At 43.8% G+C, this 129,196-nt stretch overlaps 2 protein-coding genes across 17 annotated transcripts in view; both read left to right on the top strand.

The window, feature by feature from the left end:
• LOC125426201 (cytochrome P450 20A1) overlaps nt 1-10,805 on the top strand; it is a 46,489-nt gene extending 35,684 nt beyond the window's left edge. Inside the window, exons 9-12 of the mRNA XM_048484456.1 lie at nt 1,351-1,462; nt 4,998-5,062; nt 9,618-9,707; nt 10,112-10,805. Coding sequence (XP_048340413.1) covers nt 1,351-1,462; nt 4,998-5,062; nt 9,618-9,707; nt 10,112-10,262 — 418 coding nt within the window. The 3' untranslated portion in view covers nt 10,263-10,805. The remainder of the gene's footprint in view (nt 1-1,350; nt 1,463-4,997; nt 5,063-9,617; nt 9,708-10,111) is intronic.
• Nucleotides 10,806-64,164: 53,359 nt separating this feature from the next.
• ABI2 (abl interactor 2) lies at nt 64,165-125,774 on the top strand. Of its 16 annotated transcripts, none has more exons than XM_048483669.1 (12): nt 64,165-64,342; nt 95,126-95,293; nt 97,498-97,674; nt 100,343-100,360; nt 109,168-109,265; nt 110,138-110,284; nt 111,308-111,429; nt 113,880-114,056; nt 118,480-118,638; nt 121,212-121,298; nt 123,019-123,192; nt 124,670-125,774. In XM_048483669.1, exons 1-12 carry the CDS (start codon nt 64,226-64,228, stop codon nt 124,843-124,845), a joined length of 1,620 nt encoding a protein of 539 aa, XP_048339626.1. In that variant the 5' UTR covers nt 64,165-64,225; the 3' UTR covers nt 124,846-125,774. The 16 variants fall into 16 exon arrangements, with proteins under 16 accessions (XP_048339626.1, XP_048339629.1, XP_048339631.1 ...); XM_048483672.1 differs by having other exon boundaries at nt 111,305-111,429; nt 123,052-123,192; XM_048483668.1 differs by having other exon boundaries at nt 64,166-64,342; nt 111,305-111,429.
• The last annotated feature ends 3,422 nt before the right edge of the window (nt 125,775-129,196 follow it).

The raw sequence follows: 129,196 nt of genomic DNA, 5'->3' as shown, positions 1-129,196 counted from the left end.
AACAGCGGCATTGTGCCGCTGGGGGGTTGCGAGGCCGTCGCTGCTGCGATGCAGTGGCGGCGGCTGTGCGAACCCCTCCCCAGGGACGCTGTTTTTAGCGTCACTGGGTCGCTGTATTCCGCCTGTGCGGAAACAGCCTTTGTTAAGAAATCCGGGTTGTTCCGCTGTTTGTATGTGCTCTCTGCCTACATCCTCCTTTCTCTTAAATTAGTTTCTTTCTCACTTTCATGGTTTAGAATTACGCCCACATCTGTGCCAGCAGTACTTTAAGCAAATCAGGAATGCCCTCATAATACAAGTTTGAAGTGGGTGGCAAATCTTGGTAATGAGGCAACCTGGGTAAAACGAGTGCCAATGTAACACTGCGTTATGGTTAACACAACAGTTTGGGGAAAGATGAAAGGAGAGAATTTGCACCAGGGAGAGAATGGGAGGGAAAACATTGCCTACCTTGTATCTTCACCAGGTGATTACAGCTGAATAACCAGCTGAGTTATGCCCTTCTAAGTCCATTTGAAGTCAGTGAACTTGGTGGTGGGGACGTACCATCTAGTTGCAGCTGGCTTATAGTGATTCCTGAGTCAGTGACTGATTTATGATGGGCACAGATACACGTGGTCCTTGCATGATTTACGGTGGACACTAATAATTATGGTCCTTGCATGATTTATGATCGATACCCATAATTATGGTCCTTGCATGATTTATGATCGATACCCATAATTATGGTCCTTGAATGATTTATGATGGTCACCCATAAACTTGGTCCTTGAATGATTTCAGCAAACAGTATGGACAAGGATCCAAAGTATAAGGGGTATTTTTCACACTTCCCCGAATCCTGTTAACATCCATCATGGTAGGTGGACCAAAATATTCTACAAATGGATGAGACATCGTGTGAGACATTTGTTTCAATTGTGTATCACAACTAGTTCTCTCTTCCTGAAACCATGTTGTGAAGCAACTCAGTAGGATTTTCAAGGCAAGAGATGAGCGGAGGTGGTTTTGCCATTGCCTGCCTCTGGTGACAACCCAACCTGGTGGTCTCCCATCCAAGTATTAACCAGGGCCAATCCTGCTTAGTTTCCAAGGTCAGACAAGGTCAAGCTAGCCTAGGCCATCCAGCTCAGTTGATGGACTTAAAAGGATATAATTTTGGTTAAAATTGCACAATAAAATGGCCCTTGCATTTGCAAGTTATGGTAGGAATGGATGGTTTAATGTTGGACACTTTGTCAGTTTTCTGGTATTTTGGAATACAAGAAAACAGACTTTGGAATCCAGAGACGTGTGTGGCAGTCCATTTTATTTGGTATGAAAAGGCTTTTAATAGATTCCTATTTGCAGATATTGCCGGCAGGTTCTGTGTGAGACAGTGAGGACGTCAAAACTGACGCCAATTGCTGCACAACTTCAGGAGCTGGAGGGCAAGGTTGACCAACACATTATTCCAAAGGAGGTAAGCGAGGAAGCTGGCGCTCATATTCTCTACTTCTGATTGGTAGATGCTTGCCTTTTATACACTACTACGAAATCTAGAGAGATAGTGGGGAGAATTTGGAGCTTTGAGAGCCAGCATGGTGTAGTGTAGTGGTGAAGAGCAGGTGCACTCTAATCTGGAGAACCGGGTTTGATTCCACTTGAGCTGTGTAAGCTTATCCGGTGAACTAGATTAGCTTGTGCCTTCCAACGCATGCCAGCTGGGTGACCTTGGGCTAGTCACAGTTCTTCAGAGCTCTGTCAGCCCCACGTACCGTATATACTCGTGTATAAGTCGACCCGCGTATAAGTCGAGGCACCTAATTTTACCACAAAAAACTGGGAAAACTTATTGACTCGCGTATAAGAGAATTCGAATTGGTGAAATGCGAAAAGCATCGAATTGAGGGCATCAATGTAGGTTAAAATGTTTTTTTGAATATTTATTTCAAAGAAAAAGTAAACTGGCTCTGTAAGTGGAAAAGAGGGTCAACAAGAACAATATGGTATCAACAATAACTTTAAAAGTACAAAAACCTTAGCTCAACTGGCAGCCAAGCTAAAACACAAGAGTTAAAATCCTCCAAAACTGGATTCATCTCATCATCATGCTGTATGTCCAAATGTAATCCAACTTAGATTTTTTTTTTTAAGGAGGGATATTATCAGAAATGAAAATCTACTAATAGCTTCCATTTATGTAAACAATGGGGGGATGGGGCATCCCCTTTGAGGGTCAATAACTTTGGATCCCCTGACCCAAACTTCACCAAACCTGGCTGGTATCATAAAAGAGACTCTCCTGATGAGACCAGCCAGGTTTAATGAAAATAGTTCAGAATCCCAAAGTTATGGACCCTCAAAAGGGTAGTCCCATCTACTAATATCTCCCATTGAAAACAATGGGGAACGGGGGCACCTCCTTTGGGGTCCATAACTTTGGACCCCCTGAACCAAACTTTACCAAACTTGGCTGGTATTATCAGGAGAGTCTTCTGAGGGTACCCTGAAATTATGGTGCATCTAGCATAAAAACTGCACCCCCTGCTGGCCGGCAAAGTAAAAACACACAAAAAAAATTTAATGACCCGCATATAAATCGAGGGGAGCTTTTTCAGCATTAAAAATGTGCTGAAAAATTCGACTTATACATGAGTATATACGGTACCTCACAGGGTGTTTGTTGTGAGGGAAGAAGGGAAAGGAATTTGTAAGCCCCTTTGAGTCTCCTTACAGGAGAGAAAGGGGGGATATAAATCCAACCCACCTCCGTCTTCTTTTAAACTCACACAGCAGAACATAAATAACTCTTTTTGGTATACAGTTATCCATTCCACATTCCTAAGGTCACCCCCCACTATCTGAAAATCCACATAAATCCACAAAGAAGAAGTCTGATTTTTATTTCATTTTAACTCTTAAAAAGAAACTGTATATATTTATGGTATTAAAAGATAGAATATGTTGAAATTATGCAATATTATGCATATATTCTGTGCATTTCCCCGTTTCTAAACTTGTTGGTGTTATCTGCTGGCCTCCGAGTGTTGTCTGTGGCTTTCGCAAAACTCCCTAAAACTTCCCATTTAATTTCTTATGTCGACTTGCAATATATCAAAACCATGATGGGGGAAAGGATAACTGTAAATGCTGTTGTAGCAAAAAAGGGAATATAGATCAGAGATTTATTTTTTTTAACTATTGTATCATTCTCAAGTCAGGAGTAGAGTTTTGATGAAAGGTGTCACACCCATTTTCCAAAATCCTTCTTTACACCATCTTTCGGTATTAACGATAAATAGAATAGTGTTTGGTGTGTTTCCAGCTCAGGCTGAAAACTGGTTGGTGATAGAGCATGGAAATATATTATGCACACCGACATGATGAATAACAAAGGATTCAGTTATTGGGGTGCTGTGTGGTTTCCGGGCTGTATGGCCGTGTTCTAGCAGCATACAGCCCGGAAACCACACAGCACCCCAGTGATTCCGGCCGTGAAAGCCTTCGACAATAGATTCAGTTATTCTGTACGCATATAGATTAAATTACATATCTGCTATGCACCGTTAGTGAGATTGCCTTTGTAAAGTGTGGCCCATCTATGGTGGCTTCTGATTTGTTTCCAGGCACCATTCAAGGTGCTGGGGCTCACCTTTATATAGTCCGAGACCAGCATAGCTGATGGACTACTTCGTCTCTATCTATCCCGGTGGTTCTCAACCTGTGGGTCGGGACCCCTTTGGGGGTCGAACGACCCTTTCACAGGGGTCGCCTAAGACTCTCTGCATCAATGTTCTCCATTTGTAAAATGGATAAATGTTAGGGTTGGGGGTCACCACAACATGAGGAACTGTATTACAGGGTCGCGGCATCAGGAAGGTTGAGAACCACTGATCTTTCCCCTTCTGCTTATGCAGAATGTTGCACTTTCAATCCACTTTCATAATTGTTTGCTAGTGAATTTTGCTATTCTGCACAGCTGCAAAGTGCATTGAAAGTGCATTATTCTACTTTGATTGTTGGTTGCTTGTTGCTGCAATTTAAATTGCAATAAGAACTTGCATGAATGTAACAAATTGTACATTATTGAGTTTTTGTGTGTGTATGTATATATATGTGTGTGTGTGTGTGTGTATGTGTATATATATGTATAGACTGTAAGATGGTAAAGATTAGAATGTTTCTTTTTTGAGTTTAGAGATATGTAAACCTAGCTGGAATTTCTTCCTTCCTTCCTTCCTTCCTTCCTTCCTTCCTTCCTTCCTTCCTTCCTTCCTTCCTTCCTTCCTTCCTTCCTTCCTTCCTTCCTTCCTTCCTTCCTTCCTTCCCTCCCTCCCTCCCTCCCTCCCTCCCTCCCTCCCTCCCTCCCTCTCTCTTTTCTCTTGCGATCTCTTGCTTAATTGCTTATAAATGATTGTATTATGAATTGTATGATAATGAACTACCAATAAACTTAAAAAAAGAAAAGAAAGTGCATTATTCTACATGTGCGGAAGGGGCCTCAAATCCAGCGACAAAGGGCATTGAAAGTGCATTATTCTGCATGTGCAGAAAGGGCTTCTGTCTACCATAGTTGTTGTCCAAGGCCCAGCTTTGGGGTCAGGCAGGTACCAACCAACGGGAGGGCCTTCTTAGCTGTGGCGTCAAAACCAGGGAACTCCCTCCCCAGGGATAGTCATCTTTCCCCTTTTGACACTGTCTTCTACCAGCAGATGAAGACTTTCTGTTTGGTCTGGTGTTTTCTCATGATCTCTCCTTCCTGTCCCATGTTTTAATTGCTGTTTATCTGCTTCTGATATGTATTTAGTTCTGGATTTAATTGTTTTTATTTTTTTATACTGTTTTGTTTTCAAGGTTAGCTGCCTTGGTGGCCTTGATTGGGCAGAAAGGCAGCATACAAATGGCTGTGAATATAATCTGAAGCCAAGAATGGACCTGTAGTGTCATGCAGGTTCCTGTGCCAATATTGTGTCATTTGGATGGGCTGAAATGACCTGTTTTTAATTTTGTTTCAGACTCTGGTGCTGTACGCTCTCGGAGTGGTGTTGCAAGACAGCTCAGCCTGGCCGCTGCCCTACAAGTATGAAACCGCAACAACTTTGTCATAGGTTTTCACGATATTTTTCCCCTTGCTGTTTTGGAATGGTAACGTTGGTCTATCTCATGATACGGACCTTGGTAGACTGCACCACTTTAGACCAGATTATGTGTCTGAATGTTCTTCTCTGTAAAGTCAAGAGCAAAAATGAAAAGTAACATGTCTGTCTGTCTGTCTGTCTGTCTGTCTGTCTGTCTGTCTGTCTGTCTGTCTGTCTGTCTGTCTGTCTGTCTGTCTGTCTGTCTATCATCTATCTATCTATCTATCTATCTATCTATCTATCTATCTATCTATCTATCTATCTATCTATCTATCTATCTATCTATCTATCTATCTATCTATCTATCTATCTATCTATCTATCTATCTATCTATCTATCTATCTATCTATCTATCTATCTATCTATCTATCTATCTATCTATCTATCTATCTATTATTAGTTTTATATACTGCCCTCCCCCTGAGGGCTCAGGGTGGTTCACAACAGGTTAAAACATACATTAAAACATAATTTAAATACCAATTACATAAAAACAGAACCCATTTAAAAATGTGGATGGCGTCTGGCTACCCCCCTCCCCCCCTTGTGCCCACGGGAGGCCAGATGACATGGTAGATTTTTAACCAGGCTGGCCAAATGCCTGGCGGAACAGGTCCGTCTTGCAGGCCCTGCGGAAACTCTGTAAGTCCCACAGGGCCCTGATCTCCCTAGGGAGCCTGTTCCACCAGGTAGGGGCCAGGGCTGAAAAGGCCCTGCCCCTCGTCGAGGCCAGCCTGATCATTTTTGGGCCAGGGATCACGAATAGGTCCTCCTCCGAGGAGTGGAGGGGCCTACTGGGACAATACTAAGGCCTTTTCCGCACATGCAGAATAATGCACTTTCAATCCACTTTCAATCCACTTTGCAGCTGTGCAGAATCGCAAAGTCCACTTGTAAACAGTTGTGAAAGTGGATTGAAAGTGCATTATTCTGCGTGTGCGGAAGGGGCCTAAGAGAAATCTTTTTTCACTAATCAGGAAATTTTCCACAGGCGGGAGGTTTTTGAAGTGGAGGATAGTTAAAGATGTGATGGCCACCATTTTGTGTTCTGAAATGGTACCGTCCAAGAACATAGCTCTGAAAATGCAGTTCAACTCCCAGTCAATACAATACAACTACCTTTATTAGGCATATTAAAATAGGCTCCAGAGCGTTGCAGACATTTCTGAAGTGCTCCCAGTGTTTACCTGATGAGAAAGGGTCATCAGACATGGGTGAAATGATTAAGATTGAGAATCTGTTAAGATTTAGAGGCACATTTGCTTTCAAAGCCAGGTGAGTGAAAATGACTGAAAATGTGATCTCCCAAAATGCTTTCTGATGTAGTGGCATAGGAGATTAGGAGTGGCATAGGAGGTTAAGAGCTCGTGTATCTAATCTGGAGGAACCGGGTTTGATTCCCAGCATTGCCGCCTGAGCTGTGGAGGCTTATCTGGGGAATTCAGATTAGCCTGTACACTCCCACACACGCCAGCTGGGTGACCTTGGGCTAGTCACGGCTTCTCGGAGCTCTTTCAGCCCCACCTACCTCACAGGGTGTTTGTAGTGAGGAGGGAAGGGCAAGGAGATTGTAAGCCCCTTTGAGTCTCCTGCAGGAGAGAAAGGGGGGATAGAAATCCAAACTCTTCTTCTTCTTCTTCTTCTTCTTCTTCTTCTTCTTCTTCTTCTTCTTCTTCTTCTTCTTCTTCTTCTTCTTCTTCTTCTTCTTCTTCTTCTTCTTCTTCTTCTTCTTCTTCTTCTTCTTCTTCTTCTTCTTCTTCTTCTTCTCAATACTTTCCTTTTCTAACGATTTGGGATCTTACACAGTAAATGCTGCAAATAGCTATTTATAAATGTTTTGAGGTCAGCTGGGAGAATGAAATATTGACATCTCGGTTCATATCACCGTAGTTTGGAGGAGGAAAAGGCAGTCAATGTGGATTGTTTTTGAAGGAAATGGAGGTGCCGGCTCATTATTTCCAGAAGTGAACTAGTTTTTAAAAGGGCTGATTTCAAAACGTGGAATTCCACAGCAAGACAGAAAATGCTGTAGCTTGCTTTAGCCTCCAGATGGCAACTCTTCACGTAGTTTAGGGTTGGGGGAGGATGGGACTGAACCGGGTCACTGATTTAATTCAGAGAGGAAAGACAGTAGGCGCAATTGAATAAAAAATTCTCTACAGCCCCTGCTCTGTCTCATGCAGCTGTAGCTGCAGTGTTGGAACGACGAATTAAAGAAGAAACTGAGAGGTCTGATTGTGTGGGGGAAGAAAGCATGTGTGGGGGAAGAATTTTGGTATCTCTGGCAACAGCGGAGGCAGAAGTAAAATGGCAGAGCCTGTGTCAGTTTTAAAAATGGCCCCCATGACCTCCTTTTTCAGTGAAGGCTCAGAACCAACACATTATTTGATAAGAAGAAGAAGAAGAGTTTGGATTTATATCCCCCCCTTTCTCTCCTGCAGGAGACTCAAAGGGGCTGACAATCTCCTTGCCCTCCCCCCTCACAACAAACACCCTGTGAGGTAGGTGGGGCTGAGAGAGCTCAGAAGAACTGTGACTAGCCCAAGGTCACCCAGCTGGCGTGTGTGGGAGTGCACAGGCTAATCTGAATTCCCCAGATAAGCCTCCACAGCTCAGGCGGCAGAGCTGGGAATCAAACCCGGTTCCTCCAGATTAGATACACGAGCTCTTAACCTCCTACGCCTCTGCTGCTCCTGAAGTACGTTTCCTTCACGGCTCTGTATCAGTTGGGTCTGGGGCCCCCACCATGTAACTCTCTAATGTATGATATGGACTTTTCTAAATTCCAGCCTGTGTGGAGTACCTGAATGGGAACAGAACTGAGTCCCCAGTGGAGAAGAGGTTTCTGCCTTTCCCCTGTGTTTTTCAGGGATTATAGGGGCTGCTAGGGGAAAGATCCAGTTCTGTGATCTTGTGTGATCCAACCTGATAAGTCTCGTAGGGAAAAACTAAGCCGGGCTGTGGTGCTGGCGTCTCATGTCTGTGAAATGAAAAGACATCTGTGTCGGGGGAAGAAGAGCTTGAGAATATGTGAACTTTAAAGGAAAGGCCTTAAATAGAGAAAAAACGTGGGCATTCTTGCTGTGAGAGTTTGTTCTGTAGAGCAGTGAACGCCAGAGAGAAGCTTGGAAATTTCTTACATAGATGGCAACTCTTAGTGTATAAGGATGTATACAGCCATACGATACCCAAGACTTTTGTTTGTTTTGTTCATTTATTTGGTTGGATTTGTTATGCTGCCCTCTCCCAGCTAGAGCCCAGCTTATTACTTAATTACTCATTACTTAATGATACTCCTTGGAAGACGAGGCAGCAATTTCCACCTATTCCCCCTTGAGATCCTGCCTTTACTCTAAATGGTGTCCCTGTGTCTGCTGATGTCTTCCCCCTTCCCCAGAAAAGAATTTGGCGGGGAGAGGCAGAGGTGGGATCCAGCAGGTTCTCACAGGTTCCCGAGAGTAGGTTACTAATTATTTGTGTGTGCCGAGAGGGGGTTACTAATTGGTGATTTTGCCACGTGATTTTTGCCTTAGTTACGCCCCTCCTCTCAGCAGTAGCGCGCAGAACTTGAAGCAGTCTAGCAGGAGGTGCACCGGCGTGCGTGGCAGCCTGCGCCTGCGTGCATTCGTTTCCCGCCCAAGGACTGGCGCAGCAGCTGTGTCCTTGCCACAGCCCCGCCCAGGAATGCCCCGCCCCCGGAATGCCCGGCCACGCCCCCGTTGTGCCCCGCCCAGCCCCATTGGCGCTACGCCAGTTTGAATCCCACCACCATGGGAACCTGTTACTAAAAATTTTGGATCCCGCCACTGGAGAGGAACTCAGCAGTAGAGAGAAATGGGACACGCTATCTCTGCAAAGTCTCAGAGTTTGATTACACCCCATTGTATGCATCGTGCCAGCTGAAATACGCGGGCTACCACCAGATCTGAACTGTCTTCAGAATCTGCCTCTTGACTTTGAGAGGAATGTGAGGAGGCATGGTAGTCAAAGGAGCTTTAGTAATAAAGGATCTAACGCCTTATGAAATAATGGCCTGTGCTGCAGCACAGCCTTTAATCAATGTTATTTGCTACAATTAATCTGTCTCTTCCCTTCCTCCCTCCCTGTGAAGTAAACAGCCTGGCATCGTGTCGATGCCTTGTCAATCCTTTGATGGTGGAAATCTCACATTAATTTAGGCTCGGCGGTGTAATTGCTTGTTCGAAACCCCCCACTGACCTGCTGGCGAAACAAGCTCTTCTTTCTAATGACTCATCAGCTTCTGCGCATCCGTTCATTCACAGACCAGCTGGGTGAAGGAAAAAAAATGGGAGGAATCATTTCTCAGGGAAGGAGGAAGGGGAGAGCAGAGAAATCAGATGGCTGCAGACTGACCAAATGGTACAAAATTGGGGGTTGAAAAACAGCACCAGTCTGATAGGGGCCCCGCACAGCGCAGTCTTTGGTATTATGGATTCCTAATCCCTCTTTTTTGGTCTCTCTGCTTCTCTTTTGTAGATTTGATCCCGATAGATTCAGTGATGAAACTGCCGTGAAAAACCTTTCTCTCCTAGGCTTTTCAGGGAGTCAGGAGTGCCCTGAGCTGAGGTGAGAAAACCAAAAATATCTCTTTGGTGTTACGGGCGGTGTGTGGGCGAAGTTCATTTCTGATGCTGTTAGAGCTTCTCCGGATTGTTAGAATTTCTCCAGAGAAAAATTCCCCTCAACAGAAAGGGAGATGGTTTCCACTTATTCCGGCCCCCCATCCCATTCTGGGGTCCCTGCCCTCCCAGCCCCTATTCTTGGGTCTCCTCCCCCCTCCCCGCCCAACATTTCCAGCATTTTAGGAGCCATTTTGGGTGGCAGTGGGAGGGGGAAGGCTCAAAACCCCACTTCGCTGACAGATACCTCTTTTTATCAGTGGAGATTTTTATCAGGCTCCAAGTCATTGAGTCATGTGATCTTCACAATGATACATTCCATATGTACCTTGTTGTTTTTTTGGTTCCTAGGTTTGCCTACATGGTAGCTACTGTGTTGCTGAGTGTGGTGGTCAGGAAACTGCACCTGCACCCTGTGGAAGGACAAGTTATAGACACCAAGTACGAGCTAGTCACCACACCGAAGGAGGAAGCGTGGATAACTGTGTCCAAGAGGAACTAAGGCAAAGTGGGGAACCCTTCCTCACACGAAGAGCCATTTGGCACCACTCCCTGCCTTCTAGCATCTTACTCATTCTGAATCCACCGATTCAGCCCTTTTCTCTCCTCCTTTAACAACAAGATCAGGTTATCTTGTACTATGAATGTACTCTGAGATGTAGAAGTAATGCAGGAGGAGAATAGTATAGGCTAACAAATATTATAGGCCGTCCATCTTCCTTCCACTCCCATGCCTTCTGATCTGGAAGTCCTTACCTCTCTTTACATGTGTGATTGGCCCATTTTGAGGACTCTGCACCTGCCCGTAAGAACTCTTTTTTTTCTATAGGACAGACCTTTTTACTTGCTTGAGGGAACTACTTGTTCAGCATAGAGCCCTTGGAGAGAGGCAAATGCGTTTGAGGGCTAAATCCCAACGAGGTTTGGCTCCAAATTAAAGCTTGGTTTTGCTTACCAGAAATAATAAAGGCTTCAAGAATGTCCTTTCGCCAAGCTAAGGCGGAGATCAGGAGCACATTTTTCATGAATAAAGGTGTGAAACTTGGCAGCTGTCTTCTGCCATCATTCTCACTCTGTCCCCTTCTTAACCGTGATGGAGAAAGTGCATTTCATTGGTTATTATTATTATCGGTATTAGATTTAACATCCTGCCCCTCCCCTTTCAGGGCAGCATTCAACAATGATAAAAGCAACAACATTAAAACTTATGCCTAATAAAGGATGTATGTATGTATGTATGTATGTATGTATGTATGTATGTATGTATGTATGTATGTATGTATGTATGTAACAACATTAAAACATTCAATATCCCATTAACAAATATAGGCTCATTCCGCACATGCAGAATAATGCACTTTCATACTGCTTTCAATGCTCTTTGAAGCTGTGCGGAATGGCAAAATCCACTTGCAAACAGTTGTGAAAGTGGTTTGAAAACGCATTATTTTGCCTGTGCGGAAGGGGCCATAAATTGTCTGATGACAATTGGACTCAGTCATCTTAATTATGGAATTTTCAGAATCAAGGGACTATAAGCTAGGCCAGGGGTGGGCAATTATTTTTTCCATGGGGCCGCATAAGAAACAGAAAATATTGTGGAGGGCCGGGCCCTCCTCCCGTCCAGAGGGGGCGTGCTCAGGTCAGCCCTTCCTGCTCCTTGCCCTTCGGCGGCAGTTCGCATAGCAACAGTCACTCGCTCTCCCCACCCTCCCCACCTTTTCCTCTCATGGTGCTTGCGCAATGTGGCGGAGCTCCGAGGGTGGGGAGAGAACTACAGCTTTTTTTTCAACTCTCTCGCGATCCTCCCCGTCTGTTCCTGACACTGCGCCTGCATAAAAAGGTGGGGCTCCCAAGAGGGGGAAGTGCGCATGCGCGCGTGAGAGACCGAGAGAGGCTTTTTTTAATAATCCCAGTCTCTCGCCGCTTCTCCCGGCCGCCATTTTGACGACAGGTTCTTCTAAAGCAGGGGCCAGTCAGGGTCATCCAGCGGGCCGGATGTGGCCCGCGGGCCGTATAATGCCCAGGTCTGAGCTAGGCACTGTTAATTGGGGAGGCCTCCTGATGTTAATTATAGCTGCCTCAACCATATGCCTCATGGAACTTACAGGGTTTTACAGGCCCTGTAGAACTGCATTCGCTCCTGCAGGACCCTGGCCTTCTCAGACACAGCATTCTACCAGGCGTATGGTTGAAAACCAAACTGGATAAATCTGTGTATGGACAATAGCTTTCTAAAGCACCTATTTAGATACCAATGGAGACGTTTTACCTACTCTGTGGTGATCATAAGCAGGCCTTTGATCCAACCAATATTAGATGAGTCTGACCGCTGTTGAAAACAATTGAACCAGTGTGGATTGGCTTTCTGCCAGATGTGGTCACAGCTAGCTTCAACTGCAGTACCACTGTGGTCATCCCAGAACAACTGTGGAGATGGATTTTGGGCCAGATGTTATGCTGGATGCAATCAATTTAGAATAATGTGCCCCTTAAAGAGAAAGATTCTTTTTTCCCCCTTAACCGGTAGTCTCCTTAAAGCCTGTTGGTTTTAACTTATAGTGGTTAGTTAGGGTCCTTTTGCTGTACAGCATAGAGAAGGATCGCACTGAGCACACAGCCGCTGTGCTGTTTAGTTTCTAAACCATTTCAGAAGAAAATGAATTCAAAGTAGTCTCGACCTTTTCGCATCAGGCATCAAATATATGCTTCCAATTATTTTCAGGTTAATTGATTTCTTTTTCCCCCAAGAGCAATTCTTTATCTCTTTTTTGCTTTTCATTGTGAATTTTCTACTGAGCATGTAATTAGCTACAATAGAAAGGGGGCGATTAAAACCACTTAGCAACATTAGTACGTAGCTTTTGAAAAGGTAGCTACTGTGGCTGGTTTTCACATACCCTCATTCCCTTTCTAGGCATGGGGCTTAAAGGAGACCTCTGGGTGGTTTGACAAAACCATTGGTTAAACTGCATAAGTGTCTGTGCGGGGGCCGGGGGGGGGGGGCTCTCTTCTTGGCCTGTGGCACTATCCAGTTTATGAGGCTTACTGATCTTTGGGGAATCTAGGCTGGTGTGTAGAGGAATCTGCTTTAGGGTAGGGAACTTGGACCCGCTGATCTTTCTAGCATTGTAATTCGATGAGTTTGGGAAGCTGGTGCATTTGATTTTGATCAGTATCGGGAATGATAACATTTGCAGAACATCAGCACCGCGCAGCTTGAGGTTGGTCTAGGAACGAAAGGAGAGCGAGAAGAAACTGCTGACCTGGGAGATCAATGCTGCTTTTTGCAGAGGCCGGCAGATGCGTTAACCATTTAATCACCACAGAATCAACTTAGTTTATCTCCAGCGTCAGGTAATTATTCTCAGAGAAAGACTGATGGAAATAACAGCAAAGGAAGAATGCCACCTTTTGATTGAACCAGGGGAAATTTTGATCAGCCTCTAGAAAAGCTGCCCTTGGACTCAGCAGCTAATAGGACTGATTGTCTCTTTTGTGATCCTTGCGTCTTCTTTTGGTCTGCTATTTGTCTTGCCTCTGTTACCTTATTTTCCGTTCTCAAATAAATGTTTGCTTTGAAGCAGTTTTGTTGCCTAAGGTAGCACGTCCTAAACTTGTTAGATCTTGGAAGCGAAGTAGATTGGCCCTGGTTAGTATTTGGAAGGGAGACCACCAAGGAAATTCAGAGGTAGGCAATGGGAAACCATCTCCAAATGTCTCTTGCCTTGAAAACTCTATGGGATTGCCATAAGTCAGTTGTGACTTGATGGCCAGGAAAAAAAAAAAAGGTTTACTATTTTTAAAGAGATCCTACACATTTAACCTGGCTCTGGTCTTGTTACATCTTCTGAAGACAATATCTGTGGGTTGATTGCCATATGATAAATTGCACATGATGATTATTCCATCCCTATAGTAACTTCAGCTTGCTTCTGATAAGCATTAGACAACAAGGCATGTCCCTTCTGCAAGACATGCTGATTCAGATCCCCCTAAAAAACAAAATTGTTTTCTAAACTAACGTTTTGTTTACATATTTGGTAATTCTGGAATAAGAATCAATGGAGTCTTCTTCTCCTGAAGTGATTTCAAACCCTCCATCAGGAGCTCTCCTCCAGGTCTCATGTAAACAAGCACCTTGGCTTGGTATCTAAGTAGGCTGAACTCACCAATGCTAAGAAAAATGGAATGATCTCTGCAGGGCCCACGGTAGTCATCAAGGGTTGACGTGGTTGAAATAGGCTCTAGTTGAGGATTGTTATCCTGAAGAACTATCCAGTCAAAGTGGATGTATTTATCATGGGCTCATTTTGGCAGGGGGTTGTTTTCTGGGAAGAGCGGTCCCCTTAAAACGTGAACACCTTTCAGTGCCTACCCAGCAGTTTTTACCATCCAGTTTTCAACAAGTTGATCATTTGTTGTTCACCAAATCAGTGTTTCTTGACTCTGCCCTAAGGCTAGAATTTACTAATCTACCACTGAGTATCTTAGCTAGAAAGGTTGCTGAAAACTAGATTTTCGTTCACTGCCCTGAGCCATCCCTACTCTTCTAGGGTCTTTTTACTTTCCCAGCTAAGCCATATTGTAGATGCAGTGCAGCTTTGGGGGTCGGTGGTCTAGACTCTAGACCAGTGGTTGTCAACCTTCCTAATGCCGCGACCCTTTAATACAGTTCCTCATGCTGTGGTGACCCCCAACCATAAAATTGGTATATATAAAATATAAAAAGACCGTTTTCCGATGGTCTTAGGTGAACCCCTGTGAAAGGGTCGTTCGACCCCCAAAGGGGTCACGACCCACAGGTTGAGAACCACTGCTCTAGACTGCACTCCCTGTCACGTTTCCATTTTTTTTGTGGAGACAGGATGGAGAAGGGACTAGCAGCACCAGTGAATACTGTGGGGATGGGGAAGCATGTTTACACACTCCCATGTAAATGCACCCCATCTCTTCTGTATTTTGGACACTACACGAAGCAGGCTTGAAAACACAAAGCTTAGTTTGTTCTTCTGTTCTTCCTACAGCCCCTGTTCCTTCCTTTCTCTTCTTCCCCTCTCTTGGCATAGAGGAAAGTTAGCAACAGGCTGACAGACGAATCTCTGTACACCAGATCTGGATTTAATGGCTATTAAAATACAGCTGTCCTCTTATGCCACAAATCAAATTTCTGTGAATTGACTTTTTGCTCTGATTTTTGGCATGGGAAAGAGCTCAGTCGCAGGTGGGATTTAATTTTAATTCTCTCTGTGCAATTGTCCTGTCATCTCCTTTCATTTTGACAAATCTGGTTTTAGTTGATTTATACATGATGTTACTTAAACTAGTTTTGTTTCATGGTTTTACATTTTACCTCAGCAGTTGGCAGAGTGGGTGAGTGGGTATGCACTATTGTTAATATGAGAATTATTGGATTTCTTAAGGTCTAACATGATCGATGCCAATCTCTCTTGATCCCTCTCATACATATTCGTGGCAGAGTATAAACCAAATTGACCTTCAGTTCTGTTTTAGTCCCGTATTTCTAAATTGCCGGGCCATGGACCAGAGTTGCCAATAGACAGTAGCAGCCTGGTCATCTGTGCCTCTTGGAGGCTGTCGGTTACTCCTGGGATGTGAGAAATCAAGAACAAAAACAGTTCATTACCTTAGAAAGTGAATAATGTCCTAGACCACAAACTCCTGTACTTTAGAATTTTGTCCTTAAAGGACGTGGCTATTCATTGGGGGGGCGTTGGGTTTTGTTCTTGATTTGTAATCCAGCAATACAGTAACAATAAAGCAATACAGTAACAAGATGCTTATCCACTGTCTTCCAAGACTGCATTCTTGGTATACTGAAAAAAAGAGGGGGCTCAGCCAGAGGTGGGATCCAGCAGGTTCTCACCAGTTCCCGAGAGTGGGTTCCTAATTATCTGTGTGTGCCGAGAGGAGGTTACTAACTGGGTCTGCTTTTCCGTTAGAAATTCCATTCGGTCCAAAAATCATAAAGTCCTGTTGTTTCCTATGTGGCTGGTTAGCGAAGGTAGAAAACGGGATAATTCTCCCTGTTGGGCTGTCTTAAAAACATGTTTTAGAAATATGGTCAAGTTCCTTGTTTAAGGAAAGTATCCTTCTTTTGATTTCTAGAAACAAAATTAAGTATTTGAAAGTATTAAGTATTTGACAGACAGTCAATTAGAGGAGAAGTAGTTGTTTCTGTTGGCAGTAGATGATAGGACTTGCTATAATGAGTTTAAATTATGGACAGAAAGATACCAGCTGGAAATTAGGAACTTTTTTTTTTACAGTAAGAGTTTTTTACAGAAACAGAGAAATTATTAATGCCCCGCCCCCAGAATGCCCGGCCATGCCCCCGTCGTGCCCCGCCCAGCCCCATTGGTGCTACGCCACTGTTTGAATCCCACCACCATGGGAACCAGTTACTAAAATTTTTGGATCCCACCCCTGGGCTCACCTGTATACTAATCTCTCTCCTGTGGCTTAGAAACAAAGGTGGCAGCAAGAAAAGAATATACGAGTATGGATTGGCTTAAACCACACACACAATCACCTTTATTGCCAAATACAGGTTGAAGGCAGTATTTCTGTAGCAGGGCCTCCAACATGACACACATTGGCCCCCTTTCAGTGCCTGTCAAGTGTTTTTAGAAAGGGGGTGGGGCAAGGTGGAGCTTTCACCAAGGAAAGCTTCTGACTGGCCACTGCAGCTTTGATTGTCTCTGCTTTACTATGTGACTGAAGGTAAACCCTGGCAGCCATTTTGTGGGTAGCTCTGCCTCTTGAAGCCGCCATTTTGCACCTGCCATCGTGTGTCTGAATTTCAAAGATGGTCACAGGCTCAAGAAAACCCGGGACCCCTATTGTACAGAATCTTCTTTCCCTTAATTTTTCCCTACTAATCTGTATTCTCCCCTTTTCTTCATATAAGGAATAATATAGGAGCTTCTCTGTGTGATGGAGAGGGACGGGGACTGCATCACGCAGTGCAGAGGTCAAGGTGGGGATGCCCTCCCAACTTGTTGTGCCACCCCATTCACTGCTACTTTAGCTGGGGAGTCATTTCACACACAGGAGTGTAAAAGTAGGCTCTATGGGTGGGAATGAAGAAGCAGGAATTGCATGCTTGGTAAGATTAATGAGAGATTCACATGACTAAATATAGCCGCATATTTTAAGCTTGGTGGTTGTGGATGCAGAAAGGAGCTAAGGACTTGCTTTCCATCCTGCTCTATTCTGGACACTTTGGGTTATTCTGTACAGGCCAAGTATAATGGGTTGAGGCCCTTTTTAAAAGCGTGGGGGGGGGGAGTTCCCACAGAACTTGCCCCCCAAATACCTCTAACCCATTTTATTGGTGAGAACCCGGGTTAAATGAAAATCACTAAATGTGCATCTTTTTCTCCTTAACCCAAGCTGCAAACGCTTCCTGCTTGCCTGTTCAAACTATGGCAAGCAGGAAGCGTTCAATCCCCACCCCCTTCTGCCCGCCATTATGGTGGATTCCCCAGGCAGTCGCCATTAGAGTGGAAGGTAGGTGGGTGGATTCTTGGAGGGTGGACACTCAGGTCGATTCCGCACTTGGGTTATCGACCTAAGTTTGAGCTGCGTTCGACCTAAGTGCTCCGCACAACCACTGGGATCGACGTGGTTTTGTACCAGCTTTGCCCCATGTAGCGGTCAAATTTCCGACTCCAGTTGGGAACTACTACTTTTTCAGGGAACCACGCTCGAACTCAGCTCGATTCCAGTAAAGTGCGGTATCTCTGGTGCCAGGAGTCCCCCATTCAGCCAATCACAGCTGAGTGTTTCGGGCATGCGTACAGCTGGCCAATCAAAAAACGCCACCTTCGTCCCTCCATTCCTGTGGCAGTTTTTTTTATAACGTGTGTGGGGATAGACGGAACATGGCCGTAGAACAGTAGCCAATCAGAACGGAGCGGCGAAGAGGCACAGGATGATTCTGCCCTCCGAGCTGGGATCAAGCTGGTTGCAGTGGGGAACAATAATTGCTTCGACCTAGGTTAGTACCCTTCTCAGGGAACTGGGTCGAACCTATTTTATTCGTGTGCAGAATCGCCCTCAGTCAGGATTCTTGGGGGGTGGATTCCTGAGGGGGGGATTCTCAGCTGCACAGTATTTCTGTGCGAACCATGCTGCCTCCAGGATCCCAGCAATCCCAGCTGGCCCCTGCAGCTGCCGTGCAAATGGTGGCACAGGCAATGGAAACGGGTTTCATGAGCCCATGTTGCTGGTGTGGAATCGGCTTTCATCAATACAAATATTACAGAATCCTAAATTTCAAGGTTTAGGCCCCTGCTTGATCTCACCTTTTTAACTGACCCCTTGGCTGCCCCACAAGGTATCTATTTTAGGTTCTGTCCAATCCAGTGTCTTGACCTACTGTGAGATTCAGTTGTCTTTAAAGGATTGTTATATCTCTGGATTCCCAGATATTTTCAGGCCAATGTGGTGTACTAGTAGTGTGTAGTGGTGAAGCTGAGAAACGCTGGCCCGACTAATCCATAAATAGAGCTACCAGTTCTGGGTTGGGAAATGCTTGGAAATTTTGGTGGTGGAGTCGGGGGGGGGGGGTGTTTGGGAGGAGAAGGGACCTTGGCAGGACATGATGCCCTAGACTCCACCCTCCAAAAACAGCCATTTTCTCTCAGGGAACAGATCTCTGTCACCTGGAGATCAATTGTAATAGTGGGAGACCTCAATGAGTCACCTGGAGGTTGGCAACACTGCAAAGCTAAACGGGGCACTGGGCAAGTTACTTCTGCTTCACTTGCAAAAAGCGGGAAAGATAAACTTATCTCTGTGTGGCTCACGAGAAAATGATGGAGAAATAAGGGCGAGCAATAACGACAGACCTGATAGTTCTGCTCTTTGTCAAGGTAATTTGGACTCTGCCTTGGTCTCAGGTAAATTAGGCAGGCAGAGTTGCCGGCTGACCATGCCAACTTAGTTTGCACCAGTGTTTTTAACAGTAAATAAGCCTTACACGGTCTGGGACCCTCGTACCTAAGGGACCGTCTGGCCCTATATGTCCCACGTCGGTCCCTGCGTTCTGCAGAGGCCAATCTGCTGGAGATCCCCGCCCCATCTATGATGCGGCTGGCCTCTACTAGGGCCAGGGCTTTTACGGCCCTGGCCCCCGCCTGGTAGAATACTCTCCCTCCAGCTGTCCAGGCCCTGCGGGACCTAAATGAGTTCCGCAGGGCCTGCAAGACTGAGCTATTCCGCCGGGCTTTTGGTGAGGCCAGCTGCTGATATATGTGCCCATTAACAGCTAAGACCCACTGTCCCCCTTTTAGAGGAGTTTTAATGGTCTTATGCCATCTGAACGCTGCATTTTAATTTAATAACTAATATTTAATATTGTATTTTATCTATCCACTTGTTTGTATAAATGTTGTAAACCGCCCTGAGCCCCTTGGGGGGAGGGCAGTATATAAGTGGAACAAATAAAAATAAATAAATAAATAAATCAGCAAGCTAAGCTTTCCATAGCATATGCATAAAAAATGTCACTTGTTAATGGCTGCAGAATAGACCCTAAATAATGACCTAACAGCCGAAGCCAGCAGAGAAAGTTGGGAAAGCTACAGATAAGCTTGGAAAGGTTACCCAGGTTAGTATTGCAAATTGAGAACTCCGTGGGACAGGCATACTTAGAATTTGTGCAGCTGTTTCGATTACCACTGCGCTGTCCCTAGAAGCCCACAGCAATATGCCAGGAGCTGATAGAAATGGGAAGGAGTAAATGCAAAGTCTCTCTCCAGTGCTGTGAGTCTAATTTATTACGGCAGGGCTTGGAGCGTTGGTAAAATTTATGACTAAAAGTTTGCTTAGCAATGTAAGCATCCATTTTTCACAGCCAAGGAGCAGTCACACTGCCAGTGTTCTTTATTATTTTTAAATGATGTGTCAAACCTAGACGTCAATAACATTCTCAAGAAGTTCCAAGCCGAAAAAGTGTACAATGTCATTGCTCTACTGCAATGTTTTTTTAAAAAAAATTGAACATTTTTTTTTAAAAATAGGAATTTATAAACAGCAGCACCGAAATGCAGTGTCAAACTCTCTAGATAAATCTTTGGACCTTTGAGTGGCAAGTAAATAAAGGCTCTGACGTTGCTTCGGGTCACAAGTAGAGAAAGAGGGAATCGAGAATTCTGCAAATAAACTTGGAAATCGATATTCTGCTAGGAACTCACTCGATTGTCTTGGTCAAGCCACTTTTCTTCGCTGTCAGCCCTGCTTCCCCTTTGTCTGAAACATAATGGGAAATAATACTGATTTTCTTTACAGGTTTAAAGGAGGGGCTGTGGTTGAGTGGGAGAACACCCATTTGGTGTGCAGAAAGTCCCAGGTTCTATGCCTGACATCTCTAGATAAAAGTATAAAGCAGCAGGTGATGGAAAAGATTTCTCCCTGACACTCTGGAGAGCTGCTACCGGTCAGACTAGCCAGTCGTGATTTTGATGTACCAGTTCAGTTTAAGGCAGTTTCATGTGTGAGTCACTGAGATAATGCACATGAGCCCTGTTGGGATAGGGCGGTATATTAAATCTAATAAACAATAATAAATAATAATAAATAATAATAAATAATAATAATATTAGGCACATGGAACATTCTTAAAATGCAGGTGAGATCAGGGCCCTGCGGGATTTACAAAGTTTCCGCAGGGCCTGTAAAACGGACCTGTTCCGCCAGGCATTTGGCCAGCCGGGATGATAACAACTGCAACAAAAAGCAAACATCTGGCCTCCCGTGGGTTCATAAAAGGGGGAATAGAATAGCTGAAGCCATCTTTAGTCTAATATTTTATGTATTTTAATTAATTTATATATATGATGTTTTAACTTTTTATTTTGTTGGAAACCGCCCTGAGCCTTCGGGGAGGGCGGTATACAACTACAATAAATAAATAAATAAATAAATAAATAAAATAGTTCATGGTGGTGGTAATAATAATATCAGGCTGGCATTATGCACATTGTTTTTTAAAGTTATATTGCAGTTAACAAGGCAATTGATGATACAAACACAACTGCAGTCGGGGGCCTATCTGTACCCACGTCAGAACTGGCTGTTGCTTCTGATGCACAGAAAGATCCACGGTCCCACTGGGGGCGGGGCGCATGTGCTTCCAAAATTGGCAAGTCTGTCATGCTCATGAACTTCTATATTCTTTACCTAATAAAATCTCGACTTGTGTCTTGTAAGAGAGGAGCACTTTGATCTGGTTTGTACAATCCGTGTGCAAAAACAGACTGCCGCGCATGGGATTTGCTATAGTTGGGGTATGAAACATTGCTGTGTATGTGATACCTAGTGGCATATATCGCTATGGAACTCTGTCTTACCCCAAAGACATCCCATATGACAAGTGGCTCACCTGCTTAATTACAGAGTGTGCTTTTGCCCCGGGGGGGGGGGCGGAACAGCAGTAAGTATGCTGCTCTTTCTACATCTTCCAGTGGTTTCTCAATTTGGAGCAAATTGGGAGGGGGGACCCTTGACCTCTGCCTATGAAGGTATCCGATAGACCAGTGATGGCGAACCTTTTCGAGACCGAGTGCCCAAATTGCAACCCAAAACCTACTTATTCATCACAAAGTGCCAACATGGCAATTTAACTTGAATATTGAGTTTTAGTTTAGAAAAAATGGTTGGCTCCGAGGCGTGCGTTACTCAAGAGTAAGCTTGGTGGTAGTCGGTGGCTTTACTTTGAAGCAACCATGCAACTCTTCCAATGGGTGAATCACGACCCTAGGAGGGTTTACTCAGAAGCAAGCCCCATTGCCAGCAACCGAGCTTATTCCAAGGTAAAGGATCATGCTTTAGTTCTTCGCATGAAAATCAGTGGGGTTTAACAGCGTTTAACAGGATTACCTACACTGCTTCCCCAAAACTTGGTCTAAGGCAGGGGTAGGGAACCTTTAACACTCAAAGAGCCATTTGGACCCGTTTTCCATGGGAAAAGAAAACACTTGGAGCCGCAAATAATTTTTGACATTTAAAATAAAGATAACACTGTATATATTGGGTTTTTTTACCTTTTACTCCACTCATTCTGAGAATCGCATGGATGCATCCACCCTGCTGCCTGCAGGGTGGGCAAGGATGGGGCCCGCGGCTCGACCTCGCCGGCCACCGGGAAAGCGCCCGCCCCGCTCCAACAGGGCAGGCGAGAGGGGAAGCCCGCGGCGCGGCCCAGCTGGCTGCGGGCAGTTGGTGCGTCCGCCCTGCTGCCTGCAGGGTGCGCAAGGATGGGTCCAGCGGCTCGGCTCGTGGAGCCGCAGTGCAAGGGCAGAAGAGCCACATGCGGTTCTTGAGCCGCAGGTTCCCTACCCCTGGTCTAAGGTTTAATGCTAATAATCGGGCCCAGCAGTTCCAGGCCAGCCTAGATGTGTGGGGGAGGGGGGACACTCTGTTTGTGCGTGCCCACAGAGAGAGCTCTGAGTGCCACCTCTGGCACCCGTGCCATAGGTTCGCCACCACTGCGATAGACCAACGGTTCTTAAACTTTTTTTGCTGTTACACCTCCCGTGGAAAAGATGCCCTGCGGCTCCCATGAATCTGCCCTAAGGCAGGGTGCGTTTGAATTTATAAGGACCTAAAAATGCAAACTTTTTTTACATTTTAGGGAAGAATAAAAATGCATGCTCACTGAAATGAACACAGAGACAAGCTATGAAGCAGTTTTGTGGAAAGAAATGTTGTGAATGTTGTGTGCGTAAAAAAAAACAATTTATAGCAGCAAGGCAACTTACCACTCCCCCAGAGGCTGTTTATACCTCCCCAGGGGAGGCGTGCCCCACAGATTAAGAGCCGCAGCAATAGAGATGTCTCTGACATAAGGACCATTGAAATGAAGGTAAAATGGAAGAGAGGAGAACGATATAAGCTGCTTTGGGTCCTTATTGGGGGAAAAGGCAAGAGGCAACTCCGAAACTCTTCTTCCTCCTAAGTCAAATTAGGCCCTGGCGGATTGGGAAACGTTTCCCTGCGAGTCAAGTTAGGGAACCCTGATCCAGATCATATATGGGGTTACATGTGTTCAGCTGCTGTTGGAAAAACCGAGCATCCCCCAAATTTGTTAAATCCCCTTTAATCTTAAATAAATGGCTTGGGTCCTGCCTAAAATTCCCATGAGATGAAAAACGTTGCTTTCATCAGTTTCCTCCTCCTTCAGCGAACTTTCGATGCCGCCCACAAACTAGTCCCCATCCTTCAGAAGCAGTATTTGCGGTCGTCGTGCTGTATGGCGGGACATCCCTTCTATCAGTGGAAATGTTAGGTGGGATCCAAGAAGATTTGTTTTATTTTAATTATCTTGGCACATCACCTCTTTCAGTGACCGCATCTGTAGATAGAATGTTCATATTGGTCTTCACTGCTTCCTTTATCCCTAGGAGACTGTATCCTCGCTGTGAGTTTCACTCGGTTTGAATCTGAGGCCCCTTCCGCACACGCAAAATAATGTGTTTTCAAACCCCTTTCACAACTGTTTGCAAGTGGATGTTGCTATTCCGCACAGCTTCAAAGAGCACTGAAAGTAGTTTGAAAGTGCATCATTCTGCATGTGCGGAATGAGCCTATGCCACAAAATGCTAAATGTGATCCAAAGAGCGCTCAGTACGCAGAAAGTGTTAAATACAATGCAATCACCTGTGAACATATTTTCTCTGAAGTGTTAACATGGTAGATCCTTCCCCAGGGAACTCTGTGCTGAGGTATCATGTTGGAGAGATAACAGAGTAAGAAGTGTCACTAAGCAAAACATAAAACACATCTTACTCATGAGGAGCAGGGTGTGGAAAAGGGATAAAAGATGAGTGTTGCCATGGCAATTGTTGCTTGAAGGTAGCGTATTTTTAAATCTTATCTCAGTGTAAGCATTCCAAGCACATTAGATCCCCTCTCTTTGAAATGGTGCAGTTAAAATTATGTTCCTTTTCCCAGCTCTCAAAAGAAAATTGTAAAAGGAAGGGTATAATGCTGTCCTCCATCAGCACTTACTAGGAAGGAAAGGCTTTAAACAAAAAAGTCTGTTGTATTCCTACTTCTCTTGTTACAGAATTTCTAAAATTTCCTTGCTATTAACTTGGAAATTAATTCTACAGTCTGTATTATACCTGGACACTCTGTACATTTTATCTATGAAAATGATGCTAATTTACTTGTCAAAACTAGTATTAAAACACCCTGGGAATCCAAAATATGGTTTGGCTATGGCAAGGGTCTGCAACCTGTGGCTCTCCAGATGTTCATGGCCATGCTGGCAGGGGCTGATGGGAATTGTAGTCCATGAACATCTGGAGAGACACAGGTTGCAGACCCCTGGGCTACGGGATCCTGTTATTCAAATGTCTAGCTTTCCTTGTGGGCTCAATGACACCATCTAAGCAGCTTGAAAATCGATATTCAAAACACAATATTAAAAAATAATAATAGTTTTTAAACTGGAGCTGCACACACTATCACTCAGGGGAGAAGCAGTCAGCAAAATTCCAAACTTGAGTCAAAAATGTTTTTATTAAACCTGAGACTTGATGACCAATGCGTAGTTAATCCAAACCATGGTTTGCTGCCGCCTAAATAGACCTGCTTCTTCCTTCTTCAGTTTGTGTCTTGCTGTTCAGTAATTCACTTTAAGTTGTTATTGTTACCAAATCAAAGTGTCAAAGTGAAAGCTGAATTTTGAGCTTGTGGGAGAATGAAAAAACGGAACGTGAATGAGAAAGCGCAGAAATGTGGGGTTTATTAGTATGCTGCCAAACTGTGGATTGACATGGTATCTGAGCCAAGCCAGAAAGAGGAAACCAGAGCCATCTTTCTATGGAAAGAATTCCACATGGAGGCTGCTAAGACTTTTTTCAGCAACCTGGCTAACTTTATCAGCTTCTTCTTGGAACTTTAAGGCGTGGAAGGATTTCTAAAGGAGGTTTCCGAGGTCCACATACCAGTGCTCTAACCTAGGAAGTTCAACTACGAGGTAGATACTGGGGTGTAATTCCAACATTAGACTGACTTCTTCATGTATGCATCCTGCTATCTGACCCTCAGTGATGGTATTCCAAATTTATGAGGGAAAATAAGGAACAGTTTGTTCCAGAGCAGTTATTCTTTGCTATCTAGATTCCTAACTCCATATCTACCTATCTACCTCTCTCTCTCTCTCTCTCTCTCTCTCTCTCTCTCTCTCTCTCTCTCTATCTATCTATCTATCTATCTATCTATCTATCTATTTTATAGGCTGCCTCATCCCCGAAGGGCTCGAGGCAGCTCACAACATGGCTGTTTTCCAAGACAGCAAATTAATACAACATAAAACTTAACCCAATAAAACTCAAGCAGCAGTTAATAACAATAAATATAGATTAAAACAACAAGGTTTTGTAAAAACACACACACAGGTGCCCGATCTAAAGGCCAAAAGAAAGGGGAGGGAATAGGCAGGGCCCAAGATGGAATCAGGGCCCAACCAAGGTGGAAAAAACAGGCACAGGTAACTGGCGCAGGTACTGTTTTAGAAACAACGAGTGCAATTCTAGTCATCCTTTCTGTGAGCAAGACCTACTATTAAACCAGGATTTTGAACTTAGGATTGCTCTGAACAGCATGAAATAGAATCCGGATTCCACCTTAAAGGCATCAATTCTGGAACGGATTTTAAAGTGGACGTTTCTCCATGCAATTCAGCAAAGATCAGTAGCAGTTGGTGTTCCCTTCCCTTCTGTCCTGTTTCCCCTCCTCTGCGGAATCCAAACAGGTCCCTTCTGTCTTGGAAAGGAGGTTTGGAGAGGCGCAAATCCTCTCTCTGCCTGGCTTCTAATTAACAGTAGGCCGACATTTTTAACTGACACCTCTCATCAACAATGACTCATAGACTGCAGCAGGAGTAATATCGATCCGTTTCTTTAACCGAGCTACAGCAAAAAATAGACGTGCCAATACACTTCTGGAGATGCACATTTATGGCTTAGTATTATACATGAAGAGCATCTGGAGTGAAAGAGTGTTGCATTTTTTTTTCTATTGTGAAGGGTTGTTAATGGGCAGACTGCCCGTTTCCTGTATTTGCCGTTCTTTGGTGGCTTCTGCATAGCACAAATATAACATCTTCAGGGAGGTATACAGAGGTGGGATCCAGCAGGTTCTCACAGGTTCCCAAGAGTAGGTTACTAATGTGTGCCGAGAGGGGGTTACTAATTGGTGATTTTGCCATGTGATTTTTGCTTTAGTTACACCCTCCTCTCAGCAGTAGCGTGCAGAACTTGAAGCAGTCTAGCAGGAGGTGCACCGGCGTGTGTGGCAGCCTGCGCCTGCGTGCATTCGTTTCCCACCCAAGGACTGGCGCAGCGGCTACATCCTTGCCACAGCCCCGCCCAGGAATGCCCCGCCCCGGAATGCCCAGCCATGCCCCCGTTGTGCCCTGCCCAGCCCCATTGGTGCTATGCCACAGTTTGAATCCCACCACCATGAGAACCTGTTACTAAAATTTTTGGATCCCAACCACTGGTGGTATATGTAGTGTTCTGGGGAAGAATTTTGCACAGGTCTCTTCCCCCAAATGACTCTGGCCCATCATGTTTAAATCAACCCAGGTTATACAAAAATAATTCAACCAGCAATCCTTTTGCACCATCCCGGGTTGGAGGTGCTCCTGTGTAAACACAACAGGCAGGCAACACTTTTTCTTCCCTTTCACCAGTTTGCTTTATGTTCCACCACAGTCTGCCATTTCAGGGAGACGCTGCCCGCCTGCCATTCTGCATAGTTCGCCCAGCACATTGTGGGCCGATTTTCTGAGCACCTGCTATTTCACAAGTCCTTTGCAGCTATGCGTGCGTTGGGGGAAAAAAGGAGATAAGTGTTCCCATGTGTAGGCGTGAAAGCAACCTGAATTGTTTCCAGGAGCTCCAATTGCTTCCTGAACACGTAAAGGGCACACATGCAAACAGAAAAAAGGAAAACAGGTTCATTTATAATGACTGCAACTCATTATAAACATGTGCGGAATCCACCTTTGTTAGATATTTACCACTCTTTGGCTCATGCCGCACATGCAGAATAATGCACTTTCAAACTGCTTTCAGTGCTCTTTGAAGCTGTGCGGAATAGCAAAATCCACTTGCAAACAGTTGTGAAAGTGGTTTGAAAACGCATTATCTTGCGTGTGCGGAAGGGGCCTTTGTTAGGTATATGTTGTTGGATTCACTGGCCAAGCATGACACCTGCTATGCAAGAATAACATTTTTAGATTAATTTAGCTCTTAAGCTCATTTTATGTTTGTACTCATAACATGCCAGATATTATGGAAGCCACATAGTAGAAGAAGGACTTGTAAATTGCAAAGTTCTAGTGCATCTTTGTGTTTTGTACATAGGGACATATTGCACCCCCTGCTGGTAATGTCTGCGACATTTTGCATTAGCTGCAGTTTCTGAAGCATCTTCAAGGGCAGCCCCATGTACAGTATATTGCAGTAGTAAAGCCCTGAAGTTACTGTTCCATGGATCGGCCTGTATAGATCAGGAGTTTCCAGACAAGGAGAAAGCTTATGGGTCAGACACTTTCCCACTCAAATAACAGAGCTGGGCCCAGGAGAACACCTAAGCTCTTCATGGTGTTCCCCAGATAAAGCTGGGGGAGTAACGTCCCCTCCAGAGCAGATGCCTTGTTGATCCGCAATTTAAACTTCATAACCCCATCTTGAGTTTTGCCTCTTGGTTACGCTAAACCAAAGGTCCCCAATCTTGTTGAACCTCTGGGCAGTTGTGGAATGTTGAAAATACATGGTGGACAACACCGCACAGGGACTTAGCTTCATAAAGTGGCACCAGAGCTCACCCAGGGCGCCAAACCCCGCAAAACTGTGCTCCTATTCTGAACTCTGCTCAGGGCTTCAGTTGAACCACAGTGAGTGGGGCTCACTCGGCCCCATCTCCATGTGGAGATCCGGAGTGGCAAGGATCCTGGCTTCAGTCTGGCATGGGTCTAGCTTTAAACAGTGGGCCTCAGGCCTGCAGCTTAGAGCTCGATCCAGGTCTGACTCAGACTGAGAACAAAGGCTGTCCAGCTCTAGTTTTATCCTGTTGGCTCTCCCCCCCCCCCCAATCTGCTTTGCTGCAATAATTTCTGATGCTTTGGAGAAGAATCATAGAATGGGAAGGTTATGCCCCCTGAGAAAAATGTTGTCTTTATTTATTTAAGAAGACTCACCTTGCTATCACCGTTGTGATTCTTCTAGACGGCTCACATCATATTTTTCATCCACCCTCAAACGCTACTTAAGTGGGATCAAACTTTCCTATCTTACTAAGATATACCCAAAGCTGTAGATTTGTAGTCCCTTGAACTGTACAGGAGATCGCTTTTGCTCATGCTAGCAGCTTAGTCAGATGTGAGGGGCCGATTACATTTATCTTGTTTGCTCCAGATAATCCTTTAAGACAATTTAAGCATTTCAGCCCGGCTGCCGCGCAGTGGCTTTCTCCCCCTGCTGTGATCCGAATTACAGCCGAACATTCATCTAGGAGTTCCAACGTATCCAAGCAGTGGAGACATCAGACCAAACTCAGTAGGTGTCAGCCTCCAATGATGTCAAAAAGAGATGCTAGACTATATCTATATATTGAATACCTCCTCGGGTTGTTCGCAAAGCCCCGCTCCCCTCCGGTTATAAGAAGGGCCATGGGAGAGTCAAAGCACCAAACAACGGGTAACTGGATTATCTCCGCAGCTGAGCATTTCAAAGGATGCTGGCTTGCCTCAGCATTTATTAGCCTTCTTACGCAATTCTAAGCTTTGCACAGATGCGATTCTATCCTCACCAAGCTGCTGTTATCCAGAACCACTACTACCTACCCCCATCATTCCTCCAGAGAAAGAGCTGAATAAGAAAGTTGTCTTGTTTATACCTTTTTTTTTAAAAAAAGGCACCACTTCATGATATGTGGGGCTTTCTTTTCACACATTTGGAGGTATCTCTGTTTCAGTCAAGATAATTTACAAGGCATCACATATTTTTGTGTTTTTCATAGATCTCTCAGCATGTTTCTCTGTTGGATATGTTAATTTCTCTCCTTCTACAAATCCACACTCAGAAAAGGATTATATAATAATGGTACTTCACATTAATTCCACAGCCTATTAATATGACCTCCCAGTAAAGTGGGCTATTAGCGTAGTTTAAAGATTGCTGTACACCTCCGTAGATTTGTGGAAAAAGGAGCTGAAGAGTTCTTTAGGGTACTGTTGGTACTACCGTATCTAGATCCGACACTATCAGGCTTGGGCTCAATAACAACTGGGAGTAACTGGCTCTCAAGAGAAAATGTCCTTAGATTGAGGTGCATGTACACCAGTGATTCCTACTATGGGGCCTATGGCCACAGTGGAGCCTGCTGATATATTTCCTGGGACCCAATTTCTCTTTCCCAAAAGCAGAAAGCCCATCCCAAATTTCTTCCACCTAACTGGAATAGCGAGTCCTTCAGAAGATCCCAGGAAACATCATCTTTGGGCCTACAGGAAGGCCCTGCTCAGAAATAGTTATTTCCATTGTAGGAAGATCTTTCTCTATATGTTATGATTGGCCTCTACAGGTACCATCTTGTGGAAGCATGTTGTTGAAATTCCAAAGTTCCCACAGGCTCAATGACGTTGCGGAATGTTTGATATAAACTGTATATTTTGATTTGCCAATTCATCACCATTTGGAGTGGTCCATATATCTACTCTGATTAAACCATCTGCTCTTTTGTCTGACTCTCGATTTCATTTGTGCTCTGCAAAGGCACGTAGAACACTTATTTCTTGGCATGATTCTGCATGGGATGAGTAAAACAGGTTAAGGCCCTTTTTAAAAGCATTTTGGGGGAGAGTTCCCAGATAACTCACCTCCCAAACACCTCTAACCCATTTTACTAGCCAGAACCTGGGTAAAGTGAAAATGGCTAAATTAATGACTTTTCTTCATTAAACCTGGATTGTTAATGCTTCCTGCTTGCTTGTGCGAACTATCACAAGCAGGAAGCATTCACTCCGCATCTCCTTCTGTCCACCATTATGGTTGATTCCTCAGGCAGCTGCAATTAGAGGGGATGCTCTAATAGGTGGCTGCCACGCTGTGCAGGTAGGTGGGGGATGATTCTCGGTGTGTGTGTGTGTGTGTGTGTGTGTGTGTGAATTCTCGTAGGTGGATTCTCGTGGTAGATTCTCGGGTGGGGTGATTCTAAGGTGGGGGATTCTCGGCAGTGCAGTTCCGTGCTGCCTCCTGTCTCTGGGATCCCATTGGTCCCAGCAGGCCCCTGCAACCACTGTGCAAGCGGCAGCAGAGGCAGCAGAAGTGCCTGTGCGGAAACAGCCTTGGATTGTTGGGTCTTCTGGACTCACTGTGTAACAATCCCTTCCCCCTTTTTATGTTTTTATCCACGTAGGTATTGTTGAAGGATTTCACATCTAGAATTAACAAAATCATCATTAGGAGCTAAAATGTCCAGACCATGCAACACAGCCCAGAAAACCCACAACCACCCCTTTATCCACATATGTTTGAGACTGCATGCGTGGTAATGATTCTCTTTATTACATCCATTGGTGTTGCAAATGCAGACGCATTTTATTATTATTATTTCATTATTATTATTTATTAAGCTCCTATATCGCCCTCTCCCGGAGGGCTCAGGGCGGTGCACAACATAAATATATAAGTAGAGCACAATTAATCTAACGACTCAAATAAATAAATAAGCTCTATATATGTTAAAACCATTCCCTGTTAAAATACAGTGTTCTAGTACAATTTTACCACTCAGTTGAGCAGTGAATTGTCACTTGGATGCTTTTCAGGCAAGTTGGGGAAAAAAATGTCCGTACCTTTCCCAATATATGTCCATAATGAGAAGGCCAGAGACTTATACATGGGTACCTCATGGTGACCCCCAGCAAGGGGCTTTAATGGCAAGTGAGAAGCAGTGATGATTAGCCACTGCCATCCCCTGCAGGGTCTTTCCTAGTGGTCTGACATCCAAGTACTGACCCTGCTTAACTTCCAAGATCTAATGAGATCTTGTTTCAGCCTATATACCATGATGTTTTCACTCCTGGCCAAAGACTGACTTGAAATAGGCTGACCAGACATCCCGCTTTTGGTGGGACAGTCCCGCCTTAAAACAATTTGTCCCGCGTCCCGCGGGTTTTTTTGAAGTGTCCCGATTTTTGGAAGGCTGCCGCACTGCCTTCTGGGGCGCAAGGCAGTGCAGCAACCTCCCGCACATGCAACTGCAGGAACACTGCCTTCTGGGGCGCTCCCGTTTCCCGCCCTGTCACAGGGCAGGAAACGGGAGCACCCCCCCAAAAAGCAGCAGTAAGGCCAGCCTCATGCGGCTGGCTGCATGCATCGCGAAGAAAGGCGCTTTTCCGGCCGGCCACCTTCACCTGCCTGTCCTCAAGTTTACAAAGGTAACCATCTGGTCACCTTAACTTAAAATAAATATTAAAGGAACTAGCAGATTGTGACACTAGTATTACATTATTGTATCATGGCGCAAGAGAAATTATTTTGGTTTTTAAAACTCCTTCTGTTGGTACAGCAGAGAATACAGCACTCACAAGGACATAGCTGAAGGAGAATGGCATCATTATCAGTGAGACCTTTGAAAATGCACGCCTTCCCATCCAGATGGTATATAAATATTCTTGGCCTGCATTGGTCTTTTTTTTAAAGGCAGTAAAGAAGTTTTAGGAAAGGCAAAACCAAAGCAGGATAAAACATGGAAAGTGGATTGTTAAAAGGCAACATTCTGTAAAAGTAAAGTTGCAGAAAACGTCCATGTGGACGTGTAACCTCAGCTTGTGAGTTCTGTGGGGCAGAACTTGGAATGAGTTTGCAACAACAAATTAAAAAAACAAACAAAATGGTTTACTTTCTTAACACATAACATATAACATCAACATTTAACATCACACTTCAAGGTCCTGTTCAGGTTGCCTTTTCAAGTCCTTATATTTACAGTCTTTTGATATTGCCAAGTCCAATTCTTCTTTGCAAGTGGGTTGGCTCCTGAAGGCTCCAAGGGCTTGATGAACAGGATTCAACATGATGAAGGTTTCCAGGAGAACTCTCACCCATTACAAACATAAAAAACCCTGAAACAATAAACTCCAACATTTACAACATAGCAAAAATAAACAACTACCTTCCCAGTAGTTCCCAACAACATTGCAGTTACCTTAACAAGGTGTTAAGGGCTTATAGAAATCAAGGTCTGAGTCTGGTAGCCTTGTCTCCTCCAAACCACATGAGCTCTGCAGCCTCCTGCTGCTTTGAGTCTCCACCCCTTTCTGGGTCAACCCATTCTGAGCATGGCGGTTACAGACGCAGGCTCTTAAAAGCTTACTCCACAATAAATTTGCTGCTTTCTGCACTACTGCTTTGCAATCATTTTTACTAATGGTTGCCTGTTATGGACAGGTGCTTTCTTAGCTCCCTACCTTCCAATAGCAGTTGACACAGTTTATTTTAGTGATGGCATGGGATTGCAAGAGGTCAGCAAGGAAACTGTAACAAATAATGGTGATAGATTAAGTGCTGCTATTATATAGGAAGCCTGAGGAGGAAGTGTAGGAATCTGAGGTACTTCAGGGGGCAGTTGAAGACCATTTTTTTGAGGACTGCATTTTATTTGATTCAGCTTTTATTATTGGCAGTCCTAATTGGAGTTTTTAAACTGCAACAGTTTATGGGTTTTACAATAGTGTCTGTATAGTGTTATTAATAATTTTTTATTGATACTATAAGCCACCAAACTTATACTGTAAGCTACCTTGACTTCTGCAAGGGAGAAAGGCGGCTAATAAATGTTTTAATTAAATGTAAAACTGCAAGCACCAAGTCACTATTGACCCACGGGGAGACGTCACACCACAGGACTTACTAGGCAAACTATGTTACATGGTGGTTTGCCATTGCCTTCCCCAGTTCTGCGCACTTTACCCCCAACAAACTGCGTACTCATTTAACCATCCTCAGAAGAATAAATGACTGAGCCAACCTTGAGCCAAATACCTAAAATTGACTCCTGTCTGGATCAAGCTCAGGTTGTGAGCACAGCTTGGACTGTAGTACTTCAGCTTACCACAGGGCTCTTGATTTTTAATTAAATACAAAAATACAAAAACTTATGGTTCTTTGCAGCAAGGGGTAGGAAAACTGCTTTCAATAGTTAAACTTTCACACACCTACAACTTTACTGAACTGACAGGGCATTTCTGTCAGAGAGAAGCATGATTTTCATTAGCAACTCCTCCTCTTAGCCCAGGTTGGCTTGCCTCATGGGATATTTCCTTCAGTCCCCTCACAAGTCTCTAACCTACTATTTTCCTCAGGTACCATGAAATACCTGCTCTATTCCTGCCTCTTTATCAGCCCCTAAGCTCTATATACCTACACTATCAATATCTGGGTTCTTTTTCTTCACCTGGGCACAGCCTAACTACTTAACTAGTCTCCTGGTAGTTTGCCCTGTTTCTCTGTTATTTCCCCAAACCCAATCTGAGGAAATGACAGACTTTCCCTCCACTTTACGCTACTGGCCGATTAGTATGTCTACTACCCCTGAAGGCAGATATTTAATGGTAGGGTGGTATCAGAGGCTTTCCACCACAGTGTCTCTGGATGAATAGGTAGGGATGCCAGATTCCAGTTGGGACCTTGGGATTTTCTGGAATTACAGTTCATCTTCAGAATATGGATGACAGTTTCCCTGGAGAAATGTAATGTGTTGGAGGGTACACTCTATGGCAGTGGTGGCGAACCTTTGGCACTGCAGATGTTATGGACTACAATTCCCATCAGCCCCTGCCAGCATGACCAATCGGCCATGCTGGCAGGGGCTGATGGGAATTGTAGTCCATAACATCTGCAGTGCCAAAGGTTCGCCACCACGGCTCTATGCTGTCGTATCTCACTGAGGTCCCCAACCTCTGCAGTCTCCATCTCCAAGTCTTCTGCAGTTTCCCAACCTGGATCTAGCAACCTCACTCATCCATCCTCCTCTGGTGGCCAAAGATGACCTGGCAACCCAATGCATAGGTGAAATTCACCTCTCATACAATGGAATCTTCTCAACCATGCCTCAGCATTGGGAAGCCACCCAATGGTTTCCCCCCCTCTCTTAGAAGGCAACCCACCTGTCATTTCCAGAAGAGTCTCCCCCCATATATCACATGGACCTCAAGTAGCACTGCTGGAAGTCTGGCCTTCTAAAGGGGGAGAAAGACTGACAAATGATATATGTCAGCTGAAGCTTCAGCATGTCACAGATTCTGGCAAGCAACCTCTGTTCAGTCCCATTATTAAGTCCGAAAGGATACGAAGCACCATGGAAAAGCGAAGTGGAGATAAAGAGCCTGTTGCCTACATCGTGGAGAGTTGGTGGCCACTGTGTGTAAGGAAATAACTCTCTTGCACTTCACTATGATGTTTTCCGGACGGGCAAAATATCCCTGGGGAAAACCGGGATCATACATACCAGGATGTTTCTGTCTCGGTTTCTCCCTCCGCATGGCAGCCCGTCAGCACGTTCAGGCCAAGAGGAAGACGTCCAGGTGATTACGCACGCCCCCCAGTTTACTTTCATTTTCTTCACCAACGTTGCTGCGCATGCGCGAACTGTCCCATGTTTCTGACGTTCTGATTGGCTGCAAGCGGCGAGGCAGGAAAAATAAACTGGTCCATCTCCTGCGATGTGTGCATTGGAGCAGGAGCGGTGTGGATGTTTTCAAAAGAACTGCCCATTTATCTTTTTTTTAATCCACGGGATAAGGGAAATCTCGCAGGGCAGGCCTGAGTTAGACCTGGAAGCTATGTGGAAGTTATGGCCGAACTGGGATGTTTCACCTCCTTATCCCAGGATATGTGGTCTGTGCAGAAAACGCCTGAGGCAGCCAAAACAGAAGCAATGCACTTACCAGCCTTACAGGGACACAATTTGGACTGGGGCTGCTGTTGCAAGGACAGAGGACCTTTCCCCACCTACCGTTTGCTGCGCACTACTGCCCCCAAATAGCGCGTGGTCCAGCGGTGCTCCCCACGAGTCCAGGCAGCGACAACGCAGCCGCCCCGACTCTGCGCTCTAACGTCCCTTCAGCGCGTGTCATTTCTGTCACTGAAGAAAACGTTACCTTCTGACTGTGGGGAACATGACCCCAGGGCGGAAATCGCTCGCGCTCAGAGTAGCGCACTGCAAAACGTAAGTGGGGAAAGGCCCAGAGATACAAGGAGATTAAAAACATTTATTTCAGTATGAAAAGAGATGATCGGCAAGATGCCGGAGGAAGGTAAAAAGGGCATGAACAGAGCCTGAACATTGGATCTGGAACCATTAAGGGTGTGCTGTTTATCTCTTTAACACTGAAGGGATAAGATTTAGGGAAAGAAAACTGTGTTTAATAACCCTTTGATTTTCTTTTGCTCACATGTGGTAGTCTACTGCTGTTCTTCTGTGCGGTTTTGCTCTTTGTAGCCTATGACTGCTTATACAACTAAAAATATTTATTTTCTGAAACTGGAGCGTTTGGTTTAAAACTTGAGGCTTCAAATAAAATGTTTAGGGGTAAAAGCTATGCGGAACACCTCGAAGAAAATGTTTTATTTCCTGCCTCAAAATGTTTCAAAGTGTCAGTGCAGAAAGGGCTTACGACTGTGAGGAACAGGCAGAAATGCAACTGGAAATGCAACTGGTGAGTAGAACAGCAGTGGACATCTGGGAGAACAAAAGGCTTTCTATGTTGAATGCCCATCTCTCATGCTGGTATCAAAGGTGATGGAACCCCATTGGAAAAAAAGAAATAATGCTGTAAGCCTCCTGAAGTGCCTTTTTTTTTTTTGCTGCAAATCTCTGTGCATTTTAATGACACAAAATCTAATCAGAGCAGTATAATTTTCTAAACAAATTCTGTGCTGGGGTGGGGGGTAACGCACCAGGTATTACATCTTCCATCTGACATCTCCCCTGTGGTTCGGGCATTGTGTTCCGAAAGATAAAGAGGACGTTTTACAATACCGTCGCCTCCTAAAATTGGTTGTACCCAGTCTTTCTTTCGCAGCTGTGACTCACTCGCTCTGCTCCTGTGGGCAGAGAATATAGATAATATGAGCAGTTAATGGAAAATTGTTGAGAAATGTCTGCTGTTTTCTGTGGAGGAGGAGGACGGATCCTTTCGCTGGCATTTTGTCAAGGAAGCTGCTAAATTCAAGGAGCTCAGTAAACATTTTAGAAGATAAGCATGGTGGGGGCGGGGGGGGTCTCCCTCCCAGCTTTTTTTCTTTTAGAGCAGCTACCGAGGAATCAGGGTTGGCAATTACAGAGTACGTTATGCATATGCTAAACACATCTCCTAGGTTCTTTTCACAACTGTACTGGGGGGGGGGGGGGCAGCAGATCTCCTCAATAATCTTTCTCTCATATATATATAGAATCATAGAATCATAGAGTTGGAAGAGACCACAAGGGCCATCAAATCCAACTCCCTACTATGCAGGAACACACAATCAAAGAATTCCTGACATATGATCATACAGCTTGTGTTTAAAAACCTCCAAAGACGGAGACTCCACCGCTCTCGGAGGCAGGGAATTCCACTGTCGCACAGCCCTGAAAGTTAGAAAGTTCTTCCTAATGTTTAGGTGGAATCTCTTTTCCTGCACCTTGAGCCCATTACTCCGTGTCCTGGTCTTGCTTGCTAGGACAAGCTTGCTCCCTCTTCGACATGACATCCCTTCAAATATTTAAACATAGCTATCATGTTCCCCCTTAACCTTCAGTTGTCCAGACTAAATATCCAGCTCCCTCTCTTCTTAGGGAATGGATTCCAGACCTTTTACCATTTTGGTTGCCCTCCTCTGGACATGTTCCAACTTGTCAATAGCCCTCTTAAATTGCTGTGCCCAGAACTGAACACTGAGTTTTCTAGGTAGTACTGAGTATTCTAGGGAAGGTCTGACCAATGCTGAGTAGAGTGGTACAATTACTTATCTCGATCTAGACCAGGGGTAGGGAACCTGCGGCTCTCCAGATGTTCAGGAACTACAATTCCCATCAGCCCCTACCAGCATGGCCAATTGGCCATGCTGACAGAGGCTGATGGGAATTGTAGTTCCTGAACATCTGGAGAGCCGCAGGTTCCCTACCCCTGATCTAGACACTATACTCCTATTGATGAATTCCAGAATTGCATTGGCTTTCTTGGCTGCCTTATCACACTGCTGACTCATGTTCAGTTTGTTATCTACTAAGACTCCCAGATCCCTTTCACATGTACTGTTGTCAAGCCAGGTGTCACCCTCTTATATCTGTGCATTTAATTTTTTCATATACCTGATTTCATAACTGTCCTCAATGAGCTGTTCTCCTGAACGGAGAAGAAACGCAAACAACCGTTCCAATTAATCTTTTGTTTAAAAAACTGTAAATACTGACAAGGAAACAGATTGGTGGGAAATAAATGAATGGGCCTCGGAGATTGTGCACACACTGCAGGTTAGCTAATATAATTAACGCTGAAATCCCACAGGACTGTTCTAAGCTACTTAGACTTAAACACACCAAACTTAGGTAACAAGAATTGGGATATGCAAGATTTTCAAAATCTCTGTACTGCAAATTGCAGAATGTGGATTTCTGGTGCAGAATCTGGTAGGTTCTCTTGACAGGGTTGAAAAACACCAGGATATTGTGGGGCGGGGGGGGGGGGGGCAGAACTTGAGGAGGGTGGGGTTTGGGGAGAGGAGAGACTTCAATGGGGTATAATGCCGTAGAGTCCACTTTCTGAAACGGCTGTTCTCTCCAGGTGAACTCATCTCTGTCTCTGGAAATCAGTAGTAGTAATGGGAGATCTCCAGTTACCACCTGGTGGTTGGCAACCTTATCCATCAGCCCTGAGGACCAGAGCTTTAAGAGGAGAAAATGTTTAGCTGTCATGGTGGTTAAAAACATAAGGTTGGATTCAACCCGCTTCTACACTGCTTAAAAAGTAGGAGGGGTCTATTGACTACCCAAAAGGCTGTCAAAACTGAGGGATCCTGAATCGACAACAGGAACAGAGCTGAGGTAAGGAGAAGAATTAGGTGAGACTGGGTCAAAATAATGGCTAGATCCACCCCAATTAACTGGGCAGCCTGTTCCCTTTCAGCATTTAAAAACTATAGTGGTACCTGAGTAAAGATGAAACTGCCTTATACTGGGTCCATCAAGGACCACATCCAGAGGTGGGATCCAGCAGGTTCTCACAGGTTCCCGAGAGTAGGTTACTAATTATTTGTGTGTGCCGAGAGGGGGTTTACTAATTGGTGATTTTGCCACGTGATTTTTGCCTTAGTTACGCCCCTCCTCTCAGCAGTAGCGCGCAGAACTTGAAGCAGTCTAGCAGGAGGTGCACCGGCGTGCGTGGCAGCCTGGCTCCCTGCGGCATCTTCGCTTTCCTCACAAGTAAGTGATCATGCGAGCGGCTGCTGCCTCTGCTGTGCACAGCCCTCGCCCCAGGGAATGCTCCTTGCTCCAGGGGAAATTCTGCCCTTCTGCTCCCCAGAATGCCCTGGAATCCACACTCCCCCCCTGAATACCCCCCCAGCCCCATTGGCGCTACGCCACAGTTTGAATTCCACCACCATGGGAACCTGTTACTAAAATGTTTGGATCCCACCACTGCCACATCCACACATGCCTGGATATTGTGCTATGATTGCTATCACACAATCATGATCTACTGAATTGGGTTGACAACACAGGACAATCCCTTTGCAAATGATAGCAATGCCACAATGATAGCAAAATATCCAGCAATGTGAGGACGATGCCACGGTCTGCATCGTCTACTCTGATTGGCAGCAGCTCTGTAGTGTTTCAGGAAGAAGTCTTTCATATCATATATTGCCTTATTCTTTTAACTGGAGATGCTGGGGTTGAACCTTGGGCAGGAGGATGAGTTATAGGTAGGGAAGATAGGATGCAGGAGCATACCACCCAGGGGGACATGTGGGGTCAAATGTCCCTGGGCTGTGGCCATTCAGTCATGTGGGGGGCAGAAAATCGGCCCCCCACCCCTCCTCCTCCCCCCTGGGTCCATACACTAACTGGTGCAAAAAATGTTGCTTGGTCATGGAGGGGGAGGGCGGCTGCCCATACCGGGTTGGGGGGGGGGAACAGAAAACTCAGGCTGATTCCGCATGGGCCAAAAACAGCAGTGTAAAAATGGTGTGAAAATGGTGTAAAAGGCTTTAAAACGGTGTAAAAGGGTTTATACTGTTTTCACACCGTTTTCATATTGCTGTTTTTGGCCCATGCGGAATCAGCCTCAGATTTTGCACCAGGCTATATTTTTCCTAGATATGCCTCTGATAGGATGTTTGCAGTGATCCCAGGGCTACATTTTTCTTAGATATGCCTCTGATAGGATGTTTGCAGTGATCCTGGGGCTACATTTTTCCTAGACAGGCCTCTGATAGGATGTTTGCAGTGATCCCTGGGCTACATTTTTCCTAGATAGGTCTCTGACAGGATGTCTGCAGTGATCCCCAACATGGAACCTGTGGGCATAATTGTGGTGCCCACCAATGTATTTCCTGATGCCCACTTCTTTCTTCTCCAAAGCATGTATTTCCCAAACCAAAAAGCCAGTTCTGGCTTTCTTTCATCTTACTGGAACATGAGGGGCCTCAGAAGACCCCAGTAGGAATCATCTATCTCTCTGTAAGGAGGACCCATTTATAAAAACAACAGCTACTTCATCATAACAAGATACTTAGCATTGAACTTCCAAGAGACCTGTGACTTATTTTATGGCAGCCAGCTGTGGTCAGCTGTGCCCCAGAGAGGGTAGGCATTTTAATGGGATGCCGATTGCCTCTTTCGAGACCCAAAAGTGCCTGCAGACTCAACAAAGTTGATAATCAGTCACCATGTCCCCATTGTTTATTTCCTTATATTGAACTCCTATCTCACTTACTTGAATTCCTGGGAGAACGGAAACATCTGAAATTTGTTTTTTAAAACCCCTCTAATTGTATTTTGCACGACAGAGGACTGTTGGCTGAGGGTGCTTACCCAATCATTTCTTTTGTGCTGCTATTGTGCCTGGTCAAATTGGCTTTTTGAAATATTACAAACACTCACAAAACTCTTTACTAGAGACAATATGAGGGAATGAGGACCGAAGTGCATGATAGACAGCAACGATGCTTCTATCACAGTACCTTTAATGTAAGAATAAACTGTCTGATGAACTGGGTTCTAGTCCATAAGTGTTTGTGCTACAATCAGGATAGTCTTCACAGTACTGTGGAACTGATGCGTCTTTGTGCTAGTGTAATCTCAGCTTGTGGGTTCTGTGGGGCAGTACTTGGAAGGAGTTGCAAAGAACCAAATTTAAACAAAACAGTTTACTTTACTTAACAAATAACACTTTTAAAACATTTAACATTTACACTTTGCAGTCCTGTTAAGTTTGCATTTTCAAGTCCTTATTTACAGTCTACTGATATTGCCAAGTCCAATTCTTCTTTGCTGGTGGTTGGTTTTGAAGACTTCTGAGGCTTGGTGAACGGGATTCAAGATGATGAAGGTTCCCAGAAAACTCTCACCATTTACATTCACAAAAACCCTGAAACAATAAATTCTAACATTTACAATATAGCAAAAAAATAAACTCCCTTCCCACTAGTTCCCCACAACATTGCAGTTACCTTAAACAAGGTGTTAAGGGCTTAATAAAATCAATCAAGGTCCCAGCCTGGTAGTCTCGCTTCCTCCAACCTCATGAGTTCTGCAGCATTCTACTTCATTTCAGACTCCACCCCTTTCTGGGTCATCCCATTCTGACACAGGGGTTACACTAGCATATAATCCAGGCATGGATAAAAGGAACTTGACTCCATTTTGGTTAGATCTCTCAGCAGCCTTTGATATGTGGATCCGATTAGGCCATATTGCAGAGACACCAATGATAGCGGAGTCAGAAATGAATTATTCCATTTCTGATCTGACATTCTAATAAAGGTAAAATTATGTTTTATTTCTTTATAAGTTAGATAGGAATAAGTTGTATTAGATAGAAAGTAGAAATTGTGGTTGTGTTTTGTGTTTGTATCTGTGTGGAACCTCCCTGGCTCAAGGCAGGAGTCCACCCCTGCTCCACCTGGGCACATCCCTTTTCATGTGCTAAAACCATGAATGAACGCCTGACAAAACAGACCCTGGAAAAGGAACCTCCATCTGCCTAATCCCACCAGCAGGCAGATAAGGGTGCCGTCGTCGTTAGGTTTCGTTTCCTGGCCCCCAGCACCCAAAGGACTCTTTTGTGTTTTTCCCGCCTGTGCCTACGTCATCGCCTCGCCCGCTTCTGCCGCAAAATTTAAGAAGGGACTGCCCTTCGGACTCTTATTGGTTGCTGTACATCTGTAAATGAATGGTTGTAGGCTGTCCTGTATTCCCCCGGACTCCCGGGCGGGAGAAAGTGTATAAAAGTTGTTGTAAAGCTGCTAGGCAGTTGCAGTTGCCGTGGTGGGGAGGTGCTGACACGTAGGTCAGCATCTCAATGAACTCATTTTTATTTTTCGCTATTCTCGCTATGTTGGGTCCTGTTTCTGTTCCTCTGCACTGCTGAGAGCTGGTTGATCTGGGAGAGTAAAAGTTACCCAGGCAGCACGGTAACACCATTAACTGATGTAGCATACCATCCTAGATTAATTGACGCAGTATACCTTGAATTTGGTAAGGTGCTCCATGACATTCTTGCAAGAAGGCTAGTAAAATGTGGACTGGACAATGCTACTGTTAGATGGATTTGCAATTGGTTGGCTGCCCGAACCCAAAGGGTGCTCATCAATGGCTCATTGTTATCCTGGAGAGAAGTGACTAGTGGGGTGCCACAGGGTTCTGTCCTGGGCCCAGTGCTATTCAATATTTTTTTTTATCAATGACTTGGATGATGAAATAGAGGGCATGCTAACCATATTTGCAGATGACACCAAATTAGGAGGAGTAGCTAATACCCCAGAAGACAGGATTCAAAATGACCTGGACAGGTTAGAGAGGTGGGCCAAAGCTAACAAAATGAACTTCAACAGAGATAACGGTAGGATACTCCACTCAGGCAGGGAAAAAAAAATGAAATGCACAGATATAGGATGGCTGACTGACAGCTGGTTTGACAACACTATATTGTCAATGCTGCCCTGAGCCCTTTTTGGGAATGGGAGGCCTAGAAATCCCAAATGAATGAATGAATGAATGAATGAATGAATGAATGAATGAATGAATGAATGAATACATACATACATACATACATACATACATACATACATACAAACATACATACATACATACATAAAAGATGTGGATGGGATCTGGGAGATCTCCTGGATTGACAACTGATTTCCAGAATACAGAGGTGTTGATGAAGAGGAGTTTGGATTTATACCCTTGTCTCTTCTGTAAGGAGTCTCAAAGCAGCTAAACTCCCTCTCCTCCTCTCCCCACAACAGACACCTGTGGCATACTGCTTATAGGGACATGGGTGCCCCCAGTGGGGGGGATCCAAAATTTTTAATAACAGGTCCCGATGGTGGTGGGATTCAAACAGTGGCGCCGCCGCACACACGCGCCTCCAGTCCCTATTGGGCAGGGAGGTTGCTTTAGTAACCCCTTCTCGGCACTCAGAAAAAATTAGTAACCACTTCTAGAGAAGTGGTGAGAACTGGTTGGATCCCACCTCTGGGTGCCCCCCCCCCCACGTGACGAAACGGCGTGCTCCCAAGTTACCCACCATGGTGCCCCGCCCCCTCCTGGTCTACCTACAGGCTGGGCAAGGGGGTGGGACGCAGGGAGTCAGGTGGGGTGTGTGTGGGAAGCCGATCATGCCCCCATTTAGGCCCCATATGCCACTGTCAGACACCTTGTGAGGTGGGTGGGACTGAGAGAGTCTGTGAGAACTGTGACTAGCCTAAGGTCACCCAGCAGGCTTCATGTCTAAGAGTGGGAAAACAAATCCAGTTTACCAGATAAGAGGCTGCTGCTCATACGGAGGAATGGGGCATCAAACCCAGTTCTCCAGCTCACAGTCCACCGCTCTTAACTACGACATCATGCTTCCTCACTTCCTCACTGGAGAAAATGACTGCTTTGGAGGGTCGACTTTAAGGCATTATCCCTCCTGAGGTCCTACCCCCCCTCCAAAAAAAACCCCCTGGAAAACTTAAACAGATACTATTAAAAATATTTTTAATGATGTGATTGAGTACAGGTGTATTTTAATTTATTTTACTGTTTCCCACCTTCGGTGCTGACTTGATCAGGAGAAAGGTGAATGTATCGCATTTTAAATAAATCAAAATAAGTGTGTAGATGATCGGGTTGTAAACAGAAATGAGAAATGAAAACCTGATGCTGGGTTTTCACAGGGATTTCACAGAGAGTTAGTTAAAGGAGGTGGAAAGTGATTCGTGCTGAGTCATAGGTACCCTGTAAAGTAACTAAAATAATTAATGCCTTAGTTGTCGCTGGAGTTCTCTGGAGAGGAAGAAATGGAGCCGGGGGAAGGGAGGGAGTGGAATTTGTTCTTGGAATCATCCCCCTCCCCCACCTCAGAGCCTCAAGATGTAGGCCTACGAAAGGGAAAAGCAGCTGTCACAATATTCCTGAGACAATTTAGCAAAGCATTAATGGACAGAAGAACGGGCCCCTTCCGCACATGCGGAATAATGCACTTTCAATCCACTTTCAGTGCACTTTGCAGCTGGATTTTACTGTGCGGAATAGCAAAATCCACTTTCAAACCATTGTGAAAGTGGATTGAAAGTGCATTATTTTGCATGTGCGGAAGAGGCCAAGGCTCTTTAAATCTTTGTCCAGGCGAAGCAAGTTCAGCGATATATATATATGAAATTAGATTAGCAGAAGCAGAAAGGGAGGAGGTGGTTGGGGATGATGGATGGACTTTAAAGCTGTGGAGCAAAGTGACATCATGTTGTAGACTGGCAGTCTTCAGCCCACTCTGGGGTCATCAGGAAATTCAAGAAACAAAACTATGAAGAAGAAGTAATGGGGGGAGGGAGAAAAGGGGGAAAAGGTATTGTTTGAAAATGCATGAAGAAGGAAATTACTATAAACTGTAAAATTCAGATGATACAATAATTTTTTTTAAAGGAAATTCAAGAAGATTAAGGGGCCTCTTCTGCTGGCTCATGAGCCCCTATAGAGCTGCTCATTTTTGAACTGCTTTTGGGAAGAACCTAGAGCTACTGTGCATGCATAGAGATTTTGTGTTCCCAGGTAGCTTTTGTACCTACACTGGGGGAGAAGCAAGTTCAGGGATTCTGGCTCCTCTTCTTCCTGTCACATGACTGTGATGTAGGGTTACCAACCTCTGGGGGTTGGCTGGAGATCTCCTGCTATCACAACTGATCTCCAAGTGACAGAGATCAATTCACCTGAGTGGCCTTGGGCTAGTCACAGTTCTCTCAGAACTCTCTCAGCCCCACCTGCCTCATAAGATGTCTGTTGTGAGAAGAGGCAGGGAAAGGAGTTTGTAAGCCATCTTAAGTCTCCTTAGAGGAGGGAAAGGCGGATGCAAATTCAAACTCCTCCTCCACATGGGACCTGGAGATCTCCTGGTAGGGTTGCCAGTCTCCAAGTGGTGTCTGGAGATCTCCTGCTATTGCAATTGATCTCCAAGCGACAGAGACATGGAGAAGATAGCCACTCTGGAAGGTGGACTCTATGGCATTATGTCCCATTGATGTCCCAAACTCCACCTCTCTGGCTCTGCCCTCAAAAACTCCAGGCATTTCCCAATCCTATCTTCTGGAATTGCGACTGATCACCAGACTATAGAAAACAGTTCCCCTAGAGAAAATGGCCGCTTTGGAGATTATGCCACTGTACCATGCTGTGGTTCCAGCAGTGGCGTAGGAGGTTAAGAGCTCGTGTATCTAATCTGGAGGAACCGGGTTTGATTCCCAGCTCTGCCGCCGCCTGAGCTGTGGAGGCTTATCTGAGGAATTCAGATTAGCCTATGCACTCCCACACACGCCAGCTGGGTGACCTTGGGCTAGTCACAGCTTCTCGGAGCTCTCTCAGCCCCACCCACCTCACAGGGTGTTTGTTGTGAGGGGGGGAGGGCAAGGAGATTGTAAGACCATTTGAGTCTCCCACAGGAGAGAAAGGGGGGATATAAATCCAAACTCTTCTTCTTCTTCTTCTTGTATATCAACTGTTTCTTTAACATCACCCTATAAACTGTCATGTGGCTGCCTCTGATTGTAATCTGAGGAAGAATACTAGTTATAATACAGGTGCCATGAAAGATGAAAATAATATATCTGGTCCCACTGCAACTATAATGTGTGTAAACACATTATTAAGGAACTCCATTTCCCCTGTTTGCCTTTGCACTGGAGATCTCACCCCTCCAGGAAGCAATGGTGAACAGTCTGGGTTGCTGTGACTCCTTTGGTGTCTCTAAAAAGACTGCAAGTTCAAAACCCGGGTTGAGGGAAATATCATGGGCTGAACTTCTTTTGGGGAAGAGCCAGTGGTGGGATTCAAATGATTTAACAACCAATTCCGGGGGTGGGATTCAAATAATTTAACAACTGGTTGTTTACAAGCACAATTTTAATAATCGGTTCGCCCAAAGTGGTGCGAACCCGCTGAATCCCACCACTGGGAAGAGCCCTGTGCAAAGTTCTTCCCCAAAACGGGATAAATGGCTTCCTCAGCCCGCTATGTTTGGGCTGTGAGGAAACCACCCCTGAGGAAAACAATGCAGAAAAGGCAATTCCCCAGAGCCCATGTTGATGGGATTAAGTATGTTGTATTTTTCGAAGCAGAAAAGAAGACTCGTTGCTTGTCACTGTAGAAAGGACAAGACAAATCAACTTAATTATCACAATAACAATGCTACAAAAGTTCAGTGAAGCCAAAGGTAGAGTTTATTAAAGGAAGGATTGAGGATTCAAGAGCGCAGAGAAAAAAAGCAGGAGAATAAAGCCATCAGCTTTGGCACATTCAGTGAATGTTACAGCTGCAGCCTGCATGGTCAAGAAGCGGGGGCTATTTCGCATTTTTCAGTGTGTGAGGATTAAATAATTTTTAAGGGGGAGGGAGATGGAAAGTCCTATTCTAGGATTATTTACGATTCACTGTGCAATCCTAAACAGAGGCCATTTCTACATGGCACAATTATACTGGGTTACAATTGGTACCTTAGGGCCTTTCCCCATCTCACTTGCACTTAAGCCCTCTCGGCCACTCTGAGGAGAGGAAGTGGCCAGCGAGGGGTCCCCTGGCGACCTCCCACTCAGAGGGCTGGCGAACAGTGTAGCCGGCCTTGGCGACCGCTGCCGGGCTTGTCGCGCCCCCTCAGCGTGAGGCATCCCTGGCGCCCTTGCAAAGGGCGCCTTTTGATGACCCCGCGCAAAGCGTGGAGGTCGTGGGGGCGCAGAGCGTGGGGTCGTGGGGACACCTGGGCGCGCGCCAGGGATGCGGCGCGCTGGAATTGCGCGCAGCGACGGCGGCCGAGGGAAACGTGGGGAAAGGCCCTTAAAATTTGGGTCTGTTTTATCCTGGTTTCTCCCTTCGCATGGCTGCCCATTTCTGTGAAGGAATTGAGTGAAGACCGGGAGGAAATACTCCAGTTTGTTTCACACGAGCCCAGTTTTTTGTATTTACATTGCACCCCATGTGTATCCATGAATGCGCAAACATCCCCGGTGTCTTGCGTTCTGATTGGCTGTTGTTTTTGGTCAGTGAGGGGGGGGAACAAAGCCCCCCCTTTTCCAGTTCTGGATAGCGCCTGGTGCAGGACTCAACACCAGCAAGCGGCAGCAAAAAACAGTGGGCACAGCATCACATTCCCATTCCCATATTTTTGTGGAAAACGAGAGACTCCCCCCACCCCCATGATATGCCCACTAACATTCGGCCCAAAGTGCATATCTCCATAGCTATGCACTCTGAACAACCAGTACATGTACAGTTAAAAAAAATGGACATTTTGGGACTCCGCTCCTGATTAACCCAGGCAAAATGGCACCCGGCTGATACAATTAGCAGAAAACGTGGTTAGGAAAGATGGAACTGGGCACCAGGAGACACAACAGTGGTCACCATGTTGCACCTTGGGTAGGAGAGCAATGTCTTAGCCTAATATGTGAAGTCCCAAGAGTTTGCTTTTAAGATTTCATAGTCACAATTATGGCAGAATTATCAGTTCAAGTTGCACATTCATTCTTGCTTCTTTAGCAAACGGATTTGTGTCTTTGACGTGTCTACTGGCTAGAGTTGAACACTGACAAGTAAAGCTGAAATGTCCATTGGAAACAGGAAAACACATGACACAGAAGTAGATTGAAGAAGGAACTTTTCTCACTGATGACACATCCAGATATTTTCGTGCCTGTGATGCCAAAGGCAGGTTACAATGGGATGAATGAGAGGCTACTGCAAGTCAGAGAAGAAAGATGATCTGCCAGTGTGACTTGCAAAATGCAAAGGAATCTAAGTAGACAACGTTATGGTTGTGTGTGTGTAAAGTGCTGTCAAGTCACATCCAACTTATGGCAACCCAGTAGAGTTTTCAAAGTGTGACACTAACAGAGAGGGCTTGCCATTGTCTTCCTCTGTGTAACTACCCTGGACTTCCTTGGTATTCTCCTCTCCAAGTCATACTTTGCTTCTGAGATCTGACACGATCAGGTCAGCTTGTACCATCCGGAGGGCATTGCTATGGTTAGCGAACTGTGTATAGAAGGTATTTCTGTTCAGACTAATACAAGAGGCCTCACTGAAAAATTAATGAGCATTCTGTTTGCTAAAGAGATCACTTTTCCAAACAAGGTATTTAAAAACTCCAACAGATTACAAAGGATACTGTTAAGATCGCTAGGGGGCATTGGGGATGTGCGAAGGACGCAGATGTTTGGTTTGGATAAATCTGGCTCGCTAATTAGCTGTATAATATTTATTTAATTATGGGATTTAATATGCAGCCTACACCCACCTGCGTAAGGTCCTGGCTAACAGCAGGATAAAACAGCACTGATCTCTCTCTCTATATATAAAAAGCTAACCGTGCATTTGTTCCTCACGGTCTAACTCAGGAACTGCTAGAGCAAACACCCTGAAACTTTCAGGGAACGCTGGTCATCTGTGCGAGCGTGTTTTCCGCTCCTTGAAAGCCTCAGGTACCGCAATTGAGGCAGGCAAATCCGATAGGCAGGGGTGGCATCCGGTGCGCATGCACTACTCCTCTGAGCCGTTGGAGACAGCCAGGGGCCCACAGCAACACGAAGGCGCAAGCGGAGCGCCGGAAGGAGGAAACGAGCCGGCTGCCGTGGGAAGACGCGGAGGCCCAGGCGATTGGACCCAGTCCCGGTCCCGAGCTGAGTGGCACCGGGGGGGAGAATTGAGAGGTCAGGCGGCTGCTGCTGCTGGAGGGAAGCGTGGCTGGAGAGGCAGAAGGAGGAAGCGAGCCGGCCCTCCTTGGGAAATGCGGAGGTAATCTGAGCCACAGCAACGCGTGGCCGGGTACACTAGTATACTATAAAAAATAGTAAAACAGTAACACAGACTGCTGTGGAAAATTGGGAGAGGGAAACCACCCTGCCCACAACTCAGTAATGCTCAGGTAAATAAAAAACCTTTCAGCCTTTCTGTCTGAAAAGGAAGTGGCCACCACGCATGCATGTACACAAAATCTTTCTCCAGAAAGCCTGTGGAGAAGGCACATGACCTCATGAAGGCATAAAGGAGAAAAAAATGGTCCTTTTGCAATCCTTTGCAAAGTTACTGTGGTTTAACCTCACTGATATTGATAGGCTTATACCCTGTTCAGAATAAAGATGGTAGGAGATTTGTGAATTCACCTGCCATTTCCTGGACCATCTTTGTTCTAGAACAGTGTTTCCCAACCTTTTCGAGGTCAGGGTACCCTTGACCTCACTCTTCATATCTCACGGTACCCCTGCCACCACCCTCCACCTTCCCCTCCCATTGCCCCTGCTTGCCACACCCCCACCTTCCCCTCCCAGGGTGAAGGGTAGCACTGGGGGGGGGCTGCTGACCTTGTGGCAGGCCCTGCCCCATGGGCCAGCTCCATGTCCTTGCTGGCGCCGGTGGGAGACACCACAAAAATGAGGGGGGGCAGTAGTGTTGCCGCGGTACCTCTGGGACATGCTCACGGCACCCCAGAGTACCAGGGTGCCGTACTGGTTGAGAATGGCTGTTCTAGAATGTTCTTCTTGTTTCCTAGTGCTTTGGGGAGTGAACTAGGTAGGCACCAGGACCTGAGCAGAGCATTCTAGGACAAATACAGTCCTGGAAATGGTGGATGAATTCACAAATCTCCTGTCACCTTTATCCTGAACGAGGTATAGACTGACGTAACTCTGTGTTGGATTGCTCTTATCACTTTTTCTGGTCTCAACCGATGTAACGCTTTAAAGGTGACAATCAGCACTTTGAATTATGCCAAGGAGAGAATAAATAATCAGTCTTTTAGCAGTTGAAAGATATGGTCCCAGTAATTTGTACCTGTCAGGAGGCCAACAGGTTCATTCTGAACTAACCGACATTTCTGACTGGTGCAACGTAGACTGTGCTGCTATAATCCAATCCAGGCTGCTGAGAACTGGTTGCCAAATTTTGTAGATCAAGGAACAGTCAGATCTAGGATCCCTGAGCTAGATAGAATAGCATTCTATTCTGCAAACCTGATGCTTCAGAGGGCGTGCAGCCCTGGATTTATGCAGGCTGTCAAAGTCTTGATCTGCATTGCGATGAACAGTGAGCTTCACTGTAACCAGCAGCACCCACTCAGCTCAGGTTATCGGGCTTTATTCATCCTTTTATTCTTCCGCTCGGCTATTCAACAAATCCACAGCCTCATCTGAGCCGCATGACGGAAGCTGAAAACAAGAATCGTGTCACCTTGTTCTAAGTTGCGGTTCAGATAAAACGTTGCCCTCCTCATGATGGCAATTATTAATAAGCAACTGTGGTGTAGGACTTCCTGGACAGAAAAGATCTTGTCACTGTGGTGCATGCCCTGGTAACAGGTAACATCTGGATTGGATTACTGCAATGTGCTTTACATGGGAGATGGACAGCAGAGTGCGACCCCCCTCCTGAACGGCCCTCCTTGAAGACTGGGCGGAAGCTACTGTTGGTACAGAATGCTGCGACCAGACTGTTGACTGGAGTAGGTCCTGGGGACCAAATAGCTTCAGTCTTATTCTACCTTCGTTGAACTTCAATCTGGACTTAAATCAAGGTGCTGGTGTTGACTATTAAAATCCTGGAAGACCTGGGAATGGTATCCCTGAAGGACCTTTCAGGTCTCTCACATGAGTCTACCTGGTCACTCCATTAATCATAAGAACATAAGAACATAAGAACTAGCCTGCTGGATCAGACCAGAGTCCATCTAGTCCAGCACTCTGCTACTCGCAGTGGCCCACCAGGTGCCTTTGGGAGCTCACGTGCAGGATGTGAAAGCAATGGCCTTCTGCTGCTGCTGCTCCCGAGCACCTGGTCTGCTAAGGCATTTGCAATCTGAGATCAAGGAGGATCAAGATTGGTAGCCATAGATCGACTTCTCCTCCATAAATCTGTCCAAACCCTTTTTAAAGCTATCCAGGTGAGTGGCCATCACCACCTCCTGTGGCAGCATATTCCAAACACTAATCACAAATTGCGTGAAGAAGTGTTTCCTTGTATTAGTCCTAATTCTTCCCCCCAGCATTTTCAATGAATGCCCCCTGGTTCATCCTTGGAGACCCTGCTTTGGTGGCCCCATCTATCTGAGGCTAAAGGTGTGGGAGCTCCAAAAAGGGGCCTTATTCATTGGGGCACCAGAACTTTGGAATTCCCTCCCGAGGAGATTTGACTGTCTCCCTGTTTTGCCAGCAGGTAAAGACTTTTTAGTTTCATCTGGCATACCTTTAATCATGGTTTTGGGCCTCCTCCTAACGTTGGCTGTTTATGGTGGATTCTGCACAGCATAAATATAACATCTATAGAACATTATAAAAAGATCCATTTTGGGATTTTGTGTCCCCACAGCATGGGAGAACACGAGCATTGTCAGCCAAAATGGATTTTCCCCCATCTGCTGTACAGAACTCTTGTCAGTTTCACAGTAGTGCCCACCATTTAATGTGCTGCAGCAGATTCTCCATGGAGATTCCCCATGGAGGTTTCCCCTGCTTGCAGCTCATCCGTTTGGTATTTCACTGTAAAAAGTAGATGAATAAAGTTTGTTTGGCCTCGTGATCTTGTGCAAGTGTTGTTTTTCCTTTTTTGTTTTGAGGGGGCTGTCTGAGAAGCTATGGCAACACAAGCAGGCACATATTGCAGCTTCTCTAATCGTGCTGCCATGGCTTCTCAGATATCCTGCCTGCTGGCATTTGATCAGCAGGCAGGAATCGTCCTCAATCCCAGTTGGGAGGGAAAGATCGCTAGTTTAGCGATTAAAAGAAAAACCTGGATTGAGAGGAATATAACAGACTGAACTCATTTTGGAGAAGAGAGCTGTTCAAAGTTCTTCCCCAAAACGCTATTTATAATGTCCTAAAGTTGTTATATTTGTGCTGCGCAGAATCTTCCTCAGTGTTTTTAACTGAATTGTTATGATTTTAACCATTTTGACATGTTATGTTTTTGTGTTTGTGGCCTTGTAGACCCTGATTCGGTGGAAAGGCAGCAGAAAAGTGTTTTGAACAAATAAGCAGAAATAAATTAACTAACGGGGTACAAATCTAATAATTAATAAATAAATAAAAATAATAAATAAATAAATAACACATACTCCTGACTCATGGAGCTTCAGTTTATTACAAAATTAGCCAAAAAGTCCTCCTCCCAAGGGCTGAGTGACCGCCTCTGTTGTCAACAACCGGTAAAAGTGCCCTCTTCATAGTGACGTATCTTTATCCCATGAAGAGGCTACCTCAATGCACTCTTTGTGGAAAAACAGTCATAAAAATATTCTTAGAGTATGGAAAAATTGCTTTTGTACTTGAGATTGTAGCATTAACTTGCTTTAAGTTCCAAATGAATCCATCAATCCATCAATATATATATTTAAGAACGACTAATATTATTCATACCAGAATACATACCATGATTTTTAATGAGGCCTTCTAGGGTTATTTTTAGCTGCCATGTTTATTCTTGCTTCTATATTATGCAGATGATATTCTAATAATAGATAAATGATCTTACAAAGCGAGAGAGAAAGGGAGAGAGAGAGAGAAGGTGTTTATTATTATAATGAAGATGGAGAGAGTAAAATTTCATCCACTTTAGCACATCATTTAATTTGACAGATGGGGACTAATTTGTAGGAATTAGTGAAATTAAACGTAATTCAATTAAAGCCTTGCGGATTCAAGTGATATAGTTTCATCATTGTGAGTAGTTGAGGGGGTTGATCATAGGGGGGCCACTGCCCCTGAATTCAGATCGAGGCATTGCAAAGGACATCCATTCTGGGCTTCAGTTCAAAGACAAGGTTTATATTGCATCATTCCATCCTCAGATGAACAGGGACAGAATTCTGTCAGCCAAGGCAACTAGCGTGATACTTTATATGCGCCTCCTAGCACTGTGAACAAACTACAGATATCTCCTCAATAAGTAGGTGGGTACAAGTGCATGCAATTCCTATTCCTAAAAGACAAATCCACGTTCACTTTAACCTCAGGACCCGTCCCAAACAGACACTGTGTTGCCGCTCTAACAACTTCCTCCCAGAAATCAAGGGAAAATTCAAAAATAAATAGTTGGAGGAACTGCAATGAAACATTTTTTTGATCTAAGGTGGATTCCTGACAAGAGGATCGCGCTGAATGGTTAATGGTTGTCCTTACTAAATGAAAAGCTTTGTATTGCTTGTCAAATATGCATTATTTAAATCGCCTTGCCAAGCTGGGAAGAACACGGTTGCTTATAAAATATAAATTAGATTTCTGGAGCTGTAACTGTCTCAAAAAATAAAATTACATTGCATTAGCAAACAGTTTGGACTGGAGATGTATCCTATTTTATGCTAATGTTTAAGATACCAAAATGTATAATAATCACTGAGTAACCTGGAGAGAAAATTGTATAAAATATGGATAAAGAGGCTTTTTCCCCCTACAAGTTGCCCATGGCAAATCTGTTTTTCCTAGATTTAAACAAGGTTGAGAATTGTCCAGTGTTTGGAGGAATGGCCCACAAATGGTTCATTCTTTATTCCAAGGATTTCTATATGATAGTGTGACCAGATGTCCCGCTTTTGGCGGGACAGTCCCGCTTTTAAGCAATTTGTCCCGCGTCCCACAGGGTTTTTTTAACTCTCCTGATTTTTGGGCAGTTACACTGGCTTTTTGGGCGCCTCCTCCTTTTCTGTAGCCCTGGCTCACAGGGCGGAAACAGGGGAGCTCTTCCGTGCAAGGCAGTGTGGCAGCCTCCTGCGTGCACGCCGTCGTTAGGGAGCCGACTCGTTTTTGGGACGCTCCCCGGTTTCCAACAGGGGTGCGCCCCAGAAGGCAGTGTGGCAGCCTCCCGCGCACGCGGCCCAGGAGCTGGCAACTTTGAGTGTGTTTGGCCCCTTCCGCATGGGCGGAATACGGCAGCCTGGGGACGGCAAAAACGCCGTCCCCAGGGAGTTGCCGCGCATAGCATGACAGCTTCGCAGCCGCCGAAAGGCCAGTTTCCCTCGCTTCTGCCCCTCATATGGCTTAAGCCACCATTTTCCAACCTCGCTTGCCCAGCTAGGTTTGTGGAAAACGGCGTGGTTGGAGCCGCTGCTTCGTCGCAAACGTCTAGCGGCTCCACGGCGCTCTCCTTCCCCCCATGTCCGTATGCGACCTACCTGTCCCAGCGCCCTCCTCTGGCGTCAGCCCGGAGGCTTGGGGACACGGCCCCTCTGCCCTGCGACTCCAGGGGACAGGCCCCCCTGCCCTCGGCGATGTGCTGGAGGGCCGCAGGACAGGTAGGTTGCCCTGACGATGGCGCAGCTCTGCGCCGTCGTCCCAGGAGGTTCTGGGACCATTCATGCGAACGGTCCCAGAGGGGTCGGGTCGGCGTCATCTACGCCGACCCGACCCCTTCTGCCGCCGTGTCTCATCTCTTTACTTTCTGTCACTGTGGTTACTTTGCTTCCAGCCCAGCTTCAGTAATGGAAGCCAACCATGCTTGGGAGAAAAGATGGCTCAAACAAGGGTGTGTGGGGAATGGAAAGGGTTTGGCTGCCTGCAGTCAACAGGCACCTTGTAAAAATTAGGCCTTTGGCTCCTCTGGTTGGGATGGATGAATGAGAATAAACAAACATGGCTGCCCCCAATGCTTCTACTCTGGCCCTCTAAGACCAGACTATGGTATTTCTAGCCAACACTTTCTTCACGTCAAAGCTGTTTTCAGTTATATTGGCATAAAATATTACATTCCTCTTCAGTTAGCCCAGGGGTAGGGAACCTGCGGCTCTCCAGATGTTCAGGAACTACAATTCCCATCAGCCTCTGTCAGCATGGCCAATTGGCCATGCTGGTAGGGGCTGATGGGAATTGTAGTTCCGGAACATCTGGAGAGCTGCAGGTTCCCTACCCCTGAGTTAGCCAGATGAACAATGATTCCTTAAATATGCACACACACACATACACACACACAACCAAGGTTGTGATTTGCTGGCAAAATGTTACTATCAGTGGAAGCTGGGTTAGTTCTTGCCAGGAAGTATATTTCAATATAAAACTCACATATTAATCATTTAAGGTTGCAAAGTTGGTTAAGTTATTCCAGAGTAACAGATTTACAGCCTGTGGTTTATGAGCTTAAGTCATTTTTAAAGCAAAAATGCAGGCAGCTGCTAAAAAAAAGTTGGACAGGAGCTGAGAAAAAAATGCCCCACTCTGCGTCTAAGTGGGAAGTAACTAATACACTTAAATGATAACCTAGGTCTAGGAGAAAAAACAAACTGAAATCTGTAATTAGCAAGTTTTCAAAGTGCTGCATCGACAAAAGCCCCATTAAAATAATTGAGCTTTAATCAAGCAGTAAATGAGTTTGGAAATCAGGCAACCGACATAATTCAGAGGGGAAAAATATGGATTTTCCTGTGTCATCTCAGACTCATCACTCAATATCCCTAAACTGGGAATTTTAAGTGCTGCTGTAAAAAGTTGAGTGTAAAAAAGTGTTATCAAGTTGCAGCCTATTTATGGTTTTCAAGACAAGTGATTAAGCGGAAATAGTTTGCCATTACCTTCCTCTGCAAAGTCTTCCTCAGTGGGCTCCCATCCAAGTACCAATTCAACATATCTTTGGAGATCTGACAAGATTGAGCTATACTATACCATTTCCCACCCCAATTTTCATTAAGATTAGTGATTATGGATCAGAATATGAGTGATCAGTTTAGGGTGTTTGCATGTACTTATTATTGCTGACACATCATGCTGAGATGGCTTGATCAAAATGTGATGGGGGAAAAGACCCACTGCATAGTCTTATGTGATTGCAATAATCAGTTAAATTCGTCTAAGAACAGAGGCTTTCGATCTGGATGCCAACAGTAATAAATCCTAACCACTGCACTCTCAAACACGCCCTGCTTCGATTGGGGGATGCGCACCATTATGAACTCTAGCCTCTCCCCCCTGGCAAGACTGGTACAGGGAGACTTCATAGTCAGTTCACATGTTACAGAAATTGCAGGTACAATCTGCAGGTACCTGTATGCAGTTGGTAAGGGGAAAAAAAGGGAGTTTGTATTTCAAATGAAACTGGGGACCAGAGCCTGGATGAATGTGGGTTTAAATCATATGTTCAGCTGGGCATGTGTTGAATGAACATGAACATTACACAATGCACTTATAAAGAAATATCAAATGCACCCTGTACAAAGATTGTGTGTGCATTCAGTGTAACTTGAACACAGTACTCATGTCCTCCAGCTTGGATGTTCTGGCTGCTTCATTACTAGTTTCTAACCAAATGGGTTGTTTTCAGACACGAGGCATATCTACACTGCAGATTTAAACTGGCTGAACAGGACATTTCTACACAGAATTATTTCCATCTAAGTCCATTGAAAGCAATAGGTTTAAGGCTTTACCATAGGTGTCAAACTTGCGGCCCTCCAGATTTTATGGACTACAGTTCCCATCATCCCCTGCCAGCATCATGCTGGCAGGGGATGATGGGAAATGTAGTCCATAACATCTGGAGGGCTGCAAGTTTGACACCTGTGCTTTAGGCTATAATAACTCTGCATACAACTAAGCTGAGTTTCGCCCTTTCAAGACCATTTATGCCAATGAAAGGTAAGCCTTTCCGGAATGCATGCTTTCCGTATATTTTCAATGACCGAATCAATTCTTCTGCGGTGCTGTGTGGTTTCCGGGCTGTATGGCCGTGATCCTCTGAAGATGCCAGCCACAGATGCAGGCGAAACGTCAGGAGAGAATGCTGCTAGAACACGGCCATACAGCCCGGAAACCACACAGCACCCAAAGGTTTTGAACTTTCGAACTTAGAAAGGTATAGAACTTTGTTTAGGACTGCACTGTTAGGAAATGAAGTTTTGCAAAAGTGCCTTAGAATCAGAGGATTCTTAGAACTTTAGCAGCCAAAGGTTCCTAGGATTCTTTATGAGAAAGCTCTGTTTGCAATCCCAGGAGTCAGCCCCACCGAATAAAATAGGATATTTCTCAGTTAACCTGCCTAGACTTGTTTCCTATAGTCAGTTATTTATTTACTTCATTTATATCCTTTCTCCCCTCCCCAGAGGAGAGGGGAATTAGCTTCCAACATTGTTCTCTTTGTTTTATCCTCACAACATAGCTGTGAGGCCGATTAGACCAAGTGTGTGTTGTCTGGCCCAAGGTCACCCAGCAAACTTCCATGGAAGAAGAGGGATTTCACCCTGGGTTTCCCAGATCCTAGTCTGTCTTTTTAACTACTGCACCATGCTGGCTCTCAAGATAGAGTTACCCCAGCCAAAGCCCATTGATTTCAACAGTTTGGATATGAGTAACTTTGCATAGGTTTGCAGATAGCTCAGTGGTGGCGAACCTATGGCACGGGTGCCAGAGGTGGCACTCAGAGCCCTCTCTGTGGGCACGCACAAACAGAGTGCCCTCCCCCACATCTAGGCTGGCCTGGGCCACTGGGCTTGATTATTAGCATTAAACCTAAGACCAAGTTTGGAGGAAGCAGTGTAGGTAACCCTGTTAAACGCTGTTAAACCCCACTGATTTTCATGCAAAGAACAAAAGGCGCAATCCTTTACCTGGGGAGTAAACTTCGGGTTGCTGGCAATGGGGCTTGCTTCTGAGTAAACCCTCCTAGGGTCGTGATTCACCCGTTGGAAGAGATGCACGGTTGCTTCAAAGCAAAACTCCCACCTGACTACCACTCAAAGCTTACTCCTGAGTAACACATGCCTCGGAGCCAACCGTTTTTTTCTAAACTAAAGCCTCAGTATTCAGGTTAAATTGCCGTGTTGGCACCTTGCAATAAATAAGTGGGTTTTGGGTTGCAGTTTGGGCACTCAGACTCGAAAAGGTTTGCCATCACTGAGATAGCGGCATAAAACTGATATACATTTGTAAAGTAGATTAGTTTTGGAAATGGTGCTACTGGTTCACTGTGCTTTACATTTGCACTGTCCCAAAACTGCTAGTCCAGACGAGAACTTGGAATCTGCCAGGATAACCAAAGGTGACTCAGGACAAAATATGTCCCTAATCGGCCTCTGCGTTCAGCAGAGGCCAATTTGCTGGTGATCCCTGGCCCCTCAATGATGCGGCGGGCCTCCACCCAGGCCAGAGCTTTTACGGCTCTGGCCCCTGCCTGGTGGAACGCTCTTCCTCCAGCTGTGCGAGCCCTGCGGGATCTTAATGAGTTCCGCAGGGCTTGGAAGACTGAGCTGTTCCACCAGGCCTTTGGGGAGACCGGCCGCTGATGGCCCCCCTCCTCATAACATCAGTGGATCCTGTCGCCCCCCTCCCCCCCTCTTTTAGAGGATCCGATAGTAGGTCGCCATCTGTTGTGCTTGATATTTGGTAGCTGCATTTTAATGGGGTTAGTTTTAATGAGTATAGAGCCATAAGTATCATTAATTAATTTTAGTATGTATTGATTTTATCTGTGCTCTATTCATGTATTTTGTTGTCCACCGCTCTGAGCCCTCCGGGGGAGGGCGGTATACAAGTATAATGAATAATAATAATAATAATAATAATAATAATAATAATAATAATAATAATAATAATAATAATAATAAATAAAGCGAGGTCCCTTTGTCACCTCTTTCTTTTCCTTTTGGAGAGTGCTACACCTGCCATGGGGGATGCGGACTTACTCCAGAGCAGTTTAATTTAGGACAATGCTAGTCCTAAATTAACTGCTCAAAAGTTGCATCTTAGTTATTTAATTCCTTCGTAACTTTATCTCAAATGAGATTTTCACAAGGGTGCCACAAACACACAGTCAATAAATCATAGCTTTGACAGCTGAGCAGTTACTGCGTCAACACTGAACAGGATATCCAGCTTCTTCTTGTTTGCCTTTGCAAAGTCTTTCATATTTACAGCGCAATCCTGAACAGAGTTAGACCCTTCTAAATTCATTAAAACCAATGGGCTCAGATGGTATAGCTCTGCTTAGGACCACACTGGGTTCCTCTTGGATGTAAACTAATGATTAATCTCTACCAACAAGACAGTTAAAAAAATTAACAGGAGAATCTCATTTATCCCAAGAGACTGCAAAATATGCTGAAGCTAGGTAGCTATGCATATTTTGTTTGATTCAGATAACACAGGAATCCAATAGATGCATAATTTTAACTTACCTAAGATTTTTACTGGTTCAGATAGATTTTGATTAATGGTCCTCTCACCTTCAAGGACATTTGTTTTCAGATCTTTGATATATCATGCTTTTAAATAAATACATTCCAGATTTGAAGGGAGATCAAAATGATCTACTGCTCATGGTGGATATAGAAAATGTGTGAAAGAAAACATCTGGAAAGGTGTGTGATGTTAAGGAACTCTCCCTGCGCTCCTCTGAGAAGTTATTCAAGTCAGCGGAATTAGACAGGCATAATTCTGTTTTGAATATACGCCAAGAGAGGAATGTTCCGTTCCAGCCAGCCTTAGCAGAGTTATAGCCTTTAATCTCCATTGAAGTAAAAGGTTTAGAATGGTGTCGCTTTGGTTAGGAGGAACCTGTTTCTCTAACCTCCTGGACGTTCATGCCTAGCAGGTTACTGTGATTTTCTTTTTAAATACTTTTAATTTAAAACCATTATTTTAACATCTAATGCAAAGTGGATTCAAACAAAGAAAATGAAAATAGACGTAGGTATTGCCACTGAGAGAAATGCATCTCACCTTGACAGGCCTCTGGCGATGCCAGCCATGAATACAGGCGAAATGTCCGAAGCAAAAACTACCAGACCACAGCCACGCAGCCTGGGAAACCCACTACAGCCAGAAAATTTACATACTTGGAAAATTGTATTTAGGGAGTTAATATGTGTTACTGTGATTTTACCCTGACCTGGATGGGCCAGGCTAGTTGGACTGGAAGCTAAGCAGCTTCAACCCTGGTTAGTACTTGGATGGGAGTCCACTACGGAATAACAGGGTTGCTATGCAGAGGCAGAAAATGGCAAACCACCTTTGAATGTCTCTTGCCTTGAAAACCTTACAGGGTTGCCATAACTCAGCTGTGATTTGACAGCACTTTTCACGCACGCACGCACGCACGCACGCACGCACGCACGCACGCACGCACGCACGCACGCACGCACACAATTTTCAGTGTTTCTAAGTGTTTGAAAATTGTCTACCAAACAAGCCTAATATGAACTGAATTAGCAAATGAGAAAATTTGTCTCCTAATATGCATTTTTGTGAATGGTCTGAGCATCCAAAAATGCCACTTATATTTGTGACTGTCATAGGTTTTCGCATTTTCCACTGCAACTGGAGTCAGTTTTAATGCCCTTCATACAGAACCAGTTTTTTAGACATTGGACAAGATCCAACCACTTTCCCAGATCTGACTAGTTGCCTAGAGGCCGTGCTTGAGACTGAGTTGGCTGAAACTTAATCTCAGATGGAGGGCCTGTAGCTGAGCTGGACCGGATTAGGACAGGGACTACAGTCACCAGCTCTGGATGGGACGCAATTAGAGCTCACACCATCATCCAGGAGTCTGGGGGGTTGTCCTAGATTCATCACTGACCATGAAACTGCAGGTCTTGACTGTTACCAGGATAGCTTTTTATCACCTTTGCCGTGCTCAGCAATCAGCTTCCTGCCTCGTTCTGACTTTGCCACAGCGATCCATGTAATGGTCACTCACTTCTACGTAGGGCGGCTGTCCCAGGAGCTATTCCAGAAGCTTCCATTGTTACAGAATGCAGCTGTGAGGGTCTTAATAAGGACCCCTTGGAGAGTTTCTGTGCAATCTGTTCTCCACCAGCTGCATCCGTTGCTGATATGCTTCTGGGTTAGTTTCAAGGTGCTGGTTTTAATCTTTAAAACCCTTAACAGTCTGGGACCCTCACACCTCTGGGAGCACCTCGCCTGCTATGTCCTCCAAGGATGCTTCTCAAAATTTACTGGAAGCTCCCGACCTGAAAGCAGTTCCATTGGCCTTGCCCCCTGACTGGTAGAATTCTGTCTGAGGAGACCAGGTCCGCAGGGTCCTGGTCTCCTCAGACAGAATTCTACCAGTCAGGGGGCAAGGCCAATGGAACTGCTTTCAGTTCCCCGTTCGGTTGAGTCTGCAAGATGGAGATATTTGTTCAGGCTCATGGTTGAGGATTTTCAGCTGCTCTGTAACCAGAGGTGGGATCCAGCAGGTTCTCACAGGTTCCCGAGAGTAGGTTGCTAATTATTTGTGTGTGCCGAGAGGGGGTTACTAATTGGTGATTTTGCCATGTGATTTTTGCCTTAGTTACGCCCCTCCTCCGCTCCACAGCAGTAGCGTGCAGAACTTGAAGCAGTCTAGCAGGTGTGCGTGGCAGCCTGCACCTGCGTGCATTCATGCCCAAGGACTGGCACAGTGACTGCGTCCTTGCCACAGTCCTGCCCAGCAATGCCCCGCCCCTGGAATGCCCGGCCATGCCCCCGTTGTGCCCCGCCCAGCCCCATTGGCGCTACGCCACTGTTTGAATCCCACCACCATGGGAACCTGTTACTAAAATTTTTGGATCCCACCACTGTCTGTTACATCCATCAGTCACCAAGCAATCCCCCCTTCTATATCTTATCTGCCCCCCCCATATGCTTCCCTTGGTCCCCCTCCCTGTTTACTTTGTGGATGGTCTAATAGTCTCACACGCCAATTCTGCTGGAGCTTATGCCGCTGTTTTTATTATCATTTAACATTGTATGGAGTTTAAATTGTTTTAAACTCTTCCTGGTTTTAAATGTGTGTTTAACTTGTTACCTACCCCAAGTCCAGCTATTCTAGGGAGTGGAATTTAAATCTAAATAAATAAATAGATCAATTCCAGTAGGGGAAATGTATATTCATGTTTGAAGTCTTTCACATTGACATAACGACCTTTGTTCACTATCATGAAGTCCAGAAAGTCCAGAAAAAAAGAAAGCTCCAAAAACCCTTTCTTGTGGGAAAGAAATAAGAGGAAAACTTGTATTTAAGTAAAATAGTAAACAACATTCTTCAAAGAATTATATTAAGATTTTTATGAGCCAGGCATGCTCTTTTTTTGTACAGCAGGGCTGAGCTGACTTCCATCTTGTGTGGTCTACTTATTCCTTTTCTAAAAACCTCAAGGTCAGCTGGTACATTTTAAATGTATGGAGCAAGACAAGGCAAGCAAAAATCTAGGAGATTGCCAATGATGTGTGGAATGTCTGCTACTGAGCACCCTGTGTGTGTGTGTGTGTGTGTTTGTATTTATTTGCAAGAATCCATGGACTGAAACCAAAAATTGGCCAGGGTCCCCAAGGTGTACCTTCTGTAACACCTGGCATACTGTTGGTGGTTAATAAATGTCACTTGTGATGAAGGAATCCTTCAAATGAGATGGGAACAAATCTTGTGCCATCTTAATGGCAGCCTTATTGTGGGTTAAGTATTTGCGGACTGGAGCCGATTACATCTAATGACTCTTGACAAGACTGCCAGACTCCCCAATAGGCTGGACTTCCCAGAGCAGCAGCTGTGTCAGAATGGTTGCATCAAAAATATGTCTTATGGCACATTTAAGAACCAACCCCGGGGCTGGTCTTCATGCTTCTCAGATCCAGGACTCACTGAGCTACAAAGGAAGAGGGACTAGACTGATGAGCTCACTGGGTCATGGTCAGGACCATGAGGAAGACACAAAGGCCTGGGGACAAGAGACTCTCAAGCACCAGGAGATATACTGCAGCAAGGAACAAGCTATCAGTCAGAACCACAGAAAAGCCTTGCTCCATGTTGCTTTGTATGGGTGCAAAAAAAAAGGCAGGAGGAACAGCCTGCTTATTTTCTATCCAGTAGGGTTGCCAACTCTGGGTTGAGACATCAGCATTAATTCTGGGAGATCTTCATTCCCCACCTTGAGGATGGCAACCCTATGTATGCAGCAAGCCCTTCCACAAGGCAACGGATGAAAAATGGCAGCCATACAGGGCCTCATCATGCAACAAGAAGTGCTTTGCAATCTGTCCAAGGATCCCAAACCACCTTTTGAAGATGGAGCAAGCTTGTTTTTCTGCTGCTCCAGAGATTGGGACAAGGAGTAATGGATTCAAAGTGCAGGAAAAGAGATTCCATGTAATCGTTAGGAAAAACTTCCTAACAGCATAAGGGCTGTTTTACAGTGGAATGCGTTGCCTGGGAGAGTGGCGGAGTCTCCTTCTTTGGCGGTTTTTAAACACAGGCTGGATGGCCATCTGTTGGGAGGGCTTTGATTGTGTGTTGCTGCCTGGCAGGGGGTTGGCTTGATGGCCCTTGTGGCCTCTTCCAACTTTATGATTCTATGTTGAAGATCACTCGGACTAGGGCCAACTTCATAAGAAGGCTAACTATGAGACTGGCTGCTTACATCTACTCAGCAGTCAGCCCGATAGTTCTCACTGTAACTTATTACCAGTGGCAACCTGCAACCCAGGGAGTAAAACCCATGCAACTTAAAGAGTCTTCTTTCTGAATGAGCATTCCAGGTCTGATTTGGAGGACGGCTACCCTGTTAAATCTGAATGAGCTTGCCGAGGCCTGACCTGCATGAACTGCAAATGTTTGCTAAGGATAAAATAAATCTTGGCCCCCTGTCCGTACCTGAAAGAGGGATGAGACACATATGGGGGGGATATGTGTGGGGGGATGAAGCACATATGCACAATAGGGTGCATTCACCACTGCTTCTCAATAAACATTCTTCTATAGTCTATCGCAGTGGTGGCGAACCTATGGCACGGGTGCCAGAGGTGACACTCAGAGCCCTCTCTGTGGGCATGCGTGCCCAGAGTTCATCATGTGGACGGGGCAGAAAATCACCCCCCCCCCACACACACCTAGGCTGGCCTAGGCACAATCCTTTACCTGGGAGTAAGCTCGGTTACTGGCAATGGGGCTTGCTTCCGAGTAAACCCTCCTAGGGTCGTGATTCACCCATTCGAAGATTTGCATGGTTGCTTCACCAAGCTTACTCCCGAGTAATTCGTGCCTTGGAGCCAACCGTTTTTCCTAAACGAAAACCTCAGTATTCAGGTTAAATTGCCGTGTTGGCACTTTGCGATAAATAAGTGGGTTTTGGGTTGCAATTTGGGCACTCGGTCTCGAAAAGGTTTGCCATCACTGGTCTATCGCATATCCCTCCACCGCACTACGAATTGGGACGGGGGGGGGGGAAGGGGAGTGGGAGCTCGTGCAGCCTACAAGAAGCCTCTCCTGAAGGCAAGGACAACGGGGCGCCTCCCCTCCCCTCCGCACTGACACGCCGGTTTGCAGGCACCGGAAGTGTGAACCGCGCGCGGCTGTGTGAGGGGATGCGGGAGGGGGGGGGGAGAGGAGGAGAGGAGAGAGGCCGGCATCGTGGAAGGCTCCGGCGCCTGCGCAGTACAAGCGGCCGCTGTTGGTCGGTTACGCCGCGCCCCCACTGAGGGACCGTTAGGGTGGTTGGCGGGGTTCCTCTCCGGGTGGGGGAGGGGGGGGAGCACCGCAGCCTGGGCTGGGGGCGGTCAATAAAGGGGAGGAGGAGGAAGCGAGTGAGGAGTTGTGTGTGTGTGAATTTGTGTGCGTGTAGGGGAGGTTGGTCGAAGGGGGGCAGGGCACGAGGGGGCGGTTGGCTGCACGCGGAAGGGGGGCAGAGAGAGAGAGAGAGAGAGAGGGGCGGGGCGGAGCGCGCGCGACGATGTGAAGATGGCGGAGCTGCAGATGCTGCTGGAGGAGGAGATCCCGGGAGGGCGCCGGGCCCTGTTCGACAGCTACACCAACCTCGAGCGGGTCGCCGAGTACTGCGAGACCAACTACATACAGGTATGGAAGGGGGGGGGGCGCCCCGACATCCTCTCCTCCCCCCACCCCGTGTGGCGCTGAGGCAGATGGCTCCGCTGTTGCCCATTGCGCGTGAATGTGGGGTCGTGGTATCGGTGGCACTCCCCTACACCCACACACGTCACCCCCGTTGATTATTATATATATATTTCAAAAATCGACTATATGGAGGCCCAGGATGGACGGGGTGGGGGGCGTTTCGCGGTTCCCCGAAGTGTGTGTGTGTGGGGCGGTCAAGGGCTAAGCAGGAGCTCAGCCCTGCGTTGGAGGAGTGGGGTTGCAGGTTGCAGGCTGGCGGGGCGGGGGGGGCGGGCGCTGGATCCCCCCAGCCCCAATGCAGTGTTAAACGCCTGGGGCCCCAGAGATGGTCTGGGATGTAGGTAACGCTTTCCTTTTTGGCTGATATGTTTTGATGCAGAAGGTGATTCTTGGCTGACGCTGGTCCGGGAGAATTCACCCCCTGCAGTCCTATCCAGAGTTACTTCAGTCTGAGTCCACTGATTTGCTGTGGAAGCCTCCGATGAGCCCTATATTCGAAAGTCTTCTGATTTCCCTGTGTGTTTTTTCCTCCATGCGTGGGGTGCTAAATGCACCAGTTTTAATTTTTTTAAAAAAAGAAGTCCTCCTTTCCCCAAGGTTTCGGAAGGTTCCCAACATTAGGATACCAGTAGATCCTTTAATTCAAAATGCTAGGCCACTGACTATACTGCTTTCTTGATCTTTTTTTGCAATGCTGATATAGCAACTGTCCGTTGATGTTGTCAAGTGAGATTGCTGCCACGGCTCCACGCTCCTTCTGTGGTGTGGGAATGAGTGAGATGGATGGATGGGTGGGTGGGTGGTGTTTCTACTGTACGCCAGGAAAAAAAAACCCCAGTATCATTCTGGGAAAGTATGCTCATATCTAAATATGCGAACAGATAGCTAAACGCAGTTTCTTGCAGTCTACAGTTCACACTGGATCTGATTAGCGACTGCATGTTCCTCACCACATTCATTCTTTTATCATGTTGAAGTTGGGCGATGGGGTTAATCTTGGATGTGTTATCCTGTGGTATGCAGTCCTTGGTGCTGCAGGTTGATAGAATTAAGTAGCTTCATGCCTGCTGACTGGGATTTTGTGTGCTTAAGGGTTTCTTTTGATAAATCTGATGTGAACAGGGAGAATATCTGATAGAGAAAAGGTCAGAGGAAGATTTGACATAGTGACACTACTGTGACTTTTATTCTTGTATGTACTGGCAGAATGATGAATAAGATGTGGATCGTAAACGTGGCTTTATTTCATTGTGATATCATTACATTTATCTTCAGCGAGAGGGGCAAATTTATAAACATTCTTGGCAAACCTCAGAACACAGGGATCTTGTACCTGATGCCCTAGACTTCATTTCAACATGTGTTAAGCTGAATTATTCTGGACTTTATGTGAGGGACTGGTGAGGGGAGTTCATGGGCATATTTGCCAGTTTTGCAGTATTGGTTGCCATCTCACTTTCTAACAAGTCCATTGCATCACAGTGTGATTCTGACTCGGAGATCAGTGTTAGCTGAATTATAGATAAGGATTCCGAAACCTCTGTTTCCTAGATATAGTTGCTGACAATTATATCACATGTGATTCTGACTCAGAGAGCAACATGGGCTGAAGTGTAGATAAATATGCTGGAACCTCTGTTGCTTTCTAGATATAGCTGCAGTGTAAAACAATGCAACATGTTCTCAAGGAGACTCCTTGGAGCAGTAAAACATATACCAGTTTCTATGTTCCTTACAGCAAGTTGGCGTTTGTGAAAGCATAGGCATGGTGAGAGAAATTATGGCAATTTAAAGATGGTGGCTGTAGTACAGAAAGCATGTAGAAAAGACAGAACAGTTAAAACAGTATAACGGGAGGATGTACTGTGTTCCATTCATATCACTGGATGACTAACCCTGTCAATTGGATGTTGATATCAAATGGAATCCAATGTGTTCAGAGACAATTTGGTAGGCGATCTGACTTTCTGTCTGTCCCATGCTTCCACCATCGTGTCTTGAGTTCCCATATCTATCTTTATGATTCAGACTGAACAGAATGTTTTTCATTGTAACACACAGAGAAAATAAATAAAACTTTTTTTGTGGGGGGGACTGTCTTGCTGCGCTGTGTGAGAGCTGATAGGCTTGAGAGAATTCTTCCATTCAATCAGAATTATTGAAAATGTATTCTAGCATTTTGGCCTGAGGGCGATTGCCATAACGATTGTGTGAAATGGCGAGATGGGCTGCTATCACAACCTCCAAAAAAGCCTTGAAAAATTTCACTCAGTGTTCCTGAAAGCGAGGAAAGTATTGTTGGGGGATAAAAGTAGTCTGAAACCCAAGCTATTAAGTTTTTGTCCAGATAAGCCAAATGTGTGCATGATTTTTCTGCCTAATCCTTTTGGTTGTTTGTTATGCTGTGTAAACATCTTCCATGGTCCAAAATAGAAAAGGTAACACTAAATACAGTGACACTTTCAGATGACAGAAAATATGATAGGTTCCTAATAAAATTGGTTTTTTAATTTTTATTTATTTATTGGACTTGCATTCTGCCCTTCCACTCACAGGTTTGGGGAGCCTCCTGACATCCTTAATAATACATAAAATCATACCAACTTAATAATACATAATTAAAAACAATTAAAATCACTCTTAAGTCTGATAGCGCCCTAGTTCCTGATAGGAGGGAAAAATAAGAGGGGAGGAGGCCAAACTGTTGGAAACCTGTAGCTGCCTCCACTGTATGTCTGGTGGAAAAACTCTGTCTTACAGGTCCTGCGGAACTGCATCAAGTCCTGCAGGGCCATGGTCTCACTGGCAGAGCGTTCCACCAGCATGGGGCCAGGGCTGAAAAATGCCCTTGCCGTGATTGAGGCTAATCAAACATATTTTGGGCCAGGGATCACCAGCAGATTTTCATTTGTGGATCACAGTGCTTTTCGGGAGATGGTCCCGGACCATTTAGGGCTTTGAAGGTGAGGACCAAAGCCTTGAACCTAATGTTGTAATGTCCCAGGATGGTCTGTCTCTCTTTCCCCAACAGCGGCTTGCTCTTCAGAACAGATCTGGGAGCCGTCAGAGCACTTTCACTGCCAGGAACAAGTCCACAAAATCTCCTCCCCCAATCTTTTCCCAAATGTTTTGGGAGAAGAAAGCAAATGACACCTGCCCTTTTCGCTGTGCCCTGAAGTTTGATTCAGCTGTTCTATTACACCCACTGGGTATATTCAAACCAATAAATACACAGGTACATAAGTATATTAAAACAATAATATTATGCTTATTATTAAAGTGCTCAGTGCCTCCTTACTTAGATATAATCTAGTATTCCATATATAATTATACTTAATTGTATATTTAATCAGTAGAGTTCCAGTATAATTAAGGGCAAGCAACATGCTGTGAAAGGCTGAAGAAGTGGACCTGCTTCCATGAAAAGAGAGAAATATTGACCAGCTTGCTTGTTCTGCTATGATGCATATTGTTTGGACTTCTATTGATTCTTTTGTGCAAAACCATCTCTAGCTGAGTTTCACTGACTAGATTCATGGATGGTACATTGTTCTCTAACTGCGTTTGTGATATTAGTTTTCTTGGAGCAGAGTTTGTTCTTTTGGATTAAATTTATTGAGCATTTCCATGTTTTGATCCATGTTCTAATTTTGGTTTAGTTCTGGTTGTCTTGTATATGGTAGAATGCCAGTGGAACTACCTGTACAATCTGAACCTCCTTTGTCAAGATGGAGTCTGGGAGCACTCCCAAGCTTCTAATAGTTGGTGTAGGGTTCAGTTGCATGCCATCAAGAGCTGGTAATTGGCACCCCCCCAACTTGAACCCCCTTGGACCACCCATAGTTTAATTTGTTAATTTACCAAAGAAAACAAGTAATGGGAAATTGCTGGTTTGCCCATTGTTACAATTAAAGCTGCTGCTTATTGTTTATCCACTTATGAGATTCTGAGTAAACTTTACTTGGGGCTACCTTGAAGATGATTTGGAAGTTGTAGTCAGTGCAGAATGTAGCAGCCAGATTGTTAACCACTGCACATATTACATACCTGCAGAGGTGTATCTAAGCAACTGGAGCCGGGGGACAAAACTTGAGTTTGCCCCCCCATGTGCCAAACACACAAACCCTTCCCCGCCATGACCAAACAATGATTTTTTGCACCAGCTCACAAAACACCCCCCACGCCCAGCAAAACATACATGGCTCTCTCCCTACCAACTCTTTTCCTAATTTTGTCCTCACACCAACCCTATGAGGTAGGTTGTTAGCCTGAGAAACAGCTTCAAGCCAATGCAAGTGGGTATTAAGCATGTAAATCTTTCACAAATCACCCCCAGCGAAACATTTACCAAACATGTCAGCATCATCTCTCACAAAACATCTCCAGTGGAATCCACCCCAAACAGCATCACTTTCAATGGTGTTTAAACTAGGGAGCCCAGATTCTTCTTTTAAATCTACCTTAAAGGGAGAATCTGCTGTTTTGGGGTGGGTTCTCCCCCACCCTGAAACAGCATCACTTTCAATGTTTAAACTGGGGACCTCACATTCTCCCTTTAAGTTCATGCCGAAGGGGGTAGATTTAAAAGGAGAATCTGGGGAAATTTGGAGGGTGCCTGCTGTCAGGGGTGCAATTGTTAAGCTAGCAGCACCAAACTTTCAGGGTATCTTTAGGAGACTCTCCTGATGATACCACCCAGGTTTGGTGAAGTCTGGTTCAAGGGGTCGAAAGTTATGAACCCTCAAAGGTGTAGCCCCCATCTTCTATTAGCTCCCATTGGAAACAATGGGGGATGGGGCACCCCTTTTGGGAGTCCATAACTTTGGACCCCCTGAACCAAACCTCACCAAACCTGGGAGGTATCATCAGGAGGGTCTCCTGAAAGATCCGTGAAATTATGGTGCTGCTAGCCCAAAACTGTGTCCCCTGCCGGCCGAAAACTGAAAAATACTAAAAAATACAAAACACACAAATGAACCTGAAATTTTTGCACCCTCCACTAGGGGGCGCCCGGGGTCATAGGGTACCCCATGTTTCCTAGGTAAATACGCCACTGCATACCTGTCTTAAAACAACTGCATTGGCTGCTTCCAGGTTCAGCTGAAGGTGTTGCTTTTGACTTTTGAAGCCTTAGATGGCTGGGATACCTGAAAGATTGTCTATGCTCATGGTTTCTGGGCTGGCAGATAAGACCTGTATCACAAGCCTTGCTTCATTTTGCATCAGTAGCTGTTGCAGAACTGACAGCCAGAAGATTTCATTGTGGTACCTTAACTTTAGAATGTCCTTCCATCAGCTGTTTACCTGGTGCTGGATTTGATTATCTTCTGGCAGCAGATAAAGTTACCTGTTTTTTTTTAAACTGGATTATTAGGTGGCTTGTGTTATCTTAGGTTTTGGGTTTTGTAAATCTTTGCTCTGAGTTCTGCTGATGTTACTATCCTATATTTTTTGCATGACTGATCTCCGTGAGAAAGGTGGAGCGTAAATAAATGACAGTTTTCATTAATGTGTTTTCGGCTTTTGGAGGGAGAATGGAGTTATGGTTCTGATATTTACGTTGTATGTTTTGCATTTCAGAGGAATAGCTGTGTTCAAGTATTGAAGCAAAATGTAACAGAAATCCTATGACACCTTAAATTTGTGAGTCAGAGGCCACTTCCTCAGATTCAAGCAAAAAAAAAAATCAATTATTTCTCTGCTCCCTGCTCCTTTGGCCCTTCCTCTTCTGCATTTTTCCTAAATAAAATTATTTTTTCTTCCCTGCATCAGTGGCCTTTCTCTCACAAAAGCTGAAATAAATGTTGATAATCTTTAGGATGTTACTGAACTTCTGTTTTATTGGTTTTTTTTGTATTTAATTCTGTTATAAGGTGCCTGAGAGGTGAGAATACACATTATTCAAAGAATAGCTTTAGTGACTACCTCAAGTTCTAAATTTGCAAGTTAGCTAAGTAAGCAATGGGAAATCCCAGATGTGGAAGTTACGTTTCAGTGTATATTTACTCAAATAAGTCTCAAAAGTTTGTGTGGGGCGGGGGGGGAGGAGGAGGAATTACTCCCTGATAAGCATGCACTTGATTGCAGGCGTAGTGAGTAACTATTACAAATAAAATCAAAGATCGATGAAAGATGCTTGCTCTATTTCATAGCCTTTAAAAAAAACAGTTTATACCTGGGATAAATGAGTAAGTGCTGATGCTTCATGAATATTGTAAGTGGCTGCCTTGATCAGTGTAAAACATAACGTAACTAGACTTTTCTCCCTGTCCTTTTTGTGCTGGCTACTGAGCACTGTTCGGAAGGAAAAAAAGTAGTAGTTTTGGACATGGATTTATGAGAAGGGCGTATATTTTTACAGACAGTCACAAGGAAGCAGTGAGAGTCACAAGTAAATAATGGTTGGAAGTGAAATGGAAAGCTCACTGTCTGAGACAGCATATTGCAAAATGCAGTGACCAGTGAAGACCAGAACAATTGATGATTTTTACTACGCATATTGGCAGGTCAGTTGACATATGTGCAGGCATTAAGGCTCTGGAGAATGACTCTTGTTTTGTACACATAATGTTAAAAACTGAGGGTTCTTATTGTAACTCTTTATTCGAGACTGCTCATTCTGTAGAGACATCTAACTATTTGGTATTAAACTATACATGCTAATATCTTTAATGTCTGACTCTACTTCATTCAGTTCGACTATGCGACTAACAGAAACCAGCTGTAACTCACTGCATTGGGGAATGTTTTGAAGTAATTTTAAACTCCTTTTAATGTGTCACACTGGGATGACAAATTAGTGATTATGAAAATAGGGCTTAATCTGGTGATAACGTGATTTTCTTTTGTACATTTTTGCAAAATGATGATCAGGGTAGAATTCCATCATTAGATTAAAAGGATTGAAACTTAATGCAGTGTTGGTTGGAGAGCCAATACGGAACAGAGTAGAATATGATATGTTGAGTAGTGTGAACTCTGACTTCAAACAAATGTCACCCTTTTCAAGGAATGCTAAATTTAATATATGGATTAAATTTATGTAAAAATAAGCATGCTTGCATAAATTGAGTTTGCCTAATTTCTGCTTTTAAAAGTGTTGTTCTTGAACAAAATGTGGAATATTTTGGTGGGAAAAGTTGGAAGAAAGCACTAGGAATTGGGTGCCAGAAGGGATAGACCATAAGAGTCCATGTTTACAGTTTCACTGTTTGAAAAGTGCACTTTATATGGCTCTAATTGCAAACTAAGAAATGAAATAGACTAGGTTCTGCTCCAGTGCATTTTCCCTCAGAGAAATAAAATGATATTTTGCTGCATATACCAACAATAAATAATTTTAAATATTAACTAGATTCCTTTAACTTTTTTGTTATGATACATGAAATATAAATAGAGGCCAGTAATCAAACCTCCACTGACTTCGGCAGCCCTAGGGTAGCCTGATCTCAGCTCTCAGAAGCTAATCAGCGTTGGACCTGGTTACCATTTGGATGGGCAACCTCCAAGGAATACCATCGTCATGACTTGGAAGCAGGCAATGGTGAACCACCTGTGAATTTTTCTTGCATTGGTCACTATAAGTCAGATTTGTGTACACACACAAAATTAAATCTTCACAACCCTTTCAACTGAATGGATTACCTTATAATCCGGTGTGAATCCTAATAACATGGTGTTCTATCAGTTCCTGCAAATTGTGGACCTTGTCCCAGCAAGTCTTGCCCCATGAAGCTGCTGCTGCAGGCTACTTACAGTCGGCGCGCTGATGATCTAGCTGATCGGCACTTAGCTAGCTCCAAGTGCCGTCTCTGGCGGCATTACTCCAAGGAGGAAGACGGGCTGGAGGGACGGCTTGCTTGAGGTGCTGGTGGTGTGCTCTGAGAGCACACAGGATCATTGGAGGGCCAAAAATATGGTCCTATCAGCATGGCACAGTGCTTCTTGTTTGGGTTGAGGCTCTCGCTCTCCGCTCTTCTGTTGGTGGGTCCAGAGCAGTGATGGCAAACCCTTTTGAGACCAAGTGCCCGAATTGCAACCCAAACCCCACTTATTTATCGCAAAGTGCCAACCCAGCAATTTAACCTGAATGCTGAGGTTTTAGTTTAGAAAAAACCGATTGGCTCCCTCTTCCTCCACCCCACCTGCTTGAGCAGGGGCCAGCCTGCTCTAGCCATCAAATCCTGCATGCACCGCTCTGTGCCTCTCTAGCATCTCTGCCTCCTCTGTGCCTCAGGCAGCAGCCACCCGGAGCACAGGCATCAGGCCTACCAGCCGAGTCCTCCCTGCTCGCCACGGTGCACGCATGTCGTGCTCGGTGGTCCAGGCCAGCCTAGATGTGTGTGTGTGTGGGGGGTGATTTTTCACCCCCACATGACCAATTTTGTGTGCACGTGCCCACAGAGAGGGCTCTGAGTGCCACCTCTGGCACCCGTGCCATAGGTTCACCATCACTGGTCTAGAGTCTGATGCCTCTTTACTGACAGCTGGCTCTTCCTCCTCATCTGAGCTGCAGTTGCTGTCCCTTCACTACTGGTGGGGAGGTTGAGGGCGGGGTTTGACAGGCTGCTTTTGCTTTCAAACCCCTAGAATTTCCCCTCATTGTCAGGTGAGGTGGGCATAGACAGGGAGGGAGGACTGTCCATGACATGTGTATCCATTCATCTCTAACCATGAAAAGTCTTGCCTAAGGTTTTTTATGGTGGAGTATGGGCAGAGTATTGGCTGGGGAGATCAGCTGGGAGGGGATTTAAAGTTGCACTAGGCCTCGGGGGCATTGTCTTCCAAGGATTTCTTTTCCCCCTGTCCAATTTTGGTGAACTTTAGAAAAACCCAAGCAGTAACCTACTTTTCTGTGTGCAGAAAGTGTCAAGTTCTTGCATTCTTCATTGACAAATTTGACTCCCAGGGGGCTTGAGCCAGGGACTACTGGATTCATACAGAGGAACAGGTGCAGAGGTAGGCTGCTAGGAGTGAGGAAAGGTGGAGGAACTGAAATTGTTCCTCCTCCTTCTTCTGCATGTGCAGCTGCACTGAAGGAAGGAGACAGTGTCACTCCTTTATCCCACCTGACTCTAGCCCAGTGATCCACATGGTTCTTCCTCAACCCCCAGGAAGGTTCATGGGGGTTAGAGGGAGCTGCAGTAAGGGAGAAAATTATATGCCTTTTACACACAGTTAAAATTTTCTTTTTTTGAATGAGTAGATTTTTAAGACAAGGGTTGCACTCAAAATGCTTTCTAAGAACTGTGTAATGTGGGGATTTCATTGTGAAAGACAACCTACGGCATTGGATAACAATAATGTCTGTATGCTGTAGAGATCTTTTCTAAGACATGTTTATTTAATTGTTACTGGTTTTGTACGAATTTTTACTAATTGTTATTAATTTTGTTACTAATTTTTACTAATTTTGTTCATAATGAATACTTTGTGTATGATAGGACTCTTGACAGTCCTTAATGCTGTGTCTGCATGAAGGCTTTTCCTGAGCCCAAATCACAAACCTTTTTTTAGTTGACTGATTTTTAAAAATCAATGTTTATGTTTCCTTTTTCTCAGATAATGAACAATGATGTGCTTCAGTAGCATAGGGTACTCTTTCTTAAATATTAAAAGTTTTGTTTGAATATAACAAAATAGTTTAAACTTTTAAATGTCATAAAATATCAAATGTACAGTTGCACTATGCAATAAAAGGGCATTTTCACTGGAGAAGTGGAGTGCATTCTGCAATGTTTAGGTACTCTCCTACAATAGTCTCTGAAAGGAGGAAGTAGGCTGATCTTTCTGCCTCCAGTTGGGGATATAGTACCCACCCATCTTCAGTCTGTCTTCCTTCTTCCTCTGTGAAAGCATTTTATGAGGAAAGCTCGGAGGGATCCTCCTTCCAGGGTTCATATGTTTACTTTCTTTGAATTCTTTCCAGTGTCTTTAACTTTGCTCCTTTGTGAGAATTCAGAATGTCCTCTTCTATTGTTCCAATTTCCTGCTTACTTTATTATGCCAGTGGGAAATTTAAACAGAGAACTTGGGTCAAAGGGACAGGATTGGGTCTTGAACCTGGATTGATAACTAGGGTAAAACTAACAAATGTGCTTTTCAAAGTGAACCCCCACTCCCCCAAACATATTTCTTTGTTAGGTACTTCCTCTTTTCCTATCATTGTCTTTTTTTAGCAAGTCAACTCTTGTCTTCTCATAATGTGACCAAAGTATAATAGCTTCTGTTCAGTTTTTTTTAATTTCTAGGGAGAATTCAGCCTTGATTTGATGCAAGACCCACTTATTTGTCTTTTTTGACTGTCTGAGGTATCCATAAAACTCTCCTGCAACACCACATTTTAAATGAATATGTTTTCTGTACAAAAGTTGAAAATAGAATTTTTCAGGTAGTAAATAAAATGTGTTTTTTGGACAGAATTATAAATAGGACTACCAGCATCTTCAGATATTATACTTATGAAAATACTGAATTATTTAATAATGTATTATCATTAAAAACATTATAGCATATTGTTTCCAACATTATTACATTTAAACAAAAAAATCTTGAATACATTGTGCATGGCTACAGTATAAGAGGTTTTTTTTTTTTTAAAAAAAACCTTCAACCCCAAACTTTCTCAGTTTTTCCACTGGAAAAAAATTGAGAATATCCTCTGACTTTGTGCTGTACACTTGGAATGAATGAAATGCTTTTTTAGACAAAGCTGTTTTCACTCAAAAAAGGTAAAAAAATCCACAGGATTTTTCTTCAAAATTATTTCCCAATTTTTCCGTTGTAGAAATTGAAAACATTCTCTAATTTTTTTCATGGTATACATTTTAAGTATGAAAAAACTTGCCTGAAGAAGCATTTTGTTCATTTTAAAAGAGAACATATCTCTTAAGTTTCTTTTCAGTGTTCCCTCTATGCTCCAAAAAAGGCCATAGGGAAAAAATGAGGGGGGTGGGGAGTCCAGATTTTCCAGATTTTTTTTTCTTCTGGACCCATTACAGCTCCTATTGGATTATTCAGAGCACTGCTCTGATGGTCTGCTGTGTGTCGGAGGCACATTTCTGTGCTTGACTTGACACAGGCAGTTTATGTTGTTCATCTCACTGAGACTCAAGGAGTGTTGCACAATGTATATCAATGCAGTCAGTAGGATGATACATCTTCTAATGAATGTAATAGGACTAGAGTTGCAGAAATTTGAAGCAAAGTTGTTGTCTGAAGAAACCATAAATATTAAACATGATATATTAAGAAGAAACATGCCTAAGCAGAAACATGAGGGGTCTTTCTGTTTTTCCCCCTTTCCACTTCGGCTGTGTTAGAGTTCTTTCCTTAGTTGTGTATTTTGCCATCTTGTTGGTCCTAGTCATTTCTCCTTCGTATCACTTGCCCCATGGTTTGAATTGCATATTGATATTTATTGTAAGGAATTTTTAACTGCGGCTGTTTTTATTAGTAGGGCTCAACTGTATTGTACAGTAGTTGCCTTGAGACCATTGAGCTGGGAGGAAGGGTATAGATCTTTTAAATAAAGAAAAGGCCTTAGTACTACTTTCACTGCCTGTACATATGATGGGAGGCAACATTTGATGGATTTTTGTGACATTTACACTTTCAGCGCAATATGGGGGCGGAGGATAGCAGCACCCCACCTGAGGATGGCAAAGCCATAACGCAGCCAAGCCACCCCTTAAACTGACCACTGCGCTTCAACCAGCAACCTCACAGAGACACTCCCCCAACCCCTGTTGAACCGCTGTATGCGGCAGCATGAGTTGCATCTACATTTTGGCCAGTGTAAGCTGATGCTGGCAAATGTGCGCATTCCTGTGCCAAAATGGCTCAAGGAGTTGACTGATGCTAGCCCAGACCCCAGCCCTTTGGCCCCAGAGCAACCCTGTGCTGGAAGTGCACCACTGTGTGGTTGCTGTGGCTGTTCCAGTGCCCATGTGTAGGCACCTTCCACTCCCTTATCCAAGTATAAGTGCCTGCCCTGGTACTGTTGTAAATATCCCTTATGCCAACGTAAGTGTCATTTGTGCTGGAGTAACACCGCCTCCTTACCACTTCCCTTCACTTTTGGTATAATAGGTGAGTGATTTTCTTGCACACAACTAATTGTCCATGGGGTGGATGTAGTTCTATGCACATGACTACTATCTGGGAAATGTCCTGTTTGGCCATAGTTTTCTAAGGCAAAATTAACATTAGTGAGATTTAAGGATCCTGAAAGAAAGTCAGATTGAAGTAGACTTGTAAAAACACAAAACATTTAATGCTTTAAATTTATACTTCAAAGTCTTAATAGTTCAACGGGGTACTTATAACTACCTTATTCAGGTTTGAGAATTTAATTATTTTCATTGTTCGTACTTGGAATTATATGCACTTCTCTTGTGTTTGGGGCTTTGCTTTAATATCTGTGGTTTACCATTTTTTGGTTTCAAGGCAGGAAGTGGTATACCACTGTGGCGAACAATTAGAAACAGCCTGTGCCTATGTCTAGGTGACAGATCTTGCCTTAGGAAGTTCATTGTTCACGTTGTCTTTTAAGTCTGTTCACTGGATTTAATTTAATTCCGTTTGTTGTTAATTGGATGTCTTGTGCTGTTTTTATCCTGTAACCTGCCTTGAGCCTCAGCAAGGAATGCATAAATAAAGCAAATGAAAAAATTAAAAACACTCCTGAAGTGCATGTGAAGTTCAGTGAAGAGTGTTGGCCTAGGATACGGGTTTTTTTTTTTTACCTGAAGGTAATTTAGGAATCCTCTAAATATCTTTACTGTATTTCCATGCTGACAGTTCACTGCTTTACCATCTTTACCACAGTTTCTTCATCTCTTAGGTTCTTGATAAAACTGTTGCAATTAGGGATGGACACATATTTTTGTGATCCAAATTGATGTTTGAGTATCTGATGAGGGGAGTGTTGACTATTGGAACCTTAAACCCTGAAATTTTGGTGGTCTCTAAGGTGTTATTGGACTCATCTAGCTTGGCGATATTGGTATCTGGATCCCGAATATTTGGAAATATATTGTATTGTTGAAGACTTGCACAGCTGGAATCAACTGGCTGTTGTGGGTTTTCTGGGCTGTGTGGCCATTGTCTGGTAGTTTTTGCTCCTAACATTTTGTCTCCATTTATGGCTGACATCTTCAGAGGCATGTCACTGTGAGATGCGTTTCCATGGAGAGAAAAACAGGCAAGTGGGGTTATATGTTAGGGAGAGCTTGTCAGGTTGGTTCTGCTGGGATTCTCTTGTTCATATTGGTTCTGTTTGGACTTATGTTGCCACATTGACCCTAGGTTTTGCTTAGTTCTTGCCTTGTGGAATGGCTTGCCAGATAAGATATACAGGATGTCTTTTCCAGCAAGATTTAGCGAACTTTGTAAGGCTGTTTTCTTCTAGCATTCCTTAGGAAATTAATGTAACTACTGTCAAGCTGTATTTGTCTAAATTTCACTTTGTGTGGACTTTGCTGCTGTTAATCTTTGGTAGGCTTTTCTTCCTGATAGAACAGACAGTTCCAGTGGTAATGAGGACAGAGGAATCCTTAAAGGCCAGCTACTGGGCAGCCGCAATAGTAGAAGCTGACACTGGTGCAGGATCTTTTGTAGACAATGGCAGTACCACTACAGCTAACCCTGGTTAGTACTGCACAAAAGAAAGCAATGGTAAACCACTTCTGTCCAACACTTACCTTGAAAGCCTATGAGAAGACAATTCAAATTGAAAAAAAGGTACTGTGTTGTAAGATGGTACACCCAGGTCAGAGGGCACTCCAATCAGCTACTGGGGAAGGGTGGAAGACAGGTACGAGTGTCATAGCTAGACTGAAGGCAAAAGCGTGTTCCGTTGTTGACAAGAATAGATGGAAAAGGAAAGACCAAAGTTGTTTGATGCATATAATAGAATCATAGAACTTTAGAAGCATGAAATGAAGTAAGATTGAAGTTGTGAAACAAGAAATGGAACTAAAGTGGACTGGATTAGGACACTTTCTGTCAGAAAATTACAAAGCATTTTATTCACGGAATGACCAAATGAATGACCAAAGCAAAAGAAACACAATTGCTTTCATAGTGATGCTAGATGTAGTAGGCAATCAGGATCTATAATGCAAAGACTGACCGAATAATATCAGTCAGACTTCAGGGAAAGTCTGTCAGCATCACCAATCATTCAGCTTTGAGCCCAAATTATACAGATGCTGATATGGAAGAAACTGAGAGTTTTTATGTAACTGTCCGTGAAGAACTTAATCACACTCCTAAACAAGATGTGGTGATAATCAAGTGACTGGATTGTAGAAGTTGGAAACAAAACAGAATCAAGTATTGTTGGCAGACTTGGGCTAGAAGCCTGAAATGAAGCAGGAGAGCCACTCAAAGAATTTTGTGGGGACTACACTTGTTCATTGCAAACATATGTTTCAGGCAACCAAATAGATGACTGTATACATGAACATCACCAGATGGCTGCTATAGAAATTAAATGTATTACATAATTGGAAGCAGAAGATGGGAAAACTGTATTCTCTCTACTAAAACAAGATCTTGAGCTGCCTGTGGTACTATGAATTGTTCATATTGACAATTAGACTAAAGCTAAAGAAAAACACCAGAACATTCATAGTGCCAAAATACAATCTAAGCAACATTCCTGAAGAGTTTAAAGACCTGGTGAAGAACAGATTTGTATTACCCCTGTTTCCCCAAAAAGTGTCTTGTATTAATTTTTGCTCCCAAAGATGTGCTATGTATTATTTTCAGGGGATGTCTTATTTTCGGGGAAACAGGGTACTAAGTGAGTGTAAATGAGAATAACTATGGACTGAAACCAGAGTTATTACCAAGGAAGATTGTGCAAAGATTATTCCTGCAGGCAGAAAAAATGAAAAGCCTCAACTCACCATGGCTGAAGATAGACAAGAAGCAAAAGTTAAAGGTGACAGAAATAGAATCAGAAGTCTAAATGCAGCATTCCAGCGACTTGCATGCAGAGACAAAGAGAACTATTATAATAACCAGTATAAAGAAAAAGAAAACAGAAAAGGAAGAACCAGAGAACTGTTCCCCATGATCCAAGAAATTAAAGGGAAATTTAAATCGCTGTTAGGCTTGCTGAAAGATTAACATGGAAGTACATTAACATGGAAGTACAATAACTGAACAGGACAAAATAAAAAGTAGAATCGTAGAGTTGGAAGAGACCCCAAGGGCCATCAAATCCAACCACCATAGAAACAAAACACTGAAGAACTATGCAGAAGAACTGAAAGGGTACCTGATTCGTTCCAAAAAGAATCTTTTGAAGAACCTACAGTTTTAGAAAGTGAAATGAAAGCTGCCCTGAGAGTAATTGTGAGAAGCAAATATTCAGGAGTACACAGGGTATCAACAGAGCCAATCCAACTACAGAAACAGAGTTCATTAAAATCTTGACAAGGATATGCCAATAAATGTGGAAAACAAAACAGTGGCTTACAGCCTGGAAATTGTCAATTTACATTCCAAAAAGGAGACATCAAAGGTTGTAGCAACTATTGGACATCACATTAATTTCTCACACAAGAAAAGCAGTGCTCAAAATCTTACAACAAAGATTGTTACCATATATGGAATGAGAAGTGGCTGATGTTCAAGCTGGATTCAGAAAAGGAAGAAGCACTTTCCCCCCATTTTTCAACTTTGCAACTTTGGCACCATTAAAATGATGTCTTTTTTCAGCCAAAAAAAGGCCAAAGCAGGGTGGGGTTTTTTTTTTTTTGGTTTGGTGTATCTGAGTGCACATTCCTAATTCTCAGTGACTAAAATGTCTTAAAAAGCATTTCACTCATAGAAAATGAGCTTTTTCCTTTTCCAGTGCTTCCCAACATTCCCATTTTCAGTGTTAGAAAATCTGGGGGTAAATGGAGGGAACATTGATTTCTGACTTTTTCCAGACCTTTGCTACTCTAACTGCAATTGATGCTATGGAGAGTGACAGTGAAGCTTTGGTGCCCCAGTGACCTCCTTGGAAAAAATGTTCTATTGAAATAGATGAGCTAGCAAAAATGTGCAGGGCATGCCACATCACAGTTCTTTGGATCTGCTCGAATTAGAATGTCAGCAGCTCTCCCATCTCTGTATATTACACAGGAATGCAATTAATCTTAAACCACTATTTCTTTCCCTTGTGCTTTAGTTGAGTAGGCGAGGGAGGAAGGGAAAGGAATCCAGGGGTTCATGTTTGAGCCCTGTGTGAGCGAGGCTTGTGTACAGTTTTATTTGTCACAGTTAAATTGGGCATCCGTAGTTGAGTGTTTGAGAATCCTGCCATAATGGAGTGCTTGGGGGTCCAGTCCCACTTCACTCATATGGGAAAAGAGCAGTGCAAAGCATTGTGCCAACGCATCCCTCTCCCTTCCTGCCTTGAAAGATGCAGTGAGTAGGAGAGAAGTGGGCTGGGGTTTAAATCTGTGAGCACAGTGGGGGATTGGTAAGTATGCTCTGTAATTTTATCGGCAGTGTTGGGTTTCTGGCTTGAATATGCCATGTTTCACAACTGTTATAAAAGTTATAAAAGGAGTGAGGGTGTTATCGGTAAAAAAAAGCCCAAGTTTAAACAAAAGCGCTTGTAGTGCGGAGATCTCATGGAACTAGATGGTTAAAAAGCTGTCTTTGTTCATGTATCAGTAGAACTTGTAAATACAGATTTGAAATATCTTCGTAGACAAGTTTGAGAACAAATACAATTATTCTAAGCCTGGAATAATGACTTGTAAACACCACTTGTCTGAAGATATTGCTAACTTTACTTGGGTAAACTTCACATTTCGGTAATTTTTTGGTGGACATCACAAGAAACAATCACAAAATACCAATAGTCCTTAATAGATCCATTGCTTTAAAAAAAGTTCAAATGTAAATTTTAAGACAACTTCCTTATATACCTACTTTGTGTGGATTGATGTGGGGACTGGGTTTTTGCAAGTAATTAAACTTATTTGAGGGTTGTAAAGGTCAGTTTGGCTCCTTCCTTCCTTAATAATTATATAGGTAATTGTATTGTGTATTTGAAGGGGTTATATATTTCCTTCAAGGAAACTGAAAAGAGAAAAAACAGAGAAAACGAAAGTAGGAGTCTGAAAAGAAAAAAAAAGGGGTGTGTGTGAAGAGGGCTGACTCTTCTGCTGAAACAGCATGCATGCACTCACTGATCCTGAATATTACTAGAACTGATCAAGATAAACCCAAACTAGTCCACCTGTTGAATTAAAGGGCCTCAAAACACCGAGAAGGCAAGAGTTAGACCTAGTCTACTCTTCGACCTGCAATTTGCCCCTTTCAGTGAATACAGCTGGGAGCTAGCAAAACTCAGACAGAATGAGACGCCTTGTCTTCCAGAAGTTCTTACTTCCTTGGCTCTTGTTCATTGATGACATCGTCTGTTGTCTTTTCTCCTGTTACCTGAGCATATTCTTCAAAGGTGAAATCAAAAAAATCACCTCAGGCTAATAATGCATCCTCATATTCTTATATTGTTGTGTGATTCTCTGTGCAGGGTGTCTGTCTTGGATTTAAGTGCCATCTATAAATGGCCAATTAAAAACTTATCAACAGGAGCAATCTGAGCAGGATCAGCGCTTTAGAGCAGTGGCATTCACTCTGTGGTTCTCAGAGATCCTCATTTGCAATCACCACCAGACAGAAGAGTGACATGACGATTAGATGTCCTCTGCACCCCTTCAAGTACACAATACAATTACCTAATATATAATTATTAATATTAAAGGTGTAACTATAATAATTTTAATTACTAGATTACTTCTTAGCACACAAACATAGGAGCATAATCTTTTCCATTACTAGATTACTTCTGAACATGTAGTGTTGTCTCTCTTCACCACAGTTGGACTTAGCCAGTCCTTGTACATCTTGAGTGAGGGGAAGGCAGTCTCCCCAGCCGGAAGAATAGCAGGTGAAACAGTGAAACTTGCAAGGTTCTTGGAGAAGAGCAAAATGGCCAGCGGGGATAGCACCATACCTCTGTGGCCAACTTTTCTCTTTTCCTGGGTGGTGTCTGTGGTGGTGGTAAATTGTATTCTCTCTTCACTGCTGCCAGCTTACTGTTCTCCTGGCAACTAACTTGGTGTTGGCAGAATACTGCAGAGGCTTCAGAGAACTGTGTGAGGAATGTTGGAGAGGACGGGTTCTTCACTACTCTTTCTGGCTTGAGAGCTGCAGCTGACAGCTTACCTTCCCTCCAATCCCTGTGGTGGTGGCTTTTTCAAGGTGGGAACCACTTGCCAACCACAAACCCTACAAGACTATGGTCTTGCTCACTTTCCTGTGTCTGCTATATTGGGCAATAGTGTTCAGAAGAGCCACAGGGGGCTCCCAAGCCACTGATAGCAGCCATTCGTATCGATCTTCTATACATTTTAAAATAGGAGTAGAGAGAAAGAAATGCAATAATTTGCCTGTTGATTGGTATGAAGTGAGAAGGAAGATAGCCAGTGGCCTCTTGCTTAAAGAACTGTCATAAATACTTTGTCAGAATATTGTTTTGTTGTGTTTGATAAAGTTAGTGCTTAAGGCACAGATGTCCAGATGGTCAGCAGTTTTTAAAAAAATGTGTGGCCTGTTTCACACTGAAACAAAAAGGTCTTCCATTGCCAAAAGTGATTTCATTGGTTACTTTAAACAGCAAGTGATTATCTTAGAGTTGAAAGATGACAACAGTATTGGCCTGTAGCTATCAAAAAATGCTGCTCTTGCAAAATATACCCTGGTGTTGGCTTATTAAATGGATTTTCTTGGCATTGGTTGCTGTGGTAGATTTAAAGAGGAAGGATATAAGCTTTGCAGGATTTAAGTGTCACACTTGTGTTTCTGCTTCCTCTTATGCTCTTATGACTGGCTGACTGCTACATTCCTTTACTCCTTTTCTCTCTCTGATACTTAAAGCTGAGCAAAGTTGAAATTCAGTCATGAATAATGTGGTTTAAAATTTGAATTGCTGAAATATTCTTGCTTGCTTTCCTTGACAACTGTCTTGATGGCTAGACAGAATAAACAAGTATATTTATTGCCTATAGACAAGATGTCTGAATATGTGTATTCATTTAACAGATCCCTGACAACAATAAAAACTATAACTGCAAAAATAGAACATTCTCCTAGCAGTAGGCACACAACCATTCAGGTGCGTATGATGCTCTATACCAGTGGTACTCAGTCTGTGGCTCAAGAGATGCGTGTGACTCTTTCACCTCTTGCTCTTCTTCTGATTTCAGTTTCTGGGGGTTTGCTTTGTGTCTCTTACACTGTGTCCAGGAGTAAACACATGTAACCAATAAATTAGTGGAATTAAGTTTTGCGGTAAAATTTATTTGGTTATCTTTTATCATTTGTACCATTAATGTGTGTGTGTTTGGTGGAGTAGCACACATGGTGACTCTTTTGGTTGATGGTGATACTGTATTGTGGATTTTTACAAGCTACACAGTGAGTGCTAGTGCTGTATACAATCATTTAGTTGCAAGGTCTATATTGGTTGGTCGTGGTCTGATTTGCGCATACTACTTTGATATGACTACTTCCAATGCATGGTCTGACCTATGGACAGCAGTGCTGGTATGAATGCTTTTCTATGTCTTGATGGTTCATAAGTAGTGAAATATGCAGCATGCCTTGGCATTTGGACATTTTTGTAGGGAGGCAGTGGGAGGTTAGTTTAGTAGGATTTGGTGTGGGGGAGAGGATTCCTGTGGAAAGACAGTCAGCTTCCTTCACGAATGCCTGAGGAAGGGGTGCACGTTCATCTTTTGACACAGGCCTTCCTAGTAGGAGCTGAAGATTCCTGAGGAGGCAAGCATTCAACCTCCCATCTTTGTGGTTCTGTCAGCCAAGGTTGAAGGAGTTGGTGATGTGGCAAGTCTTTTCCTTTTGTTGGGCTCTGCTGTGTAGGCCAGGAGACCAGCCAGGCTTTTGCAGGTGGTGGGAGGAAGGGAAGGCAGCAGACTTGAAATCAGGTTTGAACATCTGCAAGTTGGTTTCAGAAACTAATCATCACAATCAAACAGTGATTTTTACATGGGTATTTCAAGATTGAGTCGACATCATGCAGAAGGTTTGGGATTAAGACCCCTCTCATGTCTTTTAAAAAATTAATCAGCAGCCTCATGAAACTGCTTTGAAGATTGAAAGAATGCCGTGCTTCTTCCTTTTGGGTCTTGTCCAGTTTCTCTCCCTACACTGGAAGCTGCAGTTAGCTTTTGGAGGGCAGGTTCAAGTATGATTCCATGGGTGCAGCATCTCCCTCTACCATTGCCACAACAGAGGGAGGGAAGGGTTAAACATCCCCACTGTACAAAGTGGCTTTGAGGGATTATTCATGTAGAATCTCCCATTAAAACCCCCCAAAAAACAGATCTCATGATACGTCTAGTCCCGACTTCATTTTGTATAATAAAGTGAGTAAAGAGTTATTTCCATATTTGACATTATATTCATAAGCTATCTCTTGTGCTACAAGTTCAGTCTGGTATTTTATGATATTGGTCCCTTGCTTTCAAGATTGTAATATTGAAATGTGTGTAGCAAAGTGTCTATGATGCTGGCTAGCATTTCTCCCACTGAGCAGGAGAGTCACAGGTTTTTCCCACTCAGCCTTGAGTAAGGTCTCAAAGGTTTGGGGCGTGCCCATCCAGATTTTGCCACTGACCTCAGCAGCAGCCTCCACAAGATTCTCCTCATCTTCAGAAAGAAAGACGATCTTGTAATCTTCCTCTGCCATCATGAGAGCTGAGATGAACTCCAGCAGAGGAACGGCTATGAGAAGACACCAGCCTCAAACCCAGCCGAGGCCTCCCCCACTTAACAGGCCAAAAAAGGAGATGGGAAGGTGTATCAGAGGATTAGTTCATACACACAGACAACCAGAGAAGTAGAAAACACACAGAGCAAAATAGAATGAACAGGCAGAAGACAGCAAAAAATAAAGCAGCGAACAACGTCTGCAGCACAGGCAACTACCGGTATCTGCTTCTCTCCTGCAAAGTAGAACAGAACTGAGGTATTCTGGGTAACTTCCACAGCAAACAGGAAATAGCCCCCCCCCCCCCAAATCAATGGTGGGAATTACCCAGATGTGCTCCATTGCTCAGAGGAGACCGACTTCTCACAGGTAAGTACCAGTAGATGTTCTCGGACCTGGGCATTTTTCAGAAGCAGAACGTGGTGGCTGATTGTTCAGTAACTTTGGAATGTAATGTTAGCATTGTGAAGCAACAGACTGCTTTCTTGGAATATTAAAATGTAGGCCAAATATGGCACATTTAGTTTAATGTTCAAATAGAAAACAGCTTGCAGGCATACCTTTCAAATGAACCTGCTTTGCCTAGCAGAAGAATCTAATCTTGAAGCAGCTTTTTTACTTTTAAAGATCAAATTAAGATGCAGATGCACAAAGCGTTATTCTTAATTATATATATTTTTTAATTCATCAAAATTTATATCCCACCTTTCTGCCCTCATAAAGACCATCAAGGCAGCTAACAAATTAAAAATTAAATGACGTATTTAAAAAGTCCATTAAAACCAACCAAAACACATCGTTAAAACAATTAACTTGAGAGCTAACATATACATACAAAAACATTAGAGCAATGTGTGTGTAGCTGTCTGGAAATATAAAAATACAGTTTTGTGTGTTTATTAAAATCATGTTGCAAGCATGTGTGAAATAATGCAGTTTAGCTTCCTTTGGTGTGACTGAAAATATCCTGTATGTAAGATGAAGTGGAACTTTGGGAGCCTTGCTTAGCAGCATGTACTGGTTTCAGTGGCATGCGATTTCCACACTTTTGGTACTATCCTATGCGATTTCCAAAATCTACACTGAAAGTGACTTCCTTTGAATCTATTATGGCATAAGGATTTACTGAAAATATTCACTTCAGACTTACACTTTTGAGAATATAGCTTTTTACTAGGAGACCTCCAATTTAGTCAAAATAAACTCCGTATGAATGGCTTATACTTGAGCAGTTAATTGATACAATAAAACTTGTTAAAGGAAAATTAAGTGGCACAAGGTTTTACAGATTTTTCCATTTAACTATAAGTGTTCTTTTATAAGAGAGGAACAGTCAAGTTGGTTTAAACCAGTTATGAGATTGTTCTGGAAATCCAGAATATTATGTGGTACATATTTTAACACAGTGAACATGTTAGCCTAATTGCTAAAGTTTGGCCTTGTGAAACTGGTTTCTGATAATTGATAGCCAAAATGAGGTCAGCTTACATTTAGCAGCATTTTCCATATACAACAAAGCATCCCTACTCCCTGTCTTTCCTCACATTACTGAATTGGCCTATCCTGTAAAAGCTTGTAGATGTATTTCTTCCTCATTACCTGTTAAGTTGCAGCCAAATAACTGGTTAATAAACGAATTATTCGTCCATCATTGCTGAGTGGTATAAAACTACCATAACAAACAGTGTCAAGAACTTCGTGCATATGTATTTTTATATCATACAATAAAACATGTTCTGATGGGTAAATATGCTTGGTACTTCCACTGATGGTTGCTGAGAGACATCAACATAAAATCACTGCTGAAAATGCTAGGTGCCTGGGATTTGTTGAGCTCTGTCTTTCCCTGTCTGGGGCATGCATTGCTTCTTGAGAGATCTTATTTTGTGTCTATTTTAGATAATTGTTTACCTGTTTCTCTTTTAAATGATGCCCAAACATTTCACAGTGAAACCAATAAAAGCATGAATGTTCCGTTTTTTTCATTACCTTCCATTTCTGACATATTTATTTCCCTATTTTGTTCCTGTGGTTTTAAGTCCTGTATAATGTTCCAGGTTGCAGTTCTTTGTTGATGCTACTGGAAACCCGATATCTTTTGGATCTTTTACATGAGAACTGAGGCATCTACAGCTATCTGCATGACAGCTAGAAAGGCATTAATTATGCATTGAATATACAGTGTGAACTTCTGTAATGGTAACTGTGATTACCGCTTGTTGTGTGTGATTTTGAATGTTTTATGGGAGCCACCTGCATCCCTCCTTGCTCACTAAAGTTTCCCACAACATCTAAAGTGGAGTTCTAGCCTTTATTGCTACTTTGATAGTCTGCAGACAGTTTCTCCTCTTTCCGTCATAAAATTTCCAAGCTTCAGTGGAATGAAAATTAAGTTTTTCAGCCGCAGAGATTTACAACTGCTTTAGGCAGTATTGTCAGCCCAGAGCATCTGGACATGAAAGACAAAGGCCACATCTATACTATTATTTCTGTTTTCATGTCATTGTAAACTATCATCTTCTCCATTTGAGGTTGAGGACATCTTGGTTATCTCCAGCTACTGGTCAGGGAGGCAGGATTCCAGTTAATCTTCAGCTTCCTTGATCTGCTGGGGACTGCCCACTTCTCCTCCAGTTCTTTCCTGCCTCCGGGGAGAGCAGTTCAGCACAGTTGCCTGTCCTGCACCTATACCTTTTTCTATTGTTTGTTTTCAGCTCTCATCTCCTTTTCTCCTGTCCTTTATTTATGTTGGACCAGGAGAGGAACACAGCCCTTTTTGAGAGCTGAAGGAAGAACAACTCTAAGTGCCTTTTGCACTAATAGTCAGCAGTCAATTTGCTCTGGAGCGGGATAGAGAACAATTCAACATGCTCCCAAAAGAGGAGCTTTTTCTCTTTCAAAGAAGGAGGTCACGCTGCAGCCTCCTCCCAGCCAGAACGGGTGAGCACATTCCCAGACAGGGCTGCCTGGTCCCACTCCCCTGCAGAGGAGCTCTGCCATTGGGCAAGCCCTCTAAATGGCGGTTTAGTTGTGAAAGCAAAACATGCACCTAAAATGGCCGCTGGCAACATGGAAAAGCGTGTGTTGGCACCAGACAGCCAAACATGCTCAGGAGCTTCTACCCAATGCTATGAGGGCCTGGAAACAGCTCCAGAAGAGGTCTCGTGAATTGGAAGAGGAGGCGAGTAAGATCCCTGAGAGGAGCGCGATAAACGCTGAATTTTCTGAATTTATTAAGGGAGCCTTTCAAAAGAAATGGGCAGCAATGCAAGAGAAGATGTTGGCATTGTTTAAAGCTCATCTTTGGGTTGACTCTCAACAAGGTCCTTTGCTATTGAAACCCCCCTCCTTCCCCCTAGGGAGAACAGAAGAGGCCCCTCTGCCAGGAAAACCAAAGCAGCCTTGAAAAGACCCAGGCTGCAAAATATACCCTGGTGTTGGCTTATTAAATGGATTTTCTTGGCATTATTGCTGTGGTAGATTTTAAAAGAGGAAGGATATAAGCTTTGCAGGATTTAAGTGTCACTAACTTGGTGTTTCTGCTTCCTCTTATGCTCTTATGACTGGTCTGACTGCTACATTCTTTTTACTCCTTTCTCTCTCTTGGATACTTAAAGTTGAGCAAAGTTGAAATCTCAGTCATGAATAATGTGGTTTTAAAATTTGAATCTGCTGGAAATATTCTTATTGCTTGCTTTCCTTGACAATCTGTCTTGATGGCTAGACAGAATAAACAAGTATATTTATTGCCTATAGACAAGATGTCTGAATATGTGTATTCATTTAACAGATCCCTGACAACAATAAAAACTATAACTGCAAAAAAAATAGAACATTCTCCTAGCAGTAGAGCACACAAACCATTCAGATGCTTATGGATGCTCTATACCAGTGGTATTTCCTCAGTCTGTGGCTCAAGAGATGCTGTGCAGACTCTCTTTCAATCTCTTGCTCTTTCTCTTTCTTCTGATTTCAGTTTCTGGGGGGTTTTGCTTTTGTGTCTCTTACACTGTGTCCAGGGAAGTAAAACACATGTAACCAATAAATTAGTGGAATTAAGTTTTAGCGGGTAAAATTTATTTGGTTATCTTTTATCATTTGGTACCATTAATGTGTGTGTGTTTGGTGGAGTAGCACACATATGGTGACTCTTTTGGTTGATGGTGATAACTGTATTGTGGATTTTTTACAAGCTACACAGTGAGTGCTAGTGCTGTATACAATCATTTAGTTGCAAGGTCTATATATTGGTTGGTGCGTGGTCTGATTTATGATACTACTTTGATATGACTACTCTCCAATGCATGGTCTGACCTATGGACAGCAGTGCTGGTATGAATGCTTTCTATGTCTTGATGGTTCATAAGTAGTGAAATATGCAGCATGCCTTGGGCATTTGGACATTTTTTGTAGTGGGAGAGCAGTGGGAGGTTAGTTTTAGTAGGGATTTGGTGTGGGGAGAGGATTCCTTGTGGAAAGACAGCTCAGCTTCCTTCACGCAAATGCCTGAGGAAGGTGCGACGCTCATCTTTTGACACAGGCCTTCCTAGTAGGAGCTGAAGATTCCTCGAGGAGGCAAGCATTCAACCTCCATCTTTGTGGTTCTGTCAGCCAAGGCTGAAGGAGTTGGTGATGTGGGCAAGTCCTTTTTTTTCCTTTGTTGGGCTCCTGCTGTGTAGGCCAGGGAGATCAGCCAGGCTTTTGCAGGTGGTGCAGGAGGAAGGGAAGGCAGCAGACTTGAAAATCAGGTTTGAACATCTGCAAAGTTGGTTTTCAAGAAACTCAATCATCACAATCAAACAGTGATTTTTACATGGGTGGTATTTCTTTAAGATTGAGTCGAGCATCATGCAGAAGGCTTCAGATTAAGACAAGCCCTCTCATGTATCTTTTAAAAAAATTAATCCAGCAGCCTCATGAAACTGCTTTTGAAGATTGAAAGAATGCCGCGGCTTTCTTCCTTTTGGGTCTTGTCCAGTTTCCTCTCCCTACACTGGAAGCTGCAGTTAGCCTTTTGGAGGGGCAGGTTCATGCATGATTCCATGCTGGTGCAGCACTCTCCCTCTACCATTGCCACAACAGAGGGAGGGAAGGGTTAAACATCCCCATCAGGCCAAAGTGGCTTTGAGGGATTATTCATGTAGAACTTCCCATTAAAACCCCCCCCAAAAAACAGATCTCATGATACGCTCTAGTTCCGACTTCATTTTGTGTATAATAAAGAGTGAGTAAAGGGAAGTTATTTCCATATTTGACATTATATTCATAAGCCATTCTCTTGTGCTACAAGTTCAGTCTGGTATTTTTATGATATTATTGGTCCCTCGTTTCAAGATTTGTAATATTGGAAATATGTGTGTAGCAAAGTGTCTATGATGCTGGCTAGCATTTCTCCCACTGAGCAGGTGAGAGTCACAGGTTTTTTCCACACTCAGCCTTGAGTAAGGTCTCAAAGGTTTGGGGGCGGCTCATCCAGATTTTGCCAACTGACCTCAGCAGCAGCCTCCACAAGATTCTCCTCATCTTCAGAAAGAAAGACGATCTTGTAATCTTCCTCTGCTATCATGAGAGCTGAGATGAACTCCAGCAGAGGAACGGCTATGAGAAGACACCAGCCTCAAACTCCAGCCGAGGCCTCCCCACTTAACAGGCCAAAAAAGGAGATGGGAAGGTGTATCAGAGGATTAGTTCATACACACAGACAACCAGAGAAGTAGAAAACACACAGAGCAAAATAGAAATGAACAGGCAGAAGACAGCAAAAATAAAGCAGCTTAACAACGCCTGGCAGCACAGGCAACTACCGTATCTGCTTCTCTCCTGCAAAGTAGAACAGAACTGAGGTATTCTGGGTAACTTCCACAGCAAACAGGTGCTACTTCAAATCAATGGTGGTGGAATTACCCAGATGTGCTCCATTGCTCAGAGGAGGAATCCACTTCTCACAGGTAAGTACCAGTAGATGTTCTCGACCTGGGCATTTTTCAGAAGCAGAACGTGGTGGCTGATTGTTCAGTAACTTTGGAATGTAATGTTAGCATTGTGAAGCAACAGACTGCTTTCTTGGAATATTAAAATGTAGGCCAAATATGGCACATTTAGTTTAATGTTCAAATAGAAAAAACAGCTTTGCAGGTACACCTTTCAAATGAACCTGCTTTGCCTAGCAGAAGAATCTAATCTTGAAGCAGCTTTTTTTACTTTTAAAGATCAAATTAAGATGCAGATGCACAAAGCTGCTATTCTTAATTATATATTTTTAATTCATCAAAATTTATATCCCACCTTTCTGCCCTCATAAAGACCATCAAGGCAGCTAACAAATTAAAAAATTAAAATGACGTGATTTAAAAAGTCCATTAAAACCAACCAAAACACATCGCTAAAACAATTAACTTGAGAGCTAACATATACATACAAAAACATTAGAGCAATGTGTGTGTAGCTGTCTGGAAATATAAAAAATACAGTTTTGTGTGTTTATTAAAATCATGTTGCAAGCATGTGTGAAATAATGCAGTTTAGCTTCCTTTGGTGTGACTGAAAATATCCTGTATGTAAGATGAAGTGGAACTTGGGAGCCTTGCTTAGCAGCATGTACTGGTTTCAGTGGCATGCGATTTCCACACTTTTGGTACTATCCTATGCATTTCCAAAATCTACACTGAAAGTGACTTCCTTTGAATCTATTATGGCATAAGGATTTACTGAAAATATTCACTTCAGACTTTACACTTTTGAGAATATAGCTTTTACTAGGAGACTCCAATTTAGTCAAAATAAACTCCTCGTGAATGGCTTATACTTGAGCAGTTAATTGATACAATAAAAAACTTGTTAAAGGAAAATTAAGTGGCACAAGGTTTTACAGATGTTTCCATTTAACTATAAGTGTTCTTTATAAGAGAGGAACAGTCAAGTTGGTTTAAACCAGTTATGAGATTGTTCTGGAAATCCAGAATATTATGTGGTACATATTTTAACACAGTGAACATGTTAGCCTAATTGCTAAAACACCTCGTGAAACTGGTTTCTGATAATTGATAGCCAAAATGAGGTCAGCTTACATTTAGCAGCATTTTCCATATACAACAAAGCATCCCTACCCCTGTCTTTCCTCACATTACTGAATTGGCCTATCCTGTAAAGCTTGTAGATGTATTTCTTCCTCATTACCTGTTAAGTTGCAGCCAAATAACTACATGTTCCAATTATTCACCATCATTGCTGAGTGGTATAAAACTACCATAACAAATAGTGTCAAGAACTTCGCATATGTATTTTATATCATACAATAAAACATGTTCTGATGGGTAAATATGTTTGGTATCCACTGATGGTTGCTGAGAGACATCAACATAAAATCACTGCTGAAAATGCTAGGTGCCTGGGATTTGTTGAGCTCTGTCTTTCCTGTCTGGGGCATGCATTGCTTCTTGAGAGATCTTATTTTGTAGTCTATTTTAGATAATTGTTTACCTGTTTCCTTCTTTAAATGATGCCCAAACATTTTCACAGTGAAACCAATAAAAGCATGAATGTTCCGCTTTTTCATTACCTTCCATTTCTGACATATTTATTTCCCTATTTTGTTCCTGTGGTTTTAAGTCCTGTATAATGTTCCAGGTTGCAGTTCTTTGTTGATGCTACTGGAAACCCGATATCTTTGATCTTTTACATGAGAACTGAGGCATCTACAGCCATCTGCATGACAGCTAGAAAGGCATTAATTATGCATTGAATATACAGTGTGAACTTCTGTAATGGTAACTGTGATTACCGCTTTGTTGTGTGTGATTTTGAATGTTTTATGGGAGCCACCTGTATCCCTCCTTGCTCACTAAAGTTTCCCACAACATCTAAAGTGGAGTTCTAGCCTTTTATTGCTACTTTGATAGTCTGCAGACAAGCTCTCCTCTTCCGCCATAAAAAATTTCCAAGCTTCAGTGGAATGAAATTAAGTTTTCAGCCGCAGAGATTTACAACTGCTTTAGGCAGTATTGTCAGCCCAGAGCATCTGGACATGGAAAGACAAAGGCCACATCTATACTATTATTTCTGTTTTCATGTCATTGTAAACTATCATCTTCTCCATTTGAGGTTGAGGACATCTGCTATCTCCAGCTACTGGTCAGAGGCAGGATTCTAATTACTCTTCAGCTTCCTTGATCTGCTGGAGACCGCTCACTTCTCCTCCAGTTCTTCTTCCTGCCTCCGGGAGAGCAGTTCAGCACAGTTGCCTGTCCTGCACCTATACCTTTTTTCTATTGTTTGTTTTCAGCTCATCTCCTCTTTTCTCCTGTCCTTTATTTATGTTGGACCAGGAGAGAGGAACACAGCCCTTTTGAGAGCTGAAGGAAGAACAACTCTAAGTGCCTTTTGCATCTAATAGTCAGCAGTCAATTTGCTCTGGAGCCGGATAGAGAACAATTCAACATGCTCCCAAAAGAGGAGCTTTTCTCTTTCAAAGAAGGAGGTCACGCTGCAGCCTCCTCCCAGCCAGAACGGGTGAGCACATTCCCAGACAGGGCTGCCTGGTCCCACTCCCCTGCAGAGGAGCTCTGCCATTGGGCAAGCCCTCTAAATGGCGGTTTAGTTGTGAAAGCAAAACATGCACCTAAAATGGCCGCTGGCAACATGGAAAAGCGGCAGTTGGCACCAGACAGCCAAACATGCTCAGGAGCTTCTACCCAATGCTATGAGGGCCTGGAAACAGCTCCAGAAGAGGTCTCGTGAATTGGAAGAGGAGGCGAGTAAGATCCCTGAGAGGAGTGCGATAAATGCTGAATTTTCTGAATTTATTAAGGGAGCCTTTCAAAAGAAATGGGCAGCAATGCAAGAGAAGATGTTGGCATTGTTTAAAGCTCATCTTTGGGTTGACTCTCAACAAGGTCCTTTGCTATTGAAACCCCCCTCCTTCCCCCTAGGGAGAACAGAAGAGGCCCCTCTGCCAGGAAAACCAAAGCAGCCTTGAAAAGACCCAGGCTCAGTGCAGACTGTATGTATCTGGAGCAGGGGTAGGGAACCTTTAACACTCAAAGAGCCATTTGGACCCGTTTTCCACGGGAAAAGAAAACACTTTGAGCCGCAAATAATTTTTGACATTTAAAATAAAGATAACACTGTATATATTGGGGTTTTTTAACCTTTTACTCCGCTCATTCTGAGAAGCGCTGATTTTATCCGCCTCTGCTGCCTGCAGGGCGGCAAGGATGGGTTAGCTGCTCGCCTTGCCGCCATCGGAAAGCTCTCGCTCACCCAACAGGGCAGGGCGAGGGAAGCCTGCAGGCCCAGCCGGCCGCGGGTAGTTGGTGTGCCCACCCTGCTGCCTGCAGGGCGGGCAAGAATGGGGCCAGCAGCTCGGCTCGTGGAGCCGCAGTACAAGGGCAGAAGAGCCGCATGCGGCTCTTGAGCCGCAGGTTCCCTACCCCTGATCTAGAGTCATCTGAGTCAGATACAGCAGAGAGTGAAGAGGGAGAATTCTCACCAGGAGAGGAGGACCTAGAACTGTGGTGGCGAACCTTTGGCACTCCAGATGTTATGGACTACAATTCCCATCAGCCCCTGCCAGCATGGCCAATTGGCCATGCTGGCAGGGACTGATGGGAATTGTAGTCCATAACATCTGGAACGCCAAAGGTTCGCCACCACGGACCTAGAAGAAATTCAGGTCCCTGAGCAGGCTTCTCACTTCTTAGATGCGGAGGATTATCAGTACTTGTTATCTGAATCTGTGGCTGCACTTCATCTTAATGAGACTGAAGGAGGGGAAGAGGCTGCTAAACATAATCTGAAGTCCAAACTTAAAATGTGGAAAAATGTGGTTTGTTATTCTTCTGAAAGTACTTAACGTAACTATATAACTGAAAGTAACTTAACGTAACAAAGTATGTATATCTAATTATTTTCTCTTTGTTTAGTCAACAGATAAACAGCGGGCCCTAGAAGAAACCAAAGCATACACAACTCAGTCCTTAGCAAGCGTAGCCTATTTGATCAACACCTTGGCCAACAATGTTCTACAAATGCTCGATATTCAGGCATCCCAGCTTAGGCGCATGGAATCTTCAATCAACCACATTTCACAAGTGAGAGAGCTTGTTAAATATTTACCAGAGAGCCATTGTGTTGAATTTGATAATATTGAGATGTTTTCACAGACAAAACATTGAAATAATTGTTCCTATCAAGATTGATAAGGACCTTTATACTCCAGAAGTACAGGGATTCATAATTTCATCAGCCCCTGCCAGCATGGCCAATTGGCCATGCTGGCAGGGGCTGATGGGAATTGTAGTCCATAACATCTAGAGTGCCAAAGGTTCGCCACCACTGACTAAGCTGTGGGGCTGTATTTGTAATGGAAAGGTTTTGTCAATTAATTGATTGGAAAAAACTTTGATATTTGAGTATCTACAAATTGGATGGTGCCAAGGCATTTGAAATCTTCTTTTGTTCATCTTCGCTTGGTTTGTCTAAATATTCCTTTTCTCTTATTTCCTCTAATGTTCCATTATAAATTTTGTTTTTTTGGTATGCAGTATTAACGCAGGGGGAGACAGAGCTTTCCATCTTCTTAGGAATTAATAGGGTCTGGCTGTTTTCCCCTTTTCAAATAGTTCTCTGTCCTGTCCAAAGCCATGTGCAGCACTTTGCTGAGACAGATGTTTGCCAATCCTTATGACCTGTGATCTTGTTTGCAAACAAGATTGGTTTTGAGACATATATTTGCAGTCATGCAAAAATGTGGAGTTGATTGTCTGCAGGAGAAAATTAGCTTCTCTTTGAGGCTTTTCTAGGAGTTCTGTAAACTAACCTCCAGCTAGCATTGCTGGAGATTACGTGCTGCATTCCTTGTGATAAAGAAACATTTTCCATAGCAGTAGATACTTAAGATGGAGCTTTATACTGTTTAGTTTTAAATCCAGCTATCTAAAATATGTAAGTTCTGTATGCAGCAGTAATGTGGGTAAAGGCAGTATGACCTTTTGAAATTTTCAGAACAGAGCAAATATTTTGTGATGGAAAATCAGTTATTCACTCTATTAAGCAGACTTTTTTTCTTAGTGTTGTGGAGTATTTTGAAATTAGTAGTAACTGGAAGATGAAGTGATTTGTTAGAAACTGAAACTTCAGACATCAACAGCTCCCCCATGCTGAGCCGATGATACTTTCGTACTCCTGAATGCTTACTGTTCTTGCTAGAGGACATTATATCTGGAAGAAATCTTGCTTTTTCCAGACATTCCATGGGCTCTGTGGTGAAGCAACATGATTTGTGTTTTGGCCCTATCATCCCTTCCTGTATGATCTTAAAAAGGCATTTAAAATTTACCTATCTGTACAATGCACGTCTTACTCTTGCTTAACCATCCAGCCCATTTTAGCAAGGCATTTGAGAAAAAGCCACTGAGTTAAATGACTTGGGCTCATCCTACATATGGAGTTGACCCCTATGAATTATCATGTTATAATATAAAATATAAAATCAGGACATTTGGAAAGATGCTTTATTGGTCCCCAAATACGGAATTTTCTTCCTCTGGAAGTTTGCTGATTTCAATGCATTGTCTAGAGATAGTTGGGGAAAGGGTCAGGCATTTTTTAAAAGCAATTTTTTTTCCTTGGTATACACACATTCTCATTGCTTTTATATATTCTGTTGCTTAAGGTTTGTTTTGTACTAGAATTATCAGTGTCCAGAACTTTGTTTTCTCAGTGAAGGACTTGGTCTTGTTTTCCAATCCTTTGAGAAATTAGAAACAAACAGTGTTTATCTAAGCCATTAATCTTAAATATTAGCCAGTAAAGGTTCTCTAATCTGTTGGATGCCATCTCATATGCAAGAGTGGCCCTTCACCATTAGATTGCCTGCATTTCCAGCCATGGCACAGAGCTGATGGATCAGTTTACTGTAGAAGGCCCATGGAGCATCATCTCTCTCCAGATTTCAGAAGCTGTGCTTCTTTCAGAGGGCTTTTCAAATGAAGGTTTTTTTGGCTTTGGTTTCTTACTATGCAGTGAAATTATGGTTGTGCAGTGCTATTTTGTCGTGATCTTATATTTTTAGTTTGTATGTTGTGCATTTTTAACTTTTATAACCTGTTATAATGTAGTGAAGAAGCAGCAAATTCATTTTTAGATACATAAAAAGTAAACAGTCATTGCGGTGCGAAACAAATATAGCATCCCTTAACTGATGGTGTGTAGATATGGAATGCCTGGTGCTGTTAATCATTTGTAAAATACATTTTCTTCCTCACCATTATTTGTGAATGCCTTGGTTTTGCAGACAGTGGACATACATAAAGAAAAGGTGGCTAGAAGAGAAATTGGCATCCTGACAACAAACAAAAACACCTCAAGAACTCACAAAATCATTGCACCAGCTAACCTGGAGCGACCAGTTCGCTATATTAGAAAACCTATTGATTATACAATTCTAGATGATACTGGGCATGGCGTGAAGGTAAGTGGGGATATGGAATTTTCATGTCTGCCTGTATATTTTCAGAATGCCGAGATCTGTGTGTGTGGATCCCTTCCCTCGCTCCTCCAAATACCAGCATGGATTCTCCTATCGGATGATGATCCTTATTCACCCCTCTTGTATCTGTGCCTTGTCTCTCGTTTGTTAATCCTGCTTTTCTGGCTGCTTGATTCAATATTTTAAGAAATTGGTGAAAGGCTTTTGACTTGAAAAATATTTGGTGCTATTTCCGTCCTTTGATTTGGTTGTCAAACAATATCTGCCTGTGTCTTCTGAATATTTTGTTTACTCGGCCCAGAATACTATTGGTGAACCAGGTGTAAGAGGGAGGTGTCTGCCCTGTGGTACTGTGGTACTAGACTCCTCCCAGAAGAAACTGTTTTCCAGACTTGCATGATAAGCAAAACCAGGTGATTTTAAAAGCACATTATCAGGGCAAATAGAAACATTCTCAGGTTTCACTATATGTGCAATTGTACCATTTATTGCTGAATTGGAAATTATACCAAACATACAGTTGGTAATTTGTTCTGTGGAGATGCCCATTTGATAGTATAGGCAAATTCAGTTCACATTTTTTAACATCTTGAGGCTACCAGCCTCTGAAAAAGGAATGGGTATTGTGACTAGGAATGATTTCCAAGGCCCACAACATCAGGTTAATGGTGCCAGCTCTTCCATGAAGGAAGCACAGCTCCCATGGTAGGTGGGCGCAGGGAAAGGTTTCTGGCAGGTTCCAATGTAGTCCATCTGCACTGCATTCCAAGATCATTATTGTTGAGGGGTATGGTATGAAGTGGGGGTTCAATCCCCGGATAGCAGAGTTGTGCAACACACACTGGTACACAGTAGGAACGTAGACGCACACAGCAATTCAGCTTCACAGAAGCGGTCCTACATTATTCAGTTCACAGAATGTTGCTCTCATAGTGCTGCCTTATATACAGTTTATTAACCAATCACAGTCCTCTTCCAATTAATCCCAGGATGAGGCTGTGTCATGAGGCAACTGTCATTTAGATTTTGCTGATCAGACAGTGCCCTGACACCCCTTCCAAAATCTATTACAGTTGGCAATCTTTACAACTATTTGATAGGGCAGAGATCCTGTCCGCAGTCTTCCTTTTTGGTTGGTTGATTCCAACCCACAATCTTCTTTCAAAGCTACGTTAATTGAATATTAAGTCCAGTTGAACCCTTTGCATGAAGAAAATGCCTTCCACATTTCATCATGGGCAACATTTGCCGCTTTCCCGCAGAACACTCTTCAAAACTTCACCCATTAGAAACACATTTTAGTGCCTATTAAAAGGCATGTTTATGAGAATACTGTTGATATGTGGGGCTGCACCCGAAGACCAAAGTTGAAGATACAGTCCGCAGCATTGGGGCTTTGAGTTTCAAAAAGTCAGCCAGCCACTAGTGAGAAGTTACTCCTTGTGATAGAAAAGAACCTTTTGTTGTATGGGATTTTATCTCCATTCCTGTGTTTTGTTTTTTGCAACATGGTCAACCAGAAGGCAAGTTGCTTTGAATCTTCAGACATGCCATGTTGTCTTGAAACGATATATTTGGAGACCAAAATTAGTTTGAGAGAAGCACAACACCAGGATTGACAGGGCTACGCAATCCATGTAATTTTTAGATCTTTCTGAAGATGGTGGAAAACTGTCCATGGAGCACTTTATGTGACCAAACAACTACCAGCTGTAGAGTTAAGTTTTCAGTTAATGTTGAGTTTTAGCTTAATTCTTTATAGAAAATAGAATGGGGAAATCTTGTTGTTGACAATCTAATTTTTAATACCTACACTGTTTGATTTAGAAAGAAATGCCATACACTTTTAGTTTTGCAAGGCGAAGTCTATAACCATTGCATGGACAGTGGATTTGGAGAATCTCTCACAAAAGCTGTCTTGGTTGGAGATCTCAAATTTACAGCTTGTAACCTGGCTCTATTTGCTTATCAAGCAAAGTTGGTTGCAAAACTTATATAAATTTAAATTTAACCAGTGAATACCTTCGTAATTGGCATAGAAGATCGGTTGAACTGTAATGCATGCGATTCTGTGAAAATGTAACTCAATGGTTGTAGGTTAAGCAGCTAATGGCTTGTGAGATAATTATCTGTAATGGATTCTGCCATGCTCGGTGTCTCTAGCATTCCATGAGAATTGAAAAATAAATATATATTTTTTTAAAAGATGAAGGACGTAATTATAGTCATTCATTAAAAACTCTATGCTAAAACCTTTTATATTTAATAGCTGTAATGTTTGTTGTTGTGGTCTCTAAATACATTCTGCAAGTTGAAAACCAGCCTGTTTTCTGCTGGAAACTGGCTTTTGTAATCCTTTACAGACAGTTCTCTAGTGAACTTGTGAACGGTGCTGGAAACATTGAGCGTTGCTTTTTGCAGCTAATGCTGTGTTCAGACAGTACTGTTCATGACTTTTAATGGAGTTTCATTTTGGAGAATCCTTTGTCCATGACACATTCTGCTTAATCACTCTTTCTATGATCGATGGATGATACAAAATGCTTAACTTTTTCCTTTTTTCCCCTCTCTCTTCATATCCTGAAGTTTCAACTAACCTTTCAATGCTTTTCTTCCTTACCTCTTTTATTTGCTTCATTTATGCATTAAGTGGTTGCTTAGATTTAAGGTAAGAAACGGCAGGGCTGGATTTCATTCTTATACTGTGGTGAACTATTACAAATGGGGAGTGTGTCAGGGATCTCGGGGATTGGAGGGTGGACGGACCAGCTTGGTACTTAACAGCACCACACATTTTAAAAAGTCTTTCCATTGAAATGATGACTGAAGGTCAAGATAATTCACAGGGCCTTGGGAAATTTGTAGCCTTGATGAGATAGATATGAAGCTGCTTTGTGGTTAATTCACTGATGACCTCCCCATATGTAATAATCTGATACTTTTGTGAATAGTGGTTGAGTTTGCAAGCTGACTGAGTTTTGCAAAATCAAAAGTAATATGGGGCATGTTTGTTTTTTCTCTCTGTCCCCCCCCTCCCCCTCCCCCTAATAGCTAGAAAACAAATAGCCACGTTAGGATCATTTTGCAGGTCATTGCACTTCTTGGAAATACTTATTTTTGTGTGTGTACACTCACGCACACACTCCTTTAACTTGTAATGTAAATATTGCTGTTGTATTGTTTTCAGTGTTGTGCTGTTGAATATACTCATTGTAGATGAGATGTTTGCAGTCAAAGGTGTTATTCTGGGCGGGGGGGGAGGGGAAGTGACTGAATCCCACATGACGTCAACCTGGTTGAAATCCTTAGTTTTGTTAATATAGGCATGCCTAACTCTTTCGGAATTTGTAGTGTGCCTCCATGTTTGCAGTATCTGGAGGCTTCTGAATTTCCCCCCCTCCTTCTGGAACAGCATTTCTCCATGCTGTTTCTTACCTTCTTCTCCAAAGTGTTTTGCCATACTTGAGTGGTTGGCTGTCTAGGAAATAAAAGCTGCTTGACTCTCAGAACTAAAAAATAGCAGAAGAAGCTGAAATTGAAGTTCCAGACTAATTGGAATGAGATGAATCCGTCACTCACTCAATTTAATTGTGCAGTTAATTGAAATATTGTGGGTTAACATAATGTGTTTGAAGATTGGATATGTGGAGCAAGTCTTTCCCTAGTATTTGAGAAAGAAGTGCATGAGAGAATTAAACCAAAACTTTGGAAATCTAAAGACTATTTCTAAATTAAGTCTAACTTGAAAAATTCATTTTAGTGGCTTTATAGTTTGATATGTTTTAATTTTAGTGGCTTAGCTTAAAATGCGGTATTCTCTCAGAATGGTTAAACACAACATTTCGTTTGAAAGCTATGTACTCTAAAGCTGTTCCCTTCTAAATACGTTTTTTAAAAAGATGATATTCTTTTCACATTCCACTGTCAGCTGCAAGGTCTGATCCTACAGACTAGAGAGTATACCATTTCCCCAAATATAAGACATCCCCGGAAAATAAGACGTAGTAGAGGTTTTGCTGAAGTGCGAAATATAAGGCATCCCTCGAAAGTAAGACATAGCAAAGTTTTTGTTTGGAAGCATGCCCGACGAACAGAACACAGAAAAATAAGACATCCCCTGAAAATAAGACATAGCGCATCTTTGGGAGCAAAAATTAATATAAGACACTGTCTTATATTCGGGGAAACATGGTAGGTATTCAGACCATTTGGGTCTGACATAGAGGGGCTAGAAAAAGTTACTTTTTAAAAACGTTACTTGCAGCTCCACCCACTATAATCCATAATAGCTTCATTGTAATTCGTAGTTCATTTTTCACAGTGCTCTTAGATATCCCCTTTGTTTTGCTCAGAGCTGAGTTACCGAGCAGGCAGGAGAAGTGTGAATATCCACATAGAATCACAAGCCCCTAACATGCATATAAATCAGCTAATGCATTAGTGGATTCCGCCCAGCAAATGTATAGTGGGCTGCAGTCGTTATAAAGGAACCTGTTTTCCTTTTTACCGTTCGCATTCGTGTCGTGCAGGCAGCGATTGGAACAATCCAGGTGGCTTTCATGTCTTCACAGAGAGATGCTTCTCTTTTTTTAAAAAAAGTTCCCGCAACACATGCGTAGCTGCTCAGGCATCTTGAAATGAACCCCAACAGCGATGCTGACCGTCCCAAAATACGATCAGCTGCACCTGCATAGCTACGCGCGTGCAATATGCCAACTGAAAGAAACGGGGCCTCCTTACAACGGCAGGGCAATAATGAATGTACTGCTGTGGCAGGTGGATTCTCCCAGGCGTGGCAGAAGGGAGGGGAATAAAGCGCCTCCTGCCTGGCCGTTTGTGCTGGAGCGGCTCCAACCCGGGATTTTGCAAAAGATCACTGGTTTAGCGATTTTTGAAAATCCCAGGTTGAGGGAAATAAAGCAGGGCAGACCTGATTTGGGGGCGGGACCTGTGCAAAGTTCCCCCGCAGAACGGCCTGTATTGGGTCCTGCACCCATTATATTTGCCCTGTGTGGAATCCACCATTGTTGAATCTGTATTGGCAGGCTCAAAACTTAACCTGTAACTGCAGGCAGGTGTCAGCATTTATAGTCATTTAAGAAAAGTCTCCTGACATGCTCAGATGAATCTAGAAGGCTCTGAAATCAGCCATGCGTACCTTTTGAATTACCCCACAGAGTGTGCTGTTTAGAATGTGTTATAGCTGACAGTAGAAGTGGGGTGAGGTGCAGGAAAGGTGGTATGAGTTGCTCTTCAGTGGGCCCTAGAATGGATTTAGAGGAACATAATTGAGTTGCTGATAATGAGAAGTTGGACCTTCAGAGCATCTTCTTCCCACCCATAAAGCAGGTATGTAACCCTTATAGATTTCCAAGAGTCTTTCAGATGGAAATTGAAAGTCTCTATTATGATGGTACCTTTTTCATATAAATTTTGACACCACATGGGTATTTTGTCTTTGTGTAGCATTATGCTAGGTTGGCTCACCTACCTTTCTTGCAGGGAGATCAAAAATTCTGCATTTCCAATTTCCAGCTTCTCACCAAACTGCTCTTTATGTATTCAGCCTCAAAATATATTCTTGTGGCATGGCTTATATCTGGATTCCGCAGTCCTAGGGGATGGCTTCATGAATGTGGTTATTGAGCACTTTCCACATACAAATCAGTGTGTGTTTCATTTTGTGGAAGGTGCAGATAGTGGCACAGCTGTGTATGTGTGCGGGTGCCTCCTTCCTTGAGTCCTCTGGCTCCCGGAACTTGGGGTAGTACAAGAAATCCATCTGCCAACTGACTTGCAGATTGTTTCCCTTGTCCTGTACAGGTGCATGCCCTATTGTCACTCTGTTGACTGTGTCAAATAAAACGAGTGGCTGTAATCAGATGATATTGTGGAGACGGGGGCAGTTGCCCGATTCGCCCCAAATCTTGGGCATTATGGGATCCGTGGCTGTTGTCCTTTCCCATTTCCAGTAATAAAAAAGCCAAACTGAAGAGCAGTTTGAGGGCCACTGATCAAATAGTTCCGGGTTGGCGAACCTTTGGCACTCCAGATGTTATGGACTACAATTCCATGCTGGCAGGGGCTGATGGGAATTGTAGTCCATAACATCTGGAGTGCCAAAGGTTCGCCACCACTGAAATAGTTCCATCCAGTATAAGCTACGGTTTGCCACAGCAGACCCTTTTAGAGAGGACATGTTAATTAAGGAGTTTCTGCAGTCCTTTCCTCTTCTGTAAGTATTTGGTAGGCACGAAGAAGAATTCTGAATGGCATGCAAGCAATGTAAGCTTACTTGCATAGTTTTGACCCGCCATTTATTTAACATCCTTTTCCCCATTGAAGACCCAGGGTGGCTTACCCTAATTCTCCTGTCCTACATTTTATCCTCCCAACAACTCTGTAAACTAGATTAGACTGAGAATGTTTGACTGGCTCAAGGTCGCCCAGCAAGCATTCATGGCAGAGTTGAGATTTGAACCTGGTTCTCCCAGATCCTAGTTCGACACTCTAACCACTAAACCAAACTGACCCACAGATGTGAAAGAGGAGAGATGTTGCTTTGAATAAATGGAGAAGATACCAATTGGGCATTTTTTTGAAATTGCGGTTTAGAGAAGTTTTCAGAGTGTTATCAATGCAGTGACTGGAAGTGGAAATGGAGGAAGTTCATGTTTGAGGTGATCCAATGAGATAAAAGAAGAGCAGGAAGAGACAGTGCAGAGAAGCAGACAGTCTCGCTTGCAGATATGGACCACTTTAAAAAAAACCTTTTCCCAAGTTTTGGCAGTTTACATTTTAGTTTTAGGTTTTGACAAAAGGGCCTGCTTGCTTAAAATTCAGTCTAGTCTTATAAATTAGGAAGCCGTAATCCCAAACAATCCCTCTCCCTGGATGAAACATTAACGTTCATTTCAGATAATAGTTGATTTCAGGGTGGAAAAGAATGTGTAACTTTTATGAAGTCTGAATTTTTTCCATCTTGCATGAGAGTAGTAAAATGACAGTTAAGTCAGTTATCATCGGGCATTCATACAAATACGATTCCCTTTTTCATTTGCCACCACCTTTTTGAGAACCTGAAAACTGTTAAGTAGCATTTCAGTTGTTTTCTCTTTTTTAATGTTGGGTACATGAGCTGTACTCCAACCAGTTTTTTTCAGCCATGCAAGGGCTTGATCATCTTATTTTCTTTCCGATTACTCCATGCTGTATTGCTTCTGAAAATCCTCTGAGTCTTTGTGAGGAGTTTGGTATACTGTGCAGATGAGGAAATGGTTATACGGTTGTCTGAATTGTGGTTCTAGAACTGAGATTAAAAAGTCTTGTACGTTTCCTTATTTAATACAGTCCCATTGAAACAATGCCTCTGACATCAAGTGCTGCAAAACTTAATGGGGAATTTTAGGGTTACTTAATGTGCTTCTTTAAGTCAGTATGGTATAGTGGTTAAGAGCAGTGGACTCTAATCTGGAGAAGTGGGCTCGATTCTCCACTCCTTCACATGAAGCTCGCTTAGAGACTTTGGGGCAGTTTTACTTCTCTCAGAACTTTCTCAGCCCATGTGGAGGATGGCAATGGCAAACCACCTCTGAACATTTCTTTCCTTGGGCGTCTCTTGCCTTGAAAACCCTTCGGGGTTGCCATAAATCAGCTGTGACTTCAAGGCACTTTCCACTACCACAGTGTGTTACTGACCCTGCCCTGGATGCCTCAGGGCAGCCCAATCTAGTTGGAAATTAAGCAGGATCGGCCTTGGTTATTCTTTGGATAGGAAACCACCAAGGAATTAAAGGGTTGCTACACAGTCAATGGCAAACCACCTGGGCTCATCTCTTGCCTTGAAACTCTACAGGGTTGCCATAAGTTGGCTATGACTTGATTGCTCTTTACACACGTAATGTGTTACTGTGTATGCAGTCACATTTAAAGTGGCTAGATGAATATCTCCACTGTGTCTATATGTGCCGTGGGTCTGTGTCAACCACTACTGCATGTACCTATGTACACATGATGGGATTGCTGGGTGTATCAGCTTCATAGAAGACGATGTTTAGACTTAATTTGTATGTGTGAAGCACCTCTCATAACAGTTTAAAGCATTGTTTCCCCCAAAGTTGGTTGTTTGCAAATGACACTAAAAAAAGATTATCTTGTTCACTTGGGAAAGGGTGTTTGCTAAAACTTTTTGTGAAAGCAAGGCCAAAAACCATTAGGTCCATTTTGTTCTCAAAAAGATGAGCAAATAAAGTTAACATTTTAAGCTGTTTTAAAAAATCCATTCTCTAAATGCCAGTAAATAATCTAACAGCTAAGTGTTTGTCTTCAAATAATGTATTATTTTAGTTTCAAATGTAGAAGCAACAGAATGTACGGCCAGTATGATTGCTAGGTCTTTATTCCTGACTGAAAAAAATTTACAGATATTATGCAAGAAAATTGTTGAACAAGTCATGGAGTATGCTGGACATGGATAAAATATCCCCAAGTGTTAGCAGTGAATCCCAGGACATTAATTGCAAAGAATGCAAGAGTTGTTTCCTCCAAAATATTCTTGGACAAGAAAGGACATTATTTGGCTGCACTGAGATGAGCTAGCTTCATTTAAAACTGAGAATGTTGTTGTTGAGAGTACCTACTGGGGCCATAAAAGGACTGAATTCTCCTTATGGTTGACTTAAGAACATAAGAAAGAGCCTGCTGGATCAGACCAGAGTCCATCTAGTCCAGCACTCTGCTGCTCGCAGTGGCCCACCAGGTGCCTTTGGGAGCTCACATGCAGGAGGTGAAAGCAATGGCCTTCTGCTGCTGCTGTTCCCGAGCACCTGGTCTGCTAAGGCATTTGCAACCTCAGATCAAGAAGGATTAAGATTGGTAGCCAGAGATCGACTTCTCCTCCATAAATCTGTCCAAGCCCCTTTTAAAACTATCCAGGTTAGTGGCCATCACAACCTCCTATGGCAGCATATTCCAAACACCAGTCACACGTTGCTTGAAGAAGTGTTTCCTTTTATTAGTCCTAATTCCCCCCCCCCCCCCCCAGCATTTTCAATGTATGCCCCCTGGTTCTAGTATTGTGAGAGAGAAAAATTTCTCTCTGTCAACATTTTCTATCCCATGCATAATTTTATAGACTTCAATCATATCCCCCCTCAGACGTCTCCTCTCCAAACTAAAGAGTCCCAAACGCTGCAGCCTCTCCTCATAAGGAAGGTGCTCCAGTCCCTCAATCATCCTTGTTGCCCTTCTCTGCACTTTTTCTATTTCTTCGATATCCTTTTTGAGATGTGGCGACCAGAACTGAACACAGTACTCCAAGTGCGGTCGCACCACGGCTTTATATAAGGGCATGACAATCTTTCCAGTTTTATTATCAATTCCTTTCCTAATGATCCCCAGCATAGAGTTTGCCTTTTTCACAGCTGCCATGCATTGAGTTGACATTCCCATGGAACTATCAACGAAGACGCCCAAATCCCTTTCCTGGTCTGTGACTGATAGCACTGACCCCTGTAGCGTGTATGTGAAGTTTGGATTTTTTGCCCCTATGTGCATCACTTTACATTTTGCTACATTGAACTGCATTTGCCATTTCTTAGCCCACTCACCTAATTTATCAAGGTCTGCTTGGAGCTCTTCGCAATCCTTTGTGGTTCTCACCACCCTACATAATTTGGTATCATCTGCAAACGTGGCCACCACGCTACCCACCCCTACTTCCAGGTCATTTATGAAAAGTTGTGACCAGTCTGATAACAGACTTTGTTCTGGAGCCCAGCAGAACATGATTTTAGAGTCCCCCAATTCCAAGGCCTGATGGAATGTTCTTTCTACATTATGCCGTGCTTCATGCTAAGTGATCACGAACTTCATCTTGTGTATAGTGGTGACAAAAATCAAGGACTTCATAAATAGCAGTTATCATAAATACTGCTTGGGTTTTGAGCAAGAAACCTTCAAATATGCGTACAGAATATGCGTACAGAATATGTGTACAGAATATGTGTACACTTAATATAAAACACTTCTCCAAATTGAATTGCAGATGCAGAATCTAACATATTGTATAGGTGAGGGAGGATAGTTTCCCAGGGCCGCCCCGACAACCTAGTCTTTGAGCCTGGGTTAGTTCATGTTCCAGTGGCTCACTCTGTTCACCTAAGTAAGCTATTTCTCGATGTAAATGGAAGCCATTGCAATTTTCTCATTTCATTTGATTTATGTGGAAATGAATCATGATGTTTATTTCATGAATAAAATCCACAGAGATACTGATTAGCATGATATATTAATATTTCATATTTATGTAATCTGTCATCAAATAAATCAATGAAATGCCCACCAGCTCCTAAAACTGACAGGCACAAGAAGTTGCTATGGTAATACTATCGTTCTTTTAATGCCACCAAGAGGAGGAGGATCATCTCATCAGTATGCCTGATAGGTTTCACACTTAGTTTGCAAGTAAAACAGCATACGCTAAACATGTATCTGTAGAAACTACTAATCAGGATGGACAACTTCAAGATAAATTACACTTGAAATGTGTACTCTAAACTTCCAAGGCTGGCATTGACTCCTCAGGAGCTAATTGCATGAACTGCTAATTGAACTTTGGCCATCACTGTGGCCGTGCAATGGGGGAGCACAATGTAGTGGTAGTGAGCCACGTTGAACCCGGTTAGAAGCGGGAGGGGATGTAGAGCATTTGAAATTAAATACCAAGTTTCACGACCTTACAGCAGTTCCACTTCTCAGTAGAATGACTTGTCCTTCATTGAGATCGTGCCACCGAGGATATTTCTCGGTTCCTTTTGTTTTGGAGAGGAGGTTTATTTCGGGGGTTTTATGTACTAAGAGCTCATTCTCTTTTCTAAGTATGCCTTATGAAACTGTGCAAAAAGGTGATGAAAAAACGGGCTCTTTGGAAACGAGCATCCCAACTGCTTTGAGAGACGCTTCACTCATTATGCTGTGATAACTGGGCATTTGCTACCACACATATGTATGGTGGAGAGCTGTAGCCAATCCCACTTCCCAGGCATGTGCACCTGTGTGATATACGCAATTTAAAAAACACCTTGTCTCGTGCACGTACGTGTGACGTTTCTAGATATACAGATACATCTTATTATGGGGTACATGTATGAAGTGACCCGCTGGACCAAAGAAGCAAAGCTTTCCATGAGATATTTCCACTGTGCCCCTTGACCCCAAAGTTCAATGCAGTGGAGTAAAGGCAAATGTGGTCGGAAGAACTGCTGCGGACGGCGAGCAGTCGCAAGTCCTTTGAGTGCAACTCATGACCTTAAGCAAAGAAATAGATTCCGTTCAAAGTGTATGACCCGCATTTTCTTTTTCTGAATTGTCTGCACATTCCCCCACCGCTTTAACGTTGCAAATAAATTCTCAGCGAAATCTTGTTCAGTTGTTATTTAGTGAAGGTGGTTTTTCTTCCCATTACCTCTCATGCAGGTTAGTACACAGAATATGAAAATGGGGGGCCTGCCTCGTACGACACCGCCCACCCAGAAACCACCCAGCCCTCCAATGTCAGGGAAAGGAACTATTGGGTGAGTATGACCTGGTGCCTTCCAAAAGGGGAACGGGGAAGATGTAAAGGGATTATCCAGAGGAGAATAATCCTCATGTTCTCTGTTGCTTCACGAAATTTCCAATTTGTGAATTCCAAATATTGTAGTGTGGGGTCTGGAGGTGTTTTCACTTCTTTCTCCTCAGACAGATTCGTCTCATACTGTAGCCATGAGGCAGTGATTAAGCCATTGGAAATATTTGTTAAATATCTACTTTCTTTAGGATCTTCTTGGGGTTTTAGTTGACATTGGTTTATATAGAGCAGCTGTCAAAATCTGTGCTCTTTTCTGCTGTTTACCTGGAAGAAGTGACTGGCTATCCAGAATGTCTGCGAGTTTCTAAATATAAAGAATTGGTGGCACCATCCAGTCCACTGTGGGTACAGCGCCAGTGCATGGAGGATCCCCATGTGCTTAACAGAACCCTGCTTTTCCTGTCCCTTAAGCTAGAACAAGTGTATATAGGTAGCACCACAGGCCCTTAGGTGGCAGAAGAGGTCAGGACGTGATTTTTCATATCCCTATATGTCTCTTGCCACTCCCCCCTATACAGATTGTTCTCTGGATCAAGATAAAAAAAGTTGGATGGGAATATGGGAGGCACGCACAGACCTTCCTTTCCTCCTCGCCGTCTGTTCTGCAGACTGCACATATAGTAGTGGGAAGGGGGAGAAGACCCTGCTAAGCCTGTGGCACTTCTCTGTGGCCGCTTTGTCCACTGTGGACTGGATCGTGCTGTATCCATCCTCTTCAATAGAACAGTGAGCAGGAGTTCTTCAGTGCCTTGCCCAACGTCTTTGGTGTATTTCATTGTCTGAAATTGCTTCCATACGTATGTTTTTCTTGTGTAGGCGTCACTCTCCCTATCGCACACTGGAGCCAGTGCGTCCTCCAGTGGTACCAAATGACTATGTACCTAGCCCTACCCGTAATATGGCTCCCTCGCAACAGAGCCCTGTTAGAACAGCTTCTGTGAATCAGAGGAATCGCACTTACAGGTATTCGGTCTCCTCCTGCACAAAACATTAACCATAATTAAGACATAACCATGCAGCTTCTAGTAATCTGCTTTTAAACCCCCCCTCCCACACCCCATAATTTAAAGCTTCATAAAGTCATGTGGTTTCCTGTGAATTCCATTGGGAGTTAAAGGGAAACCATGCTGCTTTTTCCTCCCAAGTTGCATGATGTGCAATTTTTTTGTTGTCGTCTCTGAACCGTTTATTCAGCTGCACTGTCCAGCCTGCTAGCTGAATTGTACAAAAGAACAAATGCATCTGACCAATTTATTTTTGGTTTGTAACTTTTATTTAGTTGCCTTTTGGCCCCAAGACGCCCAAGGCAATGCACACTGTCTAAAATGGTGTGCCTGTTGATCGGAGTGAGGCAGCTGTGAAGTTTGGAGCTGCTTCCCAGCGAAAGTGGCGAAGCCCAGAGGTTTTCCACTGAACAGTTCCGAGGGGTCTGATGCTTGTGAGAATGTTGGTCACTTGGAATAGATTGTGCAATAAACCACAGGAAGCACGGGTGATTTCGTTTCCCCCCCTGTTGGTTTTTAGGAGGCAGATCATAGCTGCAAAATGCTTTTGTGTGAGCTGTGGAAGTTGATTAGTACATAAAGGGAAAGGTGCCCTCAGGCAGCCAAAACCATCAGTGTCAGTGAGATATCCTGCATTTGAAAACTGTTTTACTGCCTGCCTAACAGTGTGTCCCTCAACAGTGTAAGCAATGCAGATAAAACCAGACTATTATAAATCAGGGGCCTTTTGTCACCGGTGGTTTGTCATGTCAAGGGCCCTTGGGAATTTTCCTGGTGCCATTTCTGATAATTTAGCAGGGAACTGTTGTCTGCCATTTGTGTGTCAATTTTAGCGTAGAGCATCAGCAGATCCTCTTAAAAACGTGTTGCTTGTTTCTTTGTCCCTGAAGTTGAAAATGGGTCCGCTTCTGCTGTAAGGCTATTGTGTTCGTCGTGGAATGGGATATAGGTACCTTGGTGGTTTTTCTGATTTCTTTAGCAGCAGTGGGAGCAGTGGCGGGAGCCACCCCAGCAGTAGGAGCAGCAGTCGAGAGAACAGTGGAAGCGGGAGCGTGGGCGTGCCCATCGCTGTCCCTACACCCTCCCCTCCTAGTGTGTATCCGGGTAAGTGGAACACTCTCTTCTTTCCTCCCTCTTTCTTTGAACATTCGCTTAATTTATAAGAGCAATTAGATGTGTTTTGTAAATGTGAATAATTTGTCATTTTCTCCATAAACATGAAAAACTAAAGAGTGTTTTGTGTATTATGATTGTCCTAGTGCTATTTATAGGCTTCGTTTTCTGACTGTTCTTGCGTGTGTTCTTGGGGCGAGAAATACAAGATTTGTTTAAGCTAGCAAAGACAGGAACACACAGACTACATGTTACTGTGAAACATTTCTTCAGGTTTTCAGTCTGAAGACTGATCCACATATCCACAGTGTGCACTATTGCATGCTGGGATTTCTGTGAGCACACCCATTTGTTGTCCTGTCTGAGTTGAAGGATTCCTGTTGCCTCTCTGCTGTACAGCTAATTGTGTGCCTCTGTGGTTGTGAGTTCTGGGGGAGGGTGTGTGTGTCTAAGCTAGTTCAGTACTGTCTAATTCTCATAGATTACTGGAGTGGTGATTATGCAAACGTGTGTAAGTATTTTGGAGTGTAATTTGTTGTAATCCAGCATTAGTTGAAAAAGCCAAACTCCTCCTTTACTGATCAGTGTGTTTTGGGAGTGGCAGATAATCAGAGCAGTAGGTGAACAGATTTTTGTCTCAGAAAAAGGAGGGGCGGAGGAGGTCTACATACAGGCTATGATCACCAAGTTCTTCCATATCTTGTGTATGCATATGCCAACTCCTACCTTTTTGGGTGGCAGACCTTTGTGTCTGATAGACTGCCAACATTTTGGCCAACTGTTGTCGAAAGTACTTTGAGTATAGGAAGAGGCACAGGAAAAACCTTGAACTTGTGGAGTCTTATTTTTTTTTAAATACAAAAATATATTACTCTTAGTAAAATGGAACAGTTCATTCCATGCCCTCATTTTAAAAGACTTCTTCCTTCTTTTCAAGTGCTGCTCCAGTGCTTTTTGGAGAGGGGGCACTTTATGGGGTAGAGGAGCTCTAACCTGTACCCCCCTTCTGTTTTTTCATTGAAAAATGTCATCCACTTAACACTGCCGGGGAAAGCTATTTGGGATCTTAGGGGGTGGAGAGTTTATTTAGAAAGGTTATTTTTGTTTGTTGGGGGAAAGGTTCAGCAGCTCTTTAAGTATCCCCAGCAGTGTTATTTGGAAAATAATGTTTCTTTTATAATAATCATGGAACTACATTTAACAGGCACCTATACTCTCAGTGTGCTGGCCGTGTTGGGCTCTTGTTTTCCCACAGCACAGAGACCATTTTGCTCATTAAAATTATCAGCAAGAAGGGAAAACCAGATTGTAGCTGTTATTTCAGAATATCTTTGCAACAGATACTCTTTCATTTTACCTTTAATATAACTTAACTGCTAGATTGTGAGGCTGAGAAGTGTGGTTGCCGCATAGATCTGATCACCAGTTGGTTGAAAAAACTCAGAGTAAGTAAGAGAAATGGTGCGGAAGTAAATTTTGAGTGCTACATCAACAGAAAATGACAGTGGAGCTGAAATGTTGCTACATTGCACTGACTATGTGCGCGCGCGCACACACACACACAACTCCTGGCTGGTGTGGAAATGGAATTATCTCTCTCTTTTTTTTGCAGATTATGTTTTGCATACTTAAACGGGTCTCGGAATTTGAAAATACTGAAAATATGTCATATTTGTTGGGGTCATTTGGATTTGAGATCTTATCCTGATATATTTTTAGTAATACTTTCTGCTTGGGGGAAAAAGTGTAACAGGATGCTGGGATTTGCAAATAATCTAGTTGTTCTGGTTTGAGAATTCAGAATGAATGTCATGGTTTATATTCTGTAACTTTTTGAGAAGCTGCAGTAGATTTCTAGATCTAAGAATAGGGAAGTGATAAGTTTTTTCTGTGTTCTTAAATTAACTTGCACAAAGGATTTGCAGAAGCATTGATAATTGGTCCTTTCCTCTCGAAGTCAACGGAAGCATGCCTCTTCCTTAGCACTCGCAACAAAATCAGCAAGGTTGACATTTAGGGAGAAAAAAGACACTTGTTTCTTGCGCACAAAACAAGGCTAGATTGCAGTTAACTTTTCTGTGATGTATGTAATTTACTCGAATGAACTAAAGTGGCACATGCCAAGTAGAAGAGGGGCTGGTTAAATTGCAGAACGGTTTCCCGAGGGGGACAAATCATAGCGTAATAGAGAAGTGAAGTAGAGGATATGTTCTTTTCTCGACTCTCTCCACCAGTTCTTTTCCCGCCTCTTGCTGCAATCAACAGGGGTAACTCTTTCCCAACAGAAACCGCATTCTTTGATCCCCTCCTCCATCACTTTTTTTTATTAGACCGTAAAACATTAATGGAACATCTAACACCAAATACTCTAAATGGCTTTTCTGAACCTTGCTAACCCAGATTCCTAATTAACTCCTCCTCTTCCTCCTCTTTTCACATAGCCCCTGCCAGCTCTTCTCCCCTTCCTGCTGCTTCTGTCCCCGCTCCCACCACCCTCCCTCCTGCTCCCGCCCCGTCCTCCGCTGCCCCAGATGCTGCCGCTGCTGCAGGGGCTCAGCCCCCTGCTGATGGCTTCAGTTCTCCAACTCCCCCTGCTGCCTCTTCCGCTCCTTCCGCAGGTGAGTGGTGTTTTATTCTCTGAAGGCAGCTGAACCAAAGGTTTGATGAGTGTCTTAGGGCTGATGGACCATTTAGACCAGGGGTCTGCAACCCGCAGCTCTCCAGATGTTCATGGACTACAATTCCCATCAGCCCCTGGCCAATTGGCCATTCTGGCAGGGGCTGATGGGAATTGTAGTCCATGAACATCTGGAGAGCTGCGGGTTGCAGACCCCTGATTTAGACTGAGAGTCATCTCCCCTCTCCCTGGGTTTCTTAATAAGAATGGAGTTAAAGACTCCAGCATACTCTGTCCACCGTTTCATCATTATAGGCAGTCAGACTGTATGCTTGGCAAAGTCCCTTGCATGACATACCAAGATCTAGCACAGGAGTCTGCAACCTGTGGCTCTCCAGATGTTCATGGACTACAAATCCCAATTGGGCATGCTGGCAGGGCTGATGGGATTTGTAGTCCATGAACATCTGGAGAGCCACAGGTTGCAGACCCTGATCTAGCATGATGTGTCTTGGCAGATACCATTGGGCAGGTTATGAGCTGTTGAAAGAATAAGACTGTTTCATTTTTTGATCGAACTTCTGTTGCTCTGTTACTGAAACCAACCAGATCAATTCCGCAGACAGGCAGATTTGGAATGCCCGTACTTCCACACAGCCTTTAGAACTGTAGCTTTTCTGGTGATATTGGTTAGTCTGAGTTGTTGGCTTTCTGGTATATGGCTTTACAAATTCTCACCTTTTATTTAGTTACCTCTTATATAACCCTCTTTTTTCCCCATTGGGAACTGAAGAGTCTTGCTTTGTTCTCCATTTTATCCTCAGAACATGTGAGGTAGGTTATGCTAAGTGTGTCTGACTGACCCTAAGTCGCCCAGCAGGTGTCCTTCAGTAGAGCAGGGATTTCAGTTTGAATCTCTCCAATCTTAATCCAACACTGTGACTGCTACACCACATCAGATCTCTTACATCATGGGTCATCAGACTTTTTGTTAATGCAAGTTAGGTCTGAATAATGGATAACATTATCTCTTACCCCCTCCCCAATATGTTACCAAGTTTTATGCCATAGGAAGAACACCAGAAACAAAGTCATCAGCTGAGCAGCACAGAGAAAAATCCTATAACTTTTTTCTTTTAAAAAAATCTTAGAGCTGATCTCTTTGTTATCTTTTCTTGAGTCTTCCGCGAGATGTATGAGCCACTTTGCAGCCGCTGCCAAGCTATTGGAAATGTATGGGCTATCTACTAGAAAACCCTGCCTTCCATGCATCACAGTCTTTTTGTTCTTGCAGTTCTAGCTAAAATGACTTATTCTAATCTAGCAACTCTTCATTAAGACTTACATTTTCAAAAAATCTAAATTCAGTATTGAACGGTCCATGAAATCGAGACTTGATGCTTCAAATGCACATCCCAGCTCTGGGAAACTTTGAATGTTGGTGATAAATCTCTAGTAGCTTAAATACTTTGAAGAAAGAGTTGATTGGCCCATAATGAAGCAGAATTTTTGGCTTGGTTTCCCCAGTGCAAATGAACAGCATGAGGAGGAACACCCTCATCAATAGATCATGCCAGTTTCAATCCTTTAGGTCAGACAAATCTGATCAGTTGGCCAAGCAAGGAAAACCATGATGTCATGCATCATCCAGTGGGAGGCCAGCTATAGAAATTCCAAATCCAGTGGCTTCAATCCCTACCAACCTTCTGGGTTCAGCAAACCCTTGCATTTTTCACAGTGCCCAATAGAAATAGGTACTGGAGAACCATTCCAGATGTGAAGTATATGAACAGATATGTAGTGCATAAGTGCTTCTGCATGGAGACCCCGTCATTAAAGCCTATTTGCACATTCCCATATTTCTAGGCCATAGCAGGTTTCTCTGGTTTGCCTATGATGACTAGCATTACAGTTCAGGGTTCTGTCCTTTGGCCTAGCATTAGCTCCTCAAGTCTTCGTAGCACTAGTGGCCCTGACCCAATGGAAGGTGATACAAATCCATCCTTATCCGGATGACATCCTGATTTGCTCTCCAACTTGAGGGTCAGTATTCTAGGTGCCCTCAGAACCATTTAGCTCACAGATTTTCCTGGACAAGAAGATCAGTCTTGCCCCGTCACAGTGGCTACAATACCTTGATGTCATCATAGACAGGTGCAAGAACATCTTGTTCCTTATGGAATACAAGACCTCCAGAATAGCTTAGCCAAGAAATGGTCCAGTCAAGACCGCCTAGTTCAGTGGTGGCGAACCTTTGGCACTCCAGATGTTATGGACTACAATTCCCATCAGCCCTTGCCAGCATGGTCAATTGGCCATCCTGGCAGGGGCTGATGGGAATTGTAGTCCATAACATCTGGAGTTCCAAAGATTCGTCACCACGGGCCTAGTTTATGTCTCTAAATGCCTTGAGCCACTAATGATCTTCTGCACAGGGACAGTTCTGTGGGCCCACTTCCACTCCAGACCATTTCAGTGGTTTCTGTGGCCAACTAGAGATATTGCAAAAAGCAACAAAACACTGAACCAAGCACTGTTTTTTGACACAAATCATGACCGCAACAAATTGAAACAGAGCACATCATACAACTCCTTACGGACACAAGTCTGTCAGGTTGGGAAGCATTACTGCTTGGCTGTCAGTGTCTGGACATCAAAGGAAAAGATGATGAGCATCGACACATTAGAACTCAGAGCCATCAGACAAGCATTTGCCTATGTCCAGTCAGATGTTAAGGTGTGGCATGTACTTATCAGGATGGACAGTATTTCAGCCAAGGCCTGCATCAACAATCAGGGTTTCCAGGTCATCTATCCTACACACAGAAATCCAGTTTATCCTTCCTAGGCAAAGAACCATCTATGGTCCACCTCAGCAGAATACATGTAGGGTTTCCTGAGCTACCAGGAAGACTGGCTGAGCAGACAAACCATTGGCAAAAAATGAATGGTCCCTTAAATGGGAGATCTCCCTACAAATTGCAGCCAGGATTGGGTCTCTGAAGGTGGATTTGTTTGCCTTGGCACTCAGCAAACAAGTTCTAACATTCTTCTGCAGCTACTATCACCCTTGGTCAGCACAAGCAGATGCTCTAACCTCACCATGACCTTCCCAGCCTTTCCGGTGATCCCGAAAACTCTATGGAAGATATATCAGGAAGACGGGGAGGTGGCCTTCATGGCTCCAGTTGAGTCATATCTTCTTGAACCCCTTAAATGCTCCACATGAAGGCTATCTTTCTCACAGCAGTGACTTCATCTAGGAGAGTATTGTAACTGGGACCCCTGTTAACTGGGGAAGGCCTGTGTGTCTTCTACCAGAACATGGTGGTGCTTTGGCAGGACCTCGCCTTTATTTCCAAGATAAACTCGCTCTTTTATAGGAGTCAAGAGATTCCTTGCTCTCCTCTGCCCATGATCTAGGCATCCCAAAAAGAGGGAATGACATTCACTAGATCTCTGGAGGACCCTCAGTATCCATCTCTGACATACCGAATCAATCAGGAAGATGGACTCTTAGGTTTCCTTTCATTAACATCCCCAAATAAGAGGTAGAAGATGTCCAGATTGGCCACCAGCCATGCCATTCAATAATGCATCTTCCATTTCTACAAGGCAAGCAACATTCTGGTTCTACCAGGGATCACGGCACACTCTGTAAGAAGTGCAGTCACTGCTGCAGTCTTTGATCATGGCGGAAATGTGCAAAGTGGACACACGGTCTTCAGTGTTGACATTCAATAGACACTGTAAACATGACTCCCCCTCCTTGACCAATGCTGCATTCGGACATTGAGTGCTGCAGCATGTGGTGGCTGATAATTAATTCTCACCCATCTCCTAGGACACTGCTGTGGGAAGTACCAAAGTTCAAGCTGCCCTCCTTCTCAGAGTAATAATGGAACCTTGGATACTCTGTGTGAGGGTTCCTGCTGCCTGAGGTTAGGAGGGCATCTCCCCTCACCCCCCACCGAGAAAAAAACACAGAACACAAGTCCAGCAGCACTAGATGCTACTCATTGTATTCAAGGGCTGTTTTTTGACCTGCCCCTGAAAGTTGATTTGTTCTTAAAAAGCAGGCAGAAACACATTGGATTCTGTATCCAGTCCCATATGCGTTTGGTTAGCTGCTTTCAGAGCTCACAGGCTTCATCCAGAGCACCCCCTATTCCGAGTAGGACTGCACCCATCATCTGCACATATTATTTCATTTGATAACAATGATTTATGTTAACATTGTAAAAGCATGTCATTGAATTATCCTCTCTAACATACATTTCCTATCAATGGAATTACTACTTTCTAAAATGTTTTGAATTGTCGGTTTTGTATTTAGACTGTGAAATAATTTGTTGCAATCGCACAGAAATCACACTTTGTTTTTCTTTGTCCCTCTTAATGTGTTCTTTCTTGGTCTTCAACAGGTCACCCTGTTCAGTTCTACAGCATGAACAGACCTGTTACTCGGCACACCCCACCAACAATAGGGGGATCTTTGCCATACAGGCGTCCTCCCTCTATCACTTCACAGAACAGCCTTCAAAACCAGGTGAACGGAGGACCGTTTTATAGCCAGAACCCAGGTGAGACTGTAGTGCCAGTGGAGAGAATTCAGTACTCTGATGCAGTATTATGCAATGCATAGGGGCTTAATTACATATTTGTTATGGTGCCTCTTCGTCTATTCTCCTTAATGGTGTCTGGTAAAAAATCTGCTTCCTGCTGCTTCCTGGAGGTGTCAGTCTCAAATTTGGAGCACAGGAAGAAAACGCCAACCATGATACCAGGGCATGTATTTTTTTTCAAAAAAATTCAGAACAGGTTTGCTGTAGCTTTGTGTCTCCCTTATCATACAGTTAACTGCCTCGTTTTGAGAATGTATTTGGTTTGCTTGTTTGCAAGCAAAACCCACTTTTTAAAGTGGGTTTAATAGAACAGTTGTGAGCTCAAAGAACCAGGGGATGACAAGACTGCGAATTGTTAGTGTGGCTTGCCCAGACCTGGATGACTCAGCTTGCCTAATCTTACCAGATCTTGGAAGGTAAGCAGGGTTGCCCCTGGTTAGTATTTGGCTGGGAGACCACCAAGTCAGTTCAGGGTTGTCACACAGAAGAAGGCGATGACTCACCACCCCTCAGTGGCTGTTGTCTTGAAAATCCAACAAGGTTGCCATACATCAGCTATGACTTGACAGCACTTTTCACCACCATGGTGGCTTACATTTTTGTGAGGAAGTAATCTGTTTTACTTCCGGTCTGTGTCCTAGAGTTGATTGGCATGGAGAAGGCTGTATCACATTCCTAACCTAACCCAGTAAGTTGGAGAGCAGGCTCTCTTGAAAAGAGGCTCCACTTTGTTCAAACAAATTTTCACTTAACATATCTGAGATCTTAAGTTTGAACAACATTCTCTGGATGGTGCAATACTCTTCCCTTCGTACAAAAAGCTTCCCCATTCGAGGAAAAATTGTTGTGGAGAGAAGGGCTCTGGCTTTCTGTGTGTACCGCAGTGTTGCGTTTGTGGGGAAAGTGAGAAATCAGAATGATTTACTCCGTGTATATCACGGTTTATGTTTCTAACCTTGACTTTCTGGCAACCCTGTGAGTCCATAGATAAGCCCACAGATTACTAGCCAGGGGGCTTATGAACCCATATTCCAGACTCTCTTGGCCCTGTGCGCTTGTGCTCCCTAACATTTTACAGGAAGGTAGTGATGTGCTTAGTGTAGTCCCTTTATCCATGTGGCCACATGACACTCACTGCTGCAAAGAGGCATGTATGTGCACATACTGGCTAGTTCGTTTTGTATCTGAAACATTTTGCGTTATCAATGTGATCTGTGTATGGCAAAATATTTCACTGTTAGATGGGGTAAGTTGTTGGCAATAAATCTGTGTCTCTGCCAGGCCGAAGGGGAAAGGCTGTTTTAAAAGACTGACCTACCAAGTTTTTCCCCCCTCAATACAAACCCGCCCCCCGAGATTCACCATCCTTTGTGCAGCTCTTTTGTGTAGAGGAATGGCTCTTTACCAGTCACCGTTTCCTTGAGGAAGGTACCACAGAAGATGCCAAATAGCTTGTAAATAAGTTACGTAACTTTAATTCAGTCTGTTTAGTCATGAGGAAAATCATGTTCGAAAGAGCTATTTGCATGAACAGCAAATCACAAAGAAAATAATTTCCCTGTGGCAAAGTTACAAATAAGGATTGGTTTGTAAGCGTTGCATTTTGGTTGCTTACAAGGATGCGAAGTTCAACAGGATCTGTTGACTTTGACTTTTTCCAGTGTAGAAGCAAAAGATGCCTCAATTGTGGGAGGGGGAGGGTGGCACTGCTGTTCTAGGAAAGGAAGAATTGCCAGGACAAGGGGAGTAAGATGCATACTTGGGTGGGGGAGCTGCTTGTTAATTGTACAGAGATCGAGCATTGGAAACAAAATGCCACTGAGTATGAGGGGACCAGAAAGGGTAAGGGGATTGTATCCTCTTACTTTGATAGTTGCAGTGTTCAAAAATTTACCTGTAATGTGAGAAGCCCCACAAAGATGCTTGCTGAAGTACAGCTTCTGCCCAGCCATTCACACATTATTATAGATGCACTTGAGACGAGCAAAATACAAGGAAGTTTAGACACGGATATGGGATTGTTTGGTTTGCATCTTCTTCGGCAGCCAGTGGCTGGAAGGTCATGCTTTAGGTGGCTTGGCTGTTCCATAGAAACAAATAGCACTCATTCACTTCTGAGGCAGAACGCGAAACTGTGTGTAGATGCTTAAAGCTCTCATTGACCTCTCCATGGAAAAGTATATGCAGGACTCTTGAGTTTTTCAAAAGCGCAGTTTTACTCAAATCCCTCCCATTTGGTTTAATCACACCAAAGTACCTCTTTGAAATCTCCGCGAAATAGCAAGAATGGTCAGTTTGTTAAAGCCTTCTGTTCATGGGTTTGCACAAAGTCAGAGACACCTTGAGACCAAAGTTTGGTAGGGTTTGGTGAAGCTGTAAACTCTGGTTGTCTCTAGAAATAAGGGCCGGGTAATTCCATTACCTTTCCCACAATCACTGAAGTGGTGAAACGTTTCCCATCTTATCTTCTCTTATGAACCACATTATGTCACTAAAAGACAAATTTCTTTTCTGTTCTTCCTCTGCTTTAGTGTCTCTTGCACCACCGCCACCCTCCATCCTACAGGTAACTCCTCAGTTACCACTCATGGGATTTGTGGCCAGAGTTCAGGAAAACAGTAAGTGCCTGTTCATTGTGCTGTGAATTATATAGAGCTACTTAAGGGTTTGGATCATTGAGCATCGACACTGTCTGCATATGCTGACTGTGAGCACTCAAATGTCCTCTGACCGCAACTCTTTCTTTGTATCTGTTCTCACCCCAAATCTTGCAGAGGTTTCATGTTGTTCAGTTTGTTCATAGATCACTTAAGTAAATTCTGTCTGGTTTCAGCCAGCAGTTGAGTAGCACAGTTTGTAAAGTAGTCTGCTATGGATCAACAAAAGTAGGGAAAAGTATTATTCATAGCTTTCATTCCTTGCTTCAGAGTTCTTGTTTATCAAGATTTCTTTTGCGGGGAGCACAGGTCATGACTACCGCAATATAATTGAAGAGGAAATATGTTCTGTTAGCCAGGAATTTTCATCCATTCTAATCACTCTGAAGGGGAAGGCCTGGAAACAGTTTAGATGGGATGCAAATCTCTAAAGGGGGTGTTACTGAAATATTTGGTGTCTGTACAGAGTTACTCTGTCCTGAGAGATCTAGGAAGACTTGGGTTCATTTACAGACTCCATATTGGTGACTTTATCTCTCACTCATGTGTCTCTGGCTAGGTGGAGGTGTGAGCGATAATGTGAATTCTAAAACACTTTACTGAATGCATAATATAAATTAACTTCAGCTGCATTCACACATGAAGTTTAAGTGCTGAAAAATGATCTAGAATCCCATTAGTGCTGGGCTTACATGTGTGTGCCAGGCATTTCCCTCTTCTTTCCTGTATTTCAAGGAAAGAGGTACTTTGGGACAGAATCCTGGTTACTAGTTATGTGCTGAAGAATGCAGACATGACTTAATGGAGTTGGGTTTCTCCCCCTACAAACTTGAATTCTTAGCTAGGTTTTGGTATCCCCTCATTTTATTTATTTACTTATTTATTGGATTTATATCCTGCCCAATCCTCGAAGGGCTCTGGGCGGGTTACAACAATCTTAGAACATTAAAATATGGCACTCAGCTCAAACTGGTGGAACACATCATTAACAACCAGCGACCCATGCTCTTCTCACAGTCAATGGGAGGCAAACCTTTTCTTGCCCAAAGACAGTCTCCAACCAGGGCCTGCAACAAACCAAAATCTGTCCTCATACACACCCATTCACTTGTTCATTTGCCAATGTTATACATGCCCTCCAATGTCAGCAGTGCCCTTCCACTCAAACATTGCACATATAGCTCAGTCCCTCCTGTCTGCGCGATCTCCGAGGCTTCAACTGTCCCTTCCCGACTGACCGCTCCCTCTTGTTCTGCAGTCAAAGCTCTGCTCAGAACCTGAGTTTGATCCTAACAGAAGCCAGTTTTAAGTAGCTGGCTCAAAGTTAACTTAGCCATCCATCCTTCCAAGATTGGTAAAATGAATGCCCAGCTTGCTAGGGGCAAAGCATAGGTGATTCGGGGCTTGCACAGGGGACCAGCTTTACCTTTATCTCCTTGAATGGAAGGAAAACTGAATTCTGTTAAGCTATGTACCCACACTGGAATGTAATGCTATAACTTGAGTTAGTTTTAAATTGCCATTCCTTAATCGTGTGTGTGAAGGGAGGGTGGAAGAGGTCAGGCGTGGGCACAAACCAGGCTCATGCTGACTTTGTGTACCCTTTGATTCTATTGCGGCTAAGTAGGACATCTGAAGGTGGCCCCTAGAACTTCCCTGCGGATTTTTGTTCTGCTTTCAGTTTCAGATACCCCTCCTCCCCCACCTCCTGCAGATGAGCCTGTGTTTGATGAATCCCCACCTCCACCCCCTCCTCCAGAAGATTACGAGGAGGAGGAAGCTGCTGTCGTGGAATACAGTGACCCCTATGCCGAGGAAGACCCACCGTGGGCACCAAGGACCTACTTGGAGAAAGGTAGGCTTGTGGGAGGCAGATTGTAGTGGAGAATGGATGGAGAAGTGAAGGCCTGTTACAGTCCTTTGACAGCATGAAAAAGCAATTGCTTCCCTCCCTTCTTTTGTGGAGGACATCCTGTTCTCTTTTTCTGTGGGATGCAGAAATAAGCAAGAAGCAGTTAAATTCACAAGCAGTATTGTTTTGTTCACTGGAAAGGAAGATGACCCTGAAAAAAAATGATCCACAAACAAAAAATTGTTATTGGAGTGATTGTAACTTGTATGCAAATGTAAAATGATTCCCCCTTGTTTCATTCTGGCATAGTTTGGGAAAAGACTCAAGTCTGTCATTTGGGTAAATCTGTAACTGCAAAGGATAAGTTGGATCGCAGTCATCCTGCCAAGAGGAAGAAGGTTACCAGAGTGTTAGTTGCAGTGATATGATAAATCTGGCTGTTGTTCTCTCTCCGTTAACAACTGTTGATCGATTGCCCTTTCAAAACTGGATGAGAAATGCTGGAGCTACTGTTAATCCTGGAATTTAGCTGCTAGAGAAACCTGTATTTGCTGTGTCAGACATCAGAATTGTTAGCAAATTCATGGCTGTTCTTCCACACCCATTCTCCTGGAGGCAGAGGACATCTGCTTGGGTGATTCTCCACCCCTTCACTGGGAGGCAGGAACTTTTTCAATCCACTTCCTGTGTTGAGCCTCAGTACCATTTTGGTCAGTATTTTTCCTGCCTCTCAGGATATGGGTGTTTCATGGACAGAGCCAACTTTAGTCAGCTTCCAGTGCAGTTTCAGCCTAGGAATACCCCTTTTCCACCACCAGAAAGGGTGGCATAAGTCATTCCTGGTGATGGGCTTCCTTGGGAGAAGGGGTTTTTCTCTTCTGCCCTGGTGCCCGTGTTGCCAATTGCCCCTTTGTCTCTGGCTGCGGGTCCATCGCTCCCAACCTTTGGATTGGGCTGTCTGAATCCAGGAGTCTATAATTTTTTGTATCGGTATTTCTCTATATTTAGGAAAACTAGAAGCATTTTTTAAAACACACATTACCTTCAGTTTTATCTCTTCAATGAAGCAAAAACCGAGTCCCTGTTACACAGAAGAGTTGTGTGAGTTGGTCTTCTGTGAGATCTCAAGCAGGCTTCCTCTTTCCCTTCCAGTTGTTTGGCTACTGCTTATATAACATTTTCCGTGACTGCCATAAGAACGATGACACAAAATCGCTCTTTCCTCTTTAAGAATTCCAAAATTTGACAGTAAAATGTGTTTTGAAACGTCTGTACTGGCTTTTCAGGGTTGGGAGTGGGCAGCTGCCAAACGATGCCGATACAGAGAAAATTGCTAGTAATTGTTAGAGATATTTCCACTGTACCGGAAAAAAAGAGAACACCCAGCTGAAACCTCTTTGTTACTGAAAATGACTGAAGTCTGGGGGGAAATGCTGCTTCCTTCCTTCCATCTTTTCTTTCTCTTTGTGTTTGTTCCCAGTTGTGGCAATCTATGACTACACTAAAGACAAGGAGGATGAACTCTCCTTTCAGGAAGGGGCCATCATCTACGTCATCAAGAAGAACGACGACGGGTGGTACGAGGGTGTCATGAATGGAGTGACGGGACTGTTTCCAGGGAACTATGTAGAGTCCATCATGCACTACTCGGAGTGAAGACCACCACGGCAAAGGGCAGGATGGCACCTCAATTGCCAGAGGGGTTGTTGGGCTCCCTAGATCTCCACCAGCGCCTGGAGGAATCTGGGCAAGTGAACTGAAGGAAGGAAGGAAAGAAAGAGTGTTGTAATAAAACCACTTTATTTTTTTGTCCCCCTCCCCCCCCATTTTTATAAAATAGTGATTTGAGTTGTTTGAAGAATTGGCTCTTCCATTTGCCAACAGCAGCTGAGCAGACTGACATGTTTCCAAAAGACGACTGACTGAGGTGTAGAAACGGGAGATGTAATGAACTTGCCAGCGGATTGACCCATTGCTCAAATTTGTGACCCCGCCCCCATCCAGCCAAGACGTGGGATTTTTCTCAGGAATAATCCAGGCCCTGGTATTGGGACATCCTGGATGCCAGTGATGAAGGCCATCTGCCTTTCCCCTTCTTTTCTTCCCTCAACTTCCTGTTCTCTTAGTCTCTGTTGGAAGAGAACTACCATAGGGTAGACGTTGGGGTCCGTGCTCCAGCTTGATCCCAGCCTGGTTCCTTGCATCTCTCCCCCAAGCACTGCTGCAGCTGCTCGGCACGTGTGACTTGACCCAGGCGTGGGTTGGTTTTGAGACATCCACTTTTTTGTCTTTGACGACATAGGAGGGTGTAGTATCAGGAATGACCTCTCTATGTAAACCCTTGAAAATCACAGGCTAGACTTCTCTCAGTGATGATGCTGACGGTACAAATTGGATCTGACTTTTGTTTCCAGATTTTAGGGCATATCGCACAGTGGCAGGGCAGGCTAGGAGATGGATTGCCCAGGTTTGCTGACTGTTCTTGTTAAGAATTCAGCTGCTTGCCAGCCTTTCTTGGGGCACTAATCAGAAACAGAGGAGAGCTTCAACTGCCTTTTCTCCTCCCAATAAAGCAGCCGAGTCTCCTTTTGTGTGTGTCTTAAGTGGAAACCAGCTGGAATGGCTTCATGCGTTTTGGTTAGGTTGCCCTGACCTGTTGGATGCACACTTTAGTGTAACGCCGTGGTGGCGAACCTTTGGCACTCCAGATGTTATGGACTACAATTCCCAGCAGCCCCTGCCAGCATGGCCAATTGGCCATGCTGGAAGGGGCTGCTGGGAATTGTAGTCCATAACATCTGGAATGCCAAAGGTTCGCCACCACTGGTGTAACGTCTTTTGAAAGCACTGATACTGTTAGAAAGGGAATGTCCCCAGAACAGCAGATGTTGCCAGCCACGCCTATTTCCCCCTCTGACTGCAGCTCCAAGTCACAGTTCATTCATTAGCCAGCAAAATGTGGTTTTGTAGGAATGTGTCTTTAAGATGGGAGCAGCCTGTGTACGGGCTTCATTTGGCCTTGGTGGTTGGTTGTGTTAACAGATTGTCTTGCATTATTATTTTTGCCTTGAGCTAACGAACAGACTTCACGGAAGCACCAAGAGTAATTATCCGAATTGTCACAGCTCTCCTCTTCTGTTGGGTGACTGAAGTGCTCCCAAAGGTTAAAGATGAGGACACTGAAGGTTCATTGTACTGCTGTGTAGAATAGGACCACTTTCATGACCGGGTTGTATGGAGGAGTTCTGGTTGTCGTTGTGAGGCCCTCTCATAAGAACTGGCTGACACCAAAGCTCTGCACTTGGCAGAATGCATGGGGTCTGGCTCAAGCAGCAGTGGTACACACAGCACTGAGAATGTCAGAGAGATGCCTATATACAGACATCTGTAGGTAGCTTGTGTGCTGCAAAGATGGATGGGCCAACGGAGATGCTTAGGTGTCTGCATCCATAATGTTATTTTATGTGGTCGCAATTGGGGTCAGAAGCTGTGTGCACACAGTGCTTAGATTCTTGCCGACTTGCATACAAGCATGGTTCTCCGCAACGTGACATCACTCTTTCCTTCTGCTGAGATGGGGGCGGAGGTTTCTCCCGTTGCTCTGAGGTTCGAAACAGGCAGAAGTGGTCTGGAGGGCTGGCACGGCTTCCAGCAGCTACAGAGTGTAGCACAGCACAAGAGCTGCATGGGGCCTTTCCCCATTTCCTCTCTGGCAGTTTGCAGAAGGCTGTTTGCGGGAAGGGAGAGACCACAAATCATGGCAGTTCAAAAATTTGTGGATCCCATGCCAGTATTTTGGAGAGCATTCATTTGGAAGGGATGCACAAATCAGGGAGTGAGAGATGGCAGTGGCCCTCTTTTGTTCTTCTGCAGGTGTCCTGTATACCTGCAGGGCAATTGCTGTGTTTCAGAGGGTTCTTATAGTTGAGAGAAAAGGAAGGCAGTGTCACAAAGAGGCTAAACAGGGGCTTCTGCTATTCAGGGGAAGTGAACCTCTGTCTCGAGTAGGGAGGACCTTTGTCTCCTGATGTTATGGATCCATACTTTCATCAGCCCCTGCCAGCATGGCCAATTGGCAGGGGCTGATGGGAATTGTAGTCCATAACATCTGGAGTGCCAAAGGTTCGCCACCACTGTCATAGAGGGTTGATTTTTCCTCTTCATCTTGTTAGTTTGCACTTTACTGTCTGATGCTGGGGTCTGCATTCTTCCGTTGACTTTCTAAGACAACTGCTTGTTTCAGATGCTGCATCCATCCTTCTCCACCAAAAATAGGTTGCCTTAGCTTTGCGTTCTCCTGGTCTGTAATCTGGCGAGACTCGGTTTCTGTGATGATCTTCTGAGAAACTTCACAGTACCCTTAATTTGTAGATTATACGACTGATCAAACATTCCCCTGGCGTTTAGCCTCTAAAGGTTAATAACCCTCATCAGGCTCTTTGCGAGGTCCCACCCCCTGGAGCTAACTTTCATTCTAGGAACAAGCGCATGCCATGGAAGAGAAGCTAAGCCACGATTCTGCAGAGCAGAATAAATTGAACCTGGACAGACCTTTCACGTAAGCAGATGGGTTGAAGAGGCTTCGAGAATCTCATCTACATCTTTGAAAAGAAGTGGAATTGAGTTGCAATGAGCTGGTCTGCACTAGTCAAAACGAGAAGATTTCCTAAAACTGGGGGAGACGACACCCAAACCTGTGCCCACTCCAGAGAGGGCCAGGCCAGGTGTTGGCCGAAGAGACGCTCGGCTCTCTTTGCGTAGTTGCTCGCTGAGCACGTCACGGGCAAAGGGCACCCTCTTGCCGAGCAGCTGCAAAGGGCGTTTCCAGATTGACTGCCTCCTTCTGACATTTTTATTTTACAGTACTAATGTAAAAAAAAAATCCTTTTGAGTTTTATGCTTGTTTTTTAATTTGTACAATTTGTAGAATGGCTCTAGGGATGATGCCGTGTACGAGGCCCAAAGTAATCTGACTTTGTATGTATGTAATGTTACATAGACTGCATGCTGTTTCAAGTCAGTGCGGGTGTTATTCTCAGTTGTAATTTCACCCAACTTCCCTTTTTTAAATTCAGTGTTTACTTTCTTAAAAGGGGTGAGGGATGGGGTGGGGGGCACTGGAAATGGAAAAAAAATTATTCCTCCCGCCCCGCAGAGTTCTGCTGTCAAACGGAAGTATTTTGATTTGAGCATCTTGTAGGGAAACTCAAACTAATCGCCCAACGTCAAAATTTCAAAGTGTTTGTTACTTCATAAAGCAGCTTACAGTACTTTCTGCCCTCTTCTTGTCTCCCTCCTGCACAAGAACAGCACAGGGCGTCTTCCCCCGCTGCCCTGGTAGCTTCTTGTAAAAGATCAAAACCCTGTGCTACAGTATCTGCAAAAAGAGCTGTCAGTCCAGAGTAGGGAGGTGGTTTCTGGTGCCTTCTTGACTGCAGGTCTGCATGTTGCCTCCTGTGATTTCCAAGGGCTGTTTTTGCCCCACCCTCGTATGGGTCGCTGCTGTCTTTCTGCTCCTCCTTCATCCGTTGACTGGCATGCACTTGTTCAAGGGCCAAACTGCATATTCCACCGCCTGACTTCACTGCCGCTGGTTGGTTTGGTTTCCAATAGGGCCAGCAGTGTTTGTTGATGGCAGCAAAAATGAAATGGCGCCGCGTGGCACATTAAAGGCCGATGGGTCTCCTGAAATTCAAGCTTTCTTGGGCTAGTGCACCCTGCCTTCTTGTGTAGATTTGTGAGCAGTGGGGGTTGAAAGGCCACGAAAGACCTGACATGTATAGTTTGAGATTTCTGGGTCAAACTGAAAGCACAAGGACTGTCACAATAGCTATAGTGTTACTTGGTTTTATTGCCACCTATAGCTATTGCCACACATTCCTACTGAGCAAAATTGGAAACCTGGTTTTACATTGGAGGAACTTCCTCCAGCTCCAGGTAGGGTACGTGCTGCTGTGAATGGTCACTGAGCTCACCTCATATATTTATGAATGGGATGGGGAGACTG

This window comes from Sphaerodactylus townsendi, linkage group LG02 (assembly GCF_021028975.2).
Source record: "Sphaerodactylus townsendi isolate TG3544 linkage group LG02, MPM_Stown_v2.3, whole genome shotgun sequence".
Lineage (NCBI taxonomy): Eukaryota > Metazoa > Chordata > Lepidosauria > Squamata > Sphaerodactylidae > Sphaerodactylus > Sphaerodactylus townsendi.
The sequence above is the reverse complement of the archived record's forward strand: the minus strand, read 5'-3'. Positions and strand labels throughout refer to the sequence as shown.

Excerpts from the sequence above, each read along its gene's own strand:
- ABI2 (XM_048483668.1), top strand. The coding sequence starts at position 64,226 with ATGGCGGAGCTGCAGATGCTGCTGGAGGAGGAGATCCCGGGAGGGCGC. Across the intron at positions 114,057-118,479 it reads CTCTTCCGCTCCTTCCGCAG|GTCACCCTGTTCAGTTCTAC; the intron begins GTGAGTGGTGTT and ends GGTCTTCAACAG. Across the intron at positions 123,193-124,669 it reads AAGGACCTACTTGGAGAAAG|TTGTGGCAATCTATGACTAC; the intron begins GTAGGCTTGTGG and ends GTTTGTTCCCAG.